At 33.4% G+C, this 144179-nt stretch overlaps 5 protein-coding genes and 3 long non-coding RNA genes across 11 annotated transcripts; 5 read left to right on the top strand and 3 right to left on the bottom strand.

Moving 5' to 3' along the window:
- Positions 1-6347: 6347 nt before the first annotated feature.
- Positions 6348-8138, bottom strand: LOC128165662 (uncharacterized). Its single transcript, XM_052830420.1, has 4 exons — positions 7802-8138; positions 7520-7687; positions 7232-7348; positions 6348-6976 (listed from the first exon to the last, which is right to left on the bottom strand). Exons 1-4 carry the CDS (start codon positions 7918-7920, stop codon positions 6610-6612), a joined length of 771 nt encoding a protein of 256 aa, XP_052686380.1. The 5' UTR covers positions 7921-8138; the 3' UTR covers positions 6348-6609.
- A 7852-nt stretch (positions 8139-15990) lies between these two features.
- LOC128167639 (uncharacterized) lies at positions 15991-17637 on the bottom strand. Of its 2 annotated transcripts, XR_008241252.1 has the most exons (4): positions 17528-17637; positions 17295-17423; positions 17081-17130; positions 15991-16009 (listed from the first exon to the last, which is right to left on the bottom strand). It is a non-coding gene; the product is annotated as an uncharacterized LOC128167639 (long non-coding RNA). The 2 variants fall into 2 exon arrangements; XR_008241251.1 differs by lacking the exon at positions 15991-16009 and having other exon boundaries at positions 17052-17130.
- Positions 17638-31360: 13723 nt separating this feature from the next.
- Positions 31361-33934, bottom strand: LOC128167293 (uncharacterized). The gene is made up of 4 exons (XM_052832922.1): positions 33299-33934; positions 32735-33080; positions 32452-32598; positions 31361-32156 (listed from the first exon to the last, which is right to left on the bottom strand). Exons 1-4 carry the CDS (start codon positions 33709-33711, stop codon positions 31935-31937), a joined length of 1128 nt encoding a protein of 375 aa, XP_052688882.1. The 5' UTR covers positions 33712-33934; the 3' UTR covers positions 31361-31934.
- Positions 33935-47881: 13947 nt separating this feature from the next.
- On the top strand, positions 47882-64457 carry LOC128170047 (uncharacterized). Of its 2 annotated transcripts, none has more exons than XM_052836044.1 (10): positions 47882-48159; positions 55909-56033; positions 56328-56533; positions 59281-59436; positions 59522-59575; positions 59733-59871; positions 60308-60423; positions 60590-60668; positions 61834-62147; positions 62278-64457. In XM_052836044.1, the coding sequence occupies exons 1-10, from the start codon at positions 48059-48061 to the stop codon at positions 62296-62298; spliced, it is 1311 nt and encodes a 436-aa protein (XP_052692004.1). In that variant the 5' UTR covers positions 47882-48058; the 3' UTR covers positions 62299-64457. The 2 variants fall into 2 exon arrangements, with proteins under 2 accessions (XP_052692004.1, XP_052691997.1); XM_052836037.1 differs by lacking the exon at positions 47882-48159 and adding an exon at positions 54457-54651.
- A 1489-nt stretch (positions 64458-65946) lies between these two features.
- LOC128182814 (cadherin-23-like) lies at positions 65947-89588 on the top strand. 2 transcript variants are annotated; one of them, XM_052852672.1, is made up of 18 exons: positions 65947-66157; positions 66434-66511; positions 72813-72986; positions 74305-74386; positions 74691-74857; positions 77455-77622; positions 79617-79732; positions 79942-80119; positions 80582-80740; positions 81062-81196; positions 81547-81669; positions 84610-84798; positions 84980-85173; positions 85265-85622; positions 85793-85951; positions 88597-88804; positions 89025-89083; positions 89413-89588. In XM_052852672.1, the coding sequence occupies exons 1-18, from the start codon at positions 66100-66102 to the stop codon at positions 89499-89501; spliced, it is 2694 nt and encodes an 897-aa protein (XP_052708632.1). In that variant the 5' UTR covers positions 65947-66099; the 3' UTR covers positions 89502-89588. The 2 variants fall into 2 exon arrangements, with proteins under 2 accessions (XP_052708632.1, XP_052707891.1); XM_052851931.1 differs by having other exon boundaries at positions 65948-66157; positions 88597-88810.
- Positions 89589-92533: 2945 nt separating this feature from the next.
- LOC128188696 (uncharacterized) lies at positions 92534-103352 on the top strand. Its single transcript, XM_052859915.1, has 6 exons — positions 92534-92926; positions 96185-96291; positions 97212-97295; positions 97780-97929; positions 102699-102788; positions 103016-103352. Exons 2-6 carry the CDS (start codon positions 96197-96199, stop codon positions 103128-103130), a joined length of 534 nt encoding a protein of 177 aa, XP_052715875.1. The 5' UTR covers positions 92534-92926; positions 96185-96196; the 3' UTR covers positions 103131-103352.
- A 1106-nt stretch (positions 103353-104458) lies between these two features.
- LOC128156298 (uncharacterized) lies at positions 104459-108551 on the top strand. Its single transcript, XR_008239697.1, has 3 exons — positions 104459-104984; positions 106122-106222; positions 107193-108551. It is a non-coding gene; the product is annotated as an uncharacterized LOC128156298 (long non-coding RNA).
- A 26482-nt stretch (positions 108552-135033) lies between these two features.
- On the top strand, positions 135034-137391 carry LOC128162761 (uncharacterized). The gene is made up of 3 exons (XR_008240704.1): positions 135034-136390; positions 136506-136702; positions 136911-137391. It is a non-coding gene; the product is annotated as an uncharacterized LOC128162761 (long non-coding RNA).
- The last annotated feature ends 6788 nt before the right edge of the window (positions 137392-144179 follow it).

Below are 144179 nucleotides of genomic sequence, written 5' to 3'. Positions count from 1 at the left end.
GGAATCCGAGTGGTAATTCCTATGGCACTGCGTAAACGGATCATGGAGGACCTTCATGAAGAGCACATTGGTATGTGCAGAATGAAGGCTCTTACACGAGGATATGTATGGTGGCCAAACTTGGACACAAACATTGAGGAGACAGTGCAGGCATGTCCGTCATGTATGTCCGTCAGGAACAGTCCCCAGTCTGCCACATTACACCCATGGATTTGGGCAACCAGACCATTTCAACGCATCCATATTGATTATGCCGAGTATAAGGGACAATCTTTACTTATTGTCAATGACAGTAATTCAAAGTGGTTGGAAGTCATTCCAGTGAGATCAACCACCAGTGCTAACACTATTGACAAACTTCGTCAACTGGATTACCAGAGGAGATAGTAAGTGACAATGGACCACAGTTCGCATCCCATGAATTTCGTGACTTTACACGCCAAAATGGTATAAAACATACCCTCGTTCCACCGTACCACCCGCAATCCAATGGATTTGCTGAGCGAGTAAAGATAGTGAAGAAGGCCCTGAAAAGTAAAGATGTTGAGGGACGACGACAATCGCTAGAGCATCGATTAGCGAACTTCCTATTAAAGTATATAGTAACTCCCCACACAACTACTGATGTGTCACCTTCTAAGCTATTTCTGAAGAAGCAACTTAGAACGCGTCTCACACTGGGGAAGCCTGACATCGGGAAGAGTGTTGAGAAAAGCAAGCAGCGGATGAAAGACTTTCATGATCGAGGCAAGGTGAAGGTCAGACGGTTTGAAGAAGGAGACAAAGTGTAAGTGAAGACTACTATTCAGCCTGGGAAATGGAAGTGGCTACCTGGAACAGTAAACAAAGTTTGTGGTCCACTTACTTACCTAGTCCAAGTCGGAAATCGCAAAAGATTTTGTCACCTTGACCACTTGCTAGCATGCAATGCTAAACTTCCACAAGCGTTGCCGCCCCTGAGCGACTTTTCCTTGAAGGAGCCAACAAGATCTACAGTGGATCTTCCAGAGGAAGTGGATCTCCCGAATGCAGAACCTTCCAAGGAAGCAGGAAGTCCCCCACCATCTAGTCAAACGTCGAAGACACCGTCTACCACCAGTCGAGTGACGTCATCCAGGGCGGCGAACCAGTCAATGAGCATGCCCTCACCAAGGCCAGTGCGTGAACGCAAACCCGTTCGTAGGCTCATTGAGGAAATCTGACTTACTTTGTGACATTTGGACGTTTCTTATGTTGAAAGTTTTGTTTGTTAATCTTTGTGTTTAAGGTTAAATCAAATCTGTTATTTTGGTGTACTTGGATCACTTGTGTAAATTCAAGAAAGAATTTAAGATTTTAAAAGGGAGGAGTGTAGTGTTTGCAAATTTACCTCGGGATCGAGATTGCAAGAATTGTGTTGTTGAACTTTCTAGATAAACATGGGTTTTTGAATTCCCACGTGTTTTGGTGATTTATTCCCGTAATTACCAAGATATTACACCGTCCCGCCCTTCCAACCGGGTGTTGCTAAATCGCAGAACGGAACGGAAAACGGAAAATCTTATCTAATGTTAATTACTTCATATTTTTGTTAATCATGCTAAAAACGATATACTTTATGCATTTTTTGAATTTTTTTTGAAAGATTAGCAATATTAAATAATTTATTCAAGAAAAATTATTTCCTCAAAATTAACAGTACATGCATTGATCTCTATATTCTGTCCCAAAATATTAACAATTCACATTGTGCAGAATAACTCGATATTAATATATACCTTAGGGTTCAAGCGATTCTCTTTCAGATGCATTAAAAATTCCCATTATTCTTTCTTTAAAACGTCCTCTCTAGCTCATCAGCTGGTTTTAATACAGGGCTGAAAATAAAGTCTACAGGGTTTTGCATTTCAACATCTATTTCAATTGCATCTTTTACAGGTATGTATATTTTTTTAATCGTCCAAATGTGCTGAATGAATACTTTGGGATCGACAGACTATAGTACCAATTTCACTACTGGCTCTAAAAAGTACTGAAAGTGCCATTTTTTACTGATAATTTCTGATATTTACTGATAATGTACTGTTAGTGCTGAGAATTGCTGATATTTACTGATAATTTTACTGCTGTTACTGATAATTGCTGTTGGTTCTGATATTTACTGATATTTACTGATGCTTTTGCTGTGAGCTTTGATAATTACTGATATTTACTGAGATTTACTGTTGGTACTGATAATTGCTAATAATTACTGAGAATATTTTAAGGCCCAAAACATTGTCTTTTAATTATTAAATAATACATATTTCAGATTTAACACAATTTATTTAATTATATATTCTTAAGTTTTATTTATTTGATATTTAGCTTCTTTTGAACTTCGGAAACTCACAGATCACATTTTAGACAATATTAGAAAGCCGGTCAAAAACTGGTACGTAAACTTAAGGCAGACTCGACAAAAATTTTAATTTCTAAATGCGGTGGACATTTTTATACCCCCGCTCCGAAGGAGAGGGGGTATACTGTTTTACCCATGTGTGTCTGTCTGTCTGTCTGTCCGTCCGTAACCAAAATTTCTGTCGCATTTATCTCAGCAACTATTTATCGCAGATGCTTGAAATTTTTACACAGTGTTTGTTAAGGCATGCCATATCGTGGAATATATTTTTGTACCAATCTGACGTCAACTTCCTGTTAAATGACGACTTTGCTTATTTTTTAACCAAAATTTTCAAACAAATTTTCGTCAAAGATTTCTCAGCAACTATTTATCGCAGATGCTTGAAATTTATACACAGTATTTGTATAGGCATTCCATATCGTGGGATATATTTTTGTACCAATCAGACGTCAACTTCCTGTAAAATGACGACTTTGTTTATTTTTAGCCAAAATTTTCAAACAAATTTTTGTCAAAGAATTCTCAGCAACTAATTATCGCAGATGCTTGAAATTTTTACACAGTATTTGTATAGGCATGCCATATCGTGGGATATATTTTTTTTACCAATCTGACGTCAACTTCCTGTTAAATAACGACTTTTTTTATTTTTAGCCAAAATTTTCAAACAAATTTTTGTCAAAGAATTCTCAGCAACTGTTTATCGCAGATGCTTGAAATTTTTACACAGTGTTTGTTAAGGCATACCAAATAGTGGGATATATTTTGTACCAATCGGACGTCAACTTCCTGTTAAATGAGTACTTTGTTTATTTTAGCCAAAATTTTCAAACAAATTTTCGTCAAAGATTTCTCAGCAGCTATTTATCGCAGATGCTTGAAATTTTAACACACTATTTGTTTAGACATGCCATATTGTGGGATATATTTTGTACCAATCGGACGTCAACTTCCTGTTAAATGAGTACTTTGTTTATTTTAGCCAAAATTTTCAAACAAATTTTCGTCAAAGATTTCTCAGCAGCTATTTATCGCAGATGCTTGAAATTTTAACACACTATTTGTTTAGACATGCCATATTGTGGGATATATTTTGTACCAATCGGACGTCAACTTCCTGTTAAATGAGTACTTTGTTTAATTTAGCCAAAATTTTCAAACAAATTTTCCTCAAAGATTTCTCAGCAGCTATTTATCGCAGATGCTTGAAATTTTAACACACTATTTGTTTAGACATGCCATATTGTGGGATATATTTCTGTACCAATCGGATGCCAGCTTTCTGTTAAATGTTGACTTTGCTTTTTTTGCATATTCACATCAGAGCGGGGGTATCACTAGTGAGCACTGGCTCACAGATATCTTGTTTTTTCAACAATGAAAAACCCCATAATTCTTAACATGATTATTTTTCTTTTCAAAATAGAGAGATACCCGGTCAGGACTTTATAATGTCTTTGAAGTTTTACTTCACAGAAAGATTAGCGAGGCAGTATCTGTGTATAGTATGCATACTTTCAGCAGATCAAGAGGTTTGAATGTCGCAATTCAACCCTGTAAATTGTCAGTCTGGCACCTTGTGTATGACATTACGTAATATCCGTATGTACAGGAATCCATGATCTTGAGAATATTTATTCAAAGAGAAAAGTATTATTTTTATTGACAACAATATAAATAACGTATTAGAATGATTTTCATATTCATCATCTTATTTGTTCCGCATTCAATTGATTCAAAAAAGTTGGATAAATAATCTCTCTCTCTCTCTCTCTCTCTCTCTCTCCTACCATTTGCTGAAATCAAAATAGGTAACAATCGGCGAAGAATAATTTTTATTGTCCGACCTTTCACTCTTTCTCTTTTAATACATGTGTAATATATCTTCTGTTGCACGGCTAAGTAAAGTTGTCATGATCTAGTTCTAATATTGTAAATCTGCCCATCCTGCTCTCTCTCTCTCTCTCTCTCTCTTGCTCGCATATATCAAATCCTAAAATTTGAGTTTCCGAGTCAAAATGGCATAACGGCATTAGCACGACAAAGTTCTATTTCAGCATCACAACCGCCCTTTCAAACATAGATTTCGAGTGTAAACTTTTCTAAGACTACAAAGAACACCAGCTTAATATATTGAAAAAGTGTTACGGCTTATCATGCTTTAATTCTCTCTCTCTCTCTCTCTCTCTCTCTCTCTCTCTCTCTCTCTCTCTCTCTCTCTCTCTCTCTCTCTCAGATAATCTATTATAACGTATTTTGAGGCGTGAATGCAGAAAGGCATAAGCATGATTATGTCCCATTACAGTATCATAACCATCGATTGTAACAGCGATTTGATTGAAAACCTCCCTCTCTCTCTCTCTCTCTCTCTCTCTCTCTCTCTCTCTCATTAATACTTTATTCATGCACTTGTATGCGGTTATATGACCATAATATATAATTTTGAAAATAAGACGCACAATTTAACTGATTTTCCTTAATCTATGAACGCTTAGATATTTAATCTCCACGCCTAAATGCAAGCAGAAAAAAATATTTTGTATGTCTGGGATTAAGAAAAACCTCAGAACTAACAGAGAGCACTCAGACTATACACACGACAGGGTGACCACGGCAAGGTGTGAAAATTGACCACCTGTGTATATGTCTGGCAGTCGCTGAAAAGATTCTTTTGTATGTCTGGGAACAAGACAACCCTCAGAACTAACAGACAGCGCTCAGAATATATACACGACAGAGTGACCGTGGCAAGGTGTGAAAATTGACCACCTGTGTATGTCTTGCAGCCTCATAATAAACAAATATAAATGGCCGGGAAATACAATGTGAAACAAAAGTGTTTGATTTTATTTTGAAAACAAAATTACTGATTATGGCCGGGATAAAAACATCTTAAGTTTATAATTATAAATATTTAAAATTTAGAATCATTAAATAGATGTTTATCAATTACATAAAGTGGTTAAAATCTTTATAATTTTTTTTTTTTTACTATGGATTGTTCTATATATACAATGTAACACTGTTGTATCGAGTGGATTGGCGCACGGGGATGGGATATATAGCAATTCTGCAATTTCTACATTCATTTATTTATGTGCTGAATTGTGTAAATCAGCTAAAATAAAACTTAGAACAAGAACAAACAGAAAAAATATGCATTGAAATAAATAAGCAGATTATAAGAAGAATAATCAAATCTAATTTTTGTGGTTGTAAAAAAGAAGTTACTGTTGATAAAACTTCAGTTAGATCTTACAGATTTCTTTTTAAAAAATGCCCGGTATTTGTTTACCGATAATTTTAAATAAATATAATTTGCATGTTACAGTAATTAAAATTAATCTCTTAAAAATCCCCAGCCTGTAATTCTCAGTAATTATCATCAATTCTCAGTACAACAGTAAATCTCAGTAAATATCAGTAATTATCAGAGCTCACAGCAAAAGCATCAGTAAATATCAGTAAATATCAGAACCAACAGCAATTATCAGTAACATCAGTAAAATTATCAGTAAATATCAGCAATTCTCAGCACTAACAGTACAATATCAGTAAATATCAGTATAAAATGGCACTTTCAGTACTTTTTAGAGCCAGTAGTGTTTATAATCGGAAAATCAAACCAGTGAACGTCAAGAACTCTCTATTCGGATCATATTTATAAAGCTACAAGAATGAACAACTGCCAAGTAATGCAAACTTAAACAAAATTGCTTTGCTTAAAATAATAGTTTTACTAAACACCGGGTATTTTAATCTTTAATCAGAGACATAAATAACGTGTTATTTATGACTCTGGTTAAATGTATTTCAATTTTAATTGTACGTATGGGTTTTTTTTCATCTCAATGATACTGTATCGTCTCTATGATTTGAGATCGTATAGAACAGCGGAAATTCAATTTTGATGTAAGTATATACATCATATTTGAAATATAAAAATACTCATAAAACACATGAATCGCTTTCACTAACTGCGTACGTTATGCTGATATGCCAGCAATACCATATAAGAAAAATAAGTAAAAAGTTAATAGCTAATTTTCTTTTTTAATCGTGTTAATGTTTCACAATTCGTATGCATTTGATTTTTTCGTTTCATACTCAACTACAATACTAAATTTGATGGACATTCATAAGAATATCAATAAGACAGCAACATGTTCATAATCATTCATAAGATAAAAATAAATGATACAAAGTAAATCGTTTCTGGCCAGTCTTTACCCTTTTACAGCGATAAACTTGATATGATATTTTCCGTTTTCCGTTCCGTTCCGCGTTTTAGCAACACCCCTTCCAACCTCCTGCCAATAATCCATAATAGAGTCACCGGCTCCCCAGTGAATAACAACTTCAATGTCTGGGATACTGATCCCCAAGCCACAGGCTATAGTACATATGACTAGTCTAATGACACTTTCAGGTTTTGAAAACTCATCAAGTATATAGTCCTGATCCTTGCTTGCCATCCCTGCATGATAGAGAGCAATGTGGCTGTTGTGGAAACCCCTTTGTTCCTCCAAATAGACATGCTCCCTCAAGTACCCCAAAATATCCCTGTAAAAGTTTCCTCCAAGGCTCAAGCTTCTATAATTCAAATTGAGTGCTTTAGTTAGAATCAATATGAACATTCATAATACAATGTAGTAATTATGAAAAATGTTATCTAAGCCTAATTGATATGATCCACTCCCTAAAAACAGGAAACTGATTTTTTATGATAGTTTGTGCAGTGTTATGTTAAACTAGTCAAATAATGAACCATGTATTAAATTATCCACAATAAATTTTTTTATGTACAGAAATTAATCGCAGTCTTCAATGTCATATATTAATCACTACCTGACATATATCAATGTCTTCCTTGTTTCTGTGCCTTTAATTTTAATTTCACTGAAAAGCCAATCCAATTCTTTAAAAATCTCTCTGGATCTCTTATATTCAAGATAGATTTCTGGCCTGTCAACAGAACAAACCCTTTTAAAAATTTGCTTAACTCAAACCTGACTATTGCATGCAAAGTAAAATGGAGACACATTTACTTAAAGAATTAGCTTGAGATTTTCATTTTAACCAAAAAAGGGGACTATAAAACACATTTTAATCACCAGTACCATAACATATAATTACCTATCTGGAGATGCAGTGAATAATTTTAGGCGAGGAAGATGAATTTTGCCTGTTATATTTTGCAAAACTTGCTGTGAACAAGTTGCTGTTAACAGCAGATATGGCACACCTGGAAAATGGGAGCGCAGCTCACCAAGTCGGACAAATGTTGGTCGAAATGTATCACCCCTTTGATTAATAGTATAATTATACATTTATTAATTCAAACTCTGAATGGTTATGCAAATTAAGTGGATTTTTTTTTTTAAAATTGCCTTACCAATTTCAATGTCAATATCTTACCAGGATTCTAATATATGTGCTTCATCAATGGCAATTAAGCACACTCTTTCCTTGTAATCTTCAGAGTTCAGAATCATGTCCCCCCATAAGTCGGAGTTCAACAATGTCTCTGGAGACATGTATTTTATGGAAAAGTCACCTGCCTTGATCCCTGTATTTATTGAATCGTAGATGTAAATAAAATTTCTTTCATACGTAAATGTCAAGTATGTAGCATAACCTTTGACTTTTTGTGAGTGAAAAAATGCTTCAATGTGTTGTAGTTTATCAGTGGCAACTGCTATTGAATAGTAAATTGTTAATAGTAATTGTTATTCATTTTCTATCTGATCCTGAATTATTTAGCACCGTGAAGATCATTTTATCTGTAATGAATTTACAATCTACATAAACTATCAATAAACAATTTACATGTATATACCTTTTATGACTTCTGTTGACATCTCCTCTCTGCTCTTTATAACTGCAATAATATGCCACGTCTTGAATTATGCTGACATTGATTAAGCATAAGACTTTTTAACAGTGAAATAACAATACGAATGTGTTTGATGTTGGAATCAAGGTCTAAAATCAAGGGGGGTAAGAGAAAACATATACTTTTTCCAAACCCTGTCGGAAAAACACCCACAAAGTGTTTTTTCTCGAGTATAGTATTTACCACACAGCCTTGTTGGTCTTTTAAGTCAAACTCAAAATTAAAACTTGGTTTGATTTTCTTCTCGAATATTGTCTTTATGGACTCGGCCATTTTTCCCCATGTGTGTATATTTAAGCTTGTGAACTACGTCTAGTTACTTCGTTACGTGTTCTACAACTTGAATAGGGTACATGTTTTCAGACGAGATAATAATAATAAAATTAAATGAAAGTGTGCGTAAAGTTTTAGTGAGTCTGTTGCTGAATGTCTGAAAAAACAATAACAACACGTAAAATGCGATGTCATGTGTCATTTTTAGTCGGGGTCACGGGACCCCGTCTATTGGTTTACTGTCAGCCGAATTCTCAAACCGGAAGGCACGCGTAGAACACATGAATTGAGTCTACGCGTAAGAAAATAGTGCAGAATGTTTTCATGCATTTCAGTAAATATGTATCATAAAAACACGCATTAAATCTTATTAAGTCCTCTGTGTATAAACAAAGTTCTATTTAGAAAATGAACAAGAGTTTTATTGATCAAAATATTCTTGCTGGGGTTCAAATGCGGAATGAGTTACGTAACTGAATGCACAGCGCCGTTGACGAATCAGTTGGTGTACGAGCTCATCAATCATTAGAAGAGGTTGATGGTGGAATCGAAATTACAGTTCCCAAACGCAATGTGCCATTTTTGAAAGATTGTGAATTTTATTTTGACAATCTTTCACCTGAATCTACCAAACTTCGATTCATGCGCAAGCCGAAGTTAAAATTGGGAAGGTTATACATAGATGCTTTACAAATTAAATAGGTGTTTCATTGGCTCCAGTCTACTTGCAGTACGACTAAGTTCGTATCTAAAAGAATTTTGTAAAAATAAAATAAAAACAAGTCTGAATTTGCCTTCTCGTTCGTTGGCTCTTTAGTTGATTACTCTGAATTTAAATTTTAAACAACGCATTGTAAGCATAATCTATATAATATATTATACATTTTGGAAGACTTGTACATCATATAATATATACAATATTATCGATTGAAGAACCAAGTTAAATGTTAATGTTCATGTTTTCCGGCTTAGTTTGAATCAGGCTTGGGGTGAATTACATTGTAAAATAATGCATTACATTACCATTACTTCATGAATTAGGGCATTAAATTACCATTACTTAATTTTCTTGAAGTAATGCATTACATTACCATTACATGAGTAAAGTAATGCATTACCATTACTTTGTGAAAAGTCAATAAGTTTTCAAAAAGTTATTTAAAAACTAATAAAGAGTTTTTGTAAATATTTATAAATAAAACATGCTTAAAATATTTACAGTATACCCCATAACTTAAATTACACAAGGTTCATGTTCACTATCAGACTGTTTTTCTTACTCTCGATACCTCGAAGTCGCCGTGTATCTACAAGCGCTATACCTTATTAACACCTACTGGGTCATTAAAATGGCTCCAGGCGTTAGACGCGGGACCCGAGTCACGGGTTGTTTATTCAGGCGACACTTGTCTTGCAAGGTGATAATTGTTTGATGATTGCCCATGCCGAAACCTACTCTATAATCAACACCAATCGTTTTACAATAATTTGGATACGCAATGAAAATGAGAAATTAATTGAGACGAAACGATAATATTGAGCTACATGTATGGTCAAATTTCAGAATTATAAAACTGTAAAAATTATGCTTATGAGCATCATTGTCATTATGATGATTATTACTGAACAAGTTCTTACAGCTTGTGAAGGACCCGTACAGTGGAAACAATGGATGATACTCAGTTATCACATTTATGACATGTCGATCGTATCGCAGTACAGAGCAATCTGGTCTTAATATGATGTATAAAATAAATAATTATTAAGAAATTATTTAATAGTTGTTTGTGTTTAGTTAAAAACATCCATTTCTTTATTCTTTCGTGAAAAGAAAACATTGTTTAAGCACGTGCGTAAGGTTAGCACTAAATAAATGCTTTAATCATAACATCCGGTAAGACTAAATTTAAAACCCGTCAGTCAAACCGGAAAATTCCGAACTCATGAAAACTCGAACCCATGGACTTCGAGTTATCGAGAGTTACCTGTATATTAAACTCTGGCGTAGGAATACATGAGACTACATAAATATCTAAATTGTTCGTATTATATAAAATCTTACTGTTTTCAAAGTGTTTATAGATAAGTTTCCTTGAAAAACAATGCTTCAGCATACATTACGTCGAATTTTTCTATTATATTCAAGAACTAAGACTTGTCAGCGATGATAATTTGTGCTTAGGTCCAAACACTGTTTCACATTAGGTTTTCCAGAGTGACTGCATAGGAGAGTTGATTAAAATCAACTCCCAGTTATCTACTTTGATATAGTTATTTGATTTTCCCGGTTAGTAGTAATTTTTAAACTTTTTCCGGGGGGGGGGGGGGTCTTATTAGTCCCCTACCGGTTTTCACCGGAGGGGACTATAGCTTTCCTCTGCGTCCGTCAGTCTGTCTGTACCACTTCAGTTTTCCACACTTTTTTTTTCTTTATGCGTTTGAGGAATTTGAAATTTGCTGAACAGCTTCAAAATGTCAAACTACAGATCAAGTATACACTCTTGTAGCGTCTGGTTGACAAATTTTCGAGAAAATTAATTTTTTATATTCCAATTTTTTAATGTGCAGGTTCGTTATCGGGCTCGGTGTGTATCAAATAAACGAGGAAAGTATGTTGTCAGTAATAATATCGTGCATTTCTTGGACCATTCCTTTTATTGTTTCTAGCAAACAAATAAGTTCTGTAAAATAGTGTCAAGTATTGTGTTGTAAATTTAATCGACAGGGTTTTATGTATTATTACAATCGGGTTCGTTATCGGGTTGGTCTGTTGAGACGGTAAGAAATGAAATTCTGCATAACGGTGCATTGTTTTCACAAATTTCTACAAACCGGTAGGGGGACGTGTATTGCTTATGCAATACTCTCAGAATGCTTGTTTAACATGAAATACCGCTGTGTCAATTTTCTACAATTATGAAGGCCGGGATTAAGTGAAATTTAGACAAAGTATCAGACAATTGCAAAAAAGCCGAAATAACATAGATTGTAACAACTAGTTCAAACTCATACATTTTGGAAGCATATTCGAGGAAATCTTGGACAATTACAAATTCAAACTTTCAAAGACCCGTCTATCAGTACTCTCAGTACTTTGATTTACGATATCGATTGAAATCGCGAAGAACACATGCTCGTTAGAGTTATTTCCCTTAATCACGTGACCAAAATCCGAGATCTCGGTTGCAAGTAAACATGGCAGCCAGAAGGCGAATTTTTCAAACTTCTGAATTTCCGATGATAAGGGCGATCTAAAACATTTGTGTGGTAAATCAAGTGACATGGATAGTTGATATTGGGTCTAAGGAATTTTTTGATACCGAGATTTTGTGCAGTTGAGGTAATAAATCGGAGAAATAAACCCAGAACCGAGCGCAACTTTTTCTACGCAATAAATATACAGTTTTACTATGGGTGGCACTGTAGCTCTCTGGTCTGTCAATATTTTTTTTCCCGGAGAGCTACAGTTCTGCAGCTAAAGACGTATAATTGCATAATTAATGATAGAATTATGTAATCACGCTGTCTCTTTCCGTAGTAATTTATATCAATAAAACTAATTAATCAAATTTAGACAATTAACCTCTGAATCTACTCTATAGATAATTAAAGTTACCTTTTTTGTGATCAGCATCGGCCGTGCACTGATGTGTCCATATGAGGCATCCGGCGAATGTTTCCTCGTGCACACACATACCGCTTGCATAAGTAGTTCTTATAAAAACTTGAAGTTTGGTTTAGTATTTATATAACATTTTACTCAGTTTTATTTCAATTCATTTACGTTAAGAGATGCAAGCATACATAAAATACAGTTCGACCTGTTAATTCAAGAATGCACATTTTGTCTCACGCGTAAGAATTTCGATCGAAAGATTTATTCAGTAATGCAGTTGACCTCGATGAACTGACCTCAATCATAAGGAGATGCTCCATGAACTGACCTCTATCTATTGATGTTGCATATTAGTAGCTAGGAAGACGGCTTGATTTATAAACAAAGTTACGTTTTAATGCGACCTCAATAACAAGTTATGATGGCATTCAATGTTTTTCAGTCGCATTAAATTATTTTAATACAACTCTTTCTTGGTATGTACGTGTTAATGCTCTTTGAAGAGCCCTACTCAGTATTTTGAAGAAGAAGACACATTAACATTTAATAATTACGTTAAAAGGCGTTTACGAACGGCTTTCCCCAAATTTATTTCAAAATTAAATTTGTTGACGATTTATAATGATGAAATTATGGTGTACAGATTAAAAATATTCTATATTTTGTAAAAACACAGTACTTCTTTTAATTATTTTACATCAAACTGATCATCTTGATTGCTTTTATCTATCAATATATCATTATTGCCGATCATTCCTTTTAAAAGGAACACTTGTTTCATGTATTTCTTTGACTCGCTATTCATAACCAATATTGAGAATGAAGCTGTAAAAATACTTAATTCCATTACAAAAGTCTAGCTTTAGATAACTTATCTACGATAATAAATGATAAATAATAAAATTTGGTTTCCTGAATTTTAGTACGAACTAGTTTTTTTTAGCATCACATACATTTATAAGTATTATGTATTTTACAGCAACTCAAACACAAAGGGAAAGTTTTCTAGCGACTTAATTTAAAAGAAAGAATATATGGAAAAATAAATCAAAATTGAAAATGAGAAGCAAAGCAGATCACGGATGTGGTACATGTACTTTAAGTGTCTTAATACTTAAACATTGCATATGGAATTTTAAAATGTCCCACATGTACATGCCAAAGATTGTAAAAACCTCGTGCACTCCATGTATGATAATAAGTCAATAATTAGGACCCCGCTCTGCAGGCGCCCTATAGTGATCAGTCTGTACCGAGATCGCTTGTTCGGAGCATAACTTCTCTCCCCTAGGCCCAATCTGGCTCAAACTTCACCCACAGTTGGGTAAATGGTGTTCAGTGACCTTAAACCATGCTGCTAGGTCTCAGGTTAAGGTCATAGTAGAATTATATATAAAATCCTGGTCCTGTGCATATTTCTCTCAATCTGGCTCATACTTTATAATTAAAGGGTGTGCAGTGACCTTGAATGAAATTTGCAAGGGTCAAGGTCATACTCAACCACGCAATAATCAATTTTTCAGAGCACTGCCCTATTAAGCTCATACTTTACATAAACAGAGGGTTTGTACCCATTTGCTAAATCTTGCTCAGATTATATAAAAATGTCTGTACATAATAGGTAATGAGATTAGTGCCAGCCGGAAAGTTTCTAGGTCAAGGTCGAAGCGAAATTCTCTGAAATTTGGTTAGTCCTATTGTCCATTATTTTAAGCGGGGATGATCACCATCTCAATGATGTCTATTTATAGCAATGCCCACTTTGTTGTCGGTTGATGCATTGAAAGTAATACTAAACTTGTATATACGTCACCGAGAGAATGTCTTGATATGAAAGAAAAACAGAGATTTGCTACTCAAATAAATAGGTAAAGTATAATGATTATGAAGGTTATGTGTTATGCCTTGGATTATTAAATGTTAGTTGGGAATCACTATAATGATTGTCTCTTTATAGCTCAAACATTGAGTTTAAAAACATGATACATATTGTGTAATTAAATTGAAGTAAGTTGCAGAAAATAAAGCTTTGAATGATTATTGCGTGGACCCTGAGGTCCACGCAGAAAATATATAAGCGAGGTTAAACCGGATGCTATGGGGAAAATTCAGCCTGCGCATGAGCTAGCCTGGTTCCTGTGCGTAATGGGTAGCTCAGGGAACCAGGCAAGCACAGGTTTATCTAAATCGGGATCGGGATTCCATGCCATATGCACATATAAGTTCAAAGGCGCTGTAATTGTAAAGTTGTCGGTAAACATTACAGAAACAAAGTATTTCTTTTAAAGAAATGATCGGCATGTGATAAACTGTCAGTATTATGAAATGAGGTAATGTTATGCCGAAACTACAGCATGCATCAAATAGCATAATTTATAATGTTTTGTTGTTTTCCGAATACACATGTAGCTTAACTTTACTTTTATAGAAGGCGAGGTTAGAGTACTTCCCGATTGAAAATTATTTAAGCATGTAAGTATGATTGAATAAATATGTAACTGTATATAATAGATGATTAAATAATTATGTCACTGTATAAAAGTTTAAATCTCAAGAAAGATGCATCAAAATATGAAATTGATTTGTAAACACATTTATAGTATAGCTGTCACTGCATAACGTACCTACATGTAACAAAGTAGTGCGAAGCGTAATGTGTGCGCAAAAATTAGAATTCGCCGAATGCCTGATACTAAACATGCAATCTTCATTAATATAGATCATAATTATTTTAGAAGTATGAACCCTTTAAATTCTGAGATTAAAAGTAAACTATACATACATATACATATATATATATATATATATATATATATATATATATATATATATATATATATATATACGTAATACAACGTACAAATTTAGTGGTTAAAAGCAGGGGGCTACTAAGGTCGGTGGAATGTGTGATAATTTTAAGGCTTTCACATTTTCGTTGGAAACACATGCAAATGGTCCACCTATTGCAGTCCTTTTTTAAAGGACAGCAACTTTTTTTGATATTGTCGGTCCTATAACACATGCTAAGCGGTGCAGAAATTATCATACCGCGCGGAATTCTTTTCTTCTGCACGTCTTGTAGTAATTTTGTCTGTTGTCGTAAGACAACATTTGGGTATCATAAGAAATAATAGTAGATGAGAAAATACTATCTTTAGAAATAAAGAACAAGTGAAGTTAATATATACACCATGTTTATAATTCAGTTTGTGACAAAAAAACCAACCCATGTGTTTCTGGTTATAACAGCGTTCACGTTATTCGAAATCCACGATGGAGATCGGTGACTTTCTTTGGTCTTTGGTAAAAGTTCACGCACGTATGGAGTTTGACGTGTAGCTTATGATATTACAGCGCCCCCTCGGTGGGGCAGGTCGGGTAGTACTCAGCTCCGGTAATAGATAGTGATATTGGATGGTTTTGCTATATACGCCAGCGTAGTTTTTGTCTAAAGGACGCGTGTGTTTTTGTCTGCTCGCCAGCTTGATAGATGCCTGAGTAATTACCTAGAAAACCGCCCAAAAAGAAGATCAGAATCAAATCTAGCCAGCAAGAAGGCAGTATGGCGGCTCCCGGCAATCAACAGACACAAGGTACGATCAACTACCACAGCACTAGCCCTGCATTCCACCAATCACATATCAATCCTGTTGTCTATATCCATAACGAAAACTTTCATCAGATGAAACCAATGCCTTTCCACATGTAACATTTACAATCAAGCATGCACCCGAGTACCACTGAAGTCGCCCCTCACAAGTTATATGTACTCGTTTAGACATAATTTCAAAGAGGCTCGAGAAACCTGACGCGATAGAGACATCTTAATATTCCATGCAGTCTGAAATAAAGAAATTAAATTTAAGGAGTTTTAGAAGTACATGTAGGGAAAACAAGAATTTATATCAAAATCGTCCAAAAAAACGAGGTCAATGCAACGAAAGTACAGTATTAGATGAAATCACTGAACTGAAACATGTGCTTGGAATCACAATGACCGGAAATAAGCCCCTAAACGAAAAAACATAGATCAATGAAAGATAACTTGATTTTCTATGGCATTAAAGATGATAAATTTGGGAGGGCGGAAAACTGTGAAGAAATCGTATCTGATGTTTGTAAAAACAAAAGTGAAAGGGGAAAAGACGGCACTGGTGAAGGATAAGCTGAAAACAGCGTGGTGGTGGACAAAGCGGCCGAAGGAGGAGATAGTGGCGCGAGGATATCTATCTGTCTATCTATCTATCTATCAATACGGATGGGCTGTAAAGCCATAAGTGAATAAAGAATGAATGAAAAACTTTGTTTTATACTGCTGCAGAGCATTTTAATTTACTACTGTAGACAGAGAAGTCTTAGATTGCAGTGACAATCGTACATTCTTCGATCTTTCCGGCAGAGCTAGGGATAGCATCACCGGCAAAGTGAGGGCATTTTTTATTTTTATTATTTTTTTTTGCAAAAGTGGCTTCGAATTCCCACTAAGCATCAGTTTAAGTATCAGAGGCCAGACAGCCTTGCATGTCTCTTCTAGGGTGCATTTTAGGGTAAAAAAATTTTATGTTGAGCTCAATTTTCAGCAAATAATATCAAATAGATCTATCTCAAATTTTCAAAATAGGGACTATATTTCCGCTTGTCTAATAGGCACAAGAAGTTGCGATTGAGTGCCGAAAAGGTTTAATGGTTTGAGCAAAGTGTTATCACAGGACGTAAGAATGTACGTTAACTGCCGATTGCATCGATATTTAGCATCAACCAATTTTATTGAGAAATACGTATATGTATTGTAGTGTTTTCACTACCTTAAATATATATTGAAATATGCAACTTAATCGTTCAAATGGCAACCAAACAAAACTTAAGATAAACAAATAAAAAGAATTATTGCCAACCAATTTTATTTATTTACTTTTAGGTAGAATATTCTGACTTTTTTTCTTCTTGTTCATTAATACCATACTGTAAAGAAAAATATATAATGATTATTTTTTCTATAAAATTCAAAATCTTTTTAATCATAGAAAATAACTTACAGAGTGTATCATGAACAGGAAATCTTGTCATTAAAATTTATCTTTATGCTGTACGTAGACTATATTGCAAACAGATGGTATATAACTTACTCCTCTTGCAACAGACTCCATATTTACTACCGAAATTAGTAAAACAAGACCCGATTCTACAGCCGGTCCAAATATGACAGTAGCCAACTTGGTAGTGACCCTTGGGACAACGGAATGGATACCATGTGGCTATAATTCATTAACAAACCATAGTAATTACTCAGTAATTTATCAGACACTGATTTTAATTTATTTATTATTACATCTGAGAACCACATTATTTTGTTACATACCTTCAGCTGTAAATGCCATGCAAGAGGCAAGAAGGAAAAGTAGGAAAAAAGTTCGGCTCATTTTAGTTCAAGTGGCTTCGTTGAAATAAAGACTAGATGATTTGGATTCGATCAAATCGATATTTATACCAATTAATGAATTTCGATCATACATGAATGATGTTTACATATTTATTGATCATAATAGCCTTGACCGTAGACAACCTTTTTCCATGAATGGAATCTAGAACCAACATGGTAGTCCTAATAAATCAACGTATGGAAAGTTTGTAAAACATGCCAGATTTTAGAATTTGACAATAATTTAGTTTTTTAAACATCTTGTAACTGGCGACTTCCCCTAAATCTACATCGAATTGTCCTTTAAGATTACGGTCGTTTCATTATTTGAAATTCACCTTGAACTTACTCCTTCTGAAGTTTCTACGGACTTTTGTTGTTGATAGGACAATAATTTTGTTTGGTACATTCTCATCACGTGATAATGATTAATTCATAAGGTGTTATTTTTACTCTAAGCATCAATTGCAATAAATATAGTTTAAAAGAGTTTAAGTCAAACTAGCTTATTTTAGATCTTCTTACTTGAAATCCATTGTGTTATTTGGAATAATGTCTTTGTAATGAAATGGAATAATCCAGAATAATAATATTATTGTTCGATACATTATGGAAAAACAGTTTTGCAAGACACACGAATGTTTGATTCAGACTAATCTGGAAAAGGTAAATTTGAAACTCTTATTCGAAAGACGGTTAACGAGTTTATTTGTTAATATAATTGCCTTCAGTATCATCAAAACTGTTTCCTAAATGTTTAAGAAACAAAGCAGAAATCAAAACAATCAGTTGGCATTGGCAATTAACAAAGTTCACAACAATCATAGAAACAAGAGGCCCATGGGCCACATCGCTCACCTAAGGAACAATAGGTATAATAAGATCAGCTTAATGGAGTCATAATTAATACAAACTATCTGGACAATGTACAATAATACATGTAGATCCTGTATAAATAAAATCCATTTTTTCCCTAGTTATTCTTATGTTTATAATCATTAGTCCCTTTTCGAACAGGATCATTTTATAGTCATATCATATGTTGAGTATTGCAGTTCTCAAAAAGATCCTTAACAATAGTTTATATATGGGATATAAACCTACATCAAACTCTGAACCTTCTTGTAAAGCCAACGAATTGTCCTGGGGCTAGCTGCAGGACTGTAGCTCCCGGTCTGAAAAAATTCGGATGGACGACATGGGAGCTACAGTGCCTCCCATAGGAAATATCTGCAATTTACGGCGCACAAAAAATTTGCGCTAATTGGTGACTTATAACCTGATTTTTACACAAATTCTGTAAAAATAATTTGTACCATTTAATCCTTCAGCCAATATACTACTGATATCGTCACTTTACTTGCCTCAGACTTTCTCTTAAACATGATAACCGACCTCGGAAAATGAAGTATGTTAATTTACGTCGAGATCGAGAGTCGCCATTTTTAAATGTAAACAAACTTGCACCACTCTAATTTGCAGGGCTGTGATGGTGTTTAAAAGAATATCAGAGGCAAGTGAAGTGACGATATCTGTAGTAAAATGTCGGAGGAATTTTTTGGGATCAAATATTTGTACAGAATGTGATCGTAAATGAGATTAATCAGTCCAAAATTAGCGCAATTTTTTGTGCTCCGTAAATTGCAGTTTTTTTACTATGGGAGGCACTGTAGCTCCCAGGTCGTCCATCCGAATTTTTTCAGACCGGGAGCTACAGTCCTGCAGTTATCCTGGGGCCAAAGTCTTAACAAAAATAAAGAATCATCTGGCTGATTAGTTTCTGAGAAAAAGATTTTTAAAGATTTACTCTATATATTCATGTGGTAAACTTCGAACCCCCATTGTGGCCCCACCCTACCCCCAGGGGTCATGATTTTCACAACTTTGTATCTACACTACCTGAGGATGCTTCAACACAAGTTTCAGCTTTCCTGGCTGATTAGTGTCTAAAAATAAGATTTTTAAAGATTAACTCTATATATTCCTATGTTAAACTTCTATCCCCCATCCTATCCCCTACCTAGCATCCTCAGGTAGTGTAGATACAACTTTGTATCCACACTACCTAAAGATGCTTCCACACAAGTTTCAGCTTTCCTGGCTGATTAGTTTCTGAGAAGAAGATTTTGAAAGATTTACTCTATATATTCCTATGTAAAATGTTGACCCCCCCCCCATTGTGGCCCCATCCTACCCCGGGGGGGGGTCATGATTTTCACAACATTGTATCTACACTACCTGAAGATGTTTCCACACAAGTTTCAGCTTTCCTGATCATGTGGTTTATGAGAAGGAGATTTTTAAAGATTTACTCTGTATATTCCTAGGTAAAAGTTTGACCCCCCCCCCCCCCCATTGTGGACCCCCCCCCTTTCCCCGGGGGTCATGATTTTCACAACATTGTATCTACACTACCAGAGGATGCTTTCACACAAGTGTCAGCTTTCCTGACTGATAAGTTTCTGAGAAGATTTTTAAAGATTTACTCTATATATTCCTATGTTAAACTTCGACCCCCCATTGTGGCCCCACCCTACCCCAAGGGGTCATGATTTTCACAAATTTGAATCTACACTACCTGAGAATGCTTCCACACACGTTTCAGCTTTCCTGGCTGATTAGTTTCTCATCAGAAGATTTTTAAAGATTTACTCTATATATTCCTATGTTAAACTTCGACCCCCCCCCATTGTGGCCCCACCCTACCCCCGGGGGTCATGATTTTCACAACATTGTATCTACACTACCTGAGGATGCTTCCACACAAGTTTCAGCTTTCCTGATCTTATGGTTTATGAGAAGAAGATTTTTAAAGATTTACTCTGTATATTCCTATGTAAAACTTCGATACAACATTGTATCTACACTACCTGAGGATGCTTCCACACAAGTTTCAGCTTTCCTGGTTGATTCGTTTCTCAGAAAAAGATTTTGAAAGATTTACTCTATATATTCCTATGTTAAACTTCGACCCCCCCCCCCATTGTGGCCCCACCCTACCCCCGGGGGTCATGATTTTCACAAATTTGAATCTACACTACCTGAGGATGCTTTCACATAAGTTTCAGCTTTCCTGGTGTTATGGTTCATGAGAAGAAGATTTTTGAAAAATTCTCGAAAATTTTCATAAATTCCTTATTATCTCCCTTTGCAAAAGGGCATGGTCCTTTATTTTCACAACTTTGAATCCCCTTAGGCTAAGAATGCTTTGTGCTAAGTTTGGTTAAAATTGGCCCAGTGGTTTTTGAGAAGATGTTGAAAATGTGAAAAGTTTACAGACAGACAGACAGACAGACAGACAGACAGACGGACGGACGGACGACAGACAAAATGTGATCAGAATAGCTCACTTAAGCTTTCAGCTCGGTGAGCTAAAAACTATTAAAACAAAAATAGAATTCCTGAGTTCCCCGCCGTTCAAGCAGTATACTAGTATCGAGTCTATCGACCAAGGCTGATTTAGAAACTTGACCAAGGTATTAGTGGTATAAACATTTGGTATAAATTTAATGAAAATCCGTCAAAATTTGTAGGCATGAAAGCGCTTACAAGATCAATTTTTGGATAAAACGGAGTCATTATTGTGGTCAAAGTCCCATAACTCCAACAAAAAGTATCGACCAATGCTGATTTTTGAACTTGACCAAAGTATTAGTGGTATAACATTTGGTATAAATTTAATGAAAATCCGTCAAAATTTGTAGGCATGAGAGCGCTTACAAGGTCAATTTTTGGATAAAACGGAGTCATTATTGTGGTCAAAGTCCCATAACTCCAACAAAATGTATCGACCAATGCTGATTTTCAAACTTGACCAAGGTTATAGTGGTTTAAACATTTGGTATAAATTTAATGAAAATCCGTCAAAATTTGTAGGCATGAGAGCGCTTACAAAAAAGTGTGACAGACGGAAACACGGACCCACGGACGGACGCCCGGCATTTCTATATCCCCGCTCCGCCTTGCGGCGGGGGACAAAAAAATATGAAAGATGCCAAAATGAGATCATAACAAAAATGTATGATTAAAATTATTAGACGAAGAATTGAGTTGCTTGCCGATGCTATGCGTGTCATGCTTAATTTAGACCTCCCATGAGGTTTCTACCATTGTGGTTTCCTGTTTTGTTTTCGTTGTTTTGATGTACAATGTGATTGATGATGTATTTGTGTTGCAAATCGAGCTTGATAAATTGTGTAATTAACGCATGTTTTGTAAAATCGCATGAATTTGGGTTCGCAAAGTTCTCTTTCTAAGTCTAATTGGTTTTGAATAACCAGAAAAAGTTTGTTTTACCGAATGAGAGTGATATTGTTAAACAACTATACGGTTCATATCAGTTATAAAACTCATCAATTGTTCAGGTGACTAAATTGGTACAAGGTCAAAATTAAATTTAAAAAAGCATGTAAAATATTTCTACAAACATGCAAAAAAAAAAAATAATAAGCTAACACCAAAATGACCGCACATAAATTTAATTGATTGGTGTTTAAAACGGAAGTGTTTAATTTAAGATGTTTTTACAAATTACAAGGGGTTTGCGGTAGAATGAACGTCGCCATTTCGTTCGACTGTAGTTCTCCGGTCACAATGTAAAATAAAAATTTGAAATGTTAAATTATTTTTTAATGTTACCTTATTGACGTAAGCTGAACTTTGATAATTTTTATCCATTATTTAGATCAATGTGCATCTGTAAATGATGATAATTTTGTTAAATATTCCTTAGGTGTCTGCAGATAGTATAATTTTGAAATAACTTATTAAGGTATCCGATCAATATTAGGACCAAATTTTTCCAACCTTGAATATTCATCATGTATTTAATAATCTGATATTTATATAAAGCATTTAAGAGTAGAATACCAAGTACCAAGAGAAATTTCCAAAAATATTATTAACTAAGCAGTGTTTAATTAATGAAGACTGCATTAATGTCTATGGAGACAAACACATTTTTTAAAATGAGTAAGTAATTACTAGGAATATCAAAAAATGCTTCGGTGGAAAGATGTATTTTATCATTAGGAATACAAAAACTAATATAATTTTATATCGTGTATATTTTTTAGAATTAATATTTTTAGAATAAGAGCAAAGGGGGGCAACTCTTCAAAAAAAAAAAAGAAAAAGGTCATTAATTAGGACACATTCCACTCTTACATATTGATACTTAAATAGGAAAATTATGTCCAAGTATACTGAGTATTAAAGGGGCATGGTCACGATTTTGGTCAAATTTTATTTTTATGTTTTTATTATTTACAATGCTTCAGAAATGCAATTCTAATGATCAAATTAAATTGAGAGTCATTCGTAGAGTTATAAGCAAGATACAGGGCTCACAATTCTTTGTCATGTAAACAAGGCTCGTGCTCTGTTTTTGTTTACATAGGTTCAATAAACCAGTAAAAGATCTTTTTCCAGCTTATTTGTCTATCTTTTTTATTTATTTTATGCATAGATAAACAGTTCCTTACGTTTAACACATTCGTTTTAGGTTTAAAACTGAAATTTTTACTTCAACGTTCAAAATGTAAACAAGCTGTGGCTGTGCAGTGACCTGAGTGAAGTTTGTAGGTCGATATTATAACGGAACGCTCATATTTCACCTAAATAGAAGTCTTGAGTAAAAGATGTGTAGTGACATTGAACACGTTTTAAGGTCATACAATGTATGTGAAGATCTAGCAGAATGAAAAAACATTTTTTCGGAGCATATCGTCTCCTCCTTTGCTCCAATCTGGCTCATATTTTACCTTAATTGTGCCTTTGATGAAAGGGTATGCAGCGACCTTGACTTATGATAGTAGGTCAAGTGTGAAGGTTCATAACGAATCACACAAAAATAATTTTCAAAGAGCATATATATACAAATGTACTCTCCACTTAGCCCCATTCTGCTTATACTTTGCTTAAATTTAAACTGAGCTTTTTGGTTAACGGTGTGCAGTGATCATGAACCAAGTCAATATGAAGATCATATCGGATCAGTTTAAGACCCTAAATACACTGTTTTACCCTTGTCTGTCTGTCTGTAACAAAAATTTTCGTCAAAGATTTTCAGCAACTATTTATCGCAAATTCTTGAAATTTTAACACACTATTTACTTAGGCATGCCATATCGTGGGACATATTTTTGTACCAATCGGACGTCAACTTCCTGTTTAATGACTTTATTTATTTTTAGGCTAAATTTTCAAAAAAATTTCGTCAAAGATTTCTCAGCAACTTTTCAATGCATATGCTTGAAATTTTAACACACTATTGGTTTAGACATGCCATATTGTGGGATATATTTTTGTACCAATCGGACATCAACTTCCTGTGAAATAATGACTATGTTTATTTTTAGCCTAAATTTTAAAACAAATTTTCATCAAAGATTTCTAAGCAACTATAGTTTAGGCATGCCATATTGTGGGATATATTTTTGAACCAATTGAACGTCAACTTCATATTAAATGACAACTTTGTTTATTTTTAGCCTAAATTTTCAAAAAAATTTCGGTTAAGATTTCTAAGCAACTATATATTGATCGCAAATGCTCGAAATTTAATCACACTATTTGTTTAGGCAAGCCATATTGTGGGATATATTTTTGTACCAATCGGACGCCAACTTCCTGTTAGATGTCGACTTTGCTTATTTTGCATATTCACATTAGAAAGGGGGTATCGCTAGTGAGCATTAGCTCACTCATATCTTGTTTACCATTTGATAAATCTTGCTCAGATTGATTAAAAAATACCTGTAATGAGATTGAATTATGAGTACTTTGCCAGCAAGAAAGTTATTGGTCAAGGACAAAGAAAAATTCTATAAAATTCTGTTCATCATATTGTCCAATATTTAAGCTGGGCACTTTGAGATGGTCACCATGTTTTGCTATTACGAGCTGGTTCATCGAATTTGACAGTATTAACATTTTATAGCAAGACTGTTCTAATAACAATCATTCACACAAACAAATTTAAAAATCGTACAAACGATTCTTAAAATCGTATAAAGGATTTTCTAAAAGCTACAAACGATTTTCTAAATTGTTTAAAAGATTTAAAAATCATACAAACGATGTTCTAAATCGTATTAACGATTTTTTAATCGTATAAACGATTTTTATAAAATCGTACAAACGAATTTATTTATTTTTCTACCAATCTTAAATGGCACTTATACGCCGTCGTAGAACGGTAATAAATCGATCAGTCAGAGTTGCATGTAAAGTCTAAGCAAAAATCTGTTTTACAGATCATCGACGATTTTGAAATGTCTTTTTATTAATTTAATAAACACTTATCAATAATTAATTTGTCAACGGACATTTTATTTCCGTCATTGTAGGAATGGCGTGACAAACGTCATAAAGTCAATATTAAATCGGAGCAGGATGTACAGCATTTGCACAAACAAGCAAAAAAATAAAAAATAAATAAGCCATCAGCAAAAGGACCGCACATAACAAAATGATTGATTCTTCTTTCAAACTAAATCGGCAAATCTTAATTTTGATTTGAAATATGAAAAAAAAGTTAGAGGCGTCATGATGAATGTCACCATCTAAGTCGACTTTAACTCTTCGATCAGAATATCTAATGTGGAATGTTTAAATAATTACTAATGTTTACGTAAGCTGAACTTTGATGATTTTTATCAATTTTTTAGGTCAATGTGCACTTGTAAATAATTATAATTTACTTGAAGATTCCATAAGGTACACGTCTCTAAGAAATTGTATTGCAGTTCATAAAAGTGTACTTTAAGATATACATTATGAAGAAAGACCTTTCCAACATCGAATTAAATAACAATACCAAGTAATAAAATGAATTTTCATTTCAAAAGAAATTTTTGATTTGCTTGCACACTCGCTATGTCCATACATGTAGATGGTCAAGACAAGACTTTAAATTACCCCCCCCCCCCCCAAAAAAAAAATATATAAAAATATCGACAAATTGTTTGAAATGCTCTGGGAGTTATCAGACGGAAAACTTAAACATCGATTTAATAAGATCAAACAAAATTTTCATTTCTTTAATATTAGTTAATTTGTATTATAGAATTCAATGTCGTCGTGTTAATAACTGCCGTCAGGTGAGCAGAAAAATTGAATAACGCGCGTGTTCATTTAAAGCTAATATTTCCATTCCCTTTACTTAAATATATCGATACAAATTGCAGATCACAGAGGGAGTAAATTAGTAACAGCAAGAACAGCTCTTTTATATATAACCGGTATAAACTGGTTATCACATAGACTGTTGAGCTGAGATCGATGAGAATGACAATATAATTCATGAAAAATAATAAGAATTTTTATATATATATATATATATATATATATATATATATATATATATATATAAAATTAACTTTTTGTTGAATAATTATAAAACATGGTGTTTTGACATGACCGGTATGAAATATATTTTTTAACGGATAACAAAGAAATCACTGTTTGTGAACCACTTATGTGAATTACATGTACATTCACACCCAGTGATTAGTTATTTCATTTAGAGGCATTTAAAGATCACAGAATTTAATGGAAAAACAGCTGATTTACTCATGATAAGGACTCCAAATGGATCGATAACTGGCTTAAATGATTTTTTATCTATCACAAGAAGACAAATCCTGGCAACTCTCATCACAAAAACAGTCAAGAGTCATTTTTTGACCTTCAAATTCAAGATTTCATCAACCTCCTAATTAAAACAACAGTAAAAACATTATGCATACTGCTGCCTTTGAAGAACAGAAGAGTGACAACTTTCACTTCCAAAGGAGGACTTACAGCATGCACAAGGGTCGCCCTCTTGTGACGACTATGTGATAAGCACTACATCAAGGAACTTCCTCTACATTTTAGGTCCATAATTTGCAGACTCCAAGAACAGTGATGCAGCTATTCATAACCATGTCATTGCCAAAAATGTTGACACCATACGCCAGTGGGTTAAGGATGAAGACGTCATGGTTTACTTTGTGGATCGTGGGTTTCGGGACTCGCTTCAAGTTCTGGAGGACCTTGGAATAAAGGCCCAGATGCCCTCTTTTCTCAAGAAAGGTGATAAGCAGTAATCCACAGAAGATGCAAATTCCTTCCAGCTGGTATCAAAAGTAAGTAATTCTGAAACCAAAAAATATACAGCAGCAATTTTCTATAATTTCAATACACAACAGTTATTTCCTACATTCATCAACAAAATCCTATTCAACTTCTTTAAATAGACATCTAAATCATTAGGTATGTTATTTTTCTATCGAGTGTGTTGTTATTATTTTCATTATTAAAGAGGACTTGTTTTAATTGTAGGTGAGGTGGGTGGTACAGTCTGCAAATGCGCGAATAAAGAAAAAAAATGGAATTACCTTAACAATATATTACCAACTAACCAAGTTTAATATATTTTGGACTTCGTCCGGATAGTTTGTGCTTTGTCAAACAAGTTTTCGCCTCCTTTATCAAAATCCTCACCACAAAATATTGCAGCCAAAATGCTTTACCTATCCCATCAGAAAAAAAACCCTGGAGCAGTATGTTCTGAAGAATGTCCTTGACAGAAGAAGTGTCATCTGGAAGCCCATTGATCATGCTGATAGGTTGGAAAACTTTCAACGGCTAGATGAAGAAGACCTCTCAAACATCACTTGTGGGAGATACCAACTTCGCCTCAGTTTTTGCTACATTCAATAGCATATTGAATGGGAAGTAGACATATTTGTTCATCGAGAGGACCCAGGCCTGATACAGGTGAAGCTGCAATCTCGACATGTCTCATCCAGGAAATACTCCCTATGTATCCAGTTCAATGAAACACAGATTATGCGACCTACTGCAAATGCCGAACAGGAGCGCGAGTTGTAGTGGTGTGTTCTTATCTGGCAGCTGTATTGTGGTTCCTAGGTTTTTCTAGGCATGCACCGAGGGAGTGTTCATATGGTGCCAAGAACGGAGGTGACTCACTTCAAGATGCTGCAGTCATTGACGATTCCGACTCTGATGACAGTGTGTGTGAGGAATAACTGTGTGAAGTTCCTTCTGATGGCTCTTTTCTCTATCAAAATAAAAGTGTGGTACAAAGTTAATACTAACAAATTGTAAGTGTCAATTACCAACCATTTTGACTTTTCAAGTATAAAATATTATCTTAATTACATGTGCCAACCATAAATTCAGTGAAAAATTATTCTTTAACTTTATAATTTTTAGGGTAATGAAAATGATTGTCTATTTCACAATTGATTAATGATAGGCCACTTTCATATTTGATTTCACCAATCATGTATGACGTGTCACAGGTACTCCTTTTTTATTAACCGAGAGAATTCTTGTTTCACATTGAATTATAATATATCAAAAGCATGTCATTTTTTATTTTTAAAAATTAAAACAGTTTGTCTAACTTGCACTTCCATTGTTACATGTACGTCAATTTCAGTTGAGAAACAAATTTACCTGTTTTCATTTTGTATGTAGGATTGACTTTAAACATATCAGCAATGTTTCAAAAGATGTCAATAGTTTGATTGGATTGTGGACTGAAGCCCCTGGATCAGCTATTTTGAATGCTGATGTACAGAAGTAAACATGCCTTTTAATATTACATGGTTTATGTGTATCTTGTAGGTCGTTATTTAACATGAAAGGGGCATGGTCACGATTTTGGTCAAAAATGAATATTTACAATGCTTTGAAAAGGCATTTCTAATAAGCAACCGAAATTTGGGTGTCGTTTGTTGAGATATAAGCGAGTAACAGAGCTTGAAATTCTTCGCTATGTAAACAAAGCGTTTGTTATCCCCTCGCGCAACTTGTTGCGAAGGGGATATAGCATCGCTACCGTGCGTGTGTGTGTTCGTATGTGTGTGTGTGTGTGTGTGTGTATGTATGTATGTGTGTGTGTGTGTGCACTCCATTTCAATTTTCTAGTAAATTAATAAAAAACCTTCCAATAGAATTTCCTCAACCTTTGCACAAATATACCTCATTGTAAAAGATTAAGACAAATGCAATGTCATATTAATTGGTCTAATTTTTATGCAAAAACTTAGATAAAATTACACCATTGTAAAGGAGGGGGGACATACAATTAAGCCTGTCTCACACAGAACACGGTTGGGCACACGGTTCCAATACGGTATACTCGGTTTTACACGGGTTGACTGGTACGAGTATTGAGCTCCAACCGTGCCTGGGGATGAGTTGGTACGATTTAGAATCGAATGTAGCACGAGTATGTACGAACAAAGCACTGATATACTCGGTCAAGCAAGGTTTGTCACGGTTTGAACACGATTTGCAAACGATCTTCATACGATTGTTGTACGGTTCCAAGTACGGTCGAGTACGGTCTGTTACGGCTTAGTACAATTAAACACGACTTTTACTCGATTAACTGGACATTTACAGGGTTTACATACGGTCCCACCGACTTTTGTTCGAGTTATGCTCGAATTATCACACATCCGTGTATGTTTTTATATAAATTGACTCGTTTTAATGGCTTGGCTTCATAAATTTTCGAATTTTCAACAGAGATGTTATAAAAATGGCAGATGACAGAATAAGGGAATTAGAAATCATGATAAGACTGTTGATGCTGACTTGTTTCAGGAGTTTGTGAGACGTGTCGGGCCACAAATAACCAAGAAAACAACTAATTTGAGGTAAACAATAATATCTATTTTTCAGGGAAAAGCAACATATCCAATAATAAATCTAAATGTGAGAATTGTAAAACACATGTCGATGATTAATAATTTTTTACTTTTATTTATTTTCAGAGAGCCATTGGACCCTGGACTGAAGCTTGCAATCACACTCAGACACATGGCCACTGGTGCTACATTCAGAGAGTTGATGTACAGTTTCCGGGTAGCAGACAACACAATCTCAAAATTCATACCGACAGTCCTGGAGGCTATAGTCGACACATTCCAAGCCGAACTTATGCCACCACTTATTGGGCCAGATGAATGGATGAAAGTCAGTGACACGTTCAACACCAAGTGGAATTTCCCCCATGCTTGTGGTGCCCTGGATGGCAAGCATATTCCTATCAAGGCCCCACCAAATTCTGGATCACTCTGGATCACTCTACCACAACTACAAGGGCTTTTCTCCATGATCCTTCTGGCATTGGCAGATGCCGACTTCAAGTTTATATGGGTATCAGTGGCGGAGTATGGCTCAGCATCCGATTGCCAAGTGTTCAACGAATCTGAATTAAGGGAATTGGTGGAAGGGGGTGAGCTAGGCTTCCCTGATCCAGAGCCACTGCCAGGCCTGACGGAAAACCTGCCCTACTTCTTCCTGGGAGACGACGCATTTGCCTTGAGGACATGGATGATGAAACCCTACTCAAAGATGGGCCTTGGCCACGATGAGCGTATATTGAACTACAGGATGTCTTGTGCCAGAAGGGTGGTGGAAAATGCATTCGGAATATTGGCCAACAGATTTCAATGTCTGCTTCATGCAACCGTTTATAAGAAAACAAAGTATGAAGTCCCTAGTCCTCGCTTGTGTCATGTTGCACAACCTTTTGAGGATACGTTACCCTGGTGTACCAGCCAATGCCGACCAAGAGGACCAAAACCAGGCCCTAGTACCCGGGGTATGGCAAGAGGAGAGTCAACTAGTGGACGCAGGAGGACATGCTGGCCGCAACGTAGACCACAACCTTGGAAAGCAACAAAGAAACTACCTCAGGGATTACTTCATGTCGGAAGCTGGTTCGGTTCCATGGCAAGAACAGATGATGTACATGTAATGGACTAGTCACTTTTGCAGTTGATATAGACTAGAAACCTTTGTATATCATTTCATGAATTTATATTGGAATCTAAATGCTCGGACTCATTGTACATATAATCATATTTAATTTGCTATATATCATGATTTGAAAGTTTAGCAGGGTTTGGTTCAAGAACAGTCTTTTCAGAGATTTTAATAAAATTAGTGTAAAAAGAGTTAAGTAAGTGTTGAATTGTTTTAAACGTTGTACAATAAATAAAATTAAACGTTTTTCCGTATAAAATATAATCCTGCAAGAACAATCCAAAAGTTCTATGATTGCCATCATATGGTTTAATTCTTTCACTGCCAATGTCGTCTATAGGCATGATTACAAATATGCAACCCCCAGATTAAACACTGCTTTGAAAAAGCAACGCGAAATCTTGGGATAAAATATATGTATATAAAGTCAGTCTGATGTTCTTGGCTTCTTTATGCACAGTTACATTTGCTATATATCGTGTTTGTAAAGTGTATACCACTTTTTGAGCTCAAAGCGGTTTTGATAAGAGTACAGCTTCCTAACTGGTAACTTAATTTTTGGACCAAGGGACAAAGTAGTTATTTCTTCAAAGGGAAAAATGAATAATAAGATGTACCTTTATAAGGGAGCAAATGTTATTTCCAAGAAAATATCTAAGAAAAATAACAACTGCTCGCTTATAAAAGTACATCTTATTTTTTCTAGGGAAACCTTCAATTTTATTTTTGCAAAGTGATAATGATAAAATATTTAATAAGCAGTGCATTTATAATATAGTCAATCTTATTTCAAAGAAAACTCTCCGTTATAAAAGAACTACTTCCTAAATATTTATAATATTCAACGAAAAAGAAATACATGTTTTACATTACAACAATAAACTTTATTTCAAGTTTAACCACTTGAAAAAAAATATGACAATCAAAATCACAACATCAGCATTATGTTTGTCAGCATAATCATTTAAATTTAACAACACAAAATAGTCATTAGACTCCAATGACTGTCTTATAATAATTTCAAATTAATCTCCTTGATTAAAAATCATTTAAAAAATTGCCATAATAACAAATTCCCGGACACAGTTCTTGGTGTCTTGGTTCAGTATGAGGTTGTCTTGTCATCGTCCTGAATCATATGCCTCATAAACGAAGACAAGTTCTGGCTAGCGTCAGCAGGCTGGGTGGTGGGTGCACTGGCCATTTGTGGTGTGCTCACGGTGGGACTTTGGACGGTGGTAGTAGAAAATGAAGGTATTCCTGCAGCAGCAGCACCTGCAATGATACCATCTGTGGTCACTGTGGCTGTTGGGGTGCGACGAGCAGTTAGTGTTGCATAGGTAGGGGCTGGTGGTGGACATGAAGATCCATTAAAATCTGGATAGCAGCCTTGAAGTGTGGTGAAGAAGTGTCGTCTCTCTGTCTCAGTGGTGGGGGGATTCAGTTGCTGTGCCAGTTGAAGGGCCATGGCGTGGTCCTGGGCATACTGTGGTGACTGCTGCTGTGCCTGGTGCATTGGGCGTTGGGGGGTCATGAAGTCCTGGAGGATGGGCTAATGCTGCTGTGCTGGTACAGAGGAAAGCTGCTGGGGTGGCAGCTTCTGGGTCTGCTGCCTGGAGAGGTCCACATAACGCAAGGCAGAGGCAAGGGTTTCGGTCATGAACTGATCCCGGAGAGATGGCGTCATTTGGCGCATTAAGTGTGCCAGTTGTCTGATGGTGACAGCTGCCGTGTCAGCCCTTTCTTGTCTCATTTCTCTCAACTCCTGTGTCAACTGTAAAGAAATCAAAACATTACTATTTAAGTAAGATATTTAAATAATTTTCTCAAATATTTATTACTTAATTTACTCTAAAATTCATTGATTCTAAAATATTTGTTGGTAGATTTAATTTTTAAAAAAATGCCGGACATAGCCTTGATTTGTCAGTCAGCATTATGCTGCAACATGACTGGCATATATGTGAGTGCCCCAACCCGGGATCGAACTAGATTACACAGCAAGCGCATTATCCACTGAGCTATGCAGGCCAGTTATGCTGAAAAATTCTGTCGTAAATAATACTTACAGCTTCCCTTTCTTCTAGCAGATCTGAATCTGAGTGGACTGAAGCTGTAGAAGGTGCAGACGGTGCATCTTCTGGTGCAGCTGGGTCTGAGGCTGGTATGTTCTGTGAGGGTGCATCGCCGTACCGCTTCTTCCTGGCAGCAGTCAACTGCAAAAGACAAATATCATATTTTATTAACAAAAATCAAACTGCTTGGTTACATACATTATTCTAACAGTAACATTCTTCATTATTAAACAAATTAAAATTTAAAAAAGAATAAATGTTTTTAAAAAATACTCACATCCACACCTTTCCGTACGGGGATCGATGTACAATGCCCCATGAGGAAGGACATGCTCTCTACCAACCACTGCTGTCGGGCGGTCATCAAGACTGTACCACTGCCACTTGCCGGACGCTTGATCAACTTTGTAAACGCCGTACGCTGCCCAAGATACCATTTGTATAGGTCCTGTCCGGTCAACCCCTCTCCAAGCTGGGCGTCTTTGTCGGCGAACTGGTCCCGCTTCTTCGTGTTTTTGTATTCAGCATTCGCCTTGTTAAAAATACTTGAGTTAGCCTGGATCCACTCTATCACATCGACTTCCTCGGCATCGGTGAGTTTTCTGGTGATGCGCTGGATTGTTCTGCAATTAGACAAAAGAAAACAAAATTAATAAACTGAATAAACATTCTGTTAATTTATTTAAGTTAAAACAATTATACTACAGTTGTCAATTTGTCAAAAATAATATCTACATACTGAGAATCATTGATATCAATATTTACTCCATGTTACATAGATAAAAATTAAAAATAAATAAATATATAAATAAATAAAAATGTTTAGCAATATAAAATAAACCTCTTTTTCATGGGTGCGGCAGTTCCTGGAGGGTCCATCGAGCTGGCATCCGAATCTGCATCTTTGGGTATCTCGTCAGGAAGTGTCAGTGGGTCCTCCAGCTCATCAGGGTCGACAGGTTGAAGTGGTCGGGGGGCCTTGGTGGCCCTTTTTGTATTCTCTCTTGGAGAATCTTCCACGGTGGGGATTCTTTTGGGGACCTTCCTCTTCTTTGGAGGCATTGTGTAGCAAGTACTCTGTTGTTTCAAGTTGTCAGCTTTGTACAGGCGTAGAGACCGTGTCTGGTCGTACTTGACCATGACTATATAATTCGTACTTGAACCGTATTGGTCGTATGGCGATCGTATGAAACCGTATTCGTCGTATAAAACCGTGGGTACACTCGTGTGAATCATACGGTGATCGTGTGACATTCGAGTGTTAATCCGGGTGTTGGATGTAGGACTTAGGAACGGTTTCACACGATTCCATACGATTTATATACGATATTGACACGGTTGAGCTCACTCGTGGAATGGACTTCATGTGCGGTTGTATATACGGTCTCGTACGGTCTCACACGGTCTTGTACGATCGCTAATATGATCATACACGGACATGGCACCCGTGCCAGTTTTTTAAAAGTTGAAAAAATCATACACGACTTTCACGGATACACTCGAATGGGCCGAGTGTAAGTCGGATAAGGCCACGGTTGGTTCGGTTGTATGTACGGTTTACACGGGTGGCCAACCGTATAAGATTGCACTTCTGTAAAATAACAAATAAAAAATGCATGTGCCTTTCCAAACCATTAATACTATTACAAATTATTATATCATTAAATCAATGTCATAATCAATTTTGTATACGGGTTTTCAATCGAAATTTCTGAGTAAGAGTTATCAAACTTCCGCTTCACTTCGTGAAAGTAAGCAGTTCAAATCAACAACTTGATATTTTTTTGGATTTAGGTCTAGTACAGATAAAGAAAATGTAGTTTAAGCAGTAATGGAGGGTTAGTAGAATATAATATATATAACTATATATTGCTAAATATTACATCCCTACACACAATAATTAACTCATGTCGCGAGGGGATGCTCCGCTTAGCGGTGCCCTTGTTTACATTTTGAACGTTGAGTTAAAAACTTCAGTTTTAAAGATAAAACGAATGTGTTAAACGTTAGAAACTGTCTATCAATGCTCAAAATGGATATAACGATAGAAAAATAAGCTGGAAAAAAGATTTTTTTTCTGGTATATTAAACCCATGTAAACAAAAACAGGGCACGAGCCTAGTTTACAGGACAAAGAATTTTGAGCCATGTGTATTGCTTATAACTTTACGAATGAGTCTCAAATTTTATTTGATCATTAGAAAAGCATTTCTAAAGCCTAATAAAAACATAAAAATAGAATTTGACCAAAATTGTGACCATGCCCCTTTAAATGAGGTATAACTTGCCTAATAAATCTTGAAAATTGATCAATTGTATCATGAAACTAATATTGCTAGGGTTTTTTCTATTGATTTAACAATATTACATGTATCTCGTCTCACTTTCGATTTTGGATGCTTGAGTGATTAAGATGCATGTACAAGTTAAGCGTACCGACTTGTAGTTTCCGGAGTACCTAAAAAAACCACAAAAACTAACAGAGTAGCTGAATAAATATATAGGCTTGTATACAGGCATATTTTACTATGACTTTTACAAGATTTTTAAATTAACGGTTTGAAGATTGCAAAAAACAGTTCAATGTTGATGTTTTTAAAATGTACCAGATTTAATCAAGTTAGATTAAAAAAGTTAAAGGAGATTTTGCCACAACATTGCCGTATCCACGATCTTTTCTCTCGAAACGATTTGCTATTAAATTTATTGAAAAAGACCACGGAAGAAAGTGCCCCTTCAAGGGTTGAAATGTTTTCACAATCCCGCCCCATCCCCAAATATTCTTTGAGTATTGGATATTTTCTCTTTTTTCGACCGTTTTTCACTGTTCATGACACAATTTTCAAACTTAAATTTGACCCAACATATATAATATTCCTATGATCTCGAATCCCAGCTGTGCATTTCAAAATTTTCTAAAACAACTTTCACTGATTTAAATGATTTAAATATGTCATTTAAGGATTATGTTTACTCAGGGGCGAAAAAAATCCACTTATAGGAACAAAAAACTACTTATTTTACATTGTAGCCCTATTACTGTGGTGTTGTTTTTACTTAAAAAAAAAACAAGGCAAATGACCTACTTATTCATGCTATTGACCTTTGAATGTTCATTGACAAATTTGTCAAAATTGTCCACCAATTTTAAGGTTTTCTTTATTTTGAAATTATAAGAAATAACAAAATAATTTGTTGGTTGAAAAATGATAAAATACGAATAGCTTTACTAGTTTTCTGTTTCAAAGAATCCTTTAAAGCTCATATTTCAAATTTAGTTAGTCCGAATTTCCTCCATTAATTTTTAAGATTCTACCCATTTTCGATCGAGCTTTACTTAAAATTGACTAATAAGAGCTCCAAACCATTTATTGCCAAAAATCATTGACATTAACACTATCTAAGGTCAATGATCACCTTTTCGAGATATTCTATCTGGAATTATTCAGAAAGCATGACTTTGTTGGGCCAACATTGGCTCTAGGTTGTAAGGTTGGCGTTGGCTTAACAACGTTGGGCCATTGAACACTTGACACATCTAACTTGAGTGTCAATGTTAGTTGGAAACACAACGTTGGGCTAACATTAGGTCAATGTTGTAAATTTACCATCAATGTTAGTTGGGACATGATATCGGCCCAACAATGATCCAACGTCTGTTCATTACATTTTTTATTTTTATTTTTTTACTATGTTTAGATAAAGAATTATTACTAAAAGCTAAATAGAATGTCAATAGTTACATGTACATACTCTTTAGAAAAGGAAACATGTTAATATATGCAAGTTTAATTTTTATTCTTTTACAGAAGCTTAAAATTTTGAAAGCCCAAAATTAAAATTAAGATATTCTGCAGATATATTCAGCTGCATAATTGTTCTGAAGTGTAGAATTTAAGTTGCCGATCCTAGACTGGCCAGTTTCCATGGTTATTGTGATATCTGATCTGTTGGGATGGCCAAATCTGCTCCCATTTAGCGTTTTGTAGGACAGATCTCAATGTATAGCCATTGTCAAGCGAATAAAACAGAAATGTAAGTATTATTTATCTCAAATAACTGCAGATATTAATTAAGCCAATTTCATGAACGTTTAAATCAATATTTATTTTTTTATTTTTAAGGGAATGTTCAAGCTGCCCCCTTCCAGTGTGACGAACTTTCCAGTGACTTTGAAATTTGGTGTTCTTGAAAACCGGTGTTTTATTTGTACGACTATGAACAGTTGAAGATATAAATGAAATAAAACAAACAGAAGAGAGTGAATTAAATTATTACTTTATTCTATTTTTAAAAAGTGTGGATATAGATTTACCCTGGGAATATATGCTAGCTAAATAACGAACGGCCGTTATTTAAATTCAAGGATTTTTTTATCATGGCTTGTGCACTCTGGATTCAAAATAAATCCATCATTTAAATTGTGATGTATCGTTTCATTTGTATTTTTGCATCTATATTGGAACGACAATGGACCTACAGTCCTAACATTGGGCCAATGTTGGTCATACATGTATGTTACCTACCTTGGCCCACTGTTGGTCCAATATCACAAGATGACAAATGTGACATTGTGCCGATGTCGGCCCAAAATGTTGAGCCAATGTTTGGCAGGTAAGCAAAATTACATTGGACCAACATTATTTGCCAACATTGGGCCAATGTAACTGGTTTTGTAGGTCCAACAAAGTCATGCTATCTGGGATAATTTTAAGTATTTTAAAGTTTTTTCTCACTGTGTTCCAGCCAGTGATATAAAAAACACGATATAATACAATAAAATTTGCAAAATAATATGAAAAAAACACATAGAAACTTAATTTTTGCAATTACATTGCTACAGAAAGTTTTTATGAGAAAATATGAAAAAATTAGTTTGAATTTCCTCTGTTTCAATTTTTATCTACATTTATCGTAGCATATCTTCCTCAAACAAGCATTCTGAGAGTATTGCATAAGCAATACACGTCCCCTACCGGTTTGTATTATTCTATGAAAGCTTCCAAGCACACAACTATTTCAAAGCTATTGTAAACGAGATGTCATGCTTTAATCAGAGATAAAAGAACAGAGGAAATTAAAACTATATAGTTGATATAGAAATTAAATACAAAATAGGTAAAATAATACTCTTTATTTCATCTCCTGTAATTTCGCCAAGTCTAGTCTGTATTCGCTGGTAAAAATTGTGAAAACAATGCACTGTAATGCACAATATCATTTCTTACCGTCTTCTGTACCCCGAATCAAACCAAACAGTTAAACAGCCTAACCCGACAACGAACCCGATTGTAATAATACAAAAAAAAAACTGCCGATTAAATTTACAACACAATGCTTGACACTATTTTATTTATTTGTTTGTTAGAAATGATAAAAGGAATGGTACAAGTAACGCACGATATTATTACTGACTACATACTGGCCTCGTTTATTCAATACACACCGAACCCGATAACGAACACGAACATTAAAAAAATGGAATATAAAAAATTAATTTTCTCGAAAATATGTCAATCAGACGCTACAAAAGTATAAACTTGATCTGTAGTTTGACATTTTGAAGCTGTTCAGCAAGTTTCATATTATTCCTCAAATGCATAAAGAAAAAAAAGTGTGGAAAACTGAAGTGGGACAGACAGACGGACGGACGGACTGACGGACGCAGAGGAAGCTATAGTCCCCTCCGGTGAAACCGGTAGGGGACTAATAAACAGAACATGGATATCAATATTGATTTTTATTTATAAAATTGTTATTTTGTGTTTTTAAAACAACTTTTTTTATTTATAAAATTGTTATTTTGTGCTTTTAAAACAACTTTTTAGTAATGAACATTGTAAAAATTGATTGTAAACCGTAAAATGTTAATCCGCTCGATTTACTTAACTACTAGTATATTTGTAAAGGAAGCTTACTTAAAGGTAATTATATAAAACGTGAAACAGAAGCTCAGGTTATTCATATTTATATCGGATCAAATTCCGAATTTCAAAAATTCATCTTTGCTGATAACATAAATTAATGTAAGAAGGAAAAATAAGTTAAGATTGGCATTATTAGTCCCCTACCGGTTTCACCGGAGAGGACTATAGCTTTCCTCTGCGTCCGTCAGTCCGTCTGTCCGTCCGTCCGTCTGTCTGTCCGTCCGTCAGTCCGTCTGTCTGTCCCACTTCAGTTTTCCACACTTTTTTTCTTTATGCATTTGAGGAATAATATGAAACTTGCTGAACAGCTTCAAAATGTCAAACAACAGATCAAGTTTACACTTTCGTAGCGTCTGATTGACATATTTTCGAGAAAATTAATTTTTTATATTCCAATTTTTTAATGTTCGGGTTCGTTATCGGGTTCGGTGTGTACCTGAATAAACGAGGTCAGTATGTAGTCAGTAATAATATCGTGCGTTACTTGTACCATTCCTTTTCCTGTACCATTCCTTTTATCATTTCTAACAAACAAATAAATTCTATAAAATAATGTCAAGCATTGTGTTGTAAATTTAATCGGCAGGGTTTTTTTGTAGTATTATTACAATCGGGTTCGTTGTCGGGTTGGGCTGTTTAACTGTTTCGTTTGATTCGGGGTACAGAAGACGGTAAGAAATGATATTGTGCATAACAGTGCATTGTTTTCACAAATTTTTACAAGCGAATACAGAATAGACTTGGCGAAATTACAGGAGATGAAATAAAGAGTATTATTTTACCTATTTCCTATTTAATTTCTATATCAACTATATAGTTTTAATTTCCTCTGTTCTTTTATCTCTGATTAAAGCATGACATCTCGTTTACAATAGCTCTGAAATAGTTGTGTGCTTGGAACCTTTCATAGAATAATACAAACCGGTAGGGGACGTGTATTGCTTATGCAATACTCTCAGAATGCTTGTTGAGTTTATTAGTCCCCTACCGGTTTCACCGAAGGGGAAAATAGCTTTCCTCTGCGTCGGTCAGTCCGTCTGTCTGTCCGTCCGTCAGTCCGTCTGTCTGTCCCACTTCAGTTTTCCACACTTTTTTTCTTTATGCATTTGAGGAATAATATGAAACTTGCTGAACAGCTTCAAAATGTCAAACTACAGATCAAGTTTACACTTTTGTAGCGTCTGATTGACATATTTTCGAGAAAATTAATTTTTTATATTCCAATATTTTAATGTTCGGGTTCGTTATCGGGTTCGGTGTGTAACTGAATAAACGAGGTCAGTATGTAGTCAGTAATAATATCGTGCGTTACTTGAACCATTCCTTTTCCTGTACCATTCCTTTTATCATTTCTAACAAACAAATAAATTCTATAAAATAGTGTCAATTTAATCGGCAGGGTTTTTTGTATTATTATTACAATCGGGTTCGTTGTCGGGTTGGGCTGTTTAACTGTGTGGTTTGATTCGGGGTACAGAAGACGGTAAGAAATGATATTGTGCATAACATTGCATTGTTTTCACAAATTTTTACCAGCGAATACAGAATAGACTTGGCGAAATTACAGGAGATGAAATAAAGAGTATTATTTTACCTATTTCCTATTTAATTTCTATATCAACTATATAGTTTTAATTTCCTCTGTTCTTTTATCTCTGATTAAAGCATGACATCTCGTTTACAATAGCTCTGAAATAGTTGTGTGCTTGGAAGCTTTCATAGAATAATACAAACCGGTAGGGGACGTGTATTGCTTATGCAATACTCTCAGAATGCTTGTTAGAAGTTACTAATACCTAAAACACTGGACAGTCCTAGCCAATTTACTGCACAAATAATCGAGTCCCTAATTTAAGCAATTTAATTGAGATTAGATACATTGATCGGCTCACGATGATTGCTACACTCAGTATCGTAGGGTCGGATTTACAATTCTAATTTTAATTAGATTGTAGGTACACTGTAGGTATTAAAAAAACCCCAAAGACATCTGTTAAAAGAGAAAGATTTTCTTTAATATTCAGAATTTAAAGATTTATTGTCTTAAATTCGTTGAAAAGTCTGTCAGTCCTTTAAGGTTAATATGGTCCTTCTGTAATGAAAAAAAAAATGCAGTAGAAAATTAACAATCCACGAACACGAAAAACAACATGTACATGCATGAAAAGCTTACGTTTCCAGGCACAGCAGTATCCGACGAGGCCTTGACCACCAGGTCTGTAGCAGTAGGACCAGCTGTTACAGTGTCTGTTTGATCGACACGATCCGGTCGGTCTCGCGTTACCTGGGCAGCCCACCCTCCCTACAAACGGAGATCGAACATTTTGGTTTTCATCATTATACCGGTATGTTGAGGACTATGTTGATAAAGTCGAAGTCCAATGTGAGAACAATTGAAATAGGTAGGACTCTTATCAAAGAACGTATACGTATCATTTGCACATTTACATGAAAGTTAATGACAAAGAATCATTTTAATTTCATGCAAAATAGATTTCCGTTCACAACCCGACTTCCGGTTCCTGTGTATTACAGTGAGTACCACTGATTTTATTGTGTCATTGTTTATAGTCAGCAGCCTACCTTCCACACAGGATGCCACAAGCAGAGATGCCAGGAGAATAAATGCAAACGCCTTCATGTTGTCTGATGTTTCTAGCATTCTATCACCGTTTATATACATAAGAGTTCAATGACTTTTGGAAACATTATTTCTAACATTGAAAATAATTGTTCAAAATCGTTGAAAACAATTGATCGATACACACATTTATTACGTCATCCTATTTGGAACAAAGTTTTAACAAATGAAATTGGCACAAAACATTGCTGACTGATCTTTATAACCATTGTTCAGCATAAAATAAGAATGTCTTTGCAGATGTCGACATTTCAGTGAGCTGATACTCTTGGTCCGACGATATATTATACATATCGATATTAAAATAAAATTAAAGATCGATTACAAAAACATTCAAAAACATAAAATAAGTAATTTTTCTTGTGGAAATTACATATACTTATTTTTTCTACACACACCAATCATCGACACTTTATATTAAAGGCAGAAAATAAGTTTAACAATTAATTTTAATCATGAAATAGAACAAATATGATCGACATTTAATTATAAAATTTTTGAAATTTTCAGTATATTGTCAGTATTTTATAAAACTAACAGCTATTTGAGGAAGTTAAAGATCACTTCTTTCGTTAGTGATTCATACATAGCTTAATATCAGATGAGTACTTATTTAACTTTAATCTGCAAATTACATCAGTATAAACAAAAAAGTTATTTTATTAATTTTAAGAAAATATTGATCAAATTAACAGTTTGTGGATATAAACATGATAAAATGTTAAAGACATTAGAAAAAAAAAGATAAAAAAAAATCATAAAAATATCCGATGCCATTTCAAAGAATAATACATCTCAAAAGCGTAAAAATTGAGAAACTCTTTTTCAAATTACAGTATTGTACCTGCTTCACATACTATGCAAAGCGTTGCACATACATGTATTTATTACATATATAATTATTCAAAGTACAATTCCTTCTCTATATATAGTAATTTCATGAATGAACAGTATAATATCTATCAATAATGTCCTTTCCGTTTGACTTTAATTCTTTTCTGGAAGTTTATGATTATTTCTGTCCATATGAATGAGGTCACTATTTGATTTTATCTGAGTATTGCTTATTATACACCCGCTCCGAAGGAGAAGGGGTATACTGTTTTACCCTTGTCTGTCTGTCTGTCTGTAACAAATATTTCTCTCGCATTTTTATCAGCAACTAATCATTGCAGATGCTTGAAATTTTAACACACTATCTGTTTAGGTAATGCCATATCGTTGGATATATTTTTGTACCAATCGGACGTCAACTTCCTGTTAAATGACAACTTTGTTTAGTCTTAGCCTAAATTTTCAAACAAATTTTCGTCAAAGATTTCTCAGCAGCAACTTATTGCTTATGCTTGAAATTTAAATGTCGACTTTGCTTATTTTGCATATTCACATCAGAGCGGGGGTATTACTAGTGAGCACTGGCTCACTGATATCTTGTTTGAACACCGACCAATTTACGGAGATCTACTGTAGTCTTTAAGCAATTAGATATAATGAATTAGGTCGTGTCAATTTCGCTCATAATTGTGTAATCAAATTCATGTGTTGTAAATGGCATTAGGGAATGTGTCTGTTCAATAGCTTGTATCACAAAATTAATCAGGTTTTTATGCATATATTGTAAAAGGAATTGACGGTGTTTTTCAGTTTGAAAAATGTTTGTCTTTGAAAATAAAGAAAAATCTTTAAATCATTCAGCGTAAATGCCTCATTCAGTGTCATCAAATCATTATAGTGTTCAAATTATATTTTGTCAAAAACCACAAATGAATTCAAACAATTTCATGCGAGCAAAATACTTTTTCAAACTTGACACTGACAAATTCATATTAAAATGTTTTAATGTAAATCAGTTATACATGGTGTTATTAATATTTGATATTTTACAGATGAAGAAGGAATGTTTTCCACAAATGACTCGTAATGTTACGTAAGAATGTATAAGTATCTTAAAGTCAGTGAATGTTCGTCGGTTCATTGACAACAACAATCTCAATTGACTTCAACAGGAAATAATTCTATAAACAAATTTAACATCAGATGTACCTACAAAATATTATGCATGTTTTTTAACAATTGCACTCATTGAAAATTTCAATAGTTTTCATACATCTTCATACAGCTTCTCAAGAAGATAAATGTTATCTAAACAAAATGCCCATGGGCCACGTCGCTCCCCTGAGCAGCAATAATCATTATGATAATAGACTAAGCTATATGGAGTCATATTTATAAACAAAATTCTCATGTTAAATCTCTTTTGTAACTGGATGATATACCATGTAATATCACATATTGAGCATTGCAGTTTTAAGAAGATCTTAAACATATAAACCTACATCAAACTTTGAACCCCTCGTGGGGACCACGATTTGTCAAGCGGCCACTGTCTTCACAATAAACAATATGTCAAGGTGCTTGCATATAAGTAATACCATATATCACTACATTTGAGTTATTAAGAATAATTTTAAAATGTTATTTATGTAAAATTGGACCCCCTAATACGGCCAAACCCTACACCCGGGGATCATGATTTAAACAAACATGAATATACATCAGCAATATTGTTTTCAATTTATCAAATTAACAGCTTTCCTAGGCAAATAGTTTTAAGACTTTAAAAATTGTTTTAAATATTTATACATGTACCTATGTACAGGTAAAATAATTGAATTCTCCTAATGTGGCCCCGGAGGTTTTGATTTGAACAAATTTGAATCTATCCTATCTAAGGAAGCTATGAAGTTATGTTTTGAACAAATTTGAATCTATCCTATCTGAGGAAGCTTCAACACAAGTACCCCTTTTTGGCCTAAAGATTTTTTTTTATTTTGTATAAGAATACTTGGAACCATGTCGTTAGAGTCATTGCACTTTTCAGATTAGCAAATGTTAATGACTTGACGGTTGTTCTGTAATTCTGTCAATGGCAGACCTGCCATTGGTTTTTGATCTTACTGAGTAGGCGGACAGGATGCACCACAACCCATTAATTGGAAAACAATTAACGGCCTTCGGAAACTGCACGGCCTTCGGAAACTGCAGTGGCAATAGATATGCATGTAAATAAGAGTTTTGTTTACTCTTAACATACATTTTTTGATCCTCATTTACCTTGCTTTTGTTTAAACCCTTGTGAAAAGATAATGCCGGTTATTAAAACAATCTTTTTCTCTACTCTCACAGCAAGGTGATGCAAACTCTATGTATGGTTATAATGTCCCTAAAGCCTTCTAATTATATTGTGAAATTCATGACCCCTGGTTTTAACAGTCGTGGGAGGTTATTAAAAGTAAATGTATTGTTATTATATCCATGGTTTCCATTTTTTTGGTAAAATTCAATACCCATTGGGCAGGGTTCAGGCTTCTTATTTTCGGGAGGGGTGACGAATGTGGCTATGAAGTGAACTTGTCCACGTATTTTTTTTAGAGGGGGGGGGGGGGGGGGAGTTGAGTCACTCTGTTGGGTAACCTATTGATGTTAATCGGTGGTACCTAAGTGACAGTCAAGACATGTGGGTCTATTGTTTCGATATTATTTGGCACATTCTTTTAAAACTTTCTGTGAAGCTTCAAGCTCTACAGATAAATATATATATAAATATTTTCATTTTTATCAACAGATATTTACGCAATCAATTTTTAAATGTGACTTTTATTTACCATCGTGTTAGATTAGTGTTTAAATTAATAATTAAAAGGTGAGAAAAGAGGAGACAGGACTTTTACGTGCAGACCCTACTGTACCATTCCACCCAACACTGCAATAAACACGATTCGAGTATGACTTCAGTTTCCTTTTATCCACTAGATATAATAGAATTACTAATTTTTGAAAAACTCTCGTATTCATGAACTGTTTAATGCTACGCGAGTGCGTCTCTTTACCAGTAATAAAGGAATTAAATTTTGAGCAACGTGGTTTTCATTACTTTTCATGTTGTCCTATAAAAATCGACATCATAAAACAACACTCGTTAAAAAATTGTGAGGGGCTTCGATGTCGGTAGGGGACATGTATTGCTTGCAATACTCTCAGGATGCATTTGACATTAAACATTACGTCGATATTTGTCAAGCCAGGAGAGATAAACCGTGCAAGCTGCATATGTTTATAGGTATCCATTGCATCTTCAATACGTGACCGAAATAAGGTAAATCTAACGATTGTAGACCTTTTAAACTTTAAATAATAAGAACAAAATTAAAAGGCTTTCGGCCTATCCGATGAACAGTGCAGTGCAGAAAAAATTGGTCAATAATGAATAAATAAATGGTCTATTCTTCAGTAAAATTTTCCCAATTTCTGTAATATACTGTAAAGTCCGTTGCCGTACAATGCAGTTCAGTTAATGTCATTTTACTTGAACCTTGCACAATAGCGTCAAACTACACAAAGACAGCCCTTAGCGACGCACATTTTGTATTTTAGTATAAAAGTATAACTTAGACATTCATTATTGTAGCTAAGTCTAGCATGAGACCAAGGCTTATCCTAGACTAAACACGAACATAATTATATCACCTGGATAGTCGGGACAGACACCCTCATTAAAGAAATAAATAAAAGCAAAACAAGAACCAACGCAGCACACATTATTTTTTGCAAATATTCCTGCATCTGAGGGCAAGAAATCATTCGAATTTAATTTTTCAGCTTATTGGGACCATTGCAAGTAATTTTACCATATTTCAATCAAATTGCTGTATTTTAAAACTTTTTATCATTTGATTTGCGATTATCGGGTGTGGATAAATTTTGAAATTTAGCTATATTTCTACATAATCGAAATTCAGTTTTAGTTCATTTATTATAAATGAATGCCTCACATTTCCTCTTTAAAGGATTCATTTCTTTTGAAGGTTTTATCTAACGATTTTTAAAAAATATTAAACAACACATTTTTCATTTCATAAATTAGTTTTAATTATTAAAAACATCTTCTAAATGACATTAATTGACATGATTCATAAAATGATCATTTCATGTTTTTAATGACCACAAATTTTAAACTCTTCAATGTCTAATCTGATACCAAAACGTAGCTTTCAGGTTCTAATAAAAATCGTATAAAATACTATCAATGACTGATTATAAATCTCTTTTTATACAACGAAATCATGTTTCAGAAATGACTCTTAAACGTCCATGAAATAAAATTTGGTATTAATAGCATTCCACCTTAAATAGGAGATTTTATTTTGCTCGCGTGCATTTATTATAACGGCGAAACATTTGGTTTATATATGGTGCAGGTTTAATACGATTTTATGAAAATAAAGGAAATTCGACTATTAGTATAATTTCTATCTGCTGACTGTCAAATTGAATTTCTGTTGCTTTATTTCTTGTCATATAAATGTCATTTGACATCTTTATGGATTTTTATATTTATTCTATCGTCGTATTTTGATAGGTAAAGTGTTCTATAAATAACTTTGATACCTTTTACAACTGGATGACATTTATATGAAGTACACCTTTGGGACCCAGAATTGGGATGCACACAAAGATTTATATTATGTTCACAGATTCGGTCATTCAGTGGTCATGCGCAGAAACCCTGATTTAACCATTACCTTAGTGATGGTATAAATTTTTCAAAAGGCATAATCTGTGTTATATAGTGGCAGTAAATGTTGCATAAACCTTCCCCTGCCAAGGAATTAAATATCCATAAATCATTTGTGATTTATAACGTCACTTGTTTTATTGAGATTGCAAAGTAAAAAAATATAAGGGAGGCAATGTTTTTTTTAATTTCGTTTTACTGTTTAATGCATTTGTAAATTTGCTTTTAATGCTACTAAACGCAAACAAATTCCAAGCTTAAGCAGATCGTTTACTCAAAGTTCTGTATGAATTTCTTCTGAATTATAATCAAATAAAATTACGAACATGAAAATCATCTGGTTAATGAACATTAAGCATTTAGATTTAAAGGGCCCGTAAGTGTGTAAAGATACAGTCTTGTGTCATAGGTATTGCCTTCTAATATCTTAAAAGGAGCGAAATACACAAATTGCTGCAACGCATGAAGAAATACAATTTCGTTTGTAAATGTTTAACTTACTTTGGTTTGCATTATTTATGTTAACTTACTGGATGATAATTATGATAAGGTAATGTGTCCACGTTATCACATTTTGTCACTGTTAAATAAGTTGACAAGACTTTTAAAAGTGTAGAAGAGTATGATAATATTCACCAACATCAGAAGTGTTGTTGCTGATTGTTTGTACAACGTTACTTAAAAATATACATATCAATACAACGTTAACCGTATCATAGTATGTACACAGTATTTCTTAAAGGATTCTAAAGAAGTCACAGTTTTATTGACTGAAAGAAGGAAAGACAATTAAAGATAAAACAGAATTTATCTCATAACAAATATCGACTCATTTATCATGCGCATTTTACTTATATATAAACTTTATATTGTTAGATAACAGTTAAAGCTCACTGCTTTAATTTAAAGGGGAGATAATTCATTTAATCATTGATAATGTATTATCTATTATAACAAAAAGCATTGATTATCAAACTCTTAGTATAAATGGGACATACATATCGGTAATGGAACAAAGACATTTAAGCAGTTTTAAAGATTTGTCAAAATTCTAACAAAATACCGAAACGTGTACGGCATATATTTTGACAACAAAGCAATAATAATAAAACTCTTATACCCTCAGCTAAGTAGGTGCTCTTTGTGGGTACTGTATCGGTATTCTGCTTAAGGTACTATAGAACGATGCCAGTCTGAAGAGGATCCAAAATTTACAACCAACTCTGATCATTTAACAGAAAACAAATCCGCAATCTTCATTTACACTTCTCTTTTGGAACACGGTGGGGATGGCTGCTATGCAAGAAACAGAAAACTTAATGAAGCTGGGATTTAGTGATGATAACTCGCAGTTAATTAACTAATTAACTTGAGAAAAACTTTGCATCAAAGTTTTTTTCGGACACTTGTAAGAATTAGATTTGTTTATTTGGTTTTTATCTGTAACTCTAACTGGCGATGACTTTTACAAATAACAATCCTGAAAAAGGGAAACCCGAACTTGTTCAGAACGGAAAGATACCTGAGGGGAAAGAGAAACCACCAAAGAAAAGCAAAAGGTAACTCGGACTGCGGAGTTTATACTACTTGCAGTAACGATCTGATGTGAAAAATCTTTTAACAATTATATAAATGAATTTAAACGTTTAGGTTGATTACAAAACAGAAATCATGCACATGTATAATCAGTACTCTACAGGTAAAACCGTTTGTCAAGTCATTCTGTCCCCACATCGTTTTCCAGACTTTTTTCGTTATGATTTGGCGAATTAATTTCAAACCTTCTGTGTATAGTAGCTTCATAATGATGCCATTCGAATAATGGATTATCTAATGGTTTTCTACTTCAAACTTTAAAAACTTTTAAAATTAACAAATTGACATTTAATTGTTAATATTTTTAGGTCAACAGTCACCCAGGTGACCTATAACACTTGGTCTTCGTCCGTTTTCGTTCGTCAGTCGTTCACAATTTAACTTCTTTTTGAAAACTACAAGGCTAATTGTTACCATTTTGGCATCTCAAAGATAAGCGAACTTTAAATAAAGAATATTTTTACCTTACCATCCCCAGGGCGTCAAGGGTGCGGCAAAATAAAAAAAAATTTAAAAAAAGATCAGAATTTTTAAAACTTCTGGTATATATTTGGAAAAAACTAATTGCATGGTTATAATAATGTCTGTATAGCTCTCTACCAAAAGTGTAAAATTCATGGCCCCTGGGTCGGGGTTCAGACCCTAGTTTTTGGCAATATGGCCATATAGAAAAAGTGTAATTAAATCTTAGAAAATCCTCTTCTCTACTTTCTTAAACACATAAGATAAAACTAAATGCACGGCCATGATATCCGTAAAGCCCTCTACCAAAGTTGTGAAATTCATGGTCCCTGGGTCAGGGCTTTAGTCCCTTGTGCAAAGCCAATTAGGCCACATAGGGAAAATGTGTAACATTGTATTTTTCTGTACTTACACAGTCGGGGGAGAGGATTTTTGATCATAGAATACTTTAAAAATATGTTAAGAAAGACAAAAATTATAAAATTCAAGCGCATTTTGAATCAAAACTTGCAGGCAAATAACGAACGCAACGTTTTTTGCTCTACGCTGTAAAACATGTAGATTAAAAAAAAAAAAACATTAATAAGAAAAAGCTTAAAATTATCTTTAATTTTGAAAGGCAGTATGTCGTAATATTTCGAGGTCCCAAACGTCCTTACTATCGATGTTTAGTCCCATATATACTAGGCTTTATGAAAGTGGCGTAAAGCTCGATATAGGTTGAAAATACGTATTTGCGTCGAAGGCGGTAACTGGTGAAGTATAACTTAATGTTCCAAATTTAATTTTTTGGTTTAATCACAAATTAGAGCTTGTATTTTATAACAAATCATTAGGACGATCCTGTGTTACAATTGATGGTGCCTAAAGCACTAAACGAATAGATATGTAAAATATGTCTTATTAATTAGGGTAATGAAATTGTTTTGGTATACGTGCATTTTTTTCTCCAATATTCTCAAATGGATTCCAAACTGTGAATAATTAATTGGTTTAGTTTGTCAAGTTGAATGCAAACACCTACGTAATGGTCACACACATGTATAACAAGGTGTACGAGACGCAAACAAGTCTGGAAAAGTTGTTTGGTTTTTTTTAAATTTTAATTACTTTGTCAGCAATGCACAGTTTGTTGTCTAGAAGGACATTGTACTCGGACTAAGGAGGCTTGGAGGTTAACTAATTACATGTACCTATTATATATACCGTAAATTATTAGAAGAAACAAAGAATAATTCCATTCTACTCAGCTAAGAAATTTGTGTATTTTCTTGGTAGGCCTATATCTTTTCACGGGGCTATTTTTGCTCAGAAATAAGTACACTAGAAATGCACATTATAATACAGCCCTCTTAAAGTTCTTTGGCCCGATATTTTTATCGGTATATTCTTTGCAAAATAACTGCCCCCAAAAGTTACAAGCTATCAGCATTATACATCGGGAGAATGATGTTGGTTTTTACAAAAATGTAAATATTTTCGAAGAAAAAAAGAAATTTGTTTGATTTCTCCGAAAATGCGCATGCGTCATGGAAGTGTAATTTGGCTTTGCCTTTCGTGTGCTTGGATTGAATCGCTATTAAATTAATTGCATCCTTTCATGTATCGAAACAAATTTTAAAAAGATTTCTTTTGGTAAAAATTGTACATGCACGTTTGCGAATATTGTTTTTTACAAATTGTTTAGATATCTAATACGTTAATAATGTCGACCCCAATAATATTGTTAAAAGTATACCATCCTCACCATCAGGCAGATCTGGGTAAGGGGCGAAATCAACCGTAATCCTTTTAAAAATTCCTCAATATTTTTTTCTCTAGATAATAATTGTTTTATTAAAACAGTTTGTTCTCAAGTTTTCTCATTAAAGGATAATTGCTTACAACGTTATCTTAATTTGATTACATGGACATATGGCCTAAATTTGGGAACATTTTTTACCATTATACCGTATATCTTCAGTGGATGCATTGTATACGTAAACATAGTTACAAAAAAGTCGGTGATGTTTTCAGTCTCAAAGCCATGTCTTTCATTGGCAATTTTTTTTTTTTATAAAACTATTCCCTAACAACTATTTGATTTCATTTACTTTATTCACAGCATTTCTTTCAAAAAAATTGATTTTAAAAAATAGGTGAGCTAACGTGGTAGCCATTTTTATAAACGTGGTCCCAAAGAAAGGTCCGTGATAAACTGGGTTATTTTGCTGAATTTTTCCGCGTGAGTGTCGTTTCTTTGACCGGATATCTTCGTATGATAGACTCGAGCTAAAATGACCAATTAGAAAATATCTTTATTTATGCTTCGACGTAAAATTTTCCCGATTGAATGTCGTTTGAATCGGGATTTTCCTTAAAAAAATATCCTGTTTTTTTAATGAGCTTGCCAGACTTATCCAGGAAGGTGGTATAATTGTAAGGAATGCTAGGTTCCTCCATGTGATATCTTTAATCTTTGCATTTTATGACCTTATTTTTTCTTGTACCGGTATGTCTAGGTTAGACAATAAACTAACTTAGGAAAACTTCAGAATTCGGGCCATATCTATTATTATGATAAAACAAAAATGTAATCGTATTGTCTATTTAAAGTAGTTTTCCAAGAATGCCAAACCGTAAAGTCAGGCATGCGTATTCCAGAAATATAGACTAAAGTAATTGCTAGCGCTCGAGAGCGCTAGCATAAACGGCAATGAATGGAGTGATTAGCTTGTAGAGAAAAGGAGTAGGTTGCCGTCCTTTCAAAAAGACTGTAATATGTGGACCATATGTATTTCTCTTTAAAATGAAACCTGCGATTCTAGTCTCCTGCTTTTTCATTATGACGTGTGGAGGAGACCTCCAATTGCAAATGATGAACAATAGAAGCAATTCAAAACATGGATATTGCCCTATAACATCTAAATTTGTACGTTGCATCACCTATAGCTATGCCCATTTTACCTCATATTGTAAAGAGTTCATACCTCTAACATGCATGTAATTATAACTTAAATCAATGAAGATAATGTTGGATTGTTAAAAAGTCAGTGAATGACTATTTTTCTGATTGGCTTCGTTCGTATTAGGCATCCGGCTAGTTCCCTAACCTACACACAATCTTGCACAGAAACCCGGTTAGCGCATGCGTAAGCTGAATCCCAATCGCATCCGGTTTTACCTCGCTTATATATTTTCTGCATGGACCTAAGGGTCCACTTAATGAATATGCATTTATTATAGAAACTTTATTGTATTTGTTAAATGCATGTACTTATTCATTTGTAAACGGGGGCGGGTGTGATGGGTGTGCTTTTTTTCGTAGAGATAAATCAGTTGATAGTGCGTCTATTTCAAACTTACCAACGAAATAACGACGTGGATATATACATTTGTATTCACAAATATCAAATGCGATAATTTAAATGTCACCAGTGTATGACAGTATTTGGTAAATCAGTCAAAAACATTTTAAAAAACCGAAAACTACAACAAACCAATAAGCAAAACATAGATAACCTACAAACTAAAACTGTCGCACCTGCACAAGTGGACAACTTTGTGTTTTCTTTGCCACGTGGAATTCCCCTATGATAATTTTCGAATATGATTTTTTTTTTAATTTCATACCGTACGATAAATATTGATATTGAAAACACTTTGTGTGTGTGTCCTACAAGAATCTCTGCATGTTGCTGTTGTCTGAAATATCATACTTAATTGAGGACTTTTTAAATAATTATACATTATGCAAATAACTATTGACTTATAAATATATACATCCTATAGTGTTTGTATCATGGCAGGATATTCCGTGGTTTCAATTTTATAATGATTACATGTACAGTGGTGTAGAATTTGAAGTACGAACACTGAGGATCTGTTTATTTGCATTCTATCAAGGGGCCGGGATCTTGTCGTCTGAAGATGATCCGTGAGAGGTCTTATCTAGCATCTATTTACTCGTTGTCTTCAAAGTGACAAATCATTATATGGCGCACCGAGTGTTTCTATAATTCATCACAATGTCTGCCGACACCGTGCGTCAAGTACTTCTGTACTTCCCTTACCTTATGTCCAACTCAAGCTTACATAAATGCAAACCCATCAAGTTGTATATATTTGATTCATGCAAGGATGAATATCAAACAACCAATCAAAGTTTACTGAGTTATCAAAGTTTTGATTTGGCACATTTTACTACCTTTTCTATGTAATAATTATATTGCTTTATAACTATAATTAGCAAGTCTCTTTACTGTTTTGTGTGTACATGTATGTTAAAGAGTATAACCTATAAAATCAATTTCTTATTATCTACTATTTAAACACAGCGAAATCGTATATTAATATATACATTATTTCAAATGCTACGTTTATACATGTAAATGCTGATGATTCTTTAGTGATATGATTTTGACAAATACTATTTAATAGAGTAACAAATCAATATTACTACTTGATAAAGCCTATACCAAGTTCAAGTGGACAGTTCGGGATTTAAAATTCAAGTAATTGATTTCCAAAGTTAACCATTGTTAAAAATAAAAATATGTCTTGTCATATTAACTACACTATTAAAATTGGTTTTTCCTAATCCCAGAGAAATTAACAATTTAATTGTGTTTTCATTTATTTTGTTTATTTCGACTGCTCACTTGGGTTTTTTTTTTTTTGGGGGGGGGTGAGAATTTTTCGATTATTCATTTAATCGTGCAAGTATTCAGAACTTCGGCAAAATGTTGTCAAAGAATAGAGCGCGTTTTTTTTTCAAACACGTTTCTTTTTTCTGAGTATTACTCGAAGATAAACATGCAATTTGACTACACCAGCAATGTGCGCATTAGAGTCGTGTAGCAGTTTGAATCAGTTTGGGTGGTAAAGTCATTTGATTATCTAACCTTCTGAATAGTGTATTTATGGTTTTATGACTGTTTGGTTGAATAAAGTATTTGTAGTGTACCCGTATAAGCCTCTCCTTTACCTTATTTCAAAATATGTTTACAATATATGAAATTATTTTGTCGTTAAATATGTCACAATTTTACATTAACATCCAGCTATATTAATTTTTTCAACCTGGATTTAATTGAACTAACTTATGACACTTCAAGACTTTGTATCAGTTTGTTGTTGTTATAGTAGACAAGACCGAAGAAATATTGTCTTCGAGTGGTGTTAGAAATATGAAGTGTAATATATGACAGTATGTTATCACGAAAAAGACACCGGTCAGCTGCACGGGGATATACACGTGCAAGATGTTTGAAGATAGGTGTAAGAAGTTGGTAATGTTATAAAAATGATAGAGCTAATTTTTTTTTTTAAATTGATATGGATATGAAAATGATCATATTAAATTTTAATCTCTGAGGAAAACCTGATTAAAAACAGTGTACTATTGAGCTTAACAAGCAATTTGAAACAATAATTTTACAATTATTATGCAATAACCATTATTTTACAAAATATTTACCAAAATTGATTCGACATTGAATTGTCTCATAAAATATTTTGCTGATATTTGTAATCCACGTTTTTTAAAAATGGCATGCTACACACGTTTGTGGTCTGATTTAATGGATTGTTCTTCGTGTATTGAAGATCTGTCTCCATACAGCTAAAATCTTAACCACAAGTCTTCGTTTATGGACATTATTAAGATAATCTTCATCCAGCCCCAACAGAGAGCACAAAGATAATACCAAACTTGTCAGAGTATTTATAGTTAGTCAAGTAACAGTATGATCCAAAAGCTATAAATCTAAACGGGTTTGTTCAAATATTAACTGCTATAAGTAATGTGGATTCTTGTAGTCTGCTCTGACGTATGTATTCGCAGAAGAAACACATTTATTAAGCAAGGTTTGGGATATGGGGCATGGAGCCTTACAAAATGGCAATGCTTTTGCTCAAAACGGTAGCCTTTCAAATGGCGTCACGATGCGCCGTGATCAAACAAAGGATATAAAACGGAAACTGAAATTCAAGAAGAAAACGAAGTCACAGAGGTAAATAGCTAACCGTATTAATATGCGTCGATTGTTAGAATAGAGCTAAAGGGTTAGGTTTTACTGCAGATCAATTTTACACTCGTGTGTATTTTACGTAACAATGAATGGGCTTTGGTTTGTTATCTTAAAAGTCATAAATTAAAGCTAAACAAAAATCTCTATTTCATGTTTTATGTTATTGAACATCATAGATGAAATTATGTCTTCCGATATGAAATAATTACCGGACTACTGTAAGTTAATAATGTCCATCAAAGGGTATTTTCTAGGCATGTTTATACTTTCCAGTCATGGTAAACTGCATCATTGGGTCATCTTTTAATACATATTTGCAAGTCTAATTCAAGCATTCATAATTTTGATCCAAATAGTTTCTGTGTATGATGGCTGTATCAACTTATGGCCATACTCGAATGCGCTTACTGACTGCGGGCCAATTGCAACTAATTGAATTGTTTTCGTAATAAAACAAGAATAAATAAGGCAAATTAATGAAAAAATATTAAATAAACGTAGTTATATACACTGGAAAGGGAATGACTAGGCTAAATGTCGATCCCGGTTCCCACATTGCGTCTAATATATCAGTTTAAAACAGTTGCATTAAAACCGACTGAATGCATGTATGTTTTATATAACAGTAAGATATACAGTTTCGATATAACTAAAACAATTTTTCCATAGTACCATAAAACATGCTTATAACAAAGTCCCAGGGACTTACTTCGTTGTAAGCGTAATTCGTTATATCCTTCAAGTATACAACATGTAATAAAATCTCGGGGGATAAAAATCCCTTCACTGTAAGTGTCAATTCATTATAAGCGTGTTCACTATAACCGTGTTTTAATTTATTTGAATAAAAGATTTCAAACGAGAATTATTTTTTTTCCCACTTCATTTCTTAAAGGGAGAATCTTTTGATATATTAAGATTATACGGAAAAGCGATTCTAGGTAATTTTCTCAAAGAAGTTGACAATGATTTCCGTTCTTTTTGCCCTTTAGAATCGGTTAAAATTTTTATAAGTTGCCTAAACTGTACTTTAAACTTAAGCTAACCATGCTCTGTTTGACTTGTTCTTCCGATACAAATCAGGACGGAATTAATTTGATACAAATTTATTATTCTTTGCAATAAAATGTAGACTATATGCTTGTTCTTGTTTATACCCTTTGAAGACATTTTGCAGAAAGAACCTTTAACCTTCCGAATATCAAAACCCTATACATTCTTTGTTATCATTATTTACAGATGTAGGAAGCGCCTTTCGCAACTTCTACACACCCACGTGGTTTTGATCGCCGTTTGCGTCCTCAGTGCTCTTGACGCCGGCTGTGTTCTGGGACAAATCATCTGCGATATACTCATCATGTCAGGTTAGGACAAAGATTGACAATTAGGAAAGACGTTGAAATAAAAAAAATGTGTAAATTTTGAAGTAACTCGAGACACTCAGGTGATCTTATGTTATATAATGTTCCTGAGTAGTTAGAACCAAAATGACAGTTACTGATTTTGTTTTTATTGACGTTATATTAGAGAAAAAACACTAGAAATAAATGAGTCTTTTAAGAAAATGACAAAAAAAAATGAAAAAATATGTATCACCAAGGGGGTCAGCATAGACTAAAATAACAATATTATTGTTATCGAAATCACACTTTTTTCAGAAAAGCTTCATGACAGCGATACAATGAAGTCCGAGGCCTTGTCAGTGTTAATGAAGGTGTGTCACGGGGCAAACTTCAGTGTACACGGTCACCCACCCTCACTGGAGGAAGCGATGGCGATCGTCAAGGGTCACTCCTGTTACTCCGCCAACGTCTCTACTGGCCACAGCGCGGAGGGTCATCACCGCCTCATGTATAACTATGCAGTGAGTATCTAATGGTATTACATTTTTCAGTGTCTTGTCCATCACAACGCTACAAACTGATTTTGCATCGTATATTCCAATACACTTCATCAATGACTTTTTTAATATTAAGCTGGGTATGATCAAATCTATCATAAAGTCACTCGGGCTTTATTACATTTAATCACATCAAAAAATTCTTTATAATTCCTGAGGTAAACCATATGTATATAAGTATAAGCTTGTTTTCGAGCACGAAAGTGCGACAAATGTCAATTGCAATTAGAATTGAATAATACATGTAGATGAACAAGACATAATATTACATTTGTAGGTAATAATGTGTACTAGACTTGATGCCGTAAGAAACTCACGTGATAGAAAGGCTGGTTTCATAACTGTTGCCCACATCGGTTAATATTTATCATATAGAGTGTTTATAAATAATTGTGTTTGTCCGATTTTTTTTAAGTATATATTTTTTGTATTTGTTTGTCCTCAAAAATGATCTTTAACAAACGTTAGGAGTTAAGAAGCTAACATTTCTTGTTCTTTGCTTTCTTTTAAGCTTACATGTACCTTTAAGTTAGCAGAAAGCTAAAATGAAGCTGAAAGCTTCTGGTCACAATATATCAACTCGTCTATTTTTCTGCATCCTTGTAACATTTTTGTTTTCTCAACAAAAAAACCACCAGACCAATTTCAACTAAACTTAGCGTCGTCCTTTGCTACATATTTTATTAAAGACAATAATATTAGGGGAAATATCAACATGAGCATAAGGAGATGGTTATGAAAATGATCAAAAAAGCAAATACACACAAATGCCGGAAATGAATTGGGGTAACCGTATAAAACTTATTTTGTTCAATATAGTGAGCCAAGGATTCGGTCCGAGGAGAGGTGTGAAGTTCACAATAGATATATATTTTATTTGACTATAAATTATTTGAATTTCAGTATTTGCCAAGAAATATGCGCTCAATGTGTTCCCCATTAGAAATACTATACTGCAGAAAGCTGCAATATATTTTAAACGCAAAAACAATTTTTTAAAGGACATATCGCATGTTTTTCAATTTTCGGAATTTTTTAAATAAAATTATTCTATACTCATTAAAAATCTAGTTTATTAACGTTTTTATAAAATATTCTGCCTAATTCGTGAGTTTGAATGCAATGAAATTCAAATGTCGCGATATGCATATTTTCTCTCTCGATCTACCCGCCATGATGCGTGACGTCATATGCGACCTCGAGCGAGAAGGTGCTGTTAGCCATCATTGTAATTGGATTAGATTTAAACGACAATTAAACTAATTATTACCTATTAAATTGCCGATAACGGGACATGATGGTGTTCTGTGCCTCCTGCGGGTGATTTAGACACCGAAAATGGGGATTTGGACTGTTGTTTTTTTTTAAGTTTCCCTTACGAAAGTATGCGGAAATCTTATGACAAATAGGGGTCTATCTGTCGACGAGAGGATTTATAAATAAACATTCAATTCATATATTATTAATTATATGGTACATTTTTGTAATTATAGTGTCATAAATAAATCGTATTCATTTCTCAAAAAGAAAAAAATAAAAGTTTATGCATAGGGGCCTGTGTACAAAACGCAAGTTCATCTGAGAAAAATAACGAGAGGGGACGCCATATTGGATACCGCCTCGCTTCATTAGCTGTTTTCTTTTTCTTATTTTTAAACAGTACGTTCATGTATGCATCGGTTTTGTATACATGATTTCTTCATTCATACATGTAGCTCACCTCTGCAGAAATCATAATTTTAGTACGGTATGTGAGATTTCTGTGAGTTTTATTTTTTGTGGGAGAAGTCATGGATCGAGTTGTCGATATTGATTGTTTACGTGAGAAATAGACACAGTTTGTTGATATACATTTATACGTAAATGGATAAAAAAATACGGAGATGGGATTTTACAGAAATAAACAATAATTAAGGAAAACGTTCTTGCCTGCTTTTATAATCCAGTGTAATATAGAGTAAACAACCTTAGAAAGTTGTGATCAGTTACTGCCGAAGAAACAAACTTCTTGTGCACCACAGTTTTACAATAATGAACATTCTGAGTCGTTAGGAACGCCAAAAACCAAGACTGTTGTAGATTTTAATAAATAAACACCTTTAACAGATTTATTTGAGCTACAATCCTTACTAAGTTGTGTTTACAATGTTTACACGTCCGTCAATTTGATCGTCATTGCCGACTTCACCGTCGCTTTTTCGGCAATATCATCGTTTTCTATCCGTACTAGTGGCTCAAACATGTACGACTGAATAATAAGATTCTTTTAATTTAGTCAGCATGTAAAAAAATCAACTTACATGGTGAATGAATGTCAAAATTTAAAGAAGATAATGCTAATCCTACAATTTGTTAACAATCAGCTGTTCGAAGAAGGTGGCATGTGACGTCACTGTACCACGTGACACACTATCTAATTAACGAGTTTTTAAACGATCGGGGCTATAATTTAAATTGATATTATGGCTAATTACCGCTTATATACCGTTAACAAACTGTTAGGAGTAATTATTAGATACATTAGGAAGCCAAAAAATGTAAAATGTCGTATACATTAGAAACATGCGATATGTCCTTTAAGCTCAATATGCAACCCATATCTCTTTAAGAGTTGTTACTTATTAGTTCCCTTAGCTCAACATCGTAAAAAGTGGCTGCATAGAAAAGAAAAAAATATCTGTATTTCGATTGAATTTTCTTTACTTTTCTAGACTTCTAACCGCGAAAGCGTGATACACCACAGATCTAAGCGAGCTTCCGGTTCCGGTTCCAGCGATCACAGTCACGCTGAGCATACTCTTGTGGAGCATCTTACCCACGCCTTCCATCTGGGCAGTCTTGTTATTTTATCACTTCTTGTTTTTGAGGTTGGTCATTTTGCATAAAACCAATACTCTTTAATCCCCCAAAACTTATAAAACCGAATTGCTACTTTATGCAAATTACTTTCAGACTTTCCTAAAAATATTCGCAATGGGAAGCCATTTTCTCAATCACAGACTTGAGGTAAGATTTTACGCCTTTACTGTGGTATTTTATGCTTCCTTACCACACAATTCGTAATAATATTCCTTCGCCGTTTTCAAAAATTTTTATGCTAAAAAGATTGTCAGACTTTTCTGATAAAACGTCGATATCATCGATTCGTCCCCTCGTTTTTAAGGTATTTGATGCATTTGTGGTCACTGTGTCCTGGATTCTCGATCTGTCGTTCTACGAAGGAATTTGGGCACAACCCGGGTCAGAGGCGGCCACCATTCTGATCATTATTTTACCCTGGAGGGTTATAAGGATAGTGAACAGTACGTAAGATGCTGTTGCTAGAACAACTACAATGTAGTGTACATACATGTAATGGAACACATCCTTAAGATGCAAATATATATATATATATATATATATATATATATATATATATATATATATATATATATATATATATATATATATATATATATATGACTAATCAAGAGTAAATGGAAATGATACTTTTATTAATAACTTTAACTCGTCATTAAGTCTATTAAACGTGCTTAGGAAAAGTAATTTGTTAAAAAAAATTATCATTTTAACATGAAAAAATTGTTTTCTTGGATTTTGAAGTGCAAATATGATGAAACTATGAAAGGAATTTCACACAAAAAAGTTAAAATTTCTGCAAACATTATTATAGTTTCAATAAAATATTATATCAAATGAGCATACATGTTATTTCATTATTAAATCATTTTATTATAGGTTTTGTTCTGGTGATAAAAGAGAAAGATTTAGTGATACTTAAAGTTATCAAGCAACAGTACAGACGTATGGTGAAGCGGGGAAAAGAACTAAACAACAAGCTAGAACAATATAGAGTAAGTAATAATTCAAGATTTTCATATTTGTGTAATAGCATTAATTGTATTATAAAGTGTTGAATCGATGTATGAAATTAAAACATTCCAAGATTCATACATGTATTGTACCAGCGGATCAAATCGCTACTGTAGTGCTTTTTATTTTTAATTTTTTTCTACACAGATTGAGCTTCGACAGCTTCAGGGTCTCTGTCGCAAATACAGAGCCCCGGAACCGGAAATTACAGCGTGTGCACCGATGGGTAAGCTGGGTGTATTGTACTTTCAACCTAGTTATACAGGACGTACATTTTCTTACATAAACGATTTTTATAGCGACACATATGTATTAGGAGTTTGATTAACCGACAAAAGTTTGTTAATTTAAAAGGCAGTACGAAGTGTTCTATCAATTGAAATATTTCTTTGATTGTTGCTGTACCCTGCTTATAAAATGAAAGGTAAACTGTTGTTAAATTAAATTTTAAACAAATATTTTTTCTTTGACAATTTGTTTGCAGCTGTCTTCCTGTAACTTAAATGCACTCGAACATACCTCAGAATTTGTTTTTCTTAACCAATACACTAGAGAAATTATGAAAGAAAAATTAAAAGCATCAAAAGGGTTTTATTTACATGACTGTGCACTACTTGTTTACACTTAATATATGCAATGCAGTATGATTTTTTACCGATCAGCCGAGCAATGAAATGTACCAAAAGTATGTGCGAGGCTAGGGTTTATTATGTGGAATTCATGAAATATCTGTAAGTCCTAGAGTAACAAGTGCCCCCTACCCCGAAAATAAGGTATCAAATGTGTTTATCAATTTAAAAAAGCGTGCAGATGTGTGTATTGTTTAAAACCAGCAAATACTTTATTTTTTTAAAATGGAGTACAATAATATTTTGCCCCTGTAAATTTATTTATGTAATATTGCGACAGGTTATTACATGTAACATTTAATTTGATTTGTATGCAAAACATACTCAAACGACGAGACACATGAACATACATAACAGAAGAGGTGAATAAATACATATATGTCTTACATGTATCAATTTGTGTAGGCAAAATATGCTACATTGTATTTAATGGCTTTCTTTTTATTTTCTTGACATTAAGTTGACGATTTTTAAAAGCCGTTTGATTTCTGATCACATATTTATGTTAATATAAAATTGATGCAGAGTTTAACAAATAAACTCGATCTTATATCAGAGTGATTAGTGCTATTCATAAGGCAGTACGATACATATCTAATTATCTTTATCTGACAACATTCAAAATCTAACGCTTGTAGAAATTTCATAATCATGGCCGGCAGTTCTCATCATTACTTCAAGCAATTACTAAGGCATTACATAGCATACACTCATCACTTCAAACAAATGCTTAGGGATTACATGCCATACACCCTTTTTCAGGAAAGCGACGTCGCAGTAGCGTCATGTCTGGAATGTCTAGCTTTGCCTCCATCGCCATGATAGGAGCGGTAGGAAGTCAGCCCGACCTAGGTCGACAGTCCTCATCAGACGAGGACGACGACGATATCCCGACCCCCACGGCCTCGCAGATCAAAGAGGCCAATCAAATGTTACGGTCCGTGTCCTCGGACAGTAGTTTCCTGGATGGCGGAATGTCCGATACCGTCACGTTTTCATTATCCCCTGATCCTACAAGTCCTAACGGCCAATCAAATCCTGTGTTTACGTATGACTTTGAAGCGCCGACTTTAAAAGTACGTAAAATGAATTAGCAATGCTTAAAATGATTACTAGTATCATAATAGTGGCTATTTTTCCCGACCAAATATTTGTATAGTATCATGATTTATTAGAATGTAAAATTGAATATGTAATTACTTGTAGAATGATTCAACAAAACTGTGAGATCTCCCATGATCAAAGTAACGACAGGTAGGTGTTATGTAGAGCTTTTTAAGATATATTTTTCCATGCTCCCAAAAATAATTAACGTTTATGTACAAATTTGTACAAATATTTTTCAAGTTTTAAATTATACATGTAAACATTTAAACAAATATATTAAAGAGTCTTTGAAGTGTTTAGAATTACTCTGTCTATTGCTTTAAATCACAGCGTAAGAGCAATACTAGTAAATAGATGTACATGTTATGCATCCTGTTTTTACAAAACAAAAATTTCTTTGTTACGAGTTAAGCGCCAATGTTGCCTACATCTTTTTTTCTTTAAAAGTTGATCAAATTCGATACTAAGGCTACACTTGTTAGGTTCCCTCAATATATATATAAGTACTGAAATATAAACTATTTGTATTTTCAGGTGATGGGAGGTGTCCACACTTCTACTGTTTCTGTGATAATTTTTATGATAAATGTTATCTGTTGTATATCCGCTGTTGGAGATGACTAAATAAAACAGTATATTTGAGACATACATGTACACAATAGAAAGAACTAACAATGTTAAACAAATCCTAGAAAATTCACCTGAATATCCGTCTCTTAATATAGTGTTGCTCTATTGAAAACCAAGATGTTTGATTAAAAGATAGTGTTTTGTACGAGGCATTCTGCTGTGAAAAGTTAACATTGGAGTGTCTATATCTGGAGACCTGGCCTGTTTTACATGTTTTTTTTTAAGGGGAACTGGATTTTTAAAAAAATCAGTATATTAACAACTATTAACAAGTGGGATATGTTCGTATAGTGTGAACCATCTTCCCTGTGTAAATTTATAGATTGCGTCAACGTTACCCCCCCCCCCCCCCCCCCAGTAATTTGCGTATTGTAATAAAAACATTCACCGAAAATCTCTGTTTCAATCTTGTTGAAAAAGTGTATTCAATGTACATTAAAAATCAAAGTACTGAAGTACTGACGGGAGTTGATTTTTTTGTTTTCGTTCAGCCAGATGCTCGGTTGTCTCCATTAATCTCAAACAAACAAGAGAATGTGTACACCAGGTCACGTGATAGCTTGATGACGCGACCTCTAAATATAGAATTACTCTCTGCTTGTCGGAGATTAACGGAGACAGCCGATGGTTGAACGAGACTTTATTGAACTCTGGCGTATGAATACATACGACTGCAAAAAAATATCTAAATTGTTTGCACTATTTAACAAACAAATTTCTTAAAAACCAATGCTTCAAGCTACATTTCATCGAATTTATCGATTATTTCCAAGAACTAAATCTTGTCAGCGGTGATGATTTGTGCTTAGATCAAAACACTGTTTCACTTTCGGTTTCCCAGAGTAACTCCATAGAGAGGTTGATTAAAATCAACTCCCAAAAATTAGTGACGACACTCGAGCGCGTGTATATTCCGCTTTCAGGTGGTTCTTCCCGACACCATTGCCATTTCACAGGACATGATCATTCGTGATTTTAATGAAACGAGGTTTCGAAATATTCAACATAAAAATCATAATAGTCCAAAGACATATCGCTTATCGAATTCAATTTCACGAATGCAATTGATATTTGATACCAATGCAAACGTCGTCAGGAATCCACAGGCTTGCTGACAAAGAACTTTCTCAATCTACTTTTCTTCTCTAGTCTGAAAATTCTGCATTATATTGCATTTATATTAATTCTTCTCGTATATGTATATTTAACCATGCCAACTAAGCCAGATGAATTTAAATAGTTAAGCGGAAATTACAAATTTATAGAGTTTAGGTAGGGACTATAGTTTGTTGCGGGAGATTTTCAAGAAAAAAATAAACATTTTTCAATAGTTTTAGATTACTAGTTCTGTAAATTTAGCTTGGTAAATTTTCAATGCAGAGCAATAGTTTGGGTATTGGGATTTCGAAAAAACATATTTGTACAGTTTATTGATATTTCTATTGACATATATTGGCATGTTTATATTTCATAAAATAAAAAAAGTAAACTCCAATTATTGCCTAAAATTAGCTTACTCCATGCCATATCTTAAAGTTTACATAATTGACCCACACTTTTTGTTATTTTTTTTAATTATTAAGAATTGTTTGCCATGTATGTTATAATTTGAGTAAAAGTTTTCGATTATTAAACCTTTTTCAAAAATACTCACTGCATGTTTAATCCTTAATGACTGAAAAAGCGTGGTTTTTTAGTGCAAAAAGGTCAAATTATTAATAAGGTGATAAAATTTTGCCCTTTTTATACAATAATTTTTATTCTATTTAATTTAAATAGAATGAATTTATATTTGATGCCATGGTTCATTCCGACAGAAAATAATGGAAGGGGAAAATCTATTTACTGTTTCTCAGTCATTCACCACGTAATCTTTTTACTTATTTCCATATATAAAAGCAATAGTTTCAGAATTTATTCACAATCGTTATTTTTTTAAAAAAACAATTTAAGGCCGCTTGAACTTGGAATTATGTATATTTTAACATTTACAGTGCGATTCTATTCAAATTCTAAGGCTCACAGAAATACAGTTTAGCAACTTTAATTAAAATGACAATTATTAGGTACTTTTAAATTGATGGTTCAAAAACACTTAAATCTGGTATATTTTTAATTCATCATTATGATATATTGAATCTGCAAAGAAATAGTTACCATGCGAGGTAAAAAAAAAAACCCTACGTATATGACTATCTATGTACAGTTTTCATTGAATTCTGCTATTCCAACTAAAACAACTCTCTAAATTTTAAAATATACTCTCATTTCGTTAAATTGTGTTGAAAATTTATCTTAAATTAAGAAACATCAGGACAACCATAAATTGCTTTTGACTAGTATTAAAGCCAATAACGGTTAATCATTTCGGAATGCTCCTTCTAACATCTTACGACAATCGAAAGACAGATATTTTGGTTTTACTAAAACATACTAAACACATATTAACACATAGTAAATGAGCGATTGACACCAATGACATCCCACACAGCTGCGAATTTTCAAATATTTTAACTGTGATGGTAACAGTTGTGACGAATTGGTACCACAAAAAAAATTCCAACTGGTATTAATAACTTGATAAAATCCTTTATAATTATTAAATTTGATATGTGTAGGCTTTATTTAGGAAATAAGTAATAATTCTTTGATGATTTCAAATTGGCTTATATTCATATAATAGTAAGCAACTGTACAATTCAATTTTCGACATTAATACGCTGTTGCCATTTCTTTTAATTACAGTATGTAAACCTAAAAGGGGCCAAAACTACAAGTACGTCATTTCCATCATTGATGTAATTTATCCGATATCCGTTACAAATTTGATTCTTAGTGTTATGACAGACATACATGTAAACACTGGAAAAATGAAAATATATCCGTTTTGAAGTAAAATTTAGAATGACGTTAATGGTGTACTTTTCTAGAAAGGGTCATTTAAAAAGTGCAAGTGTTCTGAGTTTACCCTTTTGAACAAGTTTTATTAAAGAAAATTACGAAGAATAGCAATTGTCAAAATAAGCAAACAACCAAATAGCGAGGTTTAAATGTATTGAATCTATAAAAATAACTTTCTGAACTATTACTAGTTTCATTTATTTAATGTGAAAAATTTATTTGTCACAACCTAATACTATCCGATTTCCCTTGGATTTGTATAGACGTCTACACGCTGACACTATTCTGTTATCGCTACGCTTGCTTTCAATTAATGCAAAATAGTTTTTCTCTTGTAATATATATAATTTATTTGTTGATATTGTTGTTGAAACCAACACGACTTTCGACATGCACTGCACTTTGATTGTATGCACATTTCTTTCGTTCTGCGTGTCGTTTTCAAATGGTGAGTATTCAATTTTTTTATTTTTGTTTAACTAGTTTTGATTAGCTATTAAAAATCTTAATTTGCAGTTATTTCATGAATACAACTAATTTTAAAGCAGATGTTCGGTTTATCGTTTGATAGAATCGCTGACGTTAGTATTATTTTATTATAACTTAATTTTAAAACTATCTAGTCTAGCCCCCCCCCCCCCCCCTCCCCCGAAAAAAACCCAACATACTCACACCCCTGAGAAACACCCTGAAGATTTGAGCGAATCATGAACTATATTCATAGGGGCAGCGTGTAAAGATGGCGATCACAAAGGCGAGAACGACCCAAAGAGTAAGGATAACGACGTTGATACTGCTACAGGTAAGATGCCTTTGTTTTCCCACTTACTATTTATTGTGCTTGTTATTGAAAAAAAAATATTCACTCCTGACCTTCCGTAAAACAATGAGTTAAAGGGAAATTAAAGAGCCATACTTGAAGTATAACACTCTCTTACTGCGTACTTTGAAAAAGAAAAAGCTTTTTGAATTTTTTTAAATATTTTTTGGGACTAAGTCAACGTACATTGACAACAATAAATTCTTCTGTCTTTTCTTTTTAAACCGGTATCATATTATTTTTTTTATGAATTTCAAGTCAACCTAAAAGAAGTGCACTAAAATATCAAAAAGGTATGAAGGGTAATCGTGTTCAACAATTCTGACCTGTAAACTTGAAAATCTGAATAAATATGCAATCGTGATGGTTTCTGACCCAGACACGAGTATGAATCTATGTAAGTCTGCTCGTGTAATCTATAAAATGCGGACATAAAACACTCTTAGGTTGGCTCTGTAGAACTTCAAATGAATGCAATTCCTTCTCCAGATGCACGTTTGCAACTTTCAAATGCTGTTTGTTAATTATATCTAACCTGTCACTACAATTCGCATTTTCCATCGATAGTCTATGCATTTGTATCTCCGTTAACTGAATAAGCAAAGTTGACATGTTACAAATTGACAAATGTAAAGTCTACAAGTTTGTCGAATTTGACATGCCCATATATGGAAACAGAGACGCCACCGATAGCTGCAGGAAAAGGCTTGCCGTAATCGTCGGAATAGGCACAGAATAAACAAACAAAAAAATCACCATCATACCATCTTATTATCTCTGGATAACAACATTTTTTGAGTATGTACGATTTTTCGAAAAAAAAATATGAGCTTGGTGTCCATTATATCAAGAGAATCCAGAAAAGATGCGAGTGAAGAATTCAATCGGCATCAGATATCTAAGATCTGAAACATTTACATATCACGACTCTGTTTAAATGTATACACGCATTTCTATTATCTTGGAGTACATGTAACAAATCGTTTAATCATATAGCACGGATGAATAAAGAAAATATCACCAAAAGCATCCTTATCGCACAATGTTAGGACAATTAAGAGCCCCCTTCCCCTGAAAAAGAAAAAAAATCACGGCATCGGCCGGCAAATTAATTAAATAATCTAAGTTCTCAATAAGACAAACTAACTACCTGAAAATAATAGCTTAAGATTTTGATTTAGATGAGACATGAGTAACGGTACCCCCTCCCCCTTAAATAAAAAAAAGATAAATTTCAAGATAAGGTTAACTGTCGTGAAATTAAAATGAATGTAAATTACAACAAAAATATTTCTTGGCAATACATGTATATAAAAAAGGTGAAAATTAATCGACAAAAATGTTTTGATTTCAAGCAATTATTACGGGATTTAAGTATAGCGTTCTAAATGTCGATTCAATCTAGACACACCCAGTAAAGTTGGTTAATCAAAATATTCCGGAAAGCTTTACAGCTTTACAGCCACTGTGAACATGTGATAATTACAATAAAGTAGCTATTCATTTTTTAAATAATGATCATAAAACGTTTATGTATAACAGTTTCAGATTGTTTTATTATTTATCATGCACTTGTACAACAAAGTCATTATATTTGAAAAAAAAAATGTTTATAGATACATACATTTTTTCGCGAAAACTTACCAAATTTCTTTGCAAGTCGTTTAATTCTAAGTAAATGATGACTGTAAATTTCACCCTCAAAGTTCTTCGCATTCAAGTAAGCAATGAACTTACATGCATATGGGTCCTCACGACAGTCTCCAAACCCCATATCGCTCAAAATATATTCACCCCCAAGGAAATTTCTTGATCCGTCTCATTTCAAGAGAAGATTCAATTATTCAACCAATTAACATTACATGTCAAATTGTTTTAGCCGTATTAAAAAAGATGTTACACATTTTTTAAAGTAAAAGTTAACCCTCGTCGACGTTACATTATTAAACATGTACATAGCAGTGTCCATGGGAATTACAGAAACTAGCCCATTCATCACACTGGCACCGATTTTTACAAACATTGACCTCTGCTTGTTTGATACAGTTTCAATTACATGTATACCTCAATATCTTTTTTCTAAAAATAATATTCTCGATCCAAAGAAAATAGAATCGTCGTTCATTAGAACAGTTTACCTTAATTTTAAGTTTATCTAAGTCCATTCCGGCGATTACTACAGGCCTTTTTACCACAGCAAGCATTTGCCGTTTACGTTCGTAAGATCATGTCAAAAATCTGCAAAGTTGAAATTTAAATTAAAGACCAACAAAAACAATTAAGCTGCAAAACGCAACGTGCATCATTAGGAACAGAGTCAATTCTAAGTGTTTACAGGTTTTTATAGGTTTTACGCGACCAGAATTAACAAAATTCATACTCAGAATCACTCAGAATCCACATACCTTTGAATTAACAAGTTTACAAGTCTGTATTTTTTAACAGGATTACTTTCCATAAAAAGGGAGAGGGGCGACAGTACATGGTTTTTGCATAGTAAAGTATATTCCAAGAAGAAAAACTAGTTTTAGATTAAAGGACATATTATGTTCTGTTGGAGGAGAAAAAAATCTAATTATTGATTCAGACATGATAATGATCAATATTTCTAAATCAATGGTTTGTACATAATATTTATTTCATATGGTGTAATTTTCTTTATTCAGACCTTAGGCTTTTAAATATAATACTTATAATGGTAAGATTTTGTATCCCCCCTTTCTCTCTATGTTGTAGAAGGGTTTTTTTGTATTCCGATCCCGATCGTAATTTCCGACTAATACGACGACTTTTAGATTATATTTTTCATAAAAAATATACAGCCCAATTTTGCCTACATCTGATATTTTAAAAAAAATTGTTGAATGTCTCAAGTGCTTTTTGTTTACAATTTTTTTCAGATAGGCAAAGACGCGCTCATAGTTTATTTCACTTATAAATATCACAAAACAGGTTAAAATGACAAAAGCATGCAAATCATAGAACATTTGTCATTAAAAATAGAAGTACTTCTTTTGATATATTGAAAACTTCAATAACAAATGAGAGAGAGATACAGATCAACTATGTTGATGAAAATAAGACTAAAGAATTTAAATATTTTTTTCATTTAATTTTAATGTAATGTTGGGGAAAATGACCCTTAATCTACGTTGTTCTCACACTACCAAAAAGCTTGTTTGGTATTATTTACGGAGAGACAACTGTACTCTATTCAGCTAGATATTGTTGGGCATGTAACGCTTATTAGACTAATCCATTGAAATGAAATATATGACATTACCTTACAACAGAATTTGATATTAGAATACGCGGTTTTTTGTGGATTGTTGGAGCTTTTCTATCCTTTTTAAGAAACAATTACGAATGCTTACTACCTGAACATTTCATACCCCAGGATAAAAAAATGAAATATGAATGCCAAAGCTATATATATCGGTTATTCGGAGTTTTGATTTCAGGTCAGAATAGTTTATGGATTAGTCGGTTTAATCTTTTTTAAAATAATATACACTGTACAAGTAATATTATGATCCAATTCGGAATATACAAAATAAAATTTGATTCTGTCAAGATAAATGCCAGCTACTCCAAACAAGTAGTCCAAGTGCAAGATTTGTTAAAACGCGTTTGTAAAGACAGTGGTGTTTGTTGACAGTGATACAGTCCACTGTATTTACTTAGTTGACCATTTAAAACTGGATAATAGCGGTCTTTATCCTGATTGGCATTGCTTTCAACGGATGACAGGTTCCTATTTTGGTCAGCAGTGGATCTTGTGTGAATGATTAAACAGATTTTATTTAGAGAGAGAATGTTAAATAAAAAGATTAAAAGTAAATTTAAGCAACTATTGTCATAAACGTACGTGTGCAAATCAAATATACAAAATTGGAGTATTTGACCAAAAGGTTCGAAAAATTTTTATAAGCAGGGGTAACAAATTGACGCAAGCATTTAAATTATACAAAAGTGTTTGACAAAGAAATACTACAAGTGTATTCCTTGTAAACGCACATTGACCTGCTTCAAATGAACTGAAGTGAGATGAAATTAAGATTCTTACCAGAAGAAGTATAAAAATGCTTTACAGTGCACATAACATTATAAATGGTTTGGGGGAAAACCTCGTAAATATCATGATACAGGAATGACAAAAATTTAATGTAAGACACACATTTCTTATTTACCTTCTTATGTCGAAATAAATATGACTTCAGAAACAAAACAATAAAAAGAAGAATGTTTACAGAAAATTCTAATAAATCAAAACAACAAAAATCGTCACAGTCATAATTTGTTTAGGGTGATTACGATTATTAACGTAAAAACATTGAACTCGATACGAAACAATGTAATATCCTTAAGCTTTTAAATGTTTTGAATTCTAATATTTGTTTTCGAAATGATGTCTAAAAGTGCATATGAAACACCTTTAACAACTCTCTCTCTCTCTCTCTCTCTCTCTCTCTCTCTCTCTCTCTCTCTCTGTCGTTGTCGGTAATGAGGAAAGTGAAAAGTAATTAGAGGATTGATGTGGCAGTGTCAAAGAAACAACAACAAAATAATGAATCAATCAAACAAACAGATTTAAATCCACCCGAGAACGATAAGCAAAATAATGTTGAGTCTCCAAGAAAGTGACGCAGTGTTCAATTGAATATTTTATTCAGTACAACTTTATTATGGTCATATAGTTTAAACAAGGTTATAGTGTGCCGGTTGTACAATGTAGATAGCTTTACATTCAGAACTGGAATAAGCGTAAATTGTCAGTCTCTGTCGTTAGTAAGAGGAATAAAAATTGTTCTATGTATAAGATTCTGTTTGTTTTTCACCAAACAGTAATACATTATGTACATTTAAATTAAATCGACCTCGTAATTTTCTTTGATTTGTCTCCTAAGATGATCAGTCGTAAGTTGTATCAAAGGAATCTTTAAAACATGACCCACCCTCTCAGATGTGGTTACACACACCACAGACAAAACTCGATGACAGTAGCAATATTTAATATAAAAAAAAAAGATGGGGGAGGGGGTGCTATAGTATTATATACAGAACCTTTCTACATGTATATATATAATAATAATACACACTGTATTAAATATCAAGTTATAAGCAAGATACAGAGTTCATAATTCTTTGTTTTGTAAACAAAGCTCGAATATTGTCATTTTTGGGAGTTGATTTTTAATCAACTCTCCTATGCAGTTACTCTGGCAAACCGAAACTGAAACAGTGTTTGGACCTAATCACAAATCATCACCGCTTGAAAATAATCGATAAATTCGACGTAATGTATGCTGAAGCATTTTTGTTAATGAAACTTATTTAGGAATACCTTAAAAATAGTCAGATTTTAAATAGTACGAACATTTTAGATATTATTTGCAGTCGTATGTATTCCTACGCCGGAGTTCAATATAAAGTCTCGTTCAACCATCGGCTGTCTCCGTAAATCCCTGACAAGCAGAGAGTCAGTCTATATTTAGAGGTCGCGTCATCAAGCTATAACGCGACCTGGTGTTTGCAGAGAGTACCTCTTGCTTGTCGGAGATTAACGAAAACAGCTGAGCATCTGGTTGAACAAGACTAGAGTTCATTATTGCATAGATCTATACAATTTTTGAAATATTTCGATTACTGATACATAGTTTGATGGAATCAATTCTATTTTTAAATATAACACCACATGTTTCATAAAGGTTTTTATCGAAATTCTTGTCGGAAAAGTCCGAGAATTCATATTATAAAAGTGTGCGTAATTCAAATACAGATTATAAACTACTTGCCAGGCAAAATAACATATCGTTGATTTTAAAATAAATAATAATTGATAAAATCAACTCCCGTTAGTACTTCAGTACTTTGATTTACATTTGTATTGGTGTAAGTTTCAATCAAATGCATCTTTCTCTTGTTTAATATAGTATTTATGAAGAAACTGAATTAGTTTAAATTGTTTTTACAAGTCATGTTGTCTAAGAAATGGTAATTCTCTACATTACATTTTTTGTAAACAACCATAAGACTCGAGCTTTGTTTACATAACAACGAATTCTTACCTCTGTATCCCGCTTGTAACTTGACTTTAACAATCAATATTTTGGTCAATCATTTAAAATGCACCAGTAAACCATTTTATACATAAAAAATAAAATAAAATTTTTAATCTCAAATCGTGTCCAAGTCCCTTTAACTAAGAATTCTAGCTGAACACGATTAAAATATAAAAGTATAGTTCGATCAAAATTCATTTTGATTTTAACTTTCATTCTAGGGCTGAGCGTACTTTTGGACCGGAATGACGGTAAAACTGTTTTTGACTGCTGTGGGTTTATAAAGCAGTGGGAGTTCTACGCCAAAAAGAACACCGGCACGGTACACTTCCAGGTGTGGCGTCCTGCTGGAACATCCTACACTCTGGTGGGGGAGAATCTGTACACCGTCACAAGTAAGGACAGAGCTGATTAAGAAGGTCGGGTGGTCATATATATAATTCAAATACAGATTATAAACTACTTGCCAGGCAAAATAACATATCGTTGATTTTAAAATAAATAATAATATGTAAACGGTGTGACCGTACGTTGGACCGAGCGCAGATTTAACACATTGCAGTTTGATTTTTGTATAATAAAATCTATTTAAAACGCAAACAGTAGGATCCGCCAGCATGATTGCCTTCTCAAATCATTCGTCAGAGTTAAACTAAATGTCGCGTGCTCAGTCTACATTATGACGTCATATTTCAGACGTAAAACGTCTTCGGAAATAGCCGAAGAGACTTACGTGATTCGGAATTTTTTTTAAATTGTTCTTTCATTGTTCATCAATTTAATTCATATGAATGCCAATGTAATAAAATTGAATACTTTATTCAGAATCTTAAAGATCAGTTCCTTGGCGTTAATGTTTTCATTTTCCATCTGAAAATTTGATAAGACATACATAGAACAAGTCGTGTTTCTTGATTGAAGCACTATTAAAACTTATTTGTTTTCTTTTTTAATTTCTTTTAATTCATATTACCTTCTATTGAAACATTGAAACTTATTAAATCGAGTTTAGGGGCAATAAACATCGATAACTACCAGTCAATCAATGATCGAACTAACTTTTTAAAAACAAAATGGCGGCCAATATGGCGGCGCCCATGGCTGGAAGAAAATTTTTTGGGCCTTAGTACCCCTGATTCAACTTTCATTTTTCACTGATTTTCTTATATATACGTGTTACCATTAATCCTCGCTTCGCGAGGCGGGCTTCGCCCGCCTTTCGCTGCGCTCGGTATAATAATAATAATTTCTTTCTTAAATATTAGTTTGTAGTTGTAAAACATCTGAAGATGAAAATGAAAGCGCTTATGTTTTACTCGGACTTTGTGTTTTTATTCATTTAAGTTTTCTATATCTTATCCGACCACTGTGAATTTTTTCTGGATTTACCTATATATACATATATATATATATATATATATATATATATATATATATATATATATATATATATATATATATATATATATATATAAAACCTTTTTAAGAAAGAAGAGCTTTGTATAAAGATATAGAAAGTTATTCAAATTTTTAAGGTTAAAATATATATCATGGAAATTTTCTTTCTTAAATATTAGTTTGTAGCTTAACTAATCATAGTAAAATCTTACGGTGTATTTGATTAGTTAATTGCTGACCGCCCGGTATCCTTTTGGTTATTTACACGAATGGTTCGCATATTGTAGTAAACGTACTAAACATAAATTCTTGCAGGTGGAAATGAAGATAAGGAAATAAAGTATTCTTTGTTGACAGCTAATAGAATAGGTATCCAAAGTGGAGACGTAATAGGGATGTAAGTATACTATTTGATTTTGCCCAACTTTGTGCAACATTTACCTGTAGCATGTACGAATGTTGTACGAATGTTTTTATTCATCCTACGCACTTTCTCAATTCTTTGATTTAACTAAGATGCATTGATGCATATGTTGTACCAAATACCCCGGCAACGTTGAATTCCCTTCTTTAAAAAAATATATTAATGACATGTATATTCACTAAAACCTTCCTATTCCTTATCACAACCAATTGCAGAATTTAGTTTTTGCTTTGTTTAACTTTGACATTTTATGTATATAAGCTACCAATATCTGCAGATACCAGCCTGGTTCTGTCATAGTGTCTCATAAGCAGGAGGGCAGCTCGAACCAATATCGCACCACAACCTCGGTGGGCTCCCTGTCAGTGGGATCCACGTTTGATTGGAGTGCAGTGACCCAGTCAAACGACAGAAAGTACGCAATACGTGCGGATGTCACTAATGGTAAGATATTAGCGCCTAATTGTTTTGTAAGCCTGATTGCGAAACCCACGTACATTTTTAAGTAGCATGTTTACTGATCCCTTCCATTAAAGTAAATATAATAGATGAAATAAAAAGTAAGTTTTATACTGTCAAATCAATCATTGCCGCAGAACTGATGACATCCTTCCTGAATTGATTGGATGAAATTTGGATTTTTAAAAAATTTTAAACTCTGATTTTTCCCCATGGATATTAATTTATCCCAATTGTAATGCTATATACTTGCTTCGTTACTGACCTACAGTACAAATGATATCGTGGAATCTCCGGCTCCATTGCCCCTGTCGGTGTCTTAAACATGTAAATGTATATTGATGAACATTTACGGATAGTATAAGTCTTTTGCATGTCATTTCATGGAAATTTGATTTAAAAAAAATACATGTAGAATTTAAATGATAACGAAAGCTGTGATTAATTTTAAATGCATCCTATAAATAGAGTCGTTTGAACAAAAGCCTTGACTTTCGATGTGATGTTAAAATCAATTTTTGCATATTGTTAGCTTATCAAAACTCAAAAAAAGTTGTGAAATATTGACCCCCTTATGAGGATTAAGCTTTTTTTTCTTTAAATACCAACATTAAATCTTGATTGAAATTGTTGATGCCTTATTTTCCATGCCTTACCAAGAAATATTCGTTTTGTATTACGCAAAATGCAATTTTTTCTTTGTGAGAAAACTTGTTTCCTTATGACAATTTAAAACATATAAGAATATGTTAACGTTATATTTATATGTAATAATGTGATAAGTATACACGTACAGAAACAATGTTTTTTTCTCCCGCTATTCCAATTTTATTACCACTCATTTTTTTTTCTAAACTGTACACTCCCATACAAGTTTGGTTCTATAAGGTATTCGAAAAATTATTTATAGAACTTCAAAAACACAACAATTCTTATTATTCAAATTTATTTTCTTTGGGGTTGCATCTAGATAGGTTATTTTATTTATTTTCAATAGTACAATAGCTAAATGAACGAATCCTTATTCTAAAATTTATTTTTGAATTTAATTTAATATCTTTATCATCATTACGCTGTCGATCTTACATGTATTATGTTTTAATATTTTCAAAGAAAATGAACCAGTTCATCGACTGTAATAATTAATTGAGAGAAATATAAAAATGAAGCCAGTCTTTGTCCTAGTTAAACATATTTGAAAAACAAGCTATGATCTAAACTAAAACATACTGATAGACAATCCACTCCTTTCAGACAAAGCTGACAATTTGAAAATAAGTTGTTGAAACAAAATTATTAACTAGGTGACACACATGTCCTTTAATAATCGAAAAAGAGTAGTCATTATTGTTATATTTCAATACATATATTTAAATGTATTGCAAAATGTAATAAATTTAATTGAACTTTAAAATCACATGTTCGAGACATCATTTATTTTATAGGAGGTATATACTAGCCGGGTAAACCATTGCTTTATCACCAGGGTGATGCTTTGCCAACTACTGCAAGCCAGAACTATTTTTACACAACCCCTCGCGATATCGCATCAACGCTACAACGCTTTTTACCTGTCTATTTTTTTTTTTTTACCAAAATTGTGTTTTAATGAAATAAATAATGTTATCAATAAAAACAAACTTGAATACGTAGATTCAGGCACGTAGCATCGTTTTTGAAATTGGGGGAGGGGGGGGGGGGGGCAGACTCATCCAAAGAATCTTGACAAGCCAAAAAAAAGGGGGATTTTGAATTTTTCAAAATCCTAATCCGTTGGGGGGGGGGGGGGGCTGGCGTAGTATATCTTATATCTAAAACTTCACTTTCACTCCAAATTTTCCTTATTTTCATACCAATTTTAAATAGTCCAAAAAAGTGGGAGGAGGGGGGCCAACTCCATGATAATTCAATTTTTTATATGTAAATTTTAAAAAGTTAGTTGCTGCGAGAATAAGTGGGGGGCGACCCCCCCCCCATTGCCCCCTCCCCTCTGATGCTACGTGCCTGAGATATGCAAACTAAAATTTACTTTAGCCTTCAGAAGTTATCCTGATCCCGTAGGCAGAAAATTATAGGCTGTACTACACAAATTTAAAGATGCAACAGTGCCTCTCAAAATTGTTTTTTGACCACCAGTAAGCATGTACTTATCATGTACATGTAATTATATATTGATAATTCTGTTTTGTTTTAGTAAACATAACTCTCTCTCTCTCGCTCGAGGCATTTCTTAACGAGCATGCGCAACTTTGTGCGTGTGAAAATGTGTCTATCCATGATTCAGTGAATAAGCTCTATTTCAATGAGGTACTAACTTGTATTGCCAAAAGTCACAATCACTAACTCATTGCATTGAAATGGCGTTATATTCGCTCAACAAACCCTGCAAAATTATCAAATAAAAATGAAACTTAACAATATAAATTTTTTCTATACATATGATAAATACATGTAAGATTTACGAGAAGAAATAAAATAAAGAATAAAAGTACTCTACGTTTTTTTATGGCATTATTAAATGGTTTCATTATAAATAGGTTTTTTTTAATGTTATATTGAAGTATAATGGTTTTTATTAATAGGCAACAACCCTTCGATCACAAACCTGGCGGCGACGGTAACCGGCACGGACGCCACGCCGATCGGCACGCTGCTGTTCACGCTGACAGTGGCGGACGCCGACACCAGCGACACCCTTACCACTACCATGACCACAACCACCTCTCTATTTAACTTTGATTCCACTTCCTGTGAGTACTTCTTTAAAGATACACTGAAGGGATGGTCAAGCATGAAGGATTAACAAAACAAAAACTGAAGAAAATAGACATTTATACCTACCTTATAGACTTAATTAGTTGAAAGAGATTTCGTTATTTGCAAACTTTAGCCTCCAAACTCCGATATCCTTTTTAATTTTTGGAGTTCAAACTCCCTTGCGTGGTGCTTTGTAATCCTTTCCTTGACGCAAGAAGTATCGAGTGCCAAATAAACTGCTCAAATATATATTGTTTGTTCCAAAAGGTTTAAATTTCAAAGAACTAAACTGGGACATCAGTGATCTAAAAGCTTTCTGAAAGGTCTGGAAATATGAGAGAGTGTGGGATCTACAGAGTGTATTGCAATTGCGGTTAGCTTTGTTTCGGTTATCTTAAATTAGCTAACAGAATGGTAGATTTTTCATTTTTTGTTAATTTTTTAATAATAATGTCGCAGTTGCAAAATCATGTATGTTTCTTGCCTGTAACTTTTTAGGACCACTCTCACCCATCTACACACAGTGTACATGTATGCTCACAAGTTTGAATATTAAATACACTATATATATATACACACAGTATACAGATATACTTTTATCCCATTGGAAATGTGAAGATTTTGAAAAATTCCCCAGGTTTTCCTAGGTGTCCAGTAGTAAAAACATTCTCCTAAAGAATTATAATTGCCCTAATTACTATTCACAAGAGTGGAGTATTACATAAAATTTTATTTATTCTTAAGGCAATCTGTTTGATACGGCGTATGATACTGTTTGGGAAACTACATGCAAACTATATGACATTTTGGCACTGGCTTATTTATTCTGTATAGTGTTGATTTAAGAAATGAAGATAATAATTTTTCTATTGATCGACGTATCGCATAGCGTAGCGCATTGATGAAGTTTTCCGGTCAATTTTTTCTTTGATACGTCGATCAATAGAAAAATTATTATCTTCATTTCTTATCATTTAATAAAACATTTTCAAATAAAAAAATGTGAAGTGTCATTGATCAAAAATGTAAATAATGTAAATGAAGCGGCGCGTATGAATACAAAACAACAACAGCAACGGTATTCAAAATGGATGCGCCTTCAGCTGATGCAGAGCTATTGAGCTGAATTTAATGGATTAAACACAAATAGTGAGTTAAAATCTGAACCGGATAAATTGAAAACGAAAGGAAAATACATGCGATAGCTTGTGATATTATTCACTGTGCAGAAAAACTCGTATTAAAACTAGTTTTCATGTGAGATCGCTGGAATATGCAACTGAACATAACCATCCAAGGAAAGGCGATCGTGGACGAAAATAGCTGATATGTCGACAAAGAATAGTATGTATAAGCGACTTTGTAAACGTTGTGGTAACTAGATAGCCAGTGATGTACTTAAATGGTATATCTGCCGCTTGGAATGCGCCGAAGGAGTTGATGCATTACTCATAGCTTTTCTTTACGACGCTTATTCTGATGACAGATGGTGTACGTGTGTAAATTCTAAGATCATCGTTACCAAATTTGAACAGAAGTGTTACCGTGAAAGTTTATAGGCCTATATGTTCGTTATAATATTCCTGGAAAAGGAACAGCCAGCCTCGCTGTAAATGTTGATTGATCTCAAGCAGACGAAATCGTGAGAAGACGCTTAATTCTCTATTTCGTGAATCAAATAATGTGTTTTGTTTATTTTTGAAGGTTAAACTTTCATTTTTTTTATATTCTCAAGGTTGCATTTTGTTTGCTGACAATAAAACAGACACATCTTTACATTTTGTTGACAGTGTTTATCTTGGAAATTCCCGTTCTATAAATAGTGTTAGATCAGAACAGTTGAGAAAAGTAGATCCGGCTAAAATTTTATTGATGCAGGTATCAAAGAAATTTTTCGACCAATCAGAAGCGCCGATATCTCATCAAACGAATAAATATTAAATGATATTAAAATCAACTGAAGAAGTTATAAAGAACTTTTTTTCAGTGCAAGTAACAAGTGCTCAGCAGCTTCCTTCAGGAACGACAACTCTTAACTTCCAAGTGACCGACGCCTGTGGGAGTACGGGTACAGGGACATTAACCATCGTCGTCACCAATGTGGTAAGTTATGGAGAGACTACTAACGCTATCTTGTTCAAAGAACGTGTCTATTAATGACGTCGAATAATTTTTATTTTTAGTGCAGTTTTAGTCATTGTGACGTAATATAGAAAATTCAATGCTCATAAAAAACATTCCAAAACCTATTAGGCCTATATGCTCTGCACCTGGCGAATTCTCCTTTTTATGCTTAATTTTCTATCGAACAGCCCCCCGTGATACATAATCTGCCGTACAATACTGACGTTACTGAAGACCAGACGGCGGAGTTGCAGTTATATGTAATAAATGCTACTGATACGTCAGAGTACGACACAGTCACGTGCAGTATTCAGTCTGTCAGCCCATCCACGTCCATATTTTTTACAAAGATTGCTAGTGGATCATGTAAGTAAGAAAAGAAAAAGCTGAAGTACTGGAGTAGTGTTTTACAGTTTATTGAACTACTCTTTTAAAAAAAGTCATTTTTTTGTCGGCACTTTTGCTCTTCTGTACATCAAGGTATTATAGGGTAATAATCGACAGAGATATCATATAATCAAATACAGGTATTTTATTTTATTTTCTTAGTTTTAAGGTTATACAGATCAATCGTTTCACAACCATGACGGCATGTTTTATGTAATTATATAAACATAACTCCGAATTAAATCGTGTTATGCCTTGTTATAAGTACGGAGAAAAGACTTGAACTGCACACTGCACGCAGCGGTTGACTATAAGATATACGCAGATAGCAGAGTTTAAGCCGAATTTAGTTATTTATGCTATTCAATGTTATTAAATCAGATCAATTATAATATATATTAGTAGGTTTCAATTTACACGTTATCGTCTGATTTTTCGTAGTGTATGGTATCTACATTCAAGCATACCCCTCGCTGTCCTACGACAGCGTTAATGCGTACACTTTAACAGTGGCCTGTACAGATTCCAAAGACACGGTGACTGGATTATTCCATGTTTACATCACTAGGAATAATGCCCCTGTGTTCACCAACTTACAAGGTAATTTACCACCATACAACGGCTCCAATGTGACCTATCTAACCACCACGTTGGTAGGTAGGTCACGATATTGTCCCATCAGTACCATTTTGGGCATTTTGTTTGAGATTGTCAAAACATTAATGTTCATACAAAACATTAAAAACAAAATTGTGTGTATCCTTGTAGTTAAGTTTGATTTTAAATGAATAATTCTTTGTAGAGTGTACTTTTCCATATGTTCTTTAGATAATTGTTTATCGTTCTTCGAAGGTGCAAAAGCAATTAATAAACATATGTATACTTACACCAATATACTTACACCCTTTTTCCTGTCTGCAGCGTCGGTGAATGTAACCTCCAAAACCCCGACAAGCACCAGCATTTACACTGTGACGTCATCTGATGCAGAAGGAGATCAACTTTATTATAATATGACATGTTCTACAACACCATGTCCATTTGCAATATATCACTGTATGTAGTTTCATTTTGTCATTCAAACGCACAATCACGAGATCGCATTCTGGTTTTTTTGTTCAAGTTAATGGGCAAAATAAAGGACAAAATATTAAATTAATAATAAGATGTAGTCGTTGACAAAGTAAAATACTTATAAAATTTGTTTTTGACTGTCTACGGAAATTTGTCGTCTTGTTAAAAGCCTAAAAAATGTTCTTCTAGCAAATCATGTGGTAACCACTATCCTTATTAAGGTTAAACTGTTTTCCAATGCGCAAACCTCTCGACCAACCGCTAACCTCTTGACCAACTCGCCAGGTAAAGAAAAAAAACCAATTTTTACTGATGAGACTGATCTTTTACAGCGGGCGAGGTGAGATCTACCGACAGCCTAGAGAGTTACACAGTGGCAGGGTATGACCTCTTCATTTATGTCTATGATGGTACAACCTTAGTAGGCCCGAAGACACTAACAGTAATTGTAACTGGTACGTTTATGAAAGATTTCATGGATTAATCTCAACATAGCTTGGATTAATGTGTTACATTTAGGTAGAGCATAGACGATGAAAATCATACGACATATAAAGACTTATTTTATGAGAAACCATTGTTTCACACCTAGTAAGCATTCAACAGTACAAAGAATGTTTCCAAAATCATATGAAAAAGCCTACTTGAAATCAAAAGCGCTACACGCAAATCTATCACAAATGGTATCGCTGCCATAATATGAAAGAAATAATCAAACAACAGAATTTGAATGCATACATGTACATGTACATGTATAATGAGTCCACAAATGTAGACACTATTTAAAGCTGCTTGGTCTGATTTTATATCAAATTTTATGCACGCTTTTAAACGATGGCTATGCTTAGTATATGTATATTAATAGACATTGCAGTAGTTTTTCCAGTCAATTAAGCCAAAATTCAATGAAAAAAAAATGCGTACAAAATTTGTTAACAAAACAAACGACATTAAAGGTACGGCGTTATTTCGCCTCATGTTGAATTTCACCCCTGACGACGAGACGGGTATGGTTGTGATACGAATTTGACATCGCTTTAAATAAAGGTCGAAATGGTCAGACAAATTACAAATAAACATGTGTACGTTTTGTTCGCCAATATTTCTAAAGTCTGCTTTCTTTACATCGATACATAGCATGCGGGTTGAATAGCCCCAATCATTCGGGGGACGAAACCATGCGGTTTCCTTTTCTAAACATTCCCGTGATGCATTTTGGTTTGTTTTTTCGTTTGCCCAAAGAGCAATTATTTTTATTTACTTTGAATATTTCTAACTTTGAAAGGAGATTGAGTCTGCTGGTGTAAATAGGAGAAAGTCCATAACTTTCTAAGATAAATGATTTGTATGAACAAAATTTTGATACTGTAATTACGAAAAAATCGGACCAAGCAGCTTTAAGTCAAGAATGGGAACGAAGGTGATATTCCCCACACAATGTTATGACAAACCAAAGTAAGAAAAACAATTTAACCTATACCCTAAGTAAAAAAGGAAATGACCTAAATAAATATGTATAGGTGATTGACATATTGAACTGATAAATATCCGGCGATTAACTGCAGCGCTTATTTTATTTTTATAACAATCACGATTAACAATCCCAGTTGGTGGCATTTTACTAGTACACTCACGCAGGTATTTTTTAAAACGTTGGTACGAAGTGGACATTCAAATCTGACCCTCATCATATTCTGAAATGAAAAAAAAGCGTGTGCATTTCAAGATTGAATAGTCTTTTTCAAATATCGCGTAATAATTTTTACTCGCCGTAATCCAGGGAAAATAAACTTTGAAAACAGTTAAACTAATTGAATTTAATAAAAATACTTATTGTTTGCCCATCGCATTTAGTCTTTGCAAAACTTTTTATTTTATATATTTTATTATGCTTTTATATCATGATTACACGAGAATCAAGTCATATACTGCAAATCTTTAAAATCGAAACGAAAATAACGCAAACAAAACACAAAACCCTGATTTAAGAGAGCCGTGAAAAGAGGGGATAGAAGAACTATTTATGATATAAGTTAAATTTGGCCCCCTTTATTTGCCATTTTTTAAGTGTTTCGGGTACAATAAAATGTTAACTAATTTTTTAGAAGAGTTGATATAAAATATATTTTTCATCTATTTATTTGATTTGTTTGCACCCACTGGCAGTATATGACGTCAGAATGACGCCATTTCTATAATTCAATCAAAATCAGCCAAAAATTGGCATTTTTCTTATCTATTTACGAATGGGAAATATAGAGCGCATGCTTGAACAAGGAAAATTTTTTTGTCACTTATTTATCTTGGCTAGATACATCTCTGATTAAAATATTTTATTTGTTCAAGAATGCGCTCTATGTTTTCGGAAGGAAATACTGCTTGAAAACAAGCTGTTTTTCGCTAAGAATGCAAAAATGGCGGGAAAAGGTTGTCTTAACAATGTCATAATTCTAAATTGTGGGCACTTGAACCAAATGAATATTATGTAAACATATCACATACATATCTGTACTAAGAAAACAAAGAATGATAGTAAAATGATGATGTTCATTTTAGGGGGCCATTTTAGTCCCTTATCATATATAGTCCTTTCATTTTTCTATTTTTAGTGTTTATAATGCATTAGAAATGTATTTCTAATGATCAACCAAAATTTGATGGTCAGTCGTAGAGTTATAAGCAAGATACAGAGCTCACAATTTTTTGCCATGCAAACAAGGCTTTTGTCCTGTTTTTGTTTACATGTACATTGGTTCAATATACAGGTAAAAGTTCTTTTTTTAAAGCTGTTTTCTTTCTTTCCCAATTCGTTTTAAGCATAAATAAATAATTATAGTATCTTGCGTTTATTTCATTCATTTTAGGTCTAAAACTGGAATTTTTTACTTTTCTACAATTTAAAACGTAAACAAAGCTTTGTGAACACGAAAAAGAATTGTAAGCTCTGTATCTCGTTTATAACTCTACAACTGACACTCAATTTTTGGTTGACCATTACAAAAGCCATTACGAAAGCCTTTCTGAAACATTGAAAACAGAAAAATAATTTTTGACCAAATCGTGACCATGCCCCTTTGAAGCGACAGAGCTAAATTTTCAGAATTGGAAAAACCTAAACTTTAGTTAATTTTGATGTAAGGTGAATGAAAGTATCTAAAGCATCATATCCTCTTTATATTATAAATCAGCGTAATTTATATAAAATGAGATTCAAACTAGTTTTAAAAGATGAATTTACTTCGGATTTGTAGGTGGTTGTTTTACTATTACATTTATAAGATTTTACGAAAATGTATCTTATTTTTTATGATTTCAACCTACCAGACCAGTCTACAAAAAAGTCTTAAAATCAATTAATGAAAAATTACCCATTGAAACGTTTCTGTTTATCACAGATATCAACTCAGCGCCCATACTGACCAACCTTCCATTGTCATCCCCTGTCTCGGTCTCCGAGAATTCAGCCCTGGGGGTGTCGGTGTTTCAGGTGTCCTACAGTGACATTGACACGTCAGATACGCATGTCATCCTCGCCACGTTCTCTCCATCTTCCGGCGGAAGTATTTTCACAGTGGATTCAACAAGTACGAAAATCTAAAGTCATTGACAAAACAGTTGGGAATGCATAAATTTTGCACATTAAAAAATTAAACTATCATTTTAAAAAATAAATCCAACAAATATGGAAGATACAAATATTTTTCTGTTTTTTCTTACTTTACACTTGTAATTTTCTAAGAGTTAGGGTGTTGCGTTTCTGTTTAGACGGTTTAATAACAACGTCTTCAACAACAAATATAAATTACGAGAGTTTGGCAACATCAACGGTAGTGGTAAACGTCCATGTTTCTGATGGCACAGCTTCTGCCACATCATCACTAACAATATCTATAATGGACGTCAACGAAGCTCCAGCGTTCGGGAAAACACTCTACCAAATCACAGGGACAGAAGGAAATGTAAGGAAATACATTGCTTTGTAAAAGATATTCCAAATAATGCTGATTTCAATATATTTGCATTAGATATGACATTAATATTATTTACTAGGCTGGAACTGCAGTAGGGACACCTGGTTTTGACGTCACTGATCCAGATAATGGGGCAACTCAAAAATACAGCATAGACTGTCCGGAGTTTAACATGGATCAGACTACTGCAGCAGTCACACTGGCAGCAAATTACGACCTTGATGTCACTGGAACTTCCTCACAAGTCACGTGTAATGTCAGTGTCTCGGACGGAGAACTGACTGCAACTTCCGCTCTGCAAGTGACTATCAGTGATGTGAACGACAACACGCCGTCTTTCGGCCAACCCTCTTATACGTTCTATGCACAACCAAACGAAGCGGTGGGGTCAGTGATAGGATCGATCGTCGCTACGGACGCCGATGTCGGGGCTTTTGGTAAAGGGTCCAATTTGCTATGAATATTTTTGTAGTGTACAGAGTAAAAAAATATTTTAAAAATCTCATAACAGTAATTATTGAGAAAACAGTTTGCCAGCATCTTAAATTATTTTTTTTTCAAATGGAAATGAAACCAAGAACGATAGTAATGGAATTTTTACATTTAGGAACTATTTCATATACCCTGGATCAAGTCAGCCTGGGGAATGAATATTTTGGAGTTCAGTCCAATGGTGATTTCTATTTAAAGACCGGATTAACAACGTTTTCCAGTGGACAAACACTTAGTCTTACAGCTACAGTTACCGACTCAGGGGGGCTAACCGGTACGTGTTAGTGAATTTTGTTAATCTGCATTCGTCCCGGTTCATCAATGACGAAACCTGTGAAAAAATGTTTTAGAATTTTTTTTAATTTTGTAGTATTACATGTAGTAGTGGATATTCAGGAGATACATGTATCATCTTGGCTTATTTATAACAATTTACATGATATTAAATTTGATACATTTTGAAATCATGCTGATATTTATAATTATTCCTGTATTGTTTACATTTAAAGAGTTAATTTTCTACTTGTTTCGTATTAAATCCAGCCCTTGTGTAAACACTGTATTTTTTTATTTAAATATACATGGTGTATTTTTTAATATCTTTTTCCAATGTTTCAACAAAAAACTTAAGGTAGTGCTTCTTGATTAAGAAAAAGGCCAGAAAGAGCCTTGAAGTTATGGAAATGCAACTTTTGCAGTTGCAGACATGTTATTCACAATGTCATTATTAAATTCGTAGTTCTAATTTGAAGAAAATGTCCAGCCCAGGTACATGTAGCTCGTTGCTCTCTTCATGAAGACCGTTGTCGTCCCTTAAAAATTGCTTAGTGGGCCAGACATGCCCTTTTGTTGGTTGATAGAAGCAATACTGTAGTTGTTAATCGAGGCAAGGCTTTTATGGCAAGAATGCTGCTGTACTAGAGTATGCGGAATCCCTGCATGTACAAAAGTTGTAATGACGGTCTTTCTTACGATATGGTTTACCTTTCGACCTTGTATTTCAGCTTCATCACACATCCACTTTATGATGTTTTCTATTATGTTTTATCCATGGGCTGTGTCACAGACCATGAATACCCAATCGGTTCTGATCTGGAACGCATTCCAAAATAATTATGTTATATAAGTAAACAGTGTTACTCAAAGCCTCGGGTTTGCTATAAAAACATTTAAACATATGTATTATATCTTTTTGGAAGGAAATTTCCTATTCTAAAATTAGAAATTAGAAACTACCTTACGTCTACCTGGAAAATTACTGGAATAAAGAATGTCAGATCGATTTTTTGTTGGATTAAGGGATCCGCTCTTCTCTCCCCATTGTATTTGCCCTGTTGTCTCAACAATTTTTTTTTGGAAAGCAGAATATCTGGTGAATAATTGAACTTTCTATTTTCAATTATGTTGATACTAGTAGAACCTTTCTCGGCCAGAAACAACCCGAATGATGCTGCATTGAATTGACTTAAAAGTTTCTAGTTTTTATTGGTCCCCATTTTGTTTGCTTGCTGTCATAAAAAACAAATCTAATGGGTATTTAACTCCCCCGATGGGTTACAGAAAATGTTGGAAGTTTCATTTTCACTTTACAACTAGCTAACTATCCTGTTTACTTGTACGTATGTTGTTGTTTTTCTTACAAGATTCTGCATATATTTAATTCATACGAAGTCTGTTGAATTTACTCAGTTAAATCGTCCAACTCTTGGATACTCCTAAGCAAGGATTCTAAAGTTATCTCTTACATTTTTATCTCTCTTGCTGATCGGTTTTCCATTGCATTTGTTTACAAAATAAAGTCATCTGCTTTCAAGTGGAAAAATCAGAGGAATTTTAAATGAAAAAATTTAAAGGATTCCCGGGAAGGTGTAATAAAGGGTGCTGATACAGGGGATATGGTAAATCGTACGTGCTTGTGTTCATATCATGGGTGCAAAGATCTCCTTTAAAGAAAATAAGAAGAGCTCTCCGCTTAAAGGCATAGGAAAACACTCAAATCTCAAATTAAAAACTAAAATTAATATGATTTTCCTTTACATAATGATAGTTTATTACTTAAGAAATCTAATCTAAGCTAGATCTAATGGTTGATTTCTTAACCATCCAGCCTTTTTTAAGGAAACGTGCGGCCATTTTGTACATTTTAGAATCAAAACGTAAATATTTTTGAACTGGCTTGTTTCTACACAAAACTCACTAAAACAGTTGTGAAAAGAATATGAGGTTCAACAAGTGTGTAAAGAAAAAAAAAGAGAGATTGGGCTATTAAACCAGTTTCTTCATTTTTGGAGATGATTGATGCAAGAGGTGGGTGTAATATATAAAATTCCATGCCTTGACTTTGATGTCAATGAATATTTTCAACTCCTGCAACATTGTGTACTGTTTTAATGAACGCCAGATCCCTGACAGATGAGAGATTTGTGATTAAGTTCCGTGGGTATTAATTCTTGTATAGCATTCCGTTATCATAACTTCAACTGTCATCATTTGATTTTATCAGATAAACAGAGTGATTGCATTTAATAATTGATAATTATTATATCATGAAATGCCCAAAAGTAGTTAGTATTCATTGGTGATGAATTGATTTTCTTTACGTTTTCGATATCAAAAACAAATTACATTCATTTGTATCTTAATTTGGTAAACAAAAAAAAATCGATACTTATTACTCATGTTAATTATGAAAGACATACAACTTGTAAAGCCTTTAAGCCCATATCACCAAAGCTGATAAACCTTAAACCAGTCTTTGACTGATTAAATGGACATTTGTCGTCAGGTCATTGGAAAGACGAATCAAAGTTGCACCTTTCACAGAATGATTAAAAAAATACACGCAATACCGTTCTATGCAAGTATATCACAGCGCATTATACACAATGCAGATGCTAGATATGCCGCTGTATTTTGCAGACACTGCCGCAGTAACCATAGTGATTCCTGAGTCAACCACCGCAGCTCCCACCACCACCACGGACAGACACGTGACCTTCTTGGAAGATCCTAAAAATATTGCTTGGCTGTCGGCTGCTGTTGTCATATTGTGTGGCATAGTCTGCTTGATGGTGTACCAGTCTTTTCGGTTTGGAGACTATTCAAGGCTTGCTAGATGGTGTCAAAGGTCAAGGTTAGATATGTAGTAAAGAAAAAAAATCCAGAAGTATCAGATTACATGAAAATTAAATTTATTAAAAAACTAAAACAATACATGCTGTAATATTTTTATGCTTTGGTTTTATGAAATAAAGCATCAATTTGAAAGCGATCGGAAACAGAGTGACGCTCAACTTACGAGATCCTCTTCTTAAGTATTAGTTAATTTAAAAAAACTGTTTTAACAGGTCCAAAAAGTTGCAAAAACCTAGAAACCATTACAGACGAACCTACTACCAATCACCGAGTAAGAAAAATTAGATAAAATTTTGATCAATACCTTGTTCATTAGTGTTGAGTTCTTTCACTAAGAATTGGTTCTTGATAAATTACATAAAACCGATATCACATGCATAAAAATTGATTTGGATTCAATTAGATCCTTAGATAAAATCTAAACACATGTAATAAGTATATCGAAAGTACGCTGAATTCAATCCTTAAAAGATAATTGAATCTTTTTATAAATACTCTTCATAAATTTATCATGTATTCTACACTAAAACGCCTTGTGACTCAGTAAAAAATGGAGAAATTTGATAAATCTTGTATAATATAAAATTGCATCTATTGCAGGGGTCCGTGATATTCCGGAACTCGAATATCCTTCTCCTGCCCTGGAGAGCGACTGGAGACCGTGGCGAGTTGGAACCCATGAGTTGTAAACGTTGAAGAGCAAGAACAGAGTGGTATTGAATATTGTAACACGATAAATAATAAAACTCCTACTGGGCAAATTTCGAAGCAGGAAACTACTTGACTGTATTATTTTTTAAGGTCAAATATCTGTTTCCATTTTAAGGAAAGAAAAACCGAGCAAGCGCATATAACCCAAGCTTCCTGTAAATTGAAAATGCTACGCATAATGAATGTCAAGGTATCCATTAAATTCAAAAATAATTTGACAAATTTCAGTGCATAGCTCTTAAAAAACACTAGATCAAAACCTCTTGGAGATATGCAGACTACTCTCTCTCTCTCTTTAACAACAAAACAATTGTAAATTCAAAAGGGCAGAAATTCCAAGAAAAATAATTAAATCGTTATATCCTGGATATTTATGCGCATATACACATTTTGTCTTACATACCCACAAAGTTTCCCGTAGTTACTTCCATCGGTTTAAGGGAGTTCCTTACAAACTGTGCATTATTTAAGGAATGAATTCAATATTTTTTTGTTTTATGGGTCGGATATAAAATGGTTTGGGGCAGTTTACGCTTTATAAACCGCGAAGCGGTTTATTAAAAAGCGTAGACTGCTTCAAACCATTTTATATCGTATAAAACTAATAAATATTGAATTCATTGCTTATAATTTAATTTTTTTACTCTTTATTGAAGATAAAAACGGTAATTTGACCTTTAAGGAGGCTGGGGGGTCAAAATATAATATAATATAAAACCATCAGATTTATTTGAAAATTTTATAGGCGATTTCTGAAGCTATCAACTACTACTTGATACAGAAAAATTTCATATATTTTAATATAAAATTTTATCATTTTCCATTATCTTTATATGGAGCTCTTCTTTAAAAGGAGATCAATATTGTCTAAAATGGCAGCCACCCCCCCCCCCAGCCCCCTTAAAATGACGTAAAATTGTACAAAATTCAAACGTAACGTCAGGCATATTGATACGTTTTTGACGTTAGTCTTACTATGACGTAGGCAACATTCTTTATATGATCAGAAATCAGAAAGTGCGTTTCAACCAGAATTAAATTATAGGGCCAACCATTCATTGGACTTTCATGATCTTCAAAAGTGTAAATGAAAATCCTCAATTATCACTAAAATGACATCATTTAATAGATTTGAATATTAGTATTCCTACTGGTATATGTACATTTTTGTAAACATCTTAACAATTGATTGATTCTCGGTTTTTGGTAAGGAAGTTACAAATTAACGACAGCAATTTGTCACTGCCTCCACCAGTCGTGTGCTTCAGATGAAAGGACAAATGAGGTAGCAGCGAGAAAACAGGGGTCAATACTCAATCTATTTGGAAAATATTTTGATTAATACTGACCCATTTCCCACTGATGCAGAATCTATACACCTTGTAAAATATAAATAAAAGAAATGTATAAAATAAAATTGTTGAACTTATAACATGGATGATAGAAATCGGATGAGTGTTTCTTAATAAATTTTTACAAGAAAAACTGTATACCTCTTTATCAAACATAACGTAATCTGCCAATAGAACTGTAAGTTAATTTGACGAATATTTATTATGTGCTTTTACTAAATAATATAATGAAGAACAAATGGCGCTTTTTTCTATCGTTAACCAGAAAGACCGTGGAAAAAGATGTATTTTCATGTAAATATCAATCAAAAGTACATGTAGCTAGATGTAAGACTAAATAATCATTATACAAGTGAATAATGAAAAACAGTCCAAATGAAGGTGTTAAATAGGAATAATAAGTTGTGTTTATAATGACCATGCATATACGTAAAAAGTAATATATATTATGACTAGTGGTGTTGAAGTTAGTATGATTATACAATGTAAATTTAGTCTTTTCTTGACTTTGTCAAGAACAAATGTGTGCTTCCTAATAATTACTCGATTTTTTGGATGGGAATTAGTTTTATTATTTAACGAATAAGGAATCATTCTTTGAGTATTATGATGTGACAATTTTGGTCGTGGCAAGAGCCCAAAGGGCTTTATGGTAGAATGTGAAAACGATTAGTACCATTAATTATATAAATTCTTCATGCAATTAATTACTGATATCGCGAGATGCGCAATACCTCTTTGTAAAGTCAATATTTCCCTACTCTCAAATGCATATTGAATCTTGTTCATCTAACATGTATGTTAAGAACAAATATACTTTCGATACATGTATATATTTTTTCATTAAAATATAGAAAAAAAAAACTAAACAACAGTTACTGTATGCAAATATTTATAAATATATTTAAATTGTTGATTAAAAATAAAATCATCCAGAATTATGCCCTCTTTCATTACAATTCATTAAATGCTGTTTTAATATGGTATAAGCAGTTAAATCAGCCAGGGTAAAGAGAAAGAACATTCATTCAGAATAACCACGATGTACATATAAGAGAAAAGCAACTTTGGAGGATATGGTCGTGTACAGACGTGCAAAACATCTTGTATACGTCGCTCGATTACGAGAGCTATAATTTACTGATCATCTAACTTTATCAACTGCGTTAATACATCAAAACAAATTTGACAGAAATGCGAAAAGTCCCAAGATGAACCAAGACAATTGGCAATGTTGCATATCTGTTTTCTATAAAAAGGGTTTACTGTGAGTGATTTGTCTATAATCAATGTTTTCATCATTGTAAATGCGTCACTGTCTTACAATACTATACACATGGCTATTTCACACTCATGTACTCATTCTTGTTTCATTTGACAAATATTTCAAAACATAATAACCTGAGTTCTGGAAAAAGCTTGTTTTCCTTTTTTCAAACGAACCATTCGACATCAGGTAGAGAAAAAATGACTTGTGATTCTGTTTGACACTGTTATCAGTCGACAGCATTCCGAGCGAGAATTGGTGAAAGCGATTGAGTTGTTTCTAGGTTGATTTGAAGAGCTTCTGTTGACAAAACATCCTACCTTCTGCATACGGTGTGGTCACAAAATTGGAGAGCCGCCTTTGTACTTCAAGAGTATTACCCTACATCTCCATGGCGTAAACGAATGGATACCACTCGAATCTTTTGACTATTGAAAGGTTCATTGGGGCCTTCTTCAACAAAACTCCGACTTATGACGTCACATTCTGGCCTGTATCGATGAATATAAAAAAACGGCACGGGGATAATTAGTCAAGACTTTAGTGTCAACTAGGTGACCAATAAAAACCAGCAAGTTGGGGTTGTAATCCTGACGAGGAGTGCCAGAGCACATAACAGTTCCTACTGTTTGACGTGTAGTAATCCCAGCATAATTTTGTTAGTCTCATTTATTATTTTCAGTCTAAAAAGGTGTGACTTTACCTTTACAAATTATATAAAAGTCGGACTTGTGAACACGGAAGTCCAACTGGAAACTTTGAGGGAAGTGAGCAATTGCATTAGGTGAGTACTTCACAAAACATATCGATAATAATAAATGATATTAAGATACCATCAAACTGACGGAATATCTTACTTTGATGTAGTTTTGTATGTTAGATGTACTATTGACACACAAATGTATGGCGGTGCCGTTAAATATCGTTTTACCATTGATATGAACATATTGTATGCAGAAGCGGCAGTTTATACGTATTAAATAAATTGTGAAACAAATTACAAAAAATCAGTAATTCTTCCTTCATATTTATTGTCAGGAAAAACTGATTTTTTGACGTTTTAGTTTCTGTCAGCGAGGAACATTAATTATTGGATGTTATCATCTTGAAAATCCAATTAAAAGTTTCGCGCATTTTACTCAAAACTACGATTTAAAAGTGTCAAAAGCAGTTAAAATTAGACATTAAATGCACATTTTAAAACAAAAAATGTCTGCATCCTCTAATTTAACGAGTTTTGCTTCAGGATGCGGCTTCGTAATCACCATTTTTTTTTTTCAATTAAGCTTAAACTGGAGAAAATATGGTCGTTTTGTGTGGTGCTTTGTTTCCTTCATTCATTTAAATACGTTCCGAGAAAAAAATTCAAATAATCGTAATAAAATATAACTTATAAACTCACATAGGCCACTAAGTCTTGTATGAAGTATTATCAATGCTTAACGTATTATGTGTTAAGACAATAATGTACACTTTAACTTAGTACAATGACAAATTGTACTGGTTTTCATAAAAAAAAACTATACAGTGAAAAAATGATATACATGTACATGTATAATGTGTGTATTTCAGAATATCAATTTCATGTATTCATATTAACTCCAAAGTATGTTTCATAAATTTTGTTCGCAAGTTTCTTGACTAAAATTGGTTTTCTGAAACAAAAGCTTAACATTAATCCTTGAATCAAAATTATAGCGTGTTTCAAAGTGATCACCTGGTAAAACAAACCGAAACAATAAATGCATTGATTTTCAAATCTTAAATATTTTTAAAATGCGTTCTTGCTTTGCCAATCTTAATTTCATTGAACGTTTAAATTTCATCAATTCAAACTGTTATATTGTTAAATGTAACAGTCAAATTGTTTTTAAAAAGTTTTGAATGTTTTGAAAACATACACATATGTTTATACCCTGAGATAAAAAATCAGAACGTCGATTTATTTCCAAATCTTCTGAAATCAGCTTCGTAATGATTGACTCAATGTAAATATTTATTTAACTAAACAAAAATCTTTAAAAGGAAAACTTAATTATCGCCAAGAATAAACAATCAAAAATACACAGGGTCTTCAAAATCGAAGAACGGATTAAAACATTGTCTTAGAACTATATCAATGGATTGCTCCTGAACAGTTTGCTAGTTGCTACTTCAGGCGGTCGCAAGTTGAAGGAATCAAAAAGAAACAGCGCATGGAGATTCTGTTATAAACATGTCAAAAAATGACGGTCGCCACGGGGCCATGCGATAAGATTCATCTGGTATATGGATGTCTACAAGTGCAGGCACACTCATCTTTATTATATATTGACAAATAATAAAGAATAAAATACACCCCCATGACAGACCATATGTCGAGAGAACACGGTTCATGACCAGTAATCACAAGTCTGCAAATATAATTACAGGCAGATCACAAACATTGGCACATGTTCTTTAAAACTGATACAGCGCTATACCTCTCTCGACCTGGGTGCAAAGAATCTGAAGCTACGAATACCCTTGTAATGTGAACAATAATCCTAGATTTAAGAGATTAATTGGACGTGTGCCAATTTCATTTATGGCTTAATAACTTTTCTACAGTAAATTAATCTATATGCAATCATTTCTCGAGGGAAAAGTCGTCTTTTCTCCAGATAGACGTGTATTTACCATGTAGAATGTTTATTACGCGGTTTAAGAGAAAAGCTAATAGTACAGAACATTAATTAGATTTATTGCCTTTTTGGGACAAATTTTTACTTCGGTGAGTATGTCAACCAGGAAAGAAGAAAGGTTTCCTTGAGATTTTATTTGGATGGTTCTCCCACAGCAACCTTCCTCTGTCGAATGGATTTCTCAGATAAAATACTCGAAACTGCGATTATTTCAAGTGTTCCGAAATCTCGCCAGCTGAGCCCGATTACAACATACAAATTACTTCTTATAACTTCTTAAAACGAAAACGACTATCGCTCAATTTGCGACTGTTTTAATAATTAAAGAAGCTAAGTGAGAAAACATCTTGATAAAATCAAATCTTCTCAAAAATGTTTTCCCGAAATTGTTGGTTAATGAATGGAATTGTCAAGGAAATAGGACGACCGCCTTTTATGTCGCTCGCGCAGTCTCTAGGACCAGATGTCTTGTAAATAATTTGCGGATGTAATGAGGGCAGCCATTCTCCAAATACCCGTCTCTAGTACATGTAGATTTAAAATGAATCTTAATTCGATTAAGTAAAGGGCTGTGTCAGTAAAGACTATCCTTCATTAAAAAGGTTGTACAGTAGACATGCATAAACATAAAGCGCCGAAAGAAGAACGAAAAAAACCTCCATGCTGTTCATTATAGCCAATGTAGACGCAAGATTTGGATAGTCACTAAGTAGCCAACTAAAAATTTGCATTGGGAAGAGGTAGTCTTAATTGATAAATATCTTTTATCGAATCAGGCACGTCACAAAGGTAGGTGAATGATGACATCTGTTAAGAGAAAAAACGGGAAGAGAAAAAAGAATAATTGATTGGCAGGACATTAGTATGTATCAATCACTGGTATGGTGAACAAATATTTCTTTATAAAGATAAACGACAGAGTCGAATCATGTAGTAATGTATTCCTCGCTACAGCGGGATGCATGACATTGGGATCTATTTACTCAAACCAATGCGCGGAAAAAGACCAATTTATTCAGAAAGTCATGATGAGCTAAATGTCAAAACGGCGTGTATATTAATCAGTATGAACGGATGCACAATGCAAACGAAGATTCGTAAATAAAGGAAATTAATGTTATAGACTAATTTGCCTGATATTGTGTTCATTTCGTTTGTCTGACATTTACGAGTATGCAAGAGAGAGAGAGAGAGAGAGAGAGAGAGAGAGAGAGAGAGAGAGAGAGAGAGAGAGAGAGAGAAGGAGTGGGTTGTACAACGCTCAACATTGGAACTAAACTTTGAAATAATCAACTTGAATGTTGCTTATGTTTTGTAAATTCCCATAAATGATAATAGGTTGAGATAATGATCAATTAATGTTTGGTATTACTTTTCAGGATTTGAAAAATATGGAAGGATTAAAGACATCCATTTGCTCATTGCTTTTTTTCATCGTCGCTACAACTTCCCTCGAGATTAAATCACAACATATTCGGGAAAAACAGTACGTAAATATCCACACTGCACTGGAAAATAGCTCTTCATTTGTTCAAAAGGTTATGCACCAAATCTCTGATCTGCGTTTTACAAAATTAATTGCGACAAAAATTATAAATGCTTATTATGAATATGCTATCAACTGTTTTTAATTTAATGCAGTCCAAGAACTGAAATTGTCTTATAATGATGGATTGGTTTTGTATTAATTTTGCTCGTCGAGAATCATCCATGAAACTGAAAAAAGATTTACAGCTTAGAGCAAGTTATTTTGTAAAATGTACCTAAACGTTAAAACGTTGATGATATAAATGTCTACACCGTCATATCCGAGTTTAGATCATTTTCAGTATCATGCTTTAAGATCTAAAGTTTAAATTTTACAGTAAATTATAATTTGAAAAGCTTCAGTCTATTTACCTTCTATAAAATCTCCTCTTCATAATTTAGATTTTTCAAGATGTTCATCATTAAAAATCATGAATTTCAATGACATGAAGAATTTGCAAATCGCAAGGTCAATTCAGGCAAAAGTGCAAATTAGACTAATATGTGGTTATTTATCTTTAATGCAGACGATGAATATTTCACCCAAAACTGTTTTAAATAAGCCTACTAATTTTTGTAGAAAAAAATATAAATTAAACATTTACATGGTACATGTACGGCAATTGTTACATTTAGAATATATACATTGTAATTATATTATATGGTACATGTACATGTATGTTAAATTTATTTTAAAGTAATTTTAGTCTAAATGTCAGAACAACAATATTATACTTACCTACTATATTCTTATTTCATGATATTTAACAGCTTTAAGGTTTGTTCTAAGACTGCTGCTTAATTTTTGGTTCAAGATCAGATAATGTTACATTCATGAAGTCTTATCTCCCGATCCGTTTGGCTGTTGTATATTTTCAGTTTGGTTGATCAATTAGACAAAGTACGGGAGCAGTTAAAAGACTTATCTCATTCCGTAGACACACTACGAACTTTCACACAAAGGTAAATACCGAGATCAGCATCAGCTAAAGTAGGTTCAAGGGTTATATATATATTGTATTGCAAAAGTTTTGTGTGCGTTTCCATTGTTTCAAATATAGTTGCAAGTCGCAGAGAATATAAAACCCTAAATTAGAGAGAGAGAGAGAGAGAGAGAGAGAGAGAGAGAGAGAGAGAGAGAGAGAGAGAGAGAGAGAGAGAGAGAGAGAGAGAGAGAGATGTTTTCCTAGGATCTAGGATAGTTTGCCACAGGCAATTCTCTGAAATTGTAACATATTAGGACTCAAACAAACCCAAAAATTCATTCATATCTGTCAAACTCTACGGCAAACAATGGTTGACACGTAAAAAAATCGCACAATTCTCTAATTGTAATCAAATCATCTTCTAACGAATTATCATTGCAAAAGAGACACGTTCTAAACAATTATTCATGAGTTTATTGTGGACAGCTGCAGCATCATTTAATGTTATTTGTTTTCTCCAGGGAGGCTTGCGCTCTCAGTCTTAATGTAGATATTTGCACAGAGAAATACATTGAGGAAACGGCAGACCATCAAAGCAAATTACAGAACCTAATAGAAGGGAACCCAGGAAAGAGGCGACCGAAGAGAGCGGCTGATATGTCCCTAGATTTGTAAGGATTTTTAACTCATAAATTGTCTTGTGTATGTATCAAAATTAGTAAACAATACAACAAAAAGAAATATGCCCAGTACAAGTAACTTTTTATTTGTACTTAAATAATCTAGGTTTTATCTATATAGCAAAAATATGTATTTTTTCATACAACTGAAGCTTTTATGATATTTAGGCTTTGTTCTTTCATAAGGAGTAATCTAAAAGGTAACCGTTACACAAGTAATCAACAGACTGTCCGGTAATACGTAGACCGTTGCCAGGTCACATTGTCGCAAAAGAATATAAAAAACTAAAAAATATAAGGTTCTTGAAAATTAGTTTTTTGAACACTTCATGTCCATAGTCTGTTTTAACATTTTATAGGCCTACTAAAAAACAATTTATAAATAAAAATATTAACTAAAAAGACACAGTTAATTTGAAGAAGTACATGTATATAAAGGACTTCTTAGCTTGTTAAACTACAGCTGTACATGTATTAATGGAAGAGAGGTTAATTTTACGTAGATGTGCACAGACGGATACTTTATGAACATAAATGATCTGTTAATGTGGTAACAAGATTGTCTGAGAATTTTATTTGTGAACTTTAATTATTTCATAACACCAGGGAGTTATTAAAGAGTCTCATTCGCGCGAGACATTGGGCGAGACATTTCTTGCACAAAAAATAATTATGTTTTTATTAGTTTTCAAACTATTAGCTTTTTCTTATTTCAATAGTTATATTAAAGACTAGACTTTGACCCGTGCGTGCACGTGTTGGCATTGCATTTGATATCAAACATTTACGAAATAGGTACATCGACACACCGTATTATTGACATTTACATAACCAAGCTTTAAGCCTACAGTAATGCTATTAATTTTATTATACTCTGCTTAGTTTGACTAATCTAACTGTGTCTCGGGACAGGCATTCACCACAGTTAAAATGCCTCCCATATAACCGTAATGTAGCAAAGAATTGCAAAAATCGCCCCGAAACGATTTTGGAGAAAATTAATGAAGCTGCATTGAAAATAACAGTCAAATTATTCATAACTAACCCTTTTGAGGCTGTAAATACCTTTCATTTAAAAATTTAACTACTATTAATGAAAAATTCAACACTTTTTCACCAACGTTTTTTACTCGATTCAAATTTACACACCATGTTGACATTCGAAACTCTCGGGATTTTTCGTATCAAATGCACTGAGTTAGCGTTATCTCACTAATTTTTTTCTTTTTGATGAACAGAATCTATAGCAATTTTCAATGAAAAAATACACGTATTTGTATTATTGTTTCTGAATTTATCAATTCAAATGTGATAATGTGGAAACATAAACTAAAGAGCCCCCCGTGATTTAGCGTGAATGTAAGGCGCATTCGCAAGATTGTAAAATCCAAAAAATCCAGATGATTTCCGGAATTTTTCAAAGGAATTTTTGTTGATTATTAATTAGCGAAGCTTGATTTAGAAAAAATAAAACAAATTGGTTATCTTCAAGTACCAATGATGTTTAAAATACTTATAACAAAAGACAGCACTCTTCCGATTTTTCGGTATTAATGACCAAAAATTCGAGTCTGTTATTTTAATATAGTAGTATAGATTCCAGACTTTGGTGTGTTTTCAGTGCATGGTGTGAATATGTTTTATTAATTGATTTAAATCTATGAATCAACCCACCCCAACCCACCCTCAATAAAATTTAAGAGAAAATAACTTTTTTTTTCTTTACATATAAATTATATTTGTATAAGTAAACATCAAGCGGTAACTAAAGTGTTTCATTTTGGCGAGGCAGCGTAGGTTTAATTTTATACAAAATTGTTTTCATCAGTTTGCAAACAATTATCAAAATTAATTGTTTCAAGATCAACTGATGATTTAAAAGATGAACGTTTGTTTGAACAATTGCCTTCTCTTTTTTGAATAAACAAAAATTAAATCAATATATGTTCTTTTCCGAAATATTTCTATTTAAAAAAAAAATAATTTCCAAAAAAGTTAGGATTGTATTAATACAAATCCAATGTAACTGGGTTTTTTTTTCTAACCCATAGAGAAAAAAAAACAAAAACATGAGAGTTGTGATCGGCTTCGGCGGATCACAGGTGTGTCAATTTGAGTTATCCGGCAAAGGACTGCGAACGATAGCATTGTCTAGCCGCTTAACTAAAAGTTACTTTTTGATAATAGTCTAATAAAATTAATTTTTTTATCGTTATGTAAACATTTATGTACATTTTCATTAAATATAAATGATTTGTTAAAAAAGAGAGATAACTATGTACTTTGGGTTATATTGTTTTTTAGCATATTTATACCAAAGGGTTTGTTGATTCACGGGGGGGGGGGGGGGGGGAACATATGTCCACAGACCAAAATACATTCCCAAAAAAGAGCTTTATTAAAAGAGAATGAAAATAACGTGATTATTCATTTACCCGTATATTCATTTAAGAAATAAACGACAAGTTAAAAAGTTCACATGGATATGAACTAAAGCCCAGAGGGCTTCTTATAATTTTTGATCACATACCAACCAAGTTCATATCCCGCTGAAATTTTTGACATTGCTGATATTTACTTATATTTACGTTATCTTTGAAAAAGGCACCCTGTTCAGAATTATTAAAATAACCATGCTTTTAGTGTTTACATTCATAAAAACGATAATCGCTTGCGGTAACAATAATGACGTCATTAAGATTTCACACTTTTTAACGTTTTCAGATATAAATTAAAATATATCCGCTTTGATTCATACGTGTTAATTAATTGTTGACTAACAACAGTTACGGTACGAAAATCATCATTCTTTCAGTTTTATATTAAGTGATATTTAAACATCTTAGGAAAGATCTTAGGTAATGCAAGTAGTTTCCTTGTTAAAGATTACGTTTCCTCAGGGTTTGAGATTTCAAAAAAATATTTTTACAAAGTTCAATATCTGAAGTCGAAATATGTTTTAAAAACACAAAATAACAGCACTATTAACAAATATTGATATTGATATTAATAATTTGTTTATCTGAGGAAAATATGCTTCGACAAAGGTAGATTAATAATGAAACAGAGGAAATTCGGACTAATTTTTTCATTTTCTTATTTTCGCTTAAAACCTTTCTGTTGCAATGTTTTGCAAAAAAAAAAGTTTCTGTATGTTTTTTTCATATCATTTTACATATTCTATGGTTGTATTTACTCGTCTATGAATTTATATCATTGGCTGGCACGCGATCGGAAAAATACTTAAAATGCATAAAATCGATTCAAGATAAAATATCTCGAAATTTTGATCATTGACCTTATATAATGTTAATGTCAGCATAATACAGGCAATAAAACGTACAGTTTTAGGCAATCAATTGTTTGGAGCTCCTATTAGTCAGTTTTTTTGTAAACCTCGATCAAAAATGGGTACAATTTTGGAAATTAATAGAGGAAATTCGGACTAATTAAACTTAAAATATGAGCTTCAAACGATTCATTCAAAAATAAAATTAGTAAAGCTATTCATATTTTATCATTTCCTAACCTACAATTTGTTTTATTATTTCTAATAATAACAAAATAAAGAAAATCTTGAAAATGGTGGACAATTATGACAAATTTTGCCAATTTTTTCAAAAAACATTCAGAGGTCACTAGCAGAAAAAGTAGGTCATTGACCTAATATTTTGAAAGTGAAAAATAGCACCACCATAGTGGGGTACAATGTACAATACGTAGTTTTTCGTTCCTATTGGTAGATTTTTTTTCGCCCCTGAGTAAAGGTAATCCTTAAATTAAAGTAAAATTTAACTGCATCTTTGAAAATTATTATAAAAAAATCCAGTGTCATAATGAAGAAATGAAAAGTAGTTGTATGGGAGAAAAATTATTAAATCGGTCTCGCCTTCAAATTTTTAGGGTGGGTGTTGCTGTGGTATCTATCGTTTCGTTTTCGCAGTTTATTTTAATTAGATTTGCCCATAACATGAATGTTTACATCCACAAAACAGAAACCAACTTTTTTTTGTAAAAAAAAAAAAAAAAAAAAAAAATTAGATTTTGGCTTGAAAATGTGATTACTCAACAAACCAAATTCCAGTGATAAAAATCTAAATTCATAACGACGGAATGTGATTTTAATCATGATTATTTACATTCATTAAACCCCTCGCTCAATGATTTCCAGAACCAATTTGAAATCTACTATCATTTTTGTTTATTATAATTCATTTACATGTAAACATTAATTGTTCTGAAAACTTATTCTACTTAATGGCAACAACTTTTATATCAGGCTCATTTCTTCATTTAATATATCGGCTTTCACCATGCAGTCATTTATGCTCTCAACCAAACGTTACATGTAAAAGGATGTTTAAAGTTCACAAAAAAGAACAGAGTCCCCGTTATTGCAGGTCTGTCGCTGACAATTAAGTGATTATTTTTGCCGTGATACTCTAGATCTGTTTCTATTCATGACAAGTGTTTACAAAAATGTACATGTAGATCTGTTGATCAAAACAACCCTCCTTCTATTTGTTTCCCCCTGTGACTTTTGTTCTTGTCTCATAAACAGTATCGTTTTATCTATTAAAATCCTTTAAAATAAATCAACTAGATTTCGAACAAATTGTATTCTTAAACATAAAACTCATCACATCCTTTTTCCCGCCAGTTTACACGTAGACTTCTAATAGTGTAACTTTAAGATCTAATGAACTCAAAATTAATTTTCTTACTAATTTTTACCTTAATTATTTTGTGCTTTTTCGTAGATTTGTTGAAGATTTGCTGAGAAAGAATGCTGCTTTGCAGTCAATACAACAGATATTAAATAACATGTCCAAGACAGTTCACCAAGAAAAGTAAGTCAGGGTGCATTAAGTAAAAAATGTCAATGCACCTAGATACATGTATATTTAAAATGTACTATATAATTCAACTAATTAATATTAAAAGATTGTTCAAATTAAATTTACACATTTTTAGTCCATATCAACACGAATGATATACACGTAGTTTTTTTTTATTACTGCAGCTGTTATTGAAAAATGTACTTTGATAGTCGTCCTTTTGCTTATTTTTATTTAAGGAAGAGAAGTTGCACACTGAATCTGGCTTATCATTGCCAAACCTCCGAGTATGCGGGCCTGACCGATCTTTACAACTACCTTAACAGCAACGCCAGTCCCGGCAAGAGGAGATGATCATTGGAGAGAATACCCAAATAAACATTACGCACATTCTATGTCTCATGCTGAGTTTTAATTATTTATTCCATTAATTCGCCAACGTTTTAGAGATACAGGTATCACATATATAAGGTTTAAATGTATGGTAAATTTTGCACATACATCTATAGGCAACATTTTCGATTGTTCACATACAACCGGTTGTTCTAATAAAGAGAGGCAAATGTAAAATTTGAATTTCTTTCCTTTGTCATTCGTCTATTAGATAAAATATATTTTTTGATGAACAATTTAGTCTCTGTCATGTCAATATACAGATATTGAATTAATATTTTCTCTCTTGACTCTACACTAACTAAAGATATTTTGAAGCCATATTTAGTACGGGATATGCACTGTCCAGCAACAGGGGTTCACGATAGACCTATTATTATCGAAATACAGAGATGATAGAACCATTTATATTCATAAATGTAAATTTAAAGGGACCTAGACATGATTTTAGATCAAAGTTTTATTTTCGATTTTTTATGTATAAAATGGTTTACATGCTCATTTTGAATGGGTGACCAAAATGTGAATGTTCGTAGTCAGGTTATAAGAGAGATACAGAGGTAATTCGTTGTTATGTAAGCAAAGCTCGAATCTTATATTTGTTTACAATTATAACAAGTGTGGAATTACCATTTCTTTGACAAAATGACTCATGGCAAACAAGGTAAACTGATTCAATGTGTTCATAATTGATATTATCAACAAAATAAAGCAACCTTTGATTGAGAGACGTATACCAATAAAACAAATATGTAACCAATAGCAAGACTTGAAGTTTGTTTACATAACAAAGAATTTCAAACTCTATATCTTGCTAATATCTCATTATTTGACTTTCGAATTTTGACATAGCATTAATTAACAATTCTAAACATTAAAATTAGAAAAGCGAAATTGAAAATTTTGAGCTCAAATCGTGTCTAAGTCCCATTAAGACTTCAAAGCCGTCCATCGGGGATATTTTTTCTCGTTCATCCCGCGGCCACATATGTTCGGTTACCTTTCTGGAACAATAAAAATGATTAATTTTATATTCCCAAAGTATCGAATAAAGTTGATGGCATGTACATGTGGAACTTGAAAATCTTATTTCATTTATTTGAAAAAATGTAAGTGGAGTAAAAGGTGTATATTGATCAAAATTTTCTTTTTCTAATCCGTAATATATGTGTCTATCGTTGATTTATAAGCAAGTTGAATTCAGAGCTCACAACTTTTTGTTAACAAGGCCGTGTTTTATTTACATTGGTTCAATATATCAGTAAAAAAAATCCAGCTGATTTGTCAATTGACAAATTTGTTTTGAGCATAAATAAGAAGTTCGTTGCTTTTGTTACATTAATTTTGCTTGAAATTTACTTCATTCAATATGTAAACAAAAAACATAGCACGAGCCTTGTTTGCATAACGAAGAATTGTGAGCTCAGTATCTCGCTGAAATATCTCGACGACTGACACACACCTCACAGCCTTATTAGCATAATCGGAACCTTTCTGGTTTTTATATTCACGAAAGAATGAAAAAATCCGAGAAAGTCAAAACTTCGTATATCTCGGGATTTTAACGAGACCAGTCTCATACTCGTGAAAATCGAGAGAGGAGTTTAAATGGAAAAGGTAAGTAAAAGTTTTTGTTTCTTATATCGGCAAGCTTTTAAATTATTTAAAGTTGCTGAACAATTGTTTTTAATGTGAAGTCGAAGTTTGGGGTGATTAGCCTTATCTCGTATAATATTGTTCAGCATGAAACAGTCTGAACAGCAATCCTCGATTTAGTCAACAATCTAAAACGTGCTAAGGAGTAGTCATTCGTCGGTAAGAACATGCTTACTTACATTGTTAAACTACCCAAAAACTATTTTAAAAGCCTACAATGCATTAAGTCTAGTACACATGCTACAAAAATGTCGATAATTAATGGTCGTTGTGAAATGTGACTTGAAAGACATGTTTTAGTATGAAATATGTATGCAGGTGTATTATAGTCAGTTTTTACACATATTGTTACGCATCATACGTTAAAAAAATATTGTATGTTTTTCCTAGAATATTGAGTTTGTGTCAATCATGCTTTCAGTCATTTCCATACAGAATTTCCTCGACACGTACAATGTACACTGTACATGTGGTTTTGATATCTGTATCTCATTCAAACTGTTAACTTTATGTCTTATTTATCTTTTAACGATGAGAGTGTTTATGATTCAAGGGTCTGCATTTTTTATGTAAATATAACATTATACAATTGAGAGTATGAGAGAGAGAGATAGACTCAGAGAGAGAGAGAGAGAGAGAGAGAGAGAGAGAGAGAGAGAGAGAGAGAGAGTGTGTGTGTGTAATTACAGTGTACATGTAATTGTTATTGATTGCCTTGCTTCCATGAACCATATATATATTTCAATAATGCCACATTGCACTAGAAATATTGCTGACAAAGATGTTGAGAGAGATCATGGAGAGAGAGAGAGAGAGAGAGAGAGAGAGAGAGAGAGAGAGAGAGAGAGAGAGAGTGTGTGTGTGTGTGTGTGTAATTACAGTGTACATGTAATTGTTATTGATTGCCTTGCTTCCATGAACCATATATATATTTCAATAATGCCACATTGCACTAGAAATATTGCTGACAAAGATGTTGAGAGAGATCATGGAGAGAGAGAGAGAGAGAGAGAGATAGAGAGAGAGAGAGAGAGAGAGAGAGAGAGAGAGAGAGAGAGAGATAGAGAGAGAGAAAGAGAGAGAGAGTATGAAAAGCCATAACAAATTTTATAGTTATATGTCATTTCCCACTTAATGCGTTGTAATAGCTGTTATCATGGTAATGTTTTGACCATGTCTCAGATACTGCATGTGCCCATAAAAAAGTGTAATCTAGGACACACCCTTTTGTTTTGATAAAGACAGCATTTAGCTTTGTAATGATAGCTAGTGTATCTTTTTTCTTCTAATCTATAGATTTACCTGCGGCTTCCAGATGATCTGAAGATCGGGAATATAGAAAATATTGTCAATTTGATATTGCTTATGACCCAGTCATGTCTGCTGAAGCCCAGAAGGTACTTCTTTGTCATGTAATAAACTTACAACTTGTCTTCCATCTGTAGATATATTTGGTTTAAGCTGATTGAAAGCCAGCAAGGTCATCTAAATAGCTACAATGTCTTGTGTAAAAGGGAAAGGTTTATATGGGCACCTTGTTGCAAATCTGCTTGATTATCTGTATTTTAAGGGGTGGGAACCTCTGAAAGGAATACCAGGAGTTTGAAAATATTATAAACTTTAAAAGATGTTTAACACTCTCTGAGAAAATGGGATTTGCAGAAATGCCATGAATTTCTTATGCTGGAAATATGTTTTTCAGATTAGTTTTTGTTATTGACGCAATCATATTTTGGTGTACATAGAATGTTGATAGTTGAAACTCATACAGACAATCATATGTTACATTAGTGTTACATAAGTGTTTATGACTTTGATCTTTTTTCAATATATCTAATATCTTTCTGTCCACTGGATATCTAAATATCATTGAAGTTACACCATTGAAGTTACACATTCATTACATTTATCATGTGTGTGCAGAATTGATTGAGCCAGGTTTCCGGATGTTGTCATATAAGGGAAGTGATACATTGTACTGCTTTAAAAAGTATATATCACTTGTGACTTACTGGCATATTAGTACATACCGTATTTCATTTGTAAAATTATTTGACAAATTTAAAGTGTTTTGTAGTACTGAAATGTTTTTATGGCTTTTAAAATTACTGAAAGTACATGCACATGATGCAACTATCTTTTGACGCTGTATATATATAACAAAAAGAAACTGTCAGATGGGTTTTAAATTAGTGGCAAAATGATGTAATACATGTATGTACAATATTAGAAAAGATTACATTGTTAGTAATTGCACATTCCATAAATAACTTCATTGAATATATACATGTAAGTATTTGATGAGTGCACAATGTTTGCAAAAATTACATGTAATTCTCTTAACACTTTATGTTTATTCTATTTTAGTTTCCAGACCATGACATTAATGAATATTTTTTGAATGGAATGCATGAGGATTAGAATAGAACCTTATTCTGCCTTTTTACCAACTCACACCATCTTTTCAAGATTTATGGAGCCAACCACAGAAGAATTTGTTCTATACACATCATTCATAACATTCTTATTTATGTTGCATAACTTTAAATGTTACTGGATGAATTGTGTTCACATAATGAATACCAGCAAACTTTTTATCGAGTGCACTTAATTTGTATTTTTCCTACCCATCCATCTAACATATGTTTTTATATAACATATTCATATACATGTAACATTTTTGGAAACAGCCATTTTTTTTAAAATTGGAATTTAGCCTTACTATTTTATACAATTTTTTTTTTAATATACTCTTTTGTATACAAACAGAACAAAAATACTTAGTTACAATGGGAAATGGACATAATATATATAAAAGTGTCTGATAAAAGTATAGGTCTTGTTCATGAACAGAAGAAATCGACAGAAAAATATTCAGTTTTAGCCATGAAATACAAATATTAATATTTTTTAAGAATATTATTTAATCTAAATAAGTTATAAAAGGTTTTTTTCCTTTATTCCAATGTTTGGAAACAAATCCGATATATAATTAAAATTGCTGTACAGTATATCTTATTGATTCCTATAATATATCACTTTAGTTTCTTGAACAGCATGTTTATTACTTATTTTCTTAAAATGATGTATACAAGGTCATTAATTTATTTTCATTATATTCAACTAGATACAAATAGGCCTTCTGCAACCTTTTCATTGTTTAAATGGTATGGAGTTTTAATTACCTTTCATATGAAAAATGACATCTAAATCTTAAATTGCTGTACATTATATCCTATCCATCTAATGTATCACTTTATTTATGTTGAACTATGTGACTATTAGTATTATGATTTTTTTTTTAGAATGATATATGCAATTTCATTAATTTATTTTTCATTTTAAGAAAATTCATTTTAAAAAAGATCTCTTGCGACCTGTGTATTTTTTTCAGTTTACATAACACAGTGTATTAATTGAATGTAGTTGTGTAGATTTATACATGTACCTACAAGCAATATACAGTTAATATTCACGAGGTACATGTACCAGCCTACTATATTTGATAAATAAATGTACTTCTTTCATGCCTTTTTCATGCCTTTTACTCATTGTTATATGTATTATTTATAATTGAAATACTTCGAAAACTTTTCTCAATTTATTTATTTTAATAAGATTAAGAAACGGACTATAGTTAATGCACGTTTTCAAGAGTTGTCTCTCTTGGGGACAATAATGAATGCTCCCCAGGGTTCATGACCCTGAATATTGAGTAGGCTGTGAGGTGTGTGACACTCAAATTTAGTTGACTATTAGAAATGTCTTACTGAAGCATTGTAAACATTAAAAACGAAAAAATAAAGTTTAACCTAAAACATGACCTTGCCCCTTTAAAGTATTAAAACTGTCCAGATGATGACAACCAGATGATAAGCTTCTCTTTTAAAGTTTCCTAGAAAGGAAAAAATAACAACACTCGATGATAGATTGGTTATAATAAGCATTGCATTTTATAACATCTAAAGTGTCATGGGTCTAAAAAAAATGTGCTGAACCTCACGAAAATGGCGTAAATTAATCTAAAATTAGGGACAGTCAAATTTCAAAATACTTCTCTTTCTCAATTTCAATTCTTTATTCACTCAAGACCAGTTCACTGGTATTTGAGGTTCAAAATCAGTATATACAAATGTACACATACACAGTCAAGGATCACATGTACAGTAGGAGTATGTAAGCCTTCTGTCTTACGGATCCAATTGAGGGTCAGCTCAAACTTAGTGATGACAAGTCCAGTATTTCTTTCTCAAGCGGTTTTATTAAGCGTGATCGTATAGTTACAATTACATCAGCTAATAGCAGCCCAAATCAGGAGTCTGCTCAATCTGATTTCAATAAGCGGAATCCATCTAAATCTGTTCAACATCATTTTACATGGGTATATATAACATTTTACTTATGATGGACAGTTCTGACTAGTTCGGCCCATTTACGGCGATCATGAGTGAACATTTTGTGTTCAAAATTAAGATTAATAGTTTATTCCTAAATAAAGTAACAAAACAGTCAAAACTGCCAATCAAAGAGTCTGGATGCAGGATTTGAGTCTCCGAGTCCTGGGTCTCGGAGTCCCCCACCTAGTATGAGGCATCACTTACTCATAATACGTTCATTCATACATGGCATAAAAGGTTACAAAGGTTAATATATAGAATACACAATACATGACTCAATATAGAGTACTAGAGCTATCGTTGCAGACACAGAATCGCCAAATATGTCACATGTTGTTAAACTCTCAATTTGGATATTATTATGCCCGTATTATGCACCTGGTTTCATAACATCATTTAGGAATACTACGCATTGCTACAAGAGTCACAGAGTTCATTCTGTCAATTATCATTAACACCATTCAGTGCGCAGCATCTAGGTACACATAAATATCATAGTGTCCATTATGTAATACTAGCAATTCAAGGTCATAGCATGGCTATCTGTTTACATACGTCCCCCAAACAAAAGAAATATCCCGAAGGAAGATTTCTCATGCCTGGCGCCCGGAATAGGAAAGCGTCCTTGATCTACCCTTGATCAGACGAACTTCCTAGTGACATACCAGTCAGAACATCTATGTTAAGAGATAGTAACAAGTGACATGTTTCCACCTCCGGCTTGGAATCTCATTCATCTATAAAAACAAATCTATAATCAGGATGTATACATGTTCATAAAATCATATAGCTTGATTATATAGCATTACAATCATGAAAGCAATAATGAATACAGTATGATAATAATGACCAAGATGAAATAACCATAGTTGAATATAATCGTAATTCATCATCAAAGTAATACTAAGTATGGTTAAGCTTGATGTCACATATATATACAAAGTCAGTGCATGCTTATAAGTTCACAAAAATATCTCTTCCTTTCTAGGGGCGAGGTTAGCGTCATAAGTTCGGAGTCCATCAGTTTCTTCCTGAATTTCTCCAGAGTGAAACACCAAATACAAGATTTATATTAGCACAAGATAACGCACATTTCTACTTTTACACAATTTACACAATTCACATTTTTAATTTTCACTAACTTTCACAATTCCTTTATAAGGAATACACACTTCTTCACGGCTGCAGCTTAATTATTCATCCATCATCGGGATCCGTGGATAGAGGGTCGGCGCGGATGGCGAGGCGACTTCTCGCGGAGCGTCTCCTGCGTTCCTCTGTTGCGTAGACATCGCGGCCTTCTCTTCCGGGTATTTACGTGCCAGCTCTGGGTCCGGTCGATAGTATTTGGTCCATGGATAGTCTTCATTTTCCTCCTCTCCAAGAAATTGTTGTGCTTGATTAGTCGAAATTGTCCCCGTGTTACTGGTCAATTTGCGAGTTGCGATTCTTCCGCTTCGTCGGGGTTTCCCTTGGATCCTAGTGACTTTCGGGATTGGTTCAAGTTCAATAATGTCGCTAGAGGTCCTTTTCTCTGGATTCTCACAACAAAATACAGTGTCTTTGGAAGAACCTTTCTTTTCTCTGTCACTACCCCTTTTTCGACAACCTGTCCAGCAACCACTACAGCATATACTACCCCACTTTTTATTAGTTTTCCATTTCTTAATACAAAGTCCTATCGTTATTGTTACTGCCAAAGTTAAACACACATAAAACCAGGGGCTTCCCACCCCAGACGAGGATTTCATGAGTTGCAAATTGGTTACTTGCAATTCCGCCATAAGCGAATTCATAGGGAAAACTTTAAAATCTTTAAGTCTTAAGACATTAAACCATGAAAACCTGATCAACCTTGTCCCATACTCAAGATGTCGATCGCAAAATTAGATGTAAGTCACACTTACAAAAATCAGTCGTAAAATTTCTTTACTTATTTGCTGTCTCATGTATTTCGAGTATATGTTAAATCTCTTTAACTCTGCATATACATACACATAACAGAGGTGCTGAGTCCGCGTTTGCTAGTCGGTGTATCTCACTATCTGTTTTTATGTCACAGGGGGTCATCCTGTCATACATTTTTAAAAGCGTGCAATATGTACAAAGCTAAGCTTATTCAAGATTATCTACATCTATATTATACGATAATAAAACTTTTTTAGTTTATTATTTTGGCTAATTCCTTCATAATAGCCAAACAATCTACAGCAAACTTTTGTTTGCTATTTTGCCTACGGGGCTTAGGGATTAGTTAACGCGGTTTAGGGATTGGTTTGAAGCCTAGACCTACTTTAGGGGCTATTTCATCTATTTCCATATTTTCATCTAAGGGTACATTTGGGTTATCTAAGGGTATTTCATAGTCTTGACCACTATTTTCATCAGATTGTTCTGACTCACGGGTCTCATCCGATTCTGAATCTACGGTCTGATTGTTCTCGTGTTTATACTGCTGATCATCCATGATCTTCTTAGCTCTTATACGTCTTTGAAGTTCTGCTAAGGGAATATCCTCTTCATCTGAAGATCCTTCTCTTTCCCAGTGTTTGGACTGTATAGCTCTTTCCAATGGTTCTGGTTGCATGTCTTCATTTTCTGACGACGATTCATCTTCCGGTGGCACCACATAGTTAGTTTTTCTTAGAGTTCTTCCACCATCATCAGTTGTTTGTGAAAGGGGCCAGTGCGAAATATCTGCCAGTCTTAATTGTCGTGCATGGCATTTGGTGGGTAATCCAGTCAATTGATTTCTCACCACGAAACTAACTGGTCCTTTCTGCTCTATGATTCGATAATATGGTAGCCACTTTTTATCTAACTTATTTTGTCTTCTGTTGTTCTTAAGGTAGACAGGGTCACCTACCTGAAAATTTTCATCTTTGCTTTTCCTATCGGCTTGAGCTTTCTGTTTCTTCTTGGCTTCCTTCATATTACGATGTACTAGCAGGAAAGCTTTATGTTGTTCTTGAAGGGCGATCTTGTGTTGATCTTCTCCCGCGTATCTCCTTCGAGGTTTCATTAACGTATCAAGAGGTAATACGACATCTCTGTTGTACATAAGGTAATATGGGGAAAGCTTTGACGAATCGTTAGGATGGAAACTAATGGCTGCCAACGTCTGATTAAGATGAATATCCCATGTTTGAGCGTTGTCTGTTATTTTCTTTGCCATCACGTCATGAAGAGTTCTATGAAATCTCTCTACTTTACCATTACCTTGAGGGCTGTAATAAGATGTTTTGATATGGTTGATATTCAATTCTTTTAAAGTTTCTTCCACTTTCTTATTCACATTTTCTGTTCCGTTGTCTGTGAGGATTTGAAGAGGACAGCCATATCTTGGATATATTTCTTCTAAGATAAGGTGTACTATGTTGTCAGCTGACTTATCAGGAACGGGAAAAGCTTCTGGCCAACCAGAGTAAATGTCAATAAAAGAAACTATGTACTTGTTTCCCGACAAGGATGTTGGATATGGTCCTGATAGATCAAGTCCTACTTTAGCCATTGGAAAAGGTGGTATATCTGTCTCTTGAAGTGGAGGTTGATTTTTCTTATTGCTCCTCGTTTGGCATATTACACATCCTTCTATATAAGAGTATAACCTTTTGTACAAATTTGGTATGTAGTACTTTTGTCTGATTACGTCATATGTTTTGTCCACTCCCATATGTCCAAGTCCGTCATGATTTTGCTGCACTACTAAAAGTTCTAACTCACGTGGTACATACAGGCGAAGTTTTGGGCCTTCTGAGTCTCCATCTGAAAGATAGTACATTAAACCATCAATTTCCAAAAACTTCTTTTCTTCGGTTGCCGTTGCTGTTCCTTTATTTAACCGATTCTTCAGTTTCTTGATCTGCTCATCGTGTTGTTGACTTTCTTTGATGTTGATTTCTTCTGGTAGATCAATAAAGGGTTTGACCAATTCGTCGTGTTGTTTAACTTCACATCTGGCTAATCTCTTAGGCGAAAAGACATTGGAGTTAAGTACGTTCACTTCAAAGAAATTGTCCTTAACATCTGGTTCATCATGCTCTGATTGTTCTTCCTCTTCACACTCGAGGTTGACTGTTGGTAATCTGGATAAGAGATCTGCACAGCAGTTAAATCTTCCTTCTATGTACTCTACTTTACAGTTATATCCTGCAATACTTAATGCCCATAGTTGAATTTTCTTATTTTGCATTGGAGATTCTAAGATATACTTGAGCGGCTTATGGCCTGTTCTTATAGTAAACTGAGCACCGTGTAAATAATGGTCTAACTTCTGAAGGGCGTAATGAATTGCAAATGCCTCCTTTTCTATGGTTGACCGTTTTACTCAGCTTGTGGGATAAGTAATATATTTGCTTATCTTCTCCCTCATCTGTCTTTTGAGTAAGGCACGGTCCAATACAATTGTCGCTGGCATCGGTGTACAGGATGTAAGGCTTATTAGTATCTGGATATGCTAGTAAAGGCACTACCGTTAAACTTTCTTTAATAAGGTCAAACGCTTTTTGGCAACGTGGTGTCCATTTGAACCTTGCATATTTTCTGGTTAAGTCAATCAATGGTTCTGCAATCTTAGAGAAGTTCGGTATAAATCTCCTGTAATAACTTCACATACCTATAAAGCCACGAACTTCTCGGACTGTAGTGGGCACTGGTAACTTTCTTATAGCTTCGACTTTCTTTGGATCAGGTGTAACGCCATGTTCATCAATGATGAAACCAAGATATTCTGTCTGTTCCTTGAAGAAACTACATTTCTATAGCTTCATTTTAAGTCCATGTTTCCTTAGGCGATTGAAAACGTCTTGTATATGCCGAAGATGATCTTCCGGTGTCTCTGAGAATATAAGAATGTCATCCAGGTATGCGATGGCAAACTCCTCTTGTCCTTGAAGAACTATGTTCATCAGCTCTTGAAAGACTGCCGGTGCATTACTCAACCCAAATGGCATCCGGTTGAATTGGAATAGTCCTTTGTGACATGCAAAGGCCGTTTTTTCTTTACTTGAATCTTTTAATTTCACTTGCCAATATCCACTCTTTAAGTCTAGTGCAGTGAAATATTTTGCCTTACCTAGTAAACATAGGATGTCATCAATCAACGGTAGCGGGAATGATACTGGTTTCACTATCTTATTCAAGCTTCTAAAGTCAACGCACATCCGGTCTGATCCGTCCTTTTTCTTCACCACTACTAAGGGAAATGACCAAGGTGATTGTGATCTCTCAATAATCTTTGCGTCCATCATTTCCAGTATGGCCTTGTCAATTATCTGTCTTTTATTTAAGGGTACACGGTAGGGTCTGTTCTTTATTGGGTGGTGATCTCCAGTTTCTATCTTCATTTTAACAGTATCAGTCACTCCAAGATCACTGTCTTTCTTTGCAAATAAATCATTGTTTTTGCTCACAAGTCTTTTGATTGAGTGTTCAAATCTCTTAGGTACATCAATTTCTTCTTTTGTGTCTTGAGTAGTCTGTATTTCTGAGATTTCCTTCTGTTTTAATGCGGTAATTCGTCCTACTATGTAGCCTCTTGGAATTTTATAATTTTTGTTAGTTTGGTTAACGAAGATCATTGGAACTTTCTTATCTTTCCGAACTATACAAACGGCGTCTTTTAAATATAGTCCTGGGTCTTCCATAATGCAGTTATTGTCTATGCTGTTCACTTCAACCAAGTCACTTTTTTCCAGAGGAAAATTGTTATTTATTTTTCCTTAGAATACAGTCACCGTGTTTGGTCTCATAATAAGTTTCTTAGGAGTTCTTACAATAGTTGAGATGTGTAAATCTTCTTTAAGTTCCGCGTATACTTTGCCATCAATACGCATGAATCCAAGATCAAAGTATAAACGAACATTGTTTTTCTTGAGCCAATCACGACCGAGAATCATGTTTCGGTTGAGTCCCTTTGTCACATAAAGTTTGTGGTCTACAGTTAACCCTGAAATCTTAAAGGAAATATTTACATACCCTATCGCAATTAAAGAATTGCCATTTGCTGCTTGTAAAGAGGGGATATCATTAGTAAACAACTTGGGGCGGGGAAATAGATTTTCATACATTTTTTTACTAATTAGAGATACGGCTGCACCTGTGTCTACAAAAGCTCTAAATTTATTTTTACCTACTCTTAATAAACAGCTACTGGGGTTGTTAGTAAAATTAATTTCATAAGTAGGTCTTTGTTTAAAGTTCTTTCTTCGGGCTTCAACGAAGGAAGAACGTCTTAGTTTTCCTGTTTTTGTTTGTCAAAATAAGAGCGCGATTTGAAATTTTGAGACGGCCCCTTATTTATTTGGTCGCTAAATTCATATGTTCGGCCTTGACGATTTGATGGTCTGCCCCGATTTTGCTGCGCTCTTTGATACATATGCGAGCTCCAACAATCTGCACGCACATGACCTACTTTACCACAATTCCAACATTCCACAGGTGAACGGGGTCTCTGCTCTATATTATGGACGGGTTTGTTTTGACTGAGTCGTTTATTCATTTGAGGCTGAGACCTAACCTGGGGTTTATTTTGAGGACAAAATCGAGCCCTATGACCCGTCTGTTTGCATTTAAAACACCTACTATTTCGCGTATGGTCAATTTCCATTGGTTCTACATGCCTTGTTTCTATTGAGGTAAGATTATCTGCTCTATCCTTTTATAAGGGAAGAGTAGTATCAACATTTGAAAGAGTTCTTCTGTTGTCTTTACTTTGTACAATTTCTCTCATAGTTGACCCTCTTATCGCTAGCCTCTGTCTCAGATTTTGTTCTCGCATTGCTATTTGAATTGCAGATTCTAAATCTTTAGGGTTTTCTCGCAAAATTTTCATTCTGAGGTAGTCGAATGTCAACCCGTCACAAAAGATATCTACTAACTGTTGTTGTATCAAAGGATCTTTTAGTCTGTCATTACTGTAGGCGTCTTCCGCGATTTGCAATAGTCTCTCGGCGAACAACTGAACACTTTCATTTGAATGTTGTCGAGTCTTACGCATTACTGCTAACGCGTGTTGGGGATCTGTTATTTCTGCAAATCTATTTTTAAGGGATTCCTTAAGATCGTTCCAAGATGGGATTTCTTCAGACGCATCTGTTTCATCTAAATACCTTTTAATATAATCCCCAACTGAACCCTTACTCGTTATGTATGCAAGCATGGGGATCTCATGACCTTGTTTCCAAGACATAACACTGTACTTTTCAACTTCCTTTATCCACTGTTTAAATTTTTGAGCATCTCCATCAAAAGGAGTTATCACAGAAGATAGGGGCACTGAGAGTGCGGCTGTTATAGCTTTAACTTGACCAATAAAAAAATCTTTTTCATCATCCTGATCTGGAACTCGGTGTCGAGTTTCACGAGTTTCATACGGCCTAGCATCATGATATGTTTCAAAAGTATTTTGTTTAATCTGCTCTTTTTCTGGGGACTTTTGACCTGTTTCTTGCCTTTTATTTTCTTTGTTCTGACCCAACCCCGCGAATTGTTTTTCTAATTGCTCCATTTGATTTCTAAGTTCTTTTTTATAAAACCCATCATCTGTTGCCATATTGGTTGCTTAGACAAAGTTGTTTACTTCGAGATAGCTATAAGAGACATATAGAAATGGTTCTTACCTTACTCTGTATTGAACTTCGCTCAGTCCTGGTCACTGGCACCAAGAAAGTTCATGTAAGCCTTCTGTCTTACGGATCCAATTGAGGGTCAGCTCAAACTTAGTGATGACAAGTCCAGTATTTCTTTCTCAAGCGGTTTTATTAAGCGTGATCGTATAGTTACAATTACATCAGCTAATAGCAGCCCAAATCAGGAGTCTGCTCAATCTGATTTCAATAAGCGGAATCTATCTAAATCTGTTCAACATCATTTTACATGGGTATATATAACATTTTACTTATGATGGACAGTTCTGACTAGTTCGGCCCATTTACGGCGATCATGAGTGAAAATTTTGTGTTCAAAATTAAGATTAATAGTTTATTCCTAAATAAAGTAACAAAACCGTCAAAACTGCCAATCAAAGAGTCTGGATGCAGGATTTGAGTCTCCGAGTCCTGGGTCTCGGAGTCCCCCACCTAGTATGAGGCATCACTTACTCATAATACGTTCATTCATACATGGCATAAAAGGTTACAAAGGTTAATATATAGAATACACAATACATGACTCAATATAGAGTACTAGAGCTATCGTTGCAGACACAGAATCGCCAAATATGTCACATGTTGTTAAACTCTCAATTTGGATATTATTATGCCCGTATTATGCACCTGGTTTCATAACATCATTTAGGAATACTACGCATTGCTACAAGAGTCACAGAGTTCATTCTGTCAATTATCATTAACACCATTCAGTGCGCAGCATCTAGGTACACATAAATATCATAGTGTCCATTATGTAATACTAGCAATTCAAGGTCATAGCATGGCTATCTGTTTACAAGTAATAATGACGAAAAAAGGTTAAAATCACAATACAATAGGTTGTTAAAGTTGGTTTCTGGAAGAACAGACTTTGAAAATTTTCTTTATAAATATTGACAAGTTTTTTTAGTTTTTCTACATTAAAAGTATTCATGAGCTCGTTAAATTTTATAATATTTGGGTTTTCATAATATCTCTTGGGCAAAAATTTTTTCTATCGTTTACAAAATGTGTACATTCTAAAATATAATGAAATTCAACCCCAATACTATTAGAATCACACATTGTACATTTTCTTAATTTTTTTTTCAATATTATCCATCTACCTGTTTCAATGGGAAATCGATGATTACATGTTCGTAATTTTGTAAACGTGATCCGAAGATCTGTAGGTAACATCAACAAGTACTTTTCTAAATTGAGATTTGTTTTAAAAATTCTATGAATAATACATTTTGGTGAGGTATCTACTATACTTCTCCAATCTTGTACAAATTGGGTTTGTAATACTTCTTTAACTATTGACTTAAGCCAGTTATAGCTACATGTACATATTGTTTGATTTTCCCATATATAAGACAACCCGCACGAGTTGAGTATATCATGTATACATTTTATCCATGGATGTATAAAAGATCCATTTTTGTAACATCTATAAAACTAACAATAGATTACATTAGTGAGTTTACAATCGTAGGCTGTCAAAACTTTTGCCCAGTACATTATCATTTTAATTTTAACAAAGAGTGACAATGGATACCTTCCAGTTTCTCCATACACCATACAATTTGGAGTACTAGATTTAAGATTAAGAATAAATTTCAAAAATTTTAAATGTACCTTTTCAATAATATCTAGATTTTCGTAACCCCACACTTCGCATGAGTAAAGTAAAAGTAAAATTGGGTTAATAACCTTGTCAAATAGGTCTAACTGACAATTAATTGGTAGGCTAAAATAACGTATTTTTCGTAAAACACCATATAATGCCTTTGACGCTTGTTCTACTAAATGCTTTTTAGCATTATTAAATTTTCCACTTCTGAAATGCTGAAAAAAGAATTTATATTAGTGAAACAGACAATATAATTCGGTTCAGCAAAGATTAAAATCATAATTAGGTTGTTCTTAATCAAATAATTATGCTGTTTTCACACCAAATGGCCTTATTAAGGTCAAAATGGCCGACAACTAGATTCAATATTTTTCTTATGGTTTCTTAAATTGGGAAAAGGCAGAGGACAATTATAATTCGGCCTAGCCATGTTTTTATACTCTGTCCCGGCTTCCACCACTTTTTGCTTGATATTTCGATATTCCCTATTAGCTTTAATATCTAACTTTTTAACATTAATTTAAATTAGAAATTATTATACCTCTGTGAATATTTTCTATGTAAAATTACAACGAATAAAGATTATATACTATCTAAACGTGAAATAGTTTCCGTGCTATTTGCCCATGGTGATTTAGTCATCGAAACTATTCACTAGCAGCATTCTATTCCCCTCTTTTTTTTTTTTTTAACTCAGAATACCTCTGGTGTAATCCGAGTCACTACGTTAAATAAATCTTATCTGTTATAAAATACTAATAACAATTTTCCAGTAAATAGGTATATAATATTTCATACGAATATAATTTAAATTCCGACTGAATATATTAATTTAACTTCCGTAGCGTAACTTTCCTACTTATCTGAATGAAAATGCTGTAGGCATTTTGTTTTTCATTTAGGAAAAATAAAGTCTTATTAGAAAAAATGTACGGAATCATATATTTATCATGTAAAAAAATATTTCTTCCACACGAATTATTTGTTGAAATCATATATTGCTTGTTTTCAAAGGCAAATATATCGCCTGCAAAGGTAAGACGCATAAAAACAAAACTGATAATATAATGTCTAGGCAATAGTCTATGTTTCGATATACAATGTAAATGGATTTTGTTCGTAGAAACATAGGCTCGATTTTACAAATTGTCTTTTGATAGACTTTCAAAGTTAAGACATCGTGTCCAAATCATGTGTCGTGCAGCAAACAAAACTAACGTGCATGTCTAATGTGCACAACATGATCACATATCACATGTGAACGTACGTTGTTTATATAAACAAGGAATTAAAATGATCACAAGAAGAAATAAACTCTTTCTAGTACCCTTTCAGTTGAATAACAAGAGAAAAGCTGTCAATGTGACTACAAACCGGGTTTTCTTTTTTGTGAACAGTATCCATAATACTGCGGAATCATCATTGTTCTTGGGGGACCAATGTTCGTGGCTTTCGTGGATAAAAAAATAAAAATGACTTCACAGTAAGTTTGTCAACTTTGATTTGATGAACACTACTTATCAAGAAAAATGGGGTACTCTAAATGCAATGATTATGCGCAAAAAAAAGATATAAGTTTAACATCGGGTATTATTTTCATGAATATCAAAATCAAAGATATAAGATAAGATAAGATAAGATATTCTTTATATCCTCCACATTATTGGAGAGTATTATGATGTTTAACATGAAACTAAATAACAAAAAACAATAGGAGAAAAATAAATATAAATGCAAACATATTTACAATCAGTTCAGGAGAAAACAGTATTATTTTAAATTTTTCTACAATCAATAACAAAATGATCCCACAATAAAAATACGAATTTCGATACACAAATTATAATTTTTTTCCACTTTTCAAATGTAATTTGGGCAAAACTGGTATTTGCAATGCACTCTAATAGAGCCAAATATTGGATTTCGGTATCTTGCAAATCAAAAGAAACATATTCAAATACATCTAGAATATCTAATAAATCTTCCAAAAGTTTGTCTCTCTCATTCATAAATAATAAACAATTGAACATAATGTGCATGTTAAAGTTGTTTTCCATTCTTTTACAATCAATGACGTCTTGTGTTGGGGGGTAAATTAATCCCCCAACAATGCAACACAGTTATTTTTTGTTTATTTCGAAGACTTCGATTTGTAAAAACGTCGTCTTGTGTTGGGGGGATTCCCCCCCCCCCCCCAAAAAAAAGAATTGCAACACAGTCATTTTCTGTATTTTATTTTTTTTGGGGGGGGGGGGGGGGCTTCGACTCTGTAAAGATGGCATCTTGTGTTGGGGGTAAATTTACCCCCAAAGAATTGCAACATGGCCATTTTTTGTTTATTTTTAAGGCTTTGGCTTTTTAAAGATGTCATCTTGTGTTGAAGGAAATTTACCCCCAAAAGAATTGCAACACAGTCATTTTCCGTATTTTTTTGGCTTCGAATCTGTAAAGATGGCATCTTGTGTTGGGAGAAAATTTACCTCCATTGAATTGCAGCAGAGTAATTTTTTTGTTTATTTCTATGGCTTTGACTTTGTAAAGATGTCATTTTGTGCTTGGAGGAAATTTACCCCCAAAGAATTGAAACACAGACATTTTTTGTTTCTTATTAGGTCTTTGACTTTGTAAAGCTGTCATTTTATTTTGGAGGAAATTTACCCCCAAATATTGCAACATACGCAGTCATATTATGTTTAATTATATAGCTTTGACTTTGTAAAGATGTCATCTTGCGTTGGAGGAAATTTACTCTAAATAATAGCAGCACATCTTATTTCTGTATATTTTTATGGCTTCGACTCTGTAAAGATGTCATCTTGTGTTGGAGGAAATTTCCCCCAAAGAATAGCAACACAGCTTTTTCTGTATAGTTTTGTATATTGTTATGGCTTCGACTTTGTATATATGTCATCTTGAGTTGGAGGAAATTTACCCCCAAAAATTGCAACAACGTCAGTTTTTTGTTTATTTGTATGGCTTTGAGATTGTTTAGATATTTTCTTCTGTTGGGGGGAAATTTACTCCCAAAGAATTGAAACAGGGTCATTTTTTTGGGGTAAGGCTTCGAGATTGTTAAGATGTTGTCTTGTGTTGGGGGAAATTTACCCTCAAAGAATTGTAACACAGTCATTTTCTGTTTATTTGTTAGGGTTCGACTTTCTAAAAATGTCATTTTGTATTTTGGGTAATATACCCTCAAATACTTGAAACAGTTATACCTGTATAGATTTTAAGACTGCAAGTTTGTAAAGACGATGTTTTATCTTGGGGATAAATTTACCCGAACAGAGAAGCAGATATTCCATTGTCGAATTTTACTAAGACTTACATGTACAAAAACTGCATTGTATTTGGGGGTAAATTTACTCTGTAGAAAAATAACAATTTTATTGTATCTAGCATTTAAAAATATACTGTATATTTTTAGGATATACCACACAGCTTTATTTTCACCAATAATTGCTAAAGCAATTGTCTTTTACTTGTATATTCTACTAACACCCTGTTTAAATTTTAAATCCAAAGTAGAGAGATGCTTTGTTAGTTTTTGGGGGTAAATTTCCACTCTGAAGAGTTTCTTGTTACGTGTGTTCTCTCTGTTATGTGGAAAATAAAGCTTAAATTGTCTTGATTGGCTTATATTTGTGCTTTTATGAGGTAAAACGTACAAAACAGACAAAAAGATTTTCTGTTTTGATTTTGGAACGCGTTAATGGTTACACAGTTTGGGAACCGTTTTCGTAGACAATAATGCAATAAATCGATTAAAATATTTTTTAAGACCAGGGTTTTCTTTAACAATTGCCCATAAATGAATTGGCTTTAATTTACAATGAATATTTCTATATACTGACATTTCAGGAGTGCTGTACAACAATTGTTTCCATTTTGTTTCCTCTTCAATAAACACATTCTTGACAACTTGTTTTGAAAATATAGCTTTGTTGTACACACAATCTGTATTAACATTAAGAGACAAATCATACTCAATTGCTGTCTTTTGAATAGTCTTCGTGACAATATATTTATCTGAAACATCCTCGGAAGATAAAAACATAAAAACTTTATTATGAACAGTGGTTTTGTCCGCTCTCATTAGTCTACCGAGAAAAAGAAGGCGGCATTTGTCTATATATCCTTTTACTGACCACAGGCCCAGGTTTGATGTACAAGATAGAGAAGGTGAGCATTTCGAGAGTCCTTGCACAATTCTTGAAAAAATGTCGTTGGGTGTATTCCAGGTCCTTATTTGTGATATCAGTCCAAAGTTCACATGAATAAAGAGAAGAAGGAAGAACAATTCTTTTCCAAATTTTGGCTGACACAGCTGGGTTGATTTGGGAATTATTAACGCCAACAGGATGGAGTGAATGAATTTTACTTCTTGCATTTTTGCAAGCTCGTTCTAGAAGTCTATCACTTTTCAGATTAGCCTGCAATAAACAGCCAGCATAAATAACATCATTGCAATTGGGTATCACATTGTCAAAGAGTTGAACATCAAGTTTCAATGAAATATTTGACCGTTTGTTGAAAACAATAGAGACACTTTTATTTGGATTGTAATGTAATCTCCATTTGTAAGCATATAATTCAACAACATATAATGATTCCTGAAGAGATCGAGGCGAGTTGCTTATTAGCGCTGTATCATCGGCAAGCAGAATCCCTGGAATATGCAAACTGTCCATCAGTATACCATTGGTAGATGTACATAGTTCATACAACAGGTCATTAATATAAACAAGAAACATAAAGGCACTGAGCACCCTACCTTGGCCAACACCTGAGATATTTTAAAGAGTTCAGAATTGACTCTAGATTTTCGTGTACTAGTTTTGAGTAATAGTTTTTCCACAAGTTACACATGTCAGGTTTGTTGTTTGCGGACTTGCCTTTATATGATAATGAACTAGGGAGTTTGGATGAGGATCGTTTCATGTTTTTCCATGCCGTCTTGTAGAACGTTCCTAGGTCCATTTCTGTTGCCTTGTCGATATCGTCAAATACGTACTGCTGCCATTGTTTTGCCGTCTGTTGGTGTAATCTTCGAAAGTTTCGCTTTGCTTTCTTATAGTTTAAAAAAAAGGGGTTGCATCTCTTGATCTCGGTGACCCGTCAGCTTTCCATGATCGGCGGGCATCTCTCATGTCATAGTGAGCTTGGTCGAGACCGCTGTCTTCCCAATTTGGTTTTAAGTAATGTCTAAACTTTACTAGGTTCAACTCCTGGTTTACTTCATGAATAATCAGAAATCAAAATCCTAGCAAGATGCACACTTCTGATATATGTACAATTGCTCTTCAAAAGAGCAATTTCCTATCTTGAAAATTATAGGACTTATCGACACAATAAGGGTACCCTTTACACAATATTTTGCCAAAAAATGACTAAATTCAACAGCTGGTATTTTTTTCATAAATTTTTAGAAATCAATATCCTAGCAATATCTTGAAATATGTAGGAGAAGTTATTCGTACCATAAGGGTACCCTTTTGGTAGCCGTCCGCCCGACCGCCGCCATTTTCACCATTTTAAACTGGATTTTTTCTTTGAAAAACCCGGTTATTAAAATTGAATTTCCAGCTTTAAACAAAAAATGGGTTGATCCACAAGAAAGCGATGTAAAAAGAACACTAAGTCTTCAAGTTGGGGGAGAATAATTTTCGATGACCACTTTCTCAAAATCAGATGACTAAACCATCAGTAAATTTTTTTTTTTCAAACTTTCATGTACAAGTAATTTACATCTTCTTATATATTTAGTTTACAGTGCATACACATCACATATTCACTTCATTTGAGATTTAGAATATAAGTATAATATAAACACAGTCACATACAAAAGCACATGTACAGGCAGGTGTATATACACCGACAGACAGAAATATATATGCACAAACAATCTTGAAAACTTGCTTTTATCACCCATGAAAGTTTGAGTATTTTTAGTTATGAGGTTGAGGGGGGGGGGGGGGGGTGAAAGAGGGTGGAGAAAGAGAGGGGAACACTATCTATCAAAAACTCATACATATGCAAGAGGATACATAAAAGAAGACTAATATTTTTTTGTCATTATTTTCTTACAATTTCCTTGCAGCTATTATAAACACATTTTATAACAAATCGCAAATAGTTTGCCAATACTTTTCATACTCAGCAAATTTACAATTCTTCAACAACAGTAGTTTCTCAATATGTATTCTATCAGTGACTGTTTGTTTTAACATGAGCGTCAGAGGTTTGGGACATTCTTATACTTAGTGGCAAAAATAAATTGTTTTACTGTAAGAATCAATATGTTTTGAAGTCTAAAGATATTTCTGTTTTTGAATTTACCAAAAAGTATAGTTTTTTTTTTTATCAAATGTCATTAAAAAATTAAACTTGCTTCTTAACCATTCTTCAAAGTAGAGCCATATTTCTTTGACATGAAAACAATCCACAAATAAATGTTCTATAGTTTCTATATCTTGGTTACAGAAAGAACAGGCTGGCGAATCAATTATATTGAGTTTGAAAAGGTACTCATTTGTTGGCAAAATTCTATGTAAAATCTGGAATTGCAACCATTGAAATTTGGATTCTTTCGAGGTTTTAAATGGGAGTTCAAAAATATTATTCCATTCTATTTCTGTATAAGCAAATCCACTTTCTGTCCACTTCTTTACTGAACGAATCGATTCTTTTTTGTTATCGATGAGTACATAATACATATCCTTACATCCTTTGCTTTGTTTGTAAAAAAATACTGAGAGAATTTGGAATAAATGGTCCATATTCTACCTTATTATTATTTAAGGCTTTTAATCTTTCAAAAACTTCTCCTTTCAAACTCCTATATTCTAGAAAATTGGTCTTAACATTTGAGTTTTCAAGAGTTTCAAGGGTTACAAAATTGTCTTCTTCTGTCATCAAATCTTTAATAAATTTATAACCACAGTTGAAATAATTCTTAATAAAAATTGATTAGTTATTAATTTTAATGTTAGGATTAAACCATATATGTTCATTAAGTACTTTTATATCATTTTTGCTATAGGACATAACAATTTTAACCCAATCTAATAAAACTTCTTTCCAAAACTTGTTACTTATCTTATTGCTAATATTGGTAATAAAGTCTGAACCTTTTTCCCATAGGGTTTCTATATTTAATCGAATTCTGATTCAAAAAGTTTTACCCACTTTGTTTTACAGTGGATAAGTCTTCTTATCCATGTAGATTTCAATGCACAAACAAATTCCATATAGTCTATCATTTTTAATCCCCCATATCTGTAATCTTGAATTATAATGTTTTTCTTTACCTTATGGACCTTGCCCATCAGTAAAATATTTCCTGGCGCTGTAAAGATCAATATAGTGGATAAAATTGAGTGTTTGATAATGTTTGCCTTCAATCAATGACTTTAAGCTTTATAAGAAACAAACACCATATATTAAAGTGTACGAATGTAAAATGTATTCAATTCGAGATGTCACGACAGTATTTCATATCACAATAAGTAAACGGTCTTGGAAAATTAACACATAGTTTGTCTTTATACATGTACATATGTAACAAATAAGGTTTTCTTCAAAATAAGTTCACCGTTAAAAAGATGTGTATATTTGAGCTTTTTTTGCAATAATATGATTGAGAACATATGTTTGCAGAATTTGCATTTTACAACTCATAATTTAAATGCATTTTAAGTCAAATAATTCCTTTACGAATCCCTTTGTAATTCAGTGTTTCTTTATTCATGTTCCACCAGTGTATCATTATATATCATTTTACATTTGTTGAAACTCCTGATCCAAGTAATGAAATGCGTAACGTTGACATTATCCGAATGGATCCTATTGTGTTTAGATGATTATTTAGGCTCATTTCCTTTCTCCAGAACGACATACAGATGATTCAGACTTTAACAAGACATCTCGGGATGCTACCATTGGTCAATTAACAGGTTTCTGTGAAAAAGAAACAGTCATTTAGTTTTGTTAAAGAGTTTTCAACGAGCAAATCAGTGCTTTTTACTAAACGCAAAGAACGGAAAAGGAAAAGACCGTTAAGCAGACGCACGAGTAAAAGATCTTCTTATAACATCTGAAGAGAAAATGTTTCAAGAAACGGACTGAATTTGTCAGTAACTTCAAATTCAACGATGTTTGAAATAAGAGGGGGGGGGGGGGGGGGGGGGCAAAGATCATAAACTTAGATGACCTCCTGTCCATCTGTTCTTAGAAGATTAAACTGATAGAGAATATTTTGAGTTCAAAGAAAGCGACACACATACATGAACAAATGAAATACTCATTAATTCTAGATGGTTCTTTCAACTACCATGTCCCTAGTAGGCAACAACTTTCTGCTTCCACAATATTCCTGTCAGCTCATTTGACATTACCTTTTATTTACCCGGAATTAAAATAAAACGACGAAACCCAAACTTTGTGCAAACACTAAATGACATCAACTAGTCAGTAGAAACATTAAAAAACATAACCAATTACGCCACTGCCCCAAATAAACCCCAGAGGATATACATGTATATGCTTTAAAAGCAGAAAAAAATGCTATTTGTTCAGTTTCGATTTATATTCATATCCGAATCCCATTATTTTTTCAACTCTTAAATTGAAGACCTCTAAAAATTCATTTATCAGTCCATCAATTAACATTCGCAGAAGAATTAGTTTTAAATGCAAGGATAATGAAGTGTACCATAAATATCAACAATTATTTAAAAAAAAAAAACCCACAGAAACCGAGGAAGTTCATTGTGTTTTTTTATTTGCGAAACAATCACTGCGGGGGAAAGATTTAATTTTTGTTTCAGGGTGAATTTTTTTTTATCAAATATTTAAAATACAGAGGCGTTTCATACTTCTTTGTTATTTTCACAATACACACAGGTATATATTATATATATTAATTCGTCGAGTTTTCAGCCTCCGGATCAAACTCATTTTTATTCACTTCTTAGTAATTATGGAAGAAAAATGTTTGCTGCGAGAAAAAGTGTCCTAAAAACATGATGATTCACATAAAAATTGGTAACATTTGGACTTGTAGTTTTCAAGAAGAAGTTAAAAATGTAAAATTGTTACGCACAACGACGATAGCAGTAGGTCACCTGAGTTTAATCAAGTGACCTATAACATCAAATATTTTAGAATATAACCCAATAAATCTCTGTAAATTTAACATATGATAATATAAAATACAATTCAAGAACAACATCGCTATTTTTATAACATTTTGTCATTAACAAACTACATAATAATAGTCATTTTTAAGCGCTAAGCGCATGCGCAAGCGCTTATTAGGGTTTCTCAGATCTCATGATCTTTCCATGATCTTTCAATCAACGACATCTATCGGTAGTTTCAATCGTGGTTGCGTTCAATACTACAAATATCCAGACATAGTAAATATATTTGCTACAATCAAGTTTTTGTGAATTGAAGAGATTGGGTGCCGTTTAAGTTTCTATTCAAGTGAAAGTTAGAATTGTTTCGATAGAATATACATGTATGATAATAAGAGCAACGTTCGCCGAATTGTGTAGGACAAAATTACGATTAATATTAACTTTACAAGAGAAAACGTGTAACTTTTTATATACGCGCCCAATGATATAAAGTTTTAATTTAAGAAACGTTTATATGTTTGATACTGCACATGAAATAATTTTCAATTTTTTGTCATTTTCTCACTTAGAGGACACATTAGCAACTTAAGATTTAAAATTCGTGGATCTACCTTGAAATCGAACGCAACCTCGACAGCGACCTCTATCATGATGTAAACAAAGTGGGGTTCTATGATTAGTGTACAAGGTCTCATAAAATATCTCCGCGGTGAAATATAGTTCTAAAAAGAAGGTGTTTAAAGTTTTCATATTGTTGTTTAACTTTATTTCTTTTACACTTTTAATAATGAAATGCCAGATATAAACCATTTACCACTTAATTACTGATATATTTGATTTATAAATGATGAGGTCAAACCCGCGGAATAATACAATATTTACTTCGAGAAGGCGAGAACAATCTTAAACGTGGGCGAACCTGAGAGCTGTTTAAACAAGACGAAGACAATTAAAGTAGGCGGAGAAAGAATTATCAGACCGAGAAAAGGTAAATACAATCATATATTTGGCGGTAAATTTGATTGAAGATTACATACAGTGCAATTGCTTTTAAACCATTGTCAAAAGTAGTACGTCGAAGCAGATCTATTCGTTATCATTTAGACACTAAAATAATATGAGAGTATTTGAATGAGAATTTTATATACGATTGTTTATTATGATATATATTTGAGAACATTGAGAGACTTGAGAATCATGAGATACATGAGAGAATTCTGGAACTCCAATGAGAAATTTGACACGACTTAGAATTTTGACACACATTTGAGATTGATGACTTTATGAGAGATTTGATGATACCCTTGATGAGAGATTTTATGAGAATTATGAGATTAACATGAGAATTATGAAACTTCAATTAGTATTTTGACACGACTAAGAATTCTGAGACACGCATTTATGAACAATGAGTCGGTATAAAAATTGTGAATTGTGAGAAACATACAACTTGAATTTTGACAAAGACTCAAAATGTAGATCAATTATGCTTTACAACAATGTTGTCTTTATGAGAAGTGAGAACTTTGATTTTGTATAATTAATATTGACACTGTAGAACTTTTCTTGAAACCTTGTTTAGATAATTCTAAAAAGGTCCATTAGTTTTGAATTTTGATTACAAATTCAAAGAATATAAGATTTTTGTAGATGGTGTATAATTAGGTTTTTTTTTTATAAATTAGAAATTGATACTAGTAATGTAGAGTTTTATGTGTCCATTTGTTTCATCATTTGGCTAAATTATTCTAAATTTTTTAGGAATGACAGCTTAATCGATTATTTTAAAAAATATAACTGCGGGATATTATATGAAGCGTAATTTAATAATCGACATAAAATATGTGCCTGCCTGACGTTCAAGTTCCCTTCGTAGTCATGCCAAATGAATCCGATACAGTTGCAAGTATGCTCTACAGATCAGGACTAATTCTCTTATTTTGTGTCAACTTATTTATTGATTAGGATAATAATTTAATACCATTCGATAGTACACAGTTAAAGTATTGAAAGAAAATGGCTACAAATGATTCTCAGAAAAGAGTAGTTCAAGCTAATTTTAGTCAAGGGGATGTTTATTTCTCTAATGAATCCAGGGGTAAACAGTGTATGACAAACTGTGTTGTCTTCATAATGCAAAGTTGTTTGAAAAGCTTTGAAGATATTGACAGAAACGATTTGAATTTTACATTAGTGAAAGGTGATATTTTGTATAAAAAGATGTGTCAATATGGTTTTCTTCGACCAAATCAAGAACTTTTACAGTTTTCAGATTTACCAAAGTTTGTCAATTTCAAATGCGTTAGTTTCTCAATTGAAACTTTATCGACATTTTATGGAAACATGTCAGTCAATTGAAGTGTTGATGGTGTTGGGAAGAAGCTAGAAACAAGTTTGAATTCAGTGTTGTCATCTTCTTGTTCCAAGCAGTTTGCCATCCTAATTTTCCATTCATCTGCAGTTGCAATCACTTTTAATGAAAGAAATGACACATATGGAGTATTTGACTCTCATAGTCGGGGTTTGAATGGTTTGTGTGATCCAAATGGATCAGGTGTTTTAAGTACTTTAGCATCATTCCAAGATCTGTGTTCATTTCTGAGAAAACTATGTATTTCATTGTCTCCAACATCAACTTTACAAGAAGTTCAGTATGAGATTTGTCGAGTCAAAATAGGAGTTCCCAAAAAGCGGAAGAAAACTTCCTTAGATTTGGATACAGATGTAGATGATGACCTGAACATTACTCACTCAGTAAGTGGCAAAAGATGTGAACATGCTTTTGATATTGTAAATAGCGAATCATCATTGAATACGGAAAAACAGAAAATGATTTCACTTTGAAGGATGTTACTGATGCAAGAATAGACAAAGTTGTTCAAAACTTTCAAAAGAAAGTTTGTTATGGACCCTGTTATATATGCAGTTGCTGTACACAAACATGGTTTAGGGAAAATGTTCATAAAGCCACTTCCCTCATTGGTTCATCAGATTTATTGCAAAACTGCTTACTTGGAATCAAAAGTGTGGAAAATACAGAATGGGTATGTAATACTTGCTATAGAAATCTAAAATCTCAAAAAATTCCATCCTGTTCTGTCTTCAATGGAATGGGTTTCCCAGAGAAACCCCCTGAGCTTGACATTACTGAACTTGAAGAAAGATTAATAAGTCCAAGAATACCATTTATGCAAATCGTAGAGAAACCTCGTGGTGGTCAGAAAAGTTTGAGAGGAAATGTTGCCAATGTACCATCAGATGTGAATTCTACAGTTACATCTTTACCAAGAACTTTGTCAGATTCCGAAACTGTTCAGGTTTAGCTGAAAAGAAAGATGAATTTCAAGCAATCTGTATTGCATGAAGCAATCAGACCAAACAAATGCTTGAAAGCTTTAAAATGGCTTTTGAAAAACAGTTCATTATTTAAGACAGAAGGGATTAAAATGAATGAAAATTGGAACATAGAATCAGAAATGCATGAATGGCTAGGGTATGATATGGGTAATAGTGAAAGTGATTCACATATTGAAACATTATCAAGTGAAACTGAACTGACTAATCAAAACAATGCAAATCATGATGATGACTCTGATGAGTGGACAGAGGATCCAAATTTTGAAAACAGGCTAACTGGTAGCACAGATACATTGCTTCATCCCGTTGATGTAAGGTCCTTGTGTAAAACCTTTTCATTTGCCCCTGGAGAAGGTCAGGTACCACTTGGTCTTTATCAAGACAATAATGCAGAATATTTAGCATTTCCAAGTATTTACTGTGGCCAGAAACGTCCCGAGAACAAAGACAGGCAAATGCCCGTGCATTATAGCACTATCAGCAAATGGGAATTGAGAAGTGTTGACAGACGTGCAGCTTGTTCAGTTCCAAATATTTTCTTTAAACTAAAAAAACTGCAAATCAAGCAAATTCAAGATCGAGTAAATTTGGCTATCAGAAAGTGTCAACTGAATGGGCAAAAAGTTACAGTAGGACAAGTTCTGAATCAATCAGCTTTTGATAATATTGTGAGACTTGATGAGGGTTATCGTGTATTACGGCAGTTGCGTGGATCTCTAGCTTACTGGGAAAGTGCGAAAAGGGATGTTTTTGCAATGATAAGGCAGTTAGGTGTACCTACCTGGTTTTGTTCTCTATCAGCTGCTGAAACCAGATGGCCATCTCTTCTCAAAATTCTTGGACAACAGGTTAAACATGTTGAATACACCGATGAAGAAATTGCCAATTTAACATGGAAAGAGAAGTGTGAGCTTGTACAAAGTGATCCTGTAACATGTACACGATTTTTCAATCACAGAGTGCAAGTTTTCATTAGTGATGTTTTGAAATCATCAAATTTTCCATTGGGAAGAGTTGTGGACCATTTCCATAGGGTTGAATTCCAACAAAGAGGATCCCCTCACATTCACATGCTTTTATTGATTGAAAATGCACCCCTGTATGCAAAATCTGACAAACAAGATTTGGAGAATTTCATTGACACCCATTCTTCATGTCAAAAGAGAAATGATATCCCAGATCTCATCAATTACCAAACTCATAGACATGCTCGCACATGTAGAAAGAAGGGGAAAAATATTTGCCGGTTCAATTTCCCCCTACCTCCTATGTCAAGAACACAAATTCTTGAACCATTACAGGATGCTGAAAAGGAAAAATATCCAAAAATTGTTGATGAATATGAAAGAATTGCTTCTCTTTTGAATGAAATGAAAACTGGCTTTGACATGTCTTTTTCAGAATTTCTTTGTAAACTTGAAATTTCAGAGGAAATGTACATAATGGCTCTGAGATCTTCATTGAAATCACCAAAGGTTTTCCTAAAAAGAGATGTATCTGAAATCAGAGTCAATTCTTACAATGAAATGATATTGAAATGTTGGCAAGCAAACATTGATGTTCAGTTCATTCTTGACGCATATGCCTGTGCTGCTTACATTGTTTCATATATTTCAAAATCGCAAAGAGGAATGTCGAACTTGATGTATGAAGCTTGTAAAGAAGCAAGGCAAGGAAATAAAACTTTGAAGCAGCAAGTGAGACATATAGGGAACAAATTTTTGAGTCATGTAGAAGTATCAGCTCAGGAGGCAGCATATTTGATATTACAGTTACCACTGCGTGTTAGCACTAGGTCATTCGCATTTATTAACACCAATCATGATGAAAACAGAACATTCCTTTTAAAACCATTGGATGTTCTGTCAGAACTACCCGAGAGTTCAACAGATATACAGTCAGATAATGCTTTGAAACGTTACCAGAGACGACCAAATGCTTTAAAAAATATCTGTTTGGCTGATTTTGTGTCACAATTCGATGTTATTTCAGAGAAAAAAAATGAAGGTAATCAGGACAAAGATGGTGATTTACCGGAGGATGAAAGAAATGAAGAAGACGAGGACATGCTTGCAGAACAGGATGAAACTGTAGATTCATTGCAAATGGAGTATCACATGAGAAATGGAACAATTCTTAGGAAACGCAAGACAAATAAAATAATTCGATATGTAAGATTTAACAAAGACCAAGATCCTGAGAACTTTTATAGAGAACAACTTATGTTGTTTTACCCTTGGAGAAATGAGACAAAGGATTTGCAAGGAAACTGTGGAACATATGAGGAACACTACAAAAGAAAAGTTGAAATCATAAATGCCAATAAACTTAAATATGAGGTAGATGAAGGCATTATTGACATTGTTGAAAAGAATATGACAGATTGTGATGAAGAATTCCACGTGATTGCAGCAGAAGTGCAGCACAATGAAGAAGTTGACCAATATGAAAAAACAGATGATGAAAACATATTTCATGGGTGTTTCAACCCAAAAGATATTGGTCTCGACTATGACATTGGCCTTGATTTAGGCATAACAAGGAAACAAATCAGCATTTGTGATACACCTGTGAACTCACTTAGTCATAATGATTATATGAATTTGGTCAGAACTTTGAATGAAAAACAGAAAATATTTTTCTATCATGTTTTACATAAAATGAAGATGAATGAAGGACCAATTTACTGTTTCTTGACTGGTGGAGCAGGTGTTGGAAAAAGCATTGTAACTACTGCTATTTACCAGGCTGTGACAAGGTATTTTGCAAAAAAAATCCACGAAAATCCAGATGATGTGAAAACTCTTTTGTATGGCCCAACAGGAAAGGCAGCTTACAATATAGGTGGACAAACAATTCATTCTTTTTTCTGTATTCCTGCAAATCAATCTTTGAAGTACAAACCATTAGATATGAAGCAGTTAGATTCCTTCAGAGTCAAATTCCGTAGTTTGAAAGTTATTTTCATTAATGAAATATCCATGGTTGGAAACAAACTTTTCAATTACATAAATCTAAGACTTCAAGAAATATTTTCTACAGAGAAACCATTTGGTGGAGTAAGCATTATTGCTATTGGAGATTTGTTTCAGTTGAAACCGGTATTTGATGGGTGGATCTTTCAGAATTTGGTAGATGATTATGGACCTTTGGCAGCAAATCTTTGGCAAGACCATTTCAGGGTATTTTAATTGACAGATATCATGCGTCAAAAGGATAATAAAAGTTTTGCTGAACTACTCAATAGAATGCGCAAGGGATTGCATTCTTCTGCTGATATTGCCACTCTGATAACAAGGTTAAAGTCACTTGATTCCATCCCATCTTCTTTGCCTTACTTGTACACTATTAATGCACAAGTAGATGAGCATAACATGCTAGCATACACAAATGCAGAAACCATTAAAAAATGTACAATTTCAGCCATAGATACTGTTAGTGGAGATGTAACTAAAGACATTAAACAGAAAATTTTGTCAAAAGTTTCTGATGATCCATCAAAAACAATGGGGTTATTCAAAAATTTGCTAATAGTTGAAGATATGCCGGCTGAAATTTGTATCAATATCGATGTCGAGGATGGTCTCACTAATGGAACAACATGTTTGGTTAAAAAATTAGACTTTCGAGTGGAAAATTCACAGAGGTGCAGTATTATTTGGGTTGCATTTGAAAATGAAGCTGTTGGTTCAAAAGCACGTACAAAGTATGCACACCTTTTTGCTCCATATTGCAGTAAATCTTGGACTCCTGTCTTAGAAATTACAAGAAATTTTAATGTAGGCATGTTTCGCTCTGCATATGTGATCAGAAGACAGTTTCCTTTGCGTTTAGCCTGTGCTAAAACCATACACAAATCTCAGGGGTCAACCATGAATAAAGCCGTTTTGCATTTTGGAAAAAGGAAGCAAGAACACATGCATTATGTAGGTTTAAGCCGAGTTAGAAAATTAGAAGATGTGTTTTTATTAGAACTAAATGAAAGTAAGATTTCTGTATCAAAGAGTGTTGCTGATGAAATGGATCGTTTGTACTCGGAGGGCTACTCTACACTCATGTTTGCCACTTTTACAAAATCTGAACGAGGATTTAAAACTACTGTATCATAATTGCAGATCACTGCATTTGCATATCAATGATATGAAGTTGGAGAAAAACTTGATATCAGCTGATATCATTGCTATAGCCGAAAGCAGACTAAAACCATCAGATGATGCTACATGTTATGAATTACAAGGATATAGCACCTTTAGATTTGATGATGAGAAATACATAAGTGGAAGGCCATATCACGGAATAGTTATTTATTCAAAGATCCCTTTCCAGAATATAAGAAGACTCCATATTATGGCAACTGAAACAGTGCTTTGTCATATAATTCACCGGGAAAGAATATTGCAACTTGTCTTCTTTTATTGCTCTCCTCAAAAAGCTTTACAGGGGTATTTGTGTCAGTACCTTCAGAATTTGTTTGAATTGCTTGGAACAGAACATCATTTTGTTATTATGGGAGATGTAAATGTTGACTTTTTTACACAGACTTGTTTATCAGAATTTCTCATAGACCATAAAGTAAGCCAGGTTGTTCACTCTGTTACAAGTGATTATGACTCATGTTTGGACCACATTTATACCAATATGATGTGTCCTTCTCAAATATCAAGTGCAACATTGGAGTCATATTACTCTGACCACAAGCCAATTGTGGCTTATTTGCCATATCATGATGATCATACTGATGAAGTTGAATAAAAACAAAAACAAAAAACCTTGAAATTATCATGATGATATTTAAGCATTTTTTCAGTCGTCAATGTAACATAAACTCAGTTGTCAATATAACATTCCTCTTAGGGTCTAGAAATAATTTTTCATACCGAATCAGACTTGAACTTGACATAAATTTAAATTTCAGTTATTCCATTAATATGAAAAATCTGAGTTACAATCAGGTGTATATTAGTTAATTCAAAAAAATATACATCTGCAAAAGAAACACTTTATTCCCTGTTAATTTTGTGAGATAAACTGTATTATCAATATAATATTTTTTGTGCCATCAAAAGCTATTCTCTATCTCTTCTGACTTTGTTTCAAAGTTGAACAGTGACAATATTGTTATTTCTTTGTAGAATGCCATTCAAAAGCATTCTTGACCTCAAGGAGGAAAAAACCTCGAGCTATACATGTACCATACTCGAATGGTATAACTGTCAAAGTGTTTACAAAAGGAACACATCGCCAAAAACAACAAGAATGGGTGAAGGCAAGAATAGATGTACCAAATGCCATAGAGGAATCTGCAGTTTAAATGATCATGCCCACATCACCAATAAAGAAGGTTTCTGAAACAAAGACTTCTCCATGGAGATCCATTTTCTCTGTTAAGAGACAAATAATCAAAGTAAGACTATAGTAAAATCTCAATCTATGACATTGATAGTAGAAAACAACATACATTTACAACATGTTGGTATTTTATTCATGTACATCTGAATTTCTCCATTTGTTTATTTTAGAATGAAGCCTCAAAAACTGTTACGGTTAATGGAACAACACATTTATTAGATCAATAACTCTTCAAGAAGATAACCCATGTACATTGATGTCACTCTTTAGACAGAACTTGCAGAACAAGAACAACAGATAGGGAATTCAAATCAAAATCTCCCATTGTCTGTTGAATGAGTTGCAAGATATGGAACTCTTAATTCAAGTAGGAACACTATTGTTTAGGTCAATTATTTGTTCATTGACTACATGAATGTATATATGTATTGCAAATTACAACAATATTATAATTGTCATTTTCAAATTTAAATTGTTTTTGTCACACTTAACTACCATATTTTTAAAAGATACACTGATAAAGAAAGTCAATCTGACATTTTTTAATATATATTTGCAATTTTCTTTCTTTGCAGAAAATATAACCACTTCAAATTCAAATTAGTGGACACATGGAAGCACTTAGGTCTACAATTGCAATAGGGCCATTAAAGAACAATCACTGAATTCAAACTACAGGGACATTACAGTTCAACTATAATCAGTAATGAAACAACATTATCAGAAAGTGACAACCATGCCTCCAGTCTCTCCTTCAATGAACCAAAAGATTATCTCTTGGAGTAAAATCCCAATTAACATTATTACCACACAACAAGGATCTGAAATTCTCAGTCTGAACATTGCATTTACTGACAACAACCACAACACCAATCTCAAATGAGAAGGAGATGGATTTCATACTGTAATTTCAGCTCTATTTATCAACTCAAAATTTTTTGTATACTTCTGAAAATTAATTATTCCCAATAGTTATGTAAAATTCTGAGGAAAAAAAAATGTTTTCGAAGTATACACTCTCCCTCCTTTTTATATATGTTTAAAACAAATATCATTCCAATTTTCAGAAAAAAACATTTTTTTTTTATTTTTATCGTAAAGGATTTAAACAAAAATATATTCAAAATGTGAAAGAACATTTAAGCTTTTGTTGTGCAGCAATATTGCATGTTGTGTGTACATGTATATTATATGAATTATGCAAACATTTTCCATTTGTTACAAATTAAGACATGGTTAAACCTTATCTGCAATTTTTTGATACACTTGTTTGTCCATTATTGTTATCGATGAACAATTTTGTGACATGATTACTATTAAAGAAATATTGTTATGGTTATTAACATCTTGCAGATTGGATTGTGATTGTATTTAATTCATACCTGATGTACATGTGTTGGTTTTTAGTTTGTTTTTTTTTTTTTATCTTATTACATGTTGAAACCAATCTCCAGCACCATTAAATTTCATATTTAATTTTCTAGGCCAGCAAACAGATTTTTGTAATATTTATCACACTTAACTACATTTTTTTATTGAAGAAAATATGTTTTCCTTCATCCTAAAGAACCTCTACTTGTTTATTTTTTTTCATTTCTTTTTTCAGTGTCAAATAATGTTTTACATTACCATTGTAAGCATTTCTAACTTTGTATTCATTGTGAAATTCTTTGCAATAAAACTTGTTAAATCTCTTTCCACTTTTACCTCTACAAATAACTTAAGACCTGCATGCATTGAGCAAATTACTCTTAATTCCCTTTACAAATTAAATTAAGATAAAAACGAAATTATAAATGCATGGCTAATAAAATGAATATAAATGTTTTCACCTGCACAAAACATCAATGTTAATCTGAGATAACCTAGAACATTGTTTATGAAACCAATAATTACCTTTTTGCAAATATTTCAAAAATTGAAACCTTTCATTTTCCAGTAAACATGGTAAGGCTGTCAAATCCAACAAAAAATGGTACACCTTCATTCTTTGACATACTTTATAGATTTTCTCTTTCCTTTAATTGTTGTTCAACAGCGTAGAAAATGTGGTACAGCAATAACTAAAAATTTGCAGGTTGTGAGTTATAATCCCGCTGGGACTTTCATTGTATAAATTTTTGCCTTATCCCATTTCTTTTTCAAATAGTGTTCAATTTCAAAATTCTAAAACAGAGAAAGTATATCTCATGTACATTGCTTATTATTAGATTTAACAGATATTCCTTAATACAGTAACAAACAGCGAATGCTTAGCGCTTCTCAGTACTTTCAGTACTTTGATTTTTTTAATTCATGATCATTATAATAACCCTTAAGTTGATATATTCTTTTCTAACAAAATGAACTGAAACAAACTGTTACAGTACTGTAACAAACTAATCTGAATGTTTTTTTAACACGTGCAAAAAAAAAAAAACAAAGTTAACCTGTTATTCACTTCTTATTGCAACGTGTTTCACTAATACATGTACATGTACATAGATGACAACAGCTAGTACGTGCTGAGGCTGTTTCTTTAATGATTACTCTTTGCACACCTTTTAGATTAACTTTCAGTCGAATCTAGAGAGCATGATCAAAATTTCACAGGAAGGTCTAGATTATCAAATCAATGACTATCAGCTGTCAAAGTTAAAACATACATGAGAGTACTACAGTTCTTCAATAAACATATAACTAAATTAATCAACTTTGATAGGTGACAGAATAATAGGATGTCCATATTCTCGGAATATTTGAATCTCTTCGAAGTAGGTCTCTTTTTCTTTTTCGGGGGTGGTATTTGATCTTGATGGGTCTTTTTAATGCCGGGATATCAAGACATTTACTACATTAACCATATCTACGTTGATTCATTGACACAGGCGGCAAATACCCAATATTATTAAAATACCATGTAAAAAAATCTCCTAATTTTGTTTCATTACTTGTCTAATCTTTGGCAACCCTGTCTTGTAAAGGGTTTTCCAAAATTCTCTAACAAATCATAATATCTAAAATCTGGCTTGCTTCCCAAACATTAATTGTTTTCTATTAATGCTCATTTGGAACATGCCTATGTGCCAAACTTGTCTTAAGACACAAAGTTACTTAACATGAGCTGTACAAGATGATAAAGCACGAGACATTTAATTTAACAAAATTAAAACTTAACATAAGCTTATTTAAAATCGTAGGTACTATAACTACTAAATAAACGTGTTTCTAATCATAGGAATGTGTTTACCTGTGATGCTCGTTTCACTTGACCACTTTCATTCGTTCATTTTATTTGCAAGGATTTCCTTTTTTCTTTCTAGGTTTTCTTATAAAAGTCCAGTAAAAATATTGCTTAGGACTGACCAAATGTATTTCAGATGAGTAAATTCAGCAGAGCCTACACTCTTTATATTTATGTATGCAATGTGCATTGTAAATGCTCAATGTATAACAATAGCTGTTTAACAGGACTGAAGTGTTCTAGTCTTTAAGTTGTACTATTATTAGTCCCCTGCCGGTTTTCACCGGAGGGGACTATAGCTTTCCTCTGCGTCCGTCAGTCCGTCCGTCTGTCTGTCCCACTTCAGTTTTCCACACTTTTTTTCTTTATGCGTTTGAGGAATAATATGTAATTTGCTGAACAGCTTCAAAATGTCTAACTACAGATCAAGTTTACACTTTTGTAGCGTCTGGTTGACATATTTTCGAGAAAATTAATTTTTTATATTCCAATTTTTTAATGTTCGGGTTCGATATTCTGCATAACAGTGCATTGTTTTCACAATTTCCACAAACCGGTAGGGGACGTTAAGTGGTTTTAAGTGGTGTTTTTTGTTTAATTCGTTTTATCCTTTTGTGAAAATTTTAATTTTACAATACTTAAGATTTTAGCGTGGTTAAAAGAAAGAAAGGTAACTCTCCAAAAGAATATTTCCTTACAGAGATTGTGTTTTGTTTCAGAATATGTCGAATTTCATCTTTATTAAGGAAGGAGTCTTTTCATTATCAAACATACTTCTTATAATAAGAAATGCATGAAATTTTGACACAGTGAAACGGATCATATTACTTAATGATTCTATCAGTTTAGATAAATTTGACCTTTTTGTTTTCGGATAAAGGTCAGGTCAAGGTCACTACCTTTTTCCTCAACGTAAAGGGTGATAAAATAAGTGTAGCTCTTTATAGTTCTGTAGACATTTGTTTAAGATTTGAAGATTCAAATCTTCAATGAAATCATAGACCATGAGAGTGTCTATCAGCTTATACTACTAAATTGGAATAAATATTTATACTAAAATTGATATTGCTTAGCCCGCATTTCCTCTAATTTTCTTAAATTTTGAAGAAATTTTGATTATTTTTTTATGCTTCCAATAATAAAATATTTCTAATTTTTATGTATTATGAAGACTTTATTTAAAGATATAAATTGACAGAAAAGCTAATATATTGACCGTTTCATAAGAGAGAAAAACTGATTTTAGTGATTTTTTCACAAAAATCAATGTATAGAATGGGCGCTTAAAAAAGCGTATAAAAATGTTATTTGATAGGCAAATCATATTTTAAAAACATATTCTGAAACCCAAGTATCATATTATTAGTTCACATTAGTAAAAAAAATATCCAACATTATTGTTATTGTTTTTAAAATGCTAAAACAGACTCATTATATATATATATATATAATCTGCAGCAATTCTGAATTGCGCAACATGTGGTATTTTCCTACGCCAATATTACGCCAAAAATATAGTCCTTGTTCCATTCTAAACATTGATTACATTTTTCTATGCCAAGTTGTATGATAGTAAAAAAGAAAGAAAAATATACTATTTTAATTTCCTTTCATCTTGATTTAATGAACAATTAATCAAATTTACGTTTGACAAGTCGAAAACCAGAAAAGACTCCTTCCTTAAAATTATTTCAGTCTTATTAACGACTGAATTTTATTTTATTTTACAGGAGGAGTGGTATAGGATGATCTACAAGCAGTTATTGTAGATCAAAATATAACACGTGTTTCTTGTGAAAGAATTGTTGCAATGTGGTATCAATGATAAGCACAGTGTAATGCTTTGCTAGAACCAAGCTTAGTCATTTTCGGCAATGGCGAATTTTTTTCAAAATTGGCGAAAAGAAATTCAAACATGAAAAAAATCAATTTTTTGAGACATGTGTAAAATGGCGTGTCTTGTGTTTCCTTTTATCATCCTTTTGTTTATTCAGTCAGTCCATGTTAATTCAATGCTATATGACCATGTGCAATCGGTTATCTGGTGTCGCTTCAGTTCATTGGAATGTCTTTATAAATGCATAAAAGTTTAAAGTCCGATGTTTATGACCTCCCTGAAATACTAAATATTCAATGAAATAAATTTACTCCTAAAAGTGTGCTTCATTTCCTACATATTACTTGTAATAATTGGAATGGGACTTTTGTTGTTACCTAGCTACTGAATTGAATTTTTTTTTAGATATTCATTTTTATCCCCAGACTGCAATTTATTTGCTTATTTGACATATGTACAGTTAAATTATAATTATAACTTTCAAAATCAAATAATTAACTGTTAATTTGTCTTTTTACAGGCGTGTTACTCAATCTTAGTGTCACAGCACACTAAAAAAAAGTATTGAACAGCGTTATATGTGCACAAGTACACTCTAAAAAAAGTTGTACTTAGTAATCATTTTTTACTTAAAATCATATTAATAAGTAATAGGTAATTACTTAACATTTACTTACAAATTTAAAACAATTACTGAACTTCATGTCAATTACTAAATAAAAATATTTTACTTACATTTACTTAATGTGTAGAAATGTTTTACTAAGTAATTCCTTTTTACTGATTATTGTTATGAAAAAAGGGACAATCATTTACTAAAAACAAAACATGATTTACTAAGTAATTCCATTACTGATATTTGTTATGATAAGGAACTATCATATACTTAACATGATTTACTAAGTAATTCGTTATGATAAAGAACTATCATATACTTAAAGCAAAAAAGAAAAGACTTACTATATAAGTATATTATGAATTATATAATTCTAAGATAGTCTCAATAAAAATTTCTATTATTACGAAAATTAGATCAACTTTAATCGCATGATGTTTCATTACATAAAAGGCAAAATGCCCCCCCCCCCCCTCCATACCCCATGTATTACGTGAACAACAACCTGTCTGTTCTTTTGTTGTGCTATATTCTTTTTTCCTACGTTCAAATATCAGTTAACTTATATTGGAGTGTCTAAACCGCTTAATGTTGAATCATGAAGATTGAAGAATTTTTTCGTATGCTGTTTAGTGTTTGTTTCTACTTTTACTTTTGTTTCAATGTTAAGCTACGCGCGCGCTGATTGGTCGATCAATAGCTAGCCGCCAATTTTCATATTCGATGCTGCCATGTTGTCTGCCATCACCGAGATGGTAAAATTAATGAAAATAAGGGCTGTGCACAAGGTAAAAGAATGATTGTCAATGGAGTGTTTACTTTTGGAATATCCACCGCTAAACAGAGGACGAATATAAGTGAATGAATCAAGTCTCAACACCAATGGCCACTGCATGCACCATCTCGTGCATGATCATGAGCACGTTTTTGAAAAAGTAAGTGAAGTAATGAAAATATATCCGTTGAATGGCAGTTTAAACAGTTATTGGAATATAAAACGAAAGACTGTGATCTTTTATAATGAGTTTACACTGGCATCGGAAGCAATTTGAAAGTGGGGGGGGGGGGGGGGGTAGACTAATCCTCAGAAAATTGAGGGAAAAAAACTAATTCCCAAAATCATGGAAATCCTAATCCGTGCGCGGGGGGGGGGGGGGGGGGGGGGGGAGGTATGGTATACCTATACTTCCAAAAAAAAAATCTTACCTACCAAATTTTTTTTTACCCAAAACATGAAATTCCTAATCCGGGGGAGGGGGGGGGGGGGGGGGCTAGTATGCCTATGACTCCAACTTCTTAATTTTTCAAGGTAAATTTAGGATCAATTATCATTGCTGCGAGAAAAAGTGGGGGGGGGGGGGGGCTGAACCCTCTATGATGCTATGTCCCTTATGATTAAGGTCTAACTTTGCAAAAAAAGTGGGGGGGGGGGCTTAGCCTATGGTTCCGACGCCTATGGTTTAACAGTTTAAGGCCGTCCCTATGACAATGCCGGGTGTCGCAAAATGCTCGTTATTACATCGTTGTGATGCATGAACAAATGATTTAAATTCAAAATTTTTTAAACAATGCCAAATTTAGTGAATTATCATTACATAGTGTATAGGTACATTTTATATGACTTACATTTTTATTACTTAAATAAAAGAATTCATGTTCTACTCACATAGTCAGAGTTAGTTGTGCAAATTTGTAGCTATATTGATTAAAAGATCAGTAGATGGAGTAAGTATATATATATGATAGACTAACTTGTTTTTCTTAGAAACTGCTTTTAAATTTGAAAAAAATTGTGCTTATATGAAATCCATTTATCTTCCCAAAAGGTGTCTGCCCTGGTGCCTTGCATGAACAACTAACTCACTGATTTTATGATCAAATGATGCAAACAAAAAAGAGTGAAGACAGAATTTGTGTAAAACTAGGTAGAAAAGCATATAATCAACAGTGCTGAAGTCTGACCATTCCATTGTGGACATTATTGTGATATTCGGCCATTTGTGTGATATTGTTTATTTGTGAAATTATATCGGAGAGCACATACAGGAGACTGTTATAAAAAAGACATCAAGAATGCCTTAAAGATTGCCGTGATTAATTGTAATATGACCAGTGACCATGCAGGGCTTAATTGTGAACTATATGGTTTGAACTTCGCTTATTGTGAA

The sequence above is a fragment of the Crassostrea angulata genome, chromosome 1 (assembly GCF_025612915.1).
Source record: "Crassostrea angulata isolate pt1a10 chromosome 1, ASM2561291v2, whole genome shotgun sequence".
Taxonomy (NCBI): Eukaryota; Metazoa; Mollusca; class Bivalvia; order Ostreida; family Ostreidae; genus Magallana; species Magallana angulata.
The sequence above is the reverse complement of the archived record's forward strand: the minus strand, read 5'-3'. Positions and strand labels throughout refer to the sequence as shown.

What these genes read in the sequence shown, in the direction of transcription:
- LOC128165662 (XM_052830420.1), bottom strand. Translation starts at nt 7,920, where the DNA reads ATGTCTCCAGAGACATTGTTGAACTCCGACTTATGGGGGGACATGATT. An exon ending in GCACATATATTAGAATCCTG is followed by an intron (nt 7,688 to 7,801) that starts GTAAGATATTGA and finishes TATTAATCAAAG; the next exon opens with GGGTGATACATTTCGACCAA. An exon ending in TTCACTGCATCTCCAGATAG is followed by an intron (nt 7,349 to 7,519) that starts GTAATTATATGT and finishes TTCTGTTGACAG; the next exon opens with GCCAGAAATCTATCTTGAAT.
- LOC128167293 (XM_052832922.1), bottom strand. Translation starts at nt 33,711, where the DNA reads ATGTCACACGATCACCGTATGATTCACACGAGTGTACCCACGGTTTTA. An exon ending in GCCGCACCCATGAAAAAGAG is followed by an intron (nt 33,081 to 33,298) that starts GTTTATTTTATA and finishes GTCTAATTGCAG; the next exon opens with AACAATCCAGCGCATCACCA. An exon ending in TGCTAGAAGAAAGGGAAGCT is followed by an intron (nt 32,157 to 32,451) that starts GTAAGTATTATT and finishes ATTTCTTTACAG; the next exon opens with TTGACACAGGAGTTGAGAGA.
- LOC128170047 (XM_052836037.1), top strand. Translation starts at nt 54,515, where the DNA reads ATGGGGCATGGAGCCTTACAAAATGGCAATGCTTTTGCTCAAAACGGT. An exon ending in TTCTCAATCACAGACTTGAG is followed by an intron (nt 59,576 to 59,732) that starts GTAAGATTTTAC and finishes CTCGTTTTTAAG; the next exon opens with GTATTTGATGCATTTGTGGT. An exon ending in ACAAGCTAGAACAATATAGA is followed by an intron (nt 60,424 to 60,589) that starts GTAAGTAATAAT and finishes TTTTCTACACAG; the next exon opens with ATTGAGCTTCGACAGCTTCA.
- LOC128182814 (XM_052851931.1), top strand. Translation starts at nt 66,100, where the DNA reads ATGCACTGCACTTTGATTGTATGCACATTTCTTTCGTTCTGCGTGTCG. An exon ending in CCATCGTCGTCACCAATGTG is followed by an intron (nt 79,733 to 79,941) that starts GTAAGTTATGGA and finishes TCTATCGAACAG; the next exon opens with CCCCCCGTGATACATAATCT. An exon ending in TCACAGGGACAGAAGGAAAT is followed by an intron (nt 85,174 to 85,264) that starts GTAAGGAAATAC and finishes ATTATTTACTAG; the next exon opens with GCTGGAACTGCAGTAGGGAC.
- LOC128188696 (XM_052859915.1), top strand. Translation starts at nt 96,197, where the DNA reads ATGGAAGGATTAAAGACATCCATTTGCTCATTGCTTTTTTTCATCGTC. An exon ending in CAACATATTCGGGAAAAACA is followed by an intron (nt 96,292 to 97,211) that starts GTACGTAAATAT and finishes GTATATTTTCAG; the next exon opens with TTTGGTTGATCAATTAGACA. An exon ending in GCTGATATGTCCCTAGATTT is followed by an intron (nt 97,930 to 102,698) that starts GTAAGGATTTTT and finishes GCTTTTTCGTAG; the next exon opens with ATTTGTTGAAGATTTGCTGA.